At 36.9% G+C, this 144,179-nt stretch overlaps 2 protein-coding genes across 8 annotated transcripts; both read left to right on the top strand.

Annotated features, from left to right (window-relative positions):
• Nucleotides 1-32,804: 32,804 nt before the first annotated feature.
• Nucleotides 32,805-120,685, top strand: ldb2a (LIM domain binding 2a). 5 transcript variants are annotated; one of them, XM_041990474.1, is made up of 9 exons: nucleotides 32,805-33,075; nucleotides 54,763-54,865; nucleotides 90,973-91,145; nucleotides 98,977-99,099; nucleotides 103,739-103,822; nucleotides 108,537-108,660; nucleotides 110,494-110,547; nucleotides 111,317-111,453; nucleotides 118,640-120,685. In XM_041990474.1, exons 1-9 carry the CDS (start codon nucleotides 32,944-32,946, stop codon nucleotides 118,868-118,870), a joined length of 1,161 nt encoding a protein of 386 aa, XP_041846408.1. In that variant the 5' UTR covers nucleotides 32,805-32,943; the 3' UTR covers nucleotides 118,871-120,685. The 5 variants fall into 5 exon arrangements, with proteins under 5 accessions (XP_041846408.1, XP_041846410.1, XP_041846409.1 ...); XM_041990475.1 differs by having other exon boundaries at nucleotides 32,806-33,075; nucleotides 111,317-111,447; XM_041990473.1 differs by having other exon boundaries at nucleotides 32,806-33,075; nucleotides 111,305-111,447.
• Nucleotides 120,686-122,171: 1,486 nt separating this feature from the next.
• On the top strand, nucleotides 122,172-143,709 carry tapt1a (transmembrane anterior posterior transformation 1a). Of its 3 annotated transcripts, XR_006011007.1 has the most exons (16): nucleotides 122,172-122,388; nucleotides 124,194-124,324; nucleotides 126,803-126,921; nucleotides 128,016-128,048; nucleotides 130,959-131,121; nucleotides 132,444-132,579; nucleotides 132,984-133,081; nucleotides 133,552-133,621; nucleotides 135,436-135,516; nucleotides 136,325-136,434; nucleotides 136,509-136,568; nucleotides 136,703-136,771; nucleotides 136,926-137,002; nucleotides 139,013-139,182; nucleotides 142,663-143,458; nucleotides 143,615-143,709. XR_006011007.1 is itself a non-coding variant. In XM_041989932.1 (15 exons), the coding sequence occupies exons 1-15, from the start codon at nucleotides 122,199-122,201 to the stop codon at nucleotides 142,971-142,973; spliced, it is 1,818 nt and encodes a 605-aa protein (XP_041845866.1). In that variant the 5' UTR covers nucleotides 122,172-122,198; the 3' UTR covers nucleotides 142,974-143,709. The 3 variants fall into 3 exon arrangements, 1 of the variants encoding a protein (XP_041845866.1); XR_006011008.1 differs by lacking the exon at nucleotides 128,016-128,048; XM_041989932.1 differs by having other exon boundaries at nucleotides 142,663-143,709.
• The last annotated feature ends 470 nt before the right edge of the window (nucleotides 143,710-144,179 follow it).

Here is a 144,179-nt window from a genome sequence, read left to right as displayed (position 1 = left end):
AAAATCATGTTAAACCTCAAGATGAGATAAAGTGTAGTAATCTAGACTTTCCCCAGTCCAATGTAAAATGGAAGCGTACGGCCCATCTTTCAAAGAGTTCTTGAGTTTGGAAAGGAAACACATGCGACCATCAGACAGCAGGATTACAGGAGAGCGACTGGTTTAGGTATATTCACACCGGGATAGTCCGCTAGACTCGATCTGATTGGGGACTCGGCTCAGTTTGGGGGGTGCAATATTTTTCCAGGCCGAGAATGCGTTCACGCTGCACTACTCAAACGAATCGAGCCTTACAAATAACGTATTCCACTCACTGCCAGCGGTGGCGCTGCACCCAAAATTTCTGAAGGAGAAGACGAGATACACAATGAAGAAGAAAATTTGTTCATGCAGTTAAAGCAGAACAGCTTTGGTTTCTACAGTAGTACATAACGGCTAAATCAGGAGCTGCATCAGAACCTAACGGTCTTGGGTTAAGAATATTTCTATCAGAACTTTTCCCGAATTCTTTGGGACTGACTGTGAGCTATTTTTTCTCTCCAGAGCCATCCATCATCCCACGTACACATATGTTTTGGTTGTGTTTACCCACGATGCTGTGTACCCAGACCTGCATTTGTAGGCAGACAGAGTCCGATTCTTTGATTCGAATCAGAATTTGTTTGCGCATTGAAGTGAACTTTCCGAGCAAACAGGCTCTGATTCGAATCAAAGAGGCTGGTGAGAATGGGCCCTTAGGTTAGCACTTCTAGTCAAGAGACTGTATGAAGTAGGCTGGCACGACCACATTGATGTCATTTAGATTCAATGATTTATTTGGAATTATGATCAAACAGTAAATCCACATCACACACTCCAGTTGGTACCCTGCTTTATGTACAGTGCTTTATTTAAAATGGCATCAAAATCCAGAAATTCAACATCATGCTTTATTAAAGAAGGTCATATACCAAATGAGAAAGCTTTCTGTAAAATTTGATTTCTTTTTGCAACCATGAATCGGCCTCTACTGCTAGTTTTCTTTTTTAAAAGAATTTTTAAAACACTTGCTTGTCACTGCCTTGACTTCATTCTTGAGACAGGAGGCTGCATCCATTTCCACACATCTTTTTCCTTACACACAGTATATAAATTTCCCTCCTGGTGGGTTTGAAGTCTGGTCCACAAAGCAAACAGTATTGTGTAGCTCATGCAGCAGTTCACCATGAAGGTTGGCTGGTGCAAGACGTTTATGCTCCAGCACCATTTCGCTGCTCAGATGTCTGTTTGCTTCTAAGAAGTTAAAGAAAAATGAAAGTATGTGTTTCAGGACGTTGTTGGCTTTATCCAAACAATAATGAGTCTTTTTATTGAAATATGTTTTACATACTGCACCTTTATTATTTGAAACAAATTAAGCTCATTGCCTCCACTTAATTTTACCCTAGTCTTTTATCCACAGCTTTTCTGAGCAGTTTGGATAATAATAATAATAATAATAATAATAATAATAATAATAATAATAATAATAATAATAATAATACAATTATTATTACAATTTAAAAATACTGTGCCGCTATGATTAAAACTCCTATATTGTAACAGACTAACTCATCTGCAGCATTAGCTCAACCAAAACCAATTATCTAGTTTCACATAAGGCATCATTAACATAAATCCAATGGGATAGAAAAAAAAACACCTTAGCTGTTTGCCAGCTTGTGCAATAAAACTCTTAATTTTCTCATTTGTTATTTTTATTAGACCACCACTACATTCACCTACACAGTCTTTTTAGAGAATGACTCACAATTATATGTGCAATACATGAATATAGATCAAAGAAAATAAAGCTCAGTATGGTTACTTAAGCATAAATAGCAGCACCAACGTTTTATTTTTTATTATAAATGTTGTAATGCCATAACATATTCCTATAGTGAACAGTACACAGGGCAGTAATAAAAGCAGGTAAACATCCATTAACAAAAAATACTGTAGATTTTACAGCTATAAATCTCTTTCTGTTTAAGCATAAAGGAATTCATGATCATACAGTTTATTCAAAGTCATAATAAGCTGTGTTGCAAATAATGAAGACAAATGCTGCTTTCTCTTGTAAAATCATTTTCACTCAACTTGGCCTCTAGATGGCACTAAGTCATAGGTGAACATTCTGTACATGGCAGCATAATTAAAACGTGAGTGATAAGTTTTTGGTTTAATTAAATGCCCCTCGAGTAGGTAACTCACAGTGTAGGGTCGACGTGGATGGAGAATTCATTTTTTTCAGGTCCAGTGTGTCTTAAGATCAAGGCAGCTTGAGATGCTCCTCAGCATCTGCTCAGTGAGAGGTGAGCTGCGCTGCTTGAAAAATCCATGCCAATGAATAAATGATGGTCGGATGAAGGCCTGCTCCAGATATTTTTTTAATTCACACAATAATAAAAATCTTTGAAATGATTCAACATAAAAGAGGAGCTGCAACAGAAATGCACAAAGTGAGAAATCCTGTTGCTGGAAAGAACAAACTTAGTAACACGTACACAGCAGCAACGAAGGTGATTGTTTCTCGTTAACACAGAATTTTTCTGAGAACATGTTTGGTTTTTCAGACTTTGCTTTGACTGAAATGACAGGCTGACAGCAAAGGTTTGCTTTGCACATACTTTCTGTCAAACTTCTACCAAACAAAATTTTCTCTTGCAGATTTTGAGATAATTTTCTATTCTACTGATTTTTACCACTGTGGAAAAGTTGGACTGGTCTTTGAACATCTTACATATTAAACCTGTGCATGCCCTACAGTCTAATACAGGTCCTTGTTCTCTCCTTGTGTTTAAAGGTACACCACTCTGCTGCTTTTCTTTTGTGTTTCAGTGCTACATTATGTCTCAGAGCCTTCCTAACTAATTAGGTTTCTCTTGATCTGGTTTAACACTGTGTGTCTTTTTTTGAAAAGTGCAATAAATACATGTTTTGTTATTCTGAATGGCTTGGACAAAAACTCTAGGACTACCATTAAAATATACTGTATGATTAATAAAATACAGAGGGGAATTTATTTACATTTTAAAAGCCCAAAATCATAACTTCCCTTAAATGTATTAAAACTATGTATTGAAATATTCTGTCCTTAGGTTGTTTGTCAGCCAAGAAAACAAAAGAGTTAAAAGTTAGCAATTAATTTCATCTCACCCAACAACACCAAACATATATTCTGATTTTAGTTTATTATCATGACAGGGTTTTTTTTCAGTTTTTTGTCTGTATGTTAATTTTAAAGTATTTTTCCCCTTTCTAAGCACATATCTCTGACATAGAGTTATGGTGCTTGTTGATCTCTCCTCTTTGCCCACAGCCGGTCAATAAAGATAGTCACCATTGCCAAGTCTGGTTATGCTAGAGATTTTTCTTTCTGTTTTCCACTCCACTGTTTCTTGCTGCCCCTCATGCATGCTCAGGATGGGGTTTTCATTCAAAGAGAAGATTTGATGCAATCCATGATGACAGGTTTTTTTTTGTGAAATGGCTTTACATTAATAATTATAAATTAGACTAATGTGGATTATATGATTTGATTGAACTGGATCACAGTTAGGTTAAAGTGAATTGGATTATAATTGGATTGGACTGTATCTTTAAAGGTATGATTTTAACAACAAAAAACAAAACAAAAAAGAAGAACTGAACTGAGTTAAGTAACTGGAGGCTTACATCAACCAAGCCTAGAACTTCTCAGCTCAGCTTCCCTCAGCCCAGTTACCTTTAGGAAAACAACAAGACCAAAAATATCAAAGAGATGAAAGAGGGAGAAAAGATGTGGAAAGTGAAGGCAATATTGGTTCCACTTCTTCTTGTAGAGCTCAGGGCCATGAACCCAAACTAGGATGGTAGTTGCAGCAGATTACAACACCATCAAAGATCTACGTCCAGCACTATCCTATAAACAACTAAGATTTAGGGAAGAGCCATTAGGCACTCAGGCTTTTGGTAGAGGACCCAGGCTGTGAAGGTTAACTTCCCACATAGGAGACGAGTTTGGGAAGCAGCCCTGAAACAAGACTTTCGTCCAGGAGACTGAAGCTTGTGTTGTGTCCACTATTATGTTGTTTGCATTCTCTTTAGTCTTGGTTTTGTTTCTGTGACTGTCTTTTATTTTCAGTCACTGTTTACTTTTATTTGTGGCTCAGTGTGAGCAGCAAAACATCTGTGTTAGATCTATATTGTTTTTGGTTTGAATTAAATTAACATGTTTTCCAGAGTTTTCAAGTTTGTTAAAGCAATGCAATTTGTGCTGTTTGTGCTGTTGCTAATAATTGCTTTGATGTGAGACTATTCTGACTGTTCTGCACATTTTCAGACACCATCAATTCTAGCATGAGGTGTTGAACTTTAAACCTAATCGTCTTTGGTATTTTTGTAGTACATTATAACAGATTTTTAATTTTATTTTACTGCAAATCAAATCATGAAAGCAGCTTGAAGAAAGCCTATTTGGCAGTGCCATTGACTAAACAGCTGATCAGCACTCAAAACTGACATATAATTGATTTCAGTATAAGCTGAATTAATAAATGAGTAATTCTAACACACACACAGACACATACTCAACATCCCCTCCTTTCCTCTCCCCCCTGAATCCACATGTCATCGATGGAGGTAGTGACAAAGGAGGAGCAGCCCCAGAATCTGGGGCCCAGGACCTCAGGGTATTTGAGCCAACACTGACCCTTGTCACCATGTTTTCCTCTTCAGCTCTTGTTGCTAAACAACATGCATTTCTATGTCATACATTCAAGCAACACATTTAAGATACTGACACTGTGACCTGCTGCACTCTCAGTTGTCAGTTGCTTGTAACATTGATGATCCATTAATGGGAGTTTCTTGTAGTATTCCTCTTACTTTGAGTGCATTTGGATAAATGCCCAAAATGTAAATACAATGTAAATGCCTCTGGCCAAACTGAAGTACAGTGATGACAACCAGGTACTTCAGAGGGGATGGAGGTAGGCTTCCATTAAAGGTAATAGCCGTGTTATTAGGGCTGCAGGTAGGGCAATTGAGGCTGAGAGGATGGGCGTCACATATGACTCACCTAATCTGTCACTTCTGGGACCAGACATTTCTGACAGAGCATTGTTGTTTGGTTGTTTTTTTACTCAAAGAACTTTATACAATAATTAGGTATTTAATGAGATATAATATGTTTTGCTGTGTGGAGGCAAAAGCTGTTTGATATCTGCATCTCTGTGGAGATGCTGTTTTGAGTGCGCAACCCCCTACACACCATGAGATGCAAACATGAGTTTGAAGGGTTGTTTATGCAAATGGTTTGTTTTTAGACTTTTGGCCTCTTAGAAAGTATTGTAATCGGATAATGCATATATAACATGTAAAATGGATAGATTCTGCTCTGAAACCAGTGCATATATTATCTGCAGCATTATTTATACATTCAACATGCAGATTTGGAGATATAATCTGCAGTGATTACATAGATAGACAGGCTGTTGTTGCAGGTGTGTAAGTTTATAACACATCTGCACTGTACAAAACATTTTTATCACTTCTTGGTATAATTTTGGGATTCACTTGGTTTGGGTTAGAAAACAAGAGCTCATGATTAGGTCTAAAGCAGAATCTTTTTGCAAAGAGACTGCCAACCTTATAGACATCATTTTGCTGGTTACCTTGGTTACATGTAACAACACTTCATGAAAAACCTGGTAATTTCCTCGTTGGGTTTTGTGAATAACTTCATCAAGAAAGGACTTGTGTGTGAGAGTCAGATATGATCATGTTTAGGATTAGAATATGTACATTTTACAATGCAATCTTTATGTTAATGGATCTGTTTTTTACAGTTCTACAGGGGACTACACAGAGCCCCTCACAGATGACTGATCTTCTCACCCATTTCTGAGGGAGAACCCAGACAAGCAGGTCTTAGGGGAGGGACCAGACAAAGAACAGTTCAGCAGACCTCCAATGATAAAGAAGAACCATGGACTTTGTTTTCCCTCGCCTGGACACAGGTCACCAGGGACCCCCTCTGGAACTATGGAAGTATCTTTAAACATCTTGAGATCAAGAAATATAATAGAAATGATTTGGAAGTCTTTGTAACTGACCATATCAGTTGTAGAGTCAGGAGTACAACATGTACTACAGCTAATACAGCCGCTATTACAGATATTATTCTACAGTTAGTATGCTACAGTGCTAGCATGTCACGATTGCCTCCCCTACAGTTTATTTCTGATTTATACTTCCACTGGTGTTTCTGGTCATGCAGATTATTGTAACTGTAGTTTATGATCGGGCACAACAATATTACTAATGCATACTGCATGTGTGCTCGTTATTTCTCTAGCAAGAACATTCAACTGCAAGTAGGCCCGTCAAAGTCGGTGTGGGCGGATACCACAGGCAGCAGTCAAATCCAGGTCAGTGGGGGTGGGAGGGGGTGTTTGTGTGTGTGTGTCTGTGTGTGAATGTCTGTGTGATTGTATGATACGTTGGATGGACGATGATTTGAGAGTTTCCATAGAAGCAACAGGATCTGACCAAGATAAGCCTCTTGGGAGTCATGCCGTCCTCTCTCTCAGGGTGGATTATACACACACTTCTCCCTCTGTCTACTGTACACACATCTGTCCATATGCCTGTCTGTTGCCTTCTCTCTGTCTCTATTTGTATTTTCCACTGGCGACTTCCTAGGATGGCACCTCGTGTAGAGAAACTAGTGCAAAACAATCCGTGTCTGGGTTTTTCTGGGTCTTCTAAGCCTACGGTTATTGTGGAAACACAGTGCCCTCCTCCCTCCTTCCTACACATCTGTTCCTCATTTACATCCTGGGTCTAAGTTCAGAGAAGAAAAAAAAGGTACAGAGGGGTCAGAAACATCTTAAGTCTCCCAGATGTATCCTTCTTCTTCTTTAAAAAAAAAAGCTTTCTTTCTAATATGTGACCCCCAGCATTTTATAAAGCCATAGTCTTAATAAATGAGTAAAAGTGTGTAAACAGAAGTTAAAACCTTCACTAAATTGATGAGTGTGGCTTGTAAAAGATGATAATTAATGAGTTGACAAAAAGTAAATAAGCAGATAACACATGTATTATAAAAGTGAAACCTAGATTATTTAATTTTGTAAGTGAACTGTAAACATCTCACATCTTGTCTAAGTTTAATATCTGTATTATCTGTATAATGCTCAGAACAAATGATTTAGAATTGACTATTGGACAATTTCTGCCGCTTTTTGAATTTTTCTGAATTTTTATTTATTTATTTATTTATATATTTTTTTTTTAAATCCCTGTTTTTAAGACGCCATTTTCTTCTTTTAGAAGAGTCTTTCCAGGGATGGATGCATTAAGTGCATGTGTTGTCACTAGACATGTGACTGTACGTGAGTTATGCCCATTAGAAAATAACTGCTTATTTTCTAATGGGCAGGAAAATACAAAAACCATTTCTCTTCGTATTATTGAGACCACTAGAACACAATCTTGGAAACATGGGTTTGGAATCAGTATATTGGAATTTTGAGTAAAAGTCATCATTGTACAACATTATGATGAATCTGTGGCTGGCACGTGATGCCCATTTAGTCCGTGTAACTGCAATGTTTTTGGCAGCATCTGTTCAGAAATAAAGACTTTAACACTGCTTCTCTCTATCTACATTGTTGAGGGTCCAATGTTTTGTTTTGAGATTAATTTGAGTTTGAATTACTGACATCTATAGTAAAGATGGGCATATACATTATTTATAATCCTGAGCACAGTTGTGAATGGACAGTGGCCGTCAGTGGCCAAAATTCTTCCAGACATGACAATGTTTTCATCTGTGAGTGGATCCAGTGGCCATCCAGAATAACCATTATTGACAACCTTTATAACTAAAAGGTCAGGTTCTCATACCTTTATCAGTTCTGCTCCTGTAATAATACCTCTGTAGCAATCATGTCCAAAGAGTTCATATAAATATATTCCTGGTTCTGCAGAAGTTTTTGAAAGAAAGCCTGAGATATTTCTGCAGCCAGCATCTATTGGCTTTAACTGGTGCTACACTTTAAGATACTTTAAGGCTTTTCTCTACAGTTTTAGAAAAGAGAATAAAATCTCAGTTTTATAGCTTGCAGGGGTGACAAGTCTTTCCCAAACTGCAAACAAAACAACATACCGGGTGGAAAGAAACCTCTCACTGCAATTCTTTCAAAGTCTTGCTGAAGAATAACAAAAACCACACACAACTTGTGACTTTGAAATTAGTTTTATTTTAGCACAAAATCACTCTAAAAGATAGGTATGTAATACAAATTTCCCAAATAACAAATTCGTTCTTTTCAAAACTAAAATGAAAGCCAATTTTTGTCCAGAACATTTTGATGACTCATAAACATAAAGCATGGGAAACTTTTGTGTATTGAGTAAATTTAAATTTGCAGCTCCTTTAGCTATATAAAAATAATTGAAAAGGGCAATGTTGACATTTGGACCACACAGAGACATTTCTTTTTATTGTTTTGTATACATATCTTTTTTAAAAGCACATCTTTCAAGGAGCCCTCATTCTCCATTATTCATGTTAATTTATGCAAAAGAATACCCAACTACTAAAATTTTAGAATATTTAAGTGTGTCCTGGTCCGGGGTAATGAGTTATGCCAATAATAATATGCAAATCTGGTGAATTATTGAATAGGCATGACTGAGGATTTCTTATTAGTTTGCATGTTTATTAAAAAAAAATCCATAAAATTTTTGGGGTCTTTATTCTGCCCCATTCAATAGGTAAATCTAACCAAACACTGAAATCAATAATTTTGGTGTTTGTGTGCTGCTGTGCACATGTGCTTGTATACATATTTGTATGTGGTACATTAGGTTTAGTTTTTACTGGTCTTCATTTACAGAGTCCAAACTTTGCATGCCTTTACGGTAAATTGGCTCAGTTTCCACTATAATGAACTCATGACAATCCAAAATCAATACAGTTTATCAACCTCTCACTCTGCTTTATTGCTAAGTGCATTTTTTAATTACTCAACCTTATTATCAACTGTTGGAAGGGGACTGCAGGACACTAATATCAGTACTATGCATAGTGGTGAATGTATATGATATGTGGCGAGCAGGTAAAAAAAAGAAAAAGAAAATACTGTGCCAAAAAGGTTTTTCTTCTTCTTCTCCTCCATTCCCCTGCCTCATTTGCAATGATTATGTTATCAGGGCAGCCAGGCAAAAGGGTGGAGCAACCATAATTTCAGAGCGGGATTAGGCAGAAATAACGAGGTCACCAAGTTACAGTTGCCATGACAACGAAACATCCAAGAACACAGGATGCCATTGCTTAAAAAAAAAAAAAAAAAAAAAAAATAGAAGAAACAAGGCCCAGGATTTTTTTCCCCTCTATATCTGCCTCTTTTTTCATACCCCTCCCTTCCCATCTTTCTCTCTTCCATCCTCTCCCTCTCTCTTTGCCACACTCTCTCTGTCTTTTCCTTTTTTTCTCTGTTAGGCAGTGAGGAGCAGAGGGGAGCAGTTCACTTTCACTCCCTCTATTTTCCAGAGCCTTTTGTTTCTCAACATATTCAGAATAATAAATTCACTGTTGAGCATATTTGCATCTTTCTGGTATTCATATTTGGTGGGAACACTGTTTCCTCTCATTTTAGTGTGGCTGTACCCGATCCATAAAGCTCATTAGGGAACAAACCCTCCTCACCCCTTCACCACAGCCTCCCCTTTACCTCCCACACTCCTTACAAAAGAAAAAAGAAACTCCAAGTTCTTCATATTTTCTTGCTGATTTTCCTTTTGGGGGAGAAATTACATGAAATAATCAAAGTCAAGACAACTCAAGAAGTGAAAGAAAGAGGCTCTTCTTTGATGGGAGAGAAAAATTTCTGGAGTCTTGGCCTGGACATTGATTTGGACGAAGGTTGCCAGATGCTTTGGGATTTGATTCCAACAGATATCCATGCTCCATGTTACACCTGGCTCCGGGTAAGACCAGTGCCCAGTAAACCGACTCAACACCTGGAGACAGCACCCAGTACAGAGCTGTAATTGTGAAGCTCTATTGATCGTCTTTGGGATGATGCTGATTACACAAAGCCTGAGAACAAAAAGCATTGTGGGATTGCAGATGATACAAAGATAGAGGCTGAGCCTGGCAAAGTAAACACCAGGGGTAAATTAGGTAGTGAACAGTGCTGTGTGTGCTCTATTGGCCACTAATCGTTAGAAAGCCTGGAAGATAATGATGTCAATCCACAGTGGACATCTGCAGGTCTGGTAAAAGGTGATGAGGACATAGCCTGATCTGGAACAATCTGCAGTTTTTTTCTGATTTTTCACGTGATTAAACTTAATGGGTGCACTGCTTACAGACTTTATGTACTACGGATACATTTCACACAGACGTTTTGTTGTGAAACTATGGCTCAAGCTACATTTACAAACTTTAACAAAACAAATAGTTTTTGTAAAAGCATTTAAGTGTCTTAATATATTTTCTTGGCCCAGAACTCAGCACTACCTTGCAAGATTTAATATATTAAAGATGAAATAGTTTAATTAAGATCTTCTTTATTCTCCCGTTTATAAATTAAATGTTTTAGATGTATCCACTTAATCCAAAACTAAAGTATTTAATCTATTAACAGATTATAAATAATTAAATCTTAACTTTTAAATTAGCTGAAAAATAAAGTGGAGTCGAGTAAATAAGCAGTATTTCTCTAAGTTCACTTTTCACCATTGCATAGATTGCAAAATGCATAGACAACATCATAGATTTGAAATATTTTATCACATTATTTTCCGATTCTGTGAAAGGTAATGTACTACATCATAGCATCCTGGAGCAGTGTCTATCAATAAAGTCTGTAAAAGAAGAAGAAGAAGAAGAAGAAGAATATTTTAGTATTCTGTTTTTGCAACACTGAATTGAAGCATTTATGACTACTAGTGCAGCAGGCATTTTTACATGAGAATGGACATTTTACTAACATAAAATACTTTTTAAACTGTTTCAAAGAAGATATTTTCAATTCTGTTTTGAGGGTGCAAGGAGGATCATATTTATATCATAATGCAGGAATGAGTAAAGACATGTACATCTGCCTTGTTAATAAAACAAGAACATGACAAGGGGAAGGGATTTCAGGATAGGTGAAGGCAGAAAACAAGAATAAACACTAGTATGGCATTTTCTAGAGCATGGGAGCCTCAAATAAAAATGAAGGTCTTTAGAGTGATGCCAAAAATGCTGCTTTGCTTGTGTACAGATGCCTTAGCCTGCTTGTACAAATGCAATCTGTTGCCAAATAGTGGGTGGACATCGTTCAAGGTAGTTGCCATCTCTATCTCCAATTAAGGTGAAGAAGAAGAAAGTACACAGTGTTCCATGAAAGGTTAAATTAATCAAAATTGTGCAGATTATATTTAAAACACAGACCCCAAAGTAGAAACTGCCTACTAAAAAAATAAAAACTGTCATATTTGACATATGAATTAGAAATTGTGTTATCATTAAAGTAAAATTGAGAACGGCTGCATTTTCCAGTTACCTACCAGGATGAATGAATATATGGTTACAATGAACACCTGAGTGCTACATCAAACTACTGGCTTATCTTGTGTTTGACATCAGTCCAGGGATTTGCTCTCTTACTGTAAAATGTTTCTGCCACTGTAAGAGTCTTGGTTTGTTTTGGGTCAGTCCACAGAATTTCAACTAAATTAGCTAAAAAGACAAAACCAATATCTTTCATATCTTGAACTTGTAGCTCTTGAAGCATTTTCAGTCAGGGGTGCCCAAGTCTGGTCCTTCTGCAACTTCTAGATCAGGGCTACTCAATTCGGTCCTACGAGGGCCGCAATCCAGCAGGTTTTCCATGTATCCCTGCACCAACACACCTGAGTCAAATTAGGTGGCTCTAACAGCCAATCAGGTTCTACACAATGACTCATTAATTTGACTTAGGTGTGTTGGTGCAGGGATACATGGAAAACCTGCTGGATTGCAGCCCTCGTAGGACCGAATTGAGTAGCCCTGTTCTAGATGCATCCCTTCTCAAACACACCTGAATCAAATGAATGACTCTTTACTTGGCCTCCGCAAAGCTGAATGACACGTGGATGAGGGAATTGAGCCATTTGATTGGCCATAGGATTGTAATCCTATTCCTATATCATCTTTAGCTTTCTATTTCACTGTCACTTATTGTTATCTACCACAAAGTAATATAATTTAATATAATTTAATTTAACCAGTGACCTGTACCCTGCATCACTGACTATAACTCAAGCCCAAAGCATGACCAATCCATGCTTTTGCAGATGTGCAAATTACTGGAGGTGTTCTGAAACACACTCTTTTTCTCCCAACATATCTTTGGAGATTAAAATGTAAATGATTTATTGTAACATTTTGAAAATTAGTTTCCAAAATGCATCATGCTTGTAATAATATTTTGTTGCATACCCCTTACACAGCCTTAAAAAAGATAGATAGGCCATAAACAAACTGGCCAATTTGTCATTAAAACAGGGAATGTCCTTATGTTTTACTCTTTTTTTCTGATTACTGTGTTGCTTGTGTTTTTGTCACATTTCATTTCTTTTATATTTACTTTTATTATTTAGCCCCTATTTTTTTTCTCTATTTTATCACTCTTTGTTGTACAGCGCTGTAGTCAGCATATGTTGTTTTTAAATTTGCTTATAAATAAAGCTGACTTGACTTCACTTAACAATTTAAGGCTAAAACAGGGTAAACTGGGTCCACATATGTAGAACTCCAGCAGCTGTGGTTTGGATCAAGTGAAGGATTTTCAGTGAGTTGTTTTGACATCCAGCTTATATTTTGATGCAGTAGTTCAGCCTAGATGTGCTCAGTGTTTGTGTAGTATTTTAGCATAGCTTTAGGACAAGATGCTCTTATTTAGGAAAAATTCTACAGACAAAATGAAGCTGCTATATAGAATTAAATGTGAATAAAAAAGACATGTCCTGATCAAAAATTACACACAGGTTTTGCACATTAGTACTAGGAGACAAGGTAATGCCACCCAGAATGACAATGTGATTGAATAGAGAATTTCTGAGGTTCTTAGAACCAGAAAAGAATGATTTGTAGTTTATCGGAATTAAAAAGCAGAGCATGACATGACATCCTGGCCTTGATGTCTACAAGAGGCCTGAAACTTCATTAACTGATTAGTTTCCTCAGGTTTTCAGGGCACGTAGAACTGGTTGTCATCAGCATATCAGTGGATATCTATCCTATATTCCTTTATGATATGGCCAATCGGAAGCATGTATAAAGACAGTGAAAAAGGATCTACTCAATGAAATTAACGAGTTTGCAAAATGTTTAACTAGATGGCAAATGCCAAAGTAACATTCATGTGTTGTAACATAACAATAAGTATGCTTCATTTTGCCTAATGTTTTGGCTGATTAGTGGAAAATTTCCTTTCAAAGGGGTTTTTTAAAATCTGAGAACTATTTGAAAACAGCTTTCTGCAATCTGTGCAATATCTGAAGAGCATAAGACAGTCAAAAATACATATATAACGCACACACACACACACACATATATATATATAATTATATATATAATAAATTATATATTATAATTATATATTATATTATATAATTATAATAAATATAATTATTTATATATTTATTATATAATTTAATGTCAGTTTGTCAGCTTTTACTGTAAACTGATGACTTTGCTCTTTATGTTGCATCGGTCTTGGTAGGTAAAAATTTTCAAATGTCAATCCAGGTCTGAAAAAGAAATGCAGACATATGCTGAATTATGTCTGAATGTGTTAACAATTATGTAGGTGACTGTAAAGTTTGAGGTTTGAATTCTGTAAGCATCAGTAATGTAGATCTACTCTTTGTTCTGGTTAATTAGTTGTGTAAGTATGATACACATAATTTCTCACTTTGCTGTTTTTTATGTATTTGGATACCACATTTCACTTAAAATTAAAATAACAACTTTTGCATATAATACTAGCATAATGACAAGATAAAACAGAAAATAATGCAAAAATATATTTTTAAAAGTCGTATTTTAACTAAATGGAAAGTAAAAATCTATCATACAATCCGCACCTAAAAGTGGATGTTTGAATGAACAACATCAGAATCTGCCTCACTTCATTAAAACCTCACAATGCCTTTGAAAATAACTGAATTCGTATTTTTTTTTATCTATCTTTGAAATAAAAAAAAAAAAAGAAATCTCATCAAATTTCCAAGGAATAACCTTGGATGACTAAAATGAATCAGGCCTGAGTCTCAGAGTGTTCCAGTGCAGTGAGAGCAAAGGATCTCCACAGATCATCACTGCTGCTCTCTGACTTCAAACACTTACTCCTGAAACACTTATTTATCAAGCACTGAAGGTATACCATGAACTTCTTTTTCTTTTCCTTCAGTAACTTAACATTTTATCCTTGAGACTAAATTAAGAGCTTTTTAAATATGAGACACAGATTTTATTAGAATTAGGACCATTGCAGTGTGATTTTCTGCTTTGTGCAAATAGCAGAAGAACATTCATTGGTTTGGTTTCTAGAATATTCTGTGTGCCTCACATCAGGTAGAAAAGAGAGATGGGCTGCATGTGTATGTGTGAGTGGTTATGTATGTGTGCTTTGTATGCATGTGTATTTCTGTGTATGTGTCTTCATGAGCTACTGTGGGTGTGTGTGCGTGTGTGTGTGTGCAGGAGCATGTGTGCGAGGCTGCTGCCATGCCTACGAGATGGGGGATGGTAGCAGCACAGCCAGCTATTTTTCTTTCTTTCTCTCCTGAACATCAAGTTTGGTCTCCCATCAGCCTCGCCCTCTACAGAAAATATTTATTGGTAAAAGATCTGGTGCAGACATCCATTGATAAACCAAAGGATATTATCCATATGATTATTGATTAACATGGAATGGTACAGATGTTTATAGATCCATAAAAATACAGCACAAAACATGTTGACTGACCAAAGAATGGATAATACAAATATCTACAGTGCCTAGTAGCTTGAGCATGGATTTAATAGGGATGGTGTGCACCACACAGATGTGAATTATCTAATTATAATATATCTGAATGTTAGTTAAGTAAGGTATGCAAGATGATCCTGCTGTGTTTCATCTTCTTATAAAGCAGAATGTAAACATTTAATGACGTCAGATATTGCAAATACAGGTTTTAGGTAATTAATGGCTTTTAAGAAATAAGTTACATGAGCATGACCTTACATTATGTGCTAACAGCATGCCTGTTCAAAGGAAAGCAACAAGCTTCTGCTCCGTGTTTAAAAGTTGTGCTTATTTCATGTTTTTTTTTCTTACCAATCCACTTAGTTGCCTTGGTAATGCTTCCTGTCCCAGGCAGGGTGCATTTTGGATGTTTTAGTACCTAAAGCTAACCAAACAATAACAAATAGTAACAGTAAGTGAATGAAAGTATTGATTAATTAATTAATTATTAAAACACTACAGAACATGGCAAAAAAAAACAAAAAAAAACAAAAAAAAACCAACAAATCCACCTAGGAATCAAACCAGAATTTCTTGGTGAAAAGTCCAGCAAATGTGCTGCTGTTCCCCCACCCAACGTGGTGCATGTCAGCAAAGGATGTTTTCATAAATCTTACAGCTGTATGTAGAAACCAAGAGGCAGAAAATGTAAGCTTGTTTACAGCTCAGCAGCAGGATTTGTTCTGCTTCTTCTAACAATAACAAAAACATCCAATAAATTTCAGAGATACTTAAATTGCTCTTTTTTAAAAAATTGCAGTATCTTCAAGTACAACAGATGTCATGCTGTCTCCAGAAGTAATAGAGCTGATGCTGGTAAATACGAACAGACAGAGAGCTAAGGCATGGTGAAATACATAATGTAAAGAGCCATGTTGCTTTTCAATCTATTAACACCCAATATGTTCTCATTTAGCTATTATAACCTTGTATTTCCCATTTTTACACGTGTAAAACACAGCATCCTATTTCGACATGTCTCTTGGCCTCGTATGCCAACAATGACATCACATCTGTATTAGACGAAATGAAAAAATGCATGTTTTTCTAATGATTCAGTCTACTGTAATCACATACTGAGATGCATGCCTGTGATTTCAAGGAATATCCACCCACCTGCACAAGGAAACAAAGAAGCAGAAAAAATTATGTCAGTGGATTTATTTTCCTAGTGACTCATATGACTCCTCTAGCCACTGATTTGAGTTTTGCACTGTTGTGGTTGCCACGTAATGCAGCAGGATTTAAAGAATTGATTGGACTGGACTTTCCAGTCCCATTTAAATTATTTCAACAATAGACTTCCCTTTGATCCCACTGACTGCTGTTTCATTGGCACTGGTTCCTTGGTGGTGGTGGTACATAATGTGTTGAAATTTGATGATGAAATATTACACTTTTACACACTAAAATATTCATTTGGATTGTATGTTTTTGAAAAGCTGCACTTTACATTTCTTAAAAAGGGAAATGCATCAAACTACTGTTGAATTTTATCCTGTTATTTTATTTTATGTTTTAAATCACTGGTTCGGATGAACAAGTTAGTCCAGAAACTTTCTGAACTTTGCCTTGAGTCTGATAGGTGATCACATAAAAACAAGACTTGCTGTTTTTGTGAATTGTGATAGGTGGTGAGGGAAAAGATGGGCTTGGGGAAATAAATGCATTGGTGAAGTAGTGCAGACAATCAACCTGTGAACATTGTTTTGATGCCAGCTAGTAAAGACTGACTAAAATCTCATCAGCTGGTAGGACAGTTGAAATTAATACATAAAAACTGCAGCACCGTCACTGTTAACACTCATCACTGTGCCAGTAGTTTTGAACAGTCTCCAAGTCATATCCAGTATGAGTGCATAATCAACACTCAGGATGATAACTAAACAATCAAACACTAGTAAAAATGAGATTTCCTGTGTGGAAATGTAGCACTGGGAGGGTATCCCCTGTTTTGTGTAGAAAAATCTCTATTTTAAAAGAAATTTTATTCACATCAGCTGTTGTGTTTCCATACCATTCCAGAAACAAGATAATGAGCTGGGTTGTGTAACCCTGTTGAACCTGAAACACCTTTTGTAAGATGTTTGCCACCCTCCAGTCCAAAACACTGGAGCTCTGCATGTCCAAACACATATTTTTTCCTCATTCTTTGATTCACTTATTTTCATAAAGAGTCTCCTCGGATTCAGTTATGCTTGCAGGTTCCTGCACGTTGTGCACTTTGGCAGCACTTCGTACTAACCTCTACATGACCTCTCAGTGTCTGAGGAATGTTGGCCACCATTCACGCTAACGTCTAGCTCACCAACCTTTGGCCAGCTCCACCGCCGCAACAGTGACTGAGGGGCGTTTTGTCAGTGCTCAGCAGTTGGCGCAGCTTCTTCAATAAGAAAACATACCCAAAACATCTGCAGCAGAGAGAAGAGCAGAGAAGGAGGCTGATGGGGGTGAGGGAGGGATGGGATGGTGGTTAGAGGGATGGGGAGATGTGGTGCGCGGGGGGGGGGGTGGGGGGCAGAGATGTGGGGGCGGCAGGCAGCAGAAGTACGTCTGCGCTGCAAATCTGATGAGGACTTTTGAAAGGCTAAATCCCAAAGAGAGCGCTGCTGCCTCGGCATGCTGCACTACAAACAGCCAGAGCTGAGACAGGCTGGGCTTTTTCACTAGAGGTGCTCCATTAGAGAAAAGAAGAAATAATTTTAATGATAACCTCTGCATGCTACACCTGACAAATGATGCACATGGAAGATATTTACAAAGGAAAAAGTGCAGGAATATTTCACATGTAAAGTGACTTTACTTGGAGCATTTTCATGGTGTGAATGTTGCCTTGGCTTCAGCAATTCATGGAGAGATGCTCATTGAAGATTGTAGTTGTGTGTGTTTATGTGTGTCTACAAGGCTCTCTCTCCCCCAACTCCACCATTTTTATAATTTTTCTACCAAAGTGGTGTGTTTGAAGACATAGTTTGGAAAAATAAATAAATAAATAAAATAATAATTAAGTTGTTCATATCATCTCTAGTCCTTTATGAATACTGTTTTTGTGGATTATTTCTTTGTTTAGGAAAAAACGGGGGGTAATAGCACATAGGAATTACTTATATTTCTAGTTATATCCGAACCACACTTAGTACTGCCTGTAATTGCCTCTTATTCAGAAGTGCCTGACAAGACAAGTTTATCCACATTTAATTTGACAGCAAGGCAAGGGGACCAAGTCTTGTCTGTTAACAATTCGACCCAAGAAGGGCATTAGTTTTCAATCTGTATGACTGTTAATCCCACCAGAACATTGGAAGTAATCTACACATAAAGGTGTTGGGATCTCTTTTTGTGGATCATGTCTAGATTGTGTGTGTAGAAAATGTTACTGGGTTCTTCAGCTTCATCTTATCCAAGGGAGAAAATTATCATAATCACTAATACTGTATTTAGTGTCCTTCTTTTTAAGCTGTTATTATACATGTATATTTTGGAAAAACAACAGTAGAGGCATATTTCTCTTCCTACATGTTATGGACTCAGTGCAGTGAGAAGTGTTTTATATTTTGTTTCCTGGGTAAATACAACCCTGTTGGAGGCATGAATCATACTCAGCATTGCTGGGCAACATGATTCATCAGACCTCTATCATTTTGTCCTGAAACACAGTCTCTGAAACAAAATGGTTCACATTTATAGGCATTCTGAATGAGAAAAGCTCATTTATAAAACCGAATTGAAGGTTAAAGATCACTTAATGAATACATTTATTTTTTCCCCCGTGCCATTGTGTCTGCTTATTCTAATGCTATAAACATGTTTTCACCCACTGTTCATTCACAGCTCAACTTGTGTGCATCCGTTCTATTTAATTTGTTTGAAACATGAAATAGTTCTCTGCCTGATAAAATAATGATGGTATCTAGCTGAATCCGTTCCAGTGGTCCTGTGTTTACTCTCCATAGCCTGCAGACACTTCCTTGTAACACATGGACACCAATAGATGGAGCTGTGGGTTTGAAAAGGAATGAAAAGAAGAGGTGGAGGTGGAAGTGGAGAGGGAGGGTAGCAGGCTCAGTTTCTCAACATTAGAAGTTGAAACAGAAGTATGGAAAAGCCACTGTTTCTAAATCTACAGGGCAACTCATTAGCAGCACTGTATGCACTGATGTCCTTGCATTCATAACTGTGTGTGTTTACATTTGCCAGAGTGAAAAAGAGGCTTTTGTGCATCACAGACTATCACTGCATGTCCCCAAAGACTGTGTCACCATTAACTTAATGATGGCTTCTTGATGATTCAGGGGGAAAATAAGTGTTTTTGTTAGGTAGTGGTCACTTTACTTAAAGGGATGAAGAAATGTCTCAAGAAACACACTCTTGGGACTGATCTGATGGCATACGTGAGGATGTTTGTGTGCTGATCTGCAGCATGTGTTGGTGTGCATGTACTGTTGTGCATGTGCGTGTCAGTCAGGTTTCCTACTGTGCGGTGCGGCTGGGAGCCCTAGCGAGGGTAAAATTCCATTCTCTCGGTGGAGCAGCATTCTGCATGAGCCAATTCCCAGGAGACACTGCTCTGCATGTCCTCCAGACAGCCAAGCTGAGGCACAGGCTCAGGCTCGCTTATTAACTGACCTGAGGGGGGTGGTGGTGGTGGTGGAGGAGAGGAGGGAGGTAAAGGGGGGAGCAGAGATGGAGAATGGAGGAGGAGGAGGAGGGGGTGTGGGTGTGTGCGTGTGTGTGTGTTTGTGCGTGTGTACGTGTGCATGTGTGTGTCTGTGTATGTGTGTGTGTGTGTGGGGGTGGATGGGTAGGGGTGGTGGTGGTGGGGGGGGGGGAATTGTGGGTTTGTGTGTGCATGTGTGTGTGCGTGGGAGTGTGCGTGTGTCTGAGTGTGATCAGGGGTGATGGGTTGTGGGGATATGAGTGTGCATGTGTGCTTGTGTGTGTGTCAGAGGCAGAACTGGTAGAAAATATTAACTCTTTGCTTGCTGAGCTGCTTTCCTGCAAAAATTCAGCATAAGAAAAGAAAAGTGTGGCTTTCTAACGAGCCTCACTGGATGATTGTGTCCTTGCATTCAGCACCGGGACATGTTTCCACCTTGTTATAGGGGCCTGGATGTGTCACAAGAAAAGTCTGGTTAGTCACTTCAAATATGTTGTTTGACATTTTCTGAACTTGGAACTAAATAACTTTATCAGTCATGTGTATTTCATCCACCATTTTCTTCAGTGAAGCATCATGGTATCATGTGTCATTTTAACACCTGAGCTCAAAATTTTGGTGCAATATGTTTCTGCTCCCTGCTTAAGCACACACAGGCTATTTCTGAAATAGAACTGAAAACATCTACTTCATCTACTTTGAGTATTATTGTATTTACACTAATTTATCATCCCTGTGTGTAAATACTAGTTTGTAGTTTTTTGACTCTTTCTGTAATTGCTAGCGCAACTGAAAGACTCATTTGTCTCCAGTATGAGGAAATGGCATAATTGAAAAGTGCATTTCAATTACAATTTGTTTAATTTAAATAACGAAAAAAAAAATATGCTGCTTTAAAGTTTTACTTTTTTATTATTATTATTATTCCATACAGCAGCAAAGAGGAAAGAGAGTGAGAGAAAAATCACTCACGGCAAAATGCAAATGAGCCTGGAAGCTATTACGATGCTAATGAGATTCCACCATAGAAGTTGCTGCTCTGGCATCCGGGATATATTTCATCCATATTTGGAAAACAGTTGTGTGCTCAAAATAGGGGGACACACTTCCCAGTTTTGTGAATATTGCAAGTGTTTACTTTCAGTGTCCACAAGCAGCATGAATCTGCTCAGAGTTTGATAGGAAAAGCATTTTTTCAGGTAGTGTTGTTTGGCAGGTTACAGTGGGTTTATTTTCAGCCTCACCACTTGGTTTCTCTATGAACTTCTGCTCTATCTTCAGCCATGATTTTTTTCATTGTTGCCTAGTTATCACCAGAGACTTGATTTTACTAAAGACACAATCACACTTTTACTTCTCAATTTCTTACTTTCAAACATTCTGCATCTTGGCACGTTTCCTTCCAAAAATAGACTAATAAATAAACATCACAGCAGTGATGATTGTTTATATCAGTAGCAGATGCATCAAGCACAGCAATAACTTTACATTCTCACCCTTTGCTGTGAAACAGGATAAGATGTGTTCTTCTAAACAGGAGCACCACTGACGCGTTCAGGTGCAAAACCTGTAGCACAGTTGCGAGGGTGTGTAGTTTGTGCGTTAAAGGCAGGTAGATAGGTAGGTAGATGGATAGGGTATGTTACCATAGTAACACCAAGAGGGAACCTAGCACAAGCATAGTGTCTATATGTGTCCTGACCCATTTCCATTCTCATCCACAAGTGTTTTGTCTCCCTCACCTTACTGTTCCACAACTAAAAGCACCTCTCCTTCCTCATACTTGATGCATTTAATGAATTTAACAAATGTGGAAGCGTGACACCTGCAGCAAATGTGCAGGATACAACATAACAATGTCCAGATTCACGTCCTATCCAGTTTTACTTCAGTTTAATTCCATTCAGCTTTACTATCCCAGAGGGTAAAAGACGCCAACAGGAACAAAGTATAAACACATAAAAGTATGTCAAACATAGTAAAAGACACAGAACTCATGAATTAAGAATATTTTCTTCCAGTGAACAGAAATGAAATATACCCTCCTCAACAAAGAGAACACACTAATTAGCAGCAAAATGAAAGAGTTCCTTACACTTAATTTTGCCAGTTAGTGAACTACAACTTCTGCTGAAATCAGGAAAAAAGTGGCAGTTCAGGTCAGAATATAATGATCCTCCTGGTCAGTTCAGTAAAAGATCTTTAGTAATATGTAACACAGCATTAACTATTCCAAATTATTATGTATGTGTTTTTGTTAATTTCTTCTAAATAATCATTGTGAATGACAGTAAATGTGTTTTTTAATCATCAAAAAATATATTAGGTTATATAATAATCTGGATATTAATGAACAAAACTATCACTGATGAGAACAGCATACATTATTATACCACTCACTGAAAATACAGTGTAATAAATGATCAGTTTTAAAACATTGAATTTGTTGTAAAGAACTAAAAATGTATACCTGTCGTATTCCTTTTATATATTCTAAAAACAAATCAAAAAACATTTTTACAGATCAAGTTTCATGTGAACACAGAAGCTTCCTTGGATATCCCTTTAACAACTCTATCCATTAAATTTGTGTCTGGATATTATTTGAGGATACCAGAATTGCCTCCCAAAGTTGCTGTTTGGAGGTATGCTACCTCTTACCCCCATAGATGTTCCTTAGTATGTATAATTTTTTGATACTTGTCTTCTGTCCCATGGTGGATACCTTTTCCACTACAATAATAATTTAGACATATCACATGATAATAAATGGTGAATATACAAAAAGATTTTTTTTTTTTTTTTTAATGGGGCAAATAATGACTTGTGATTTTAAAAAATGGTATTTTCTCCCCATTTTTTACTTGGGTCTAGCTTTAAAGGGTTAGGGATGCTGCACATGTTCTCAATAAGGTTGAGGTTAGTGGATGATGGTGGCCACACATGAGTTGTTCTTGCTTCATAGCCATAGCAGCCAGAGATTCAGTGGTATGTTTTGCAGCATGGGATGATGCATCGTCTTGCATGTAAATGATTTTATTGCAAAAAACATGATACTTCCTTTCATACCATGACAGAAAACCATAATTTAGTAACTGGATGTATTTTCCAGACATCATTTTGACACCACTGGGCCCCCTAAAGCAGTCTACCATCTCACTTCCCATTATTCTGGCCCAAAACATCACTCCGCCACTACCTTGCTGATGTCAAAGCTATGTTGGAACATGGTGGATGTCCTCTAACTATCTAGAACTTCATCCATATGGACCATCCAGTGTAGCATGACATTCATCATTTAATAAAACAGAAAATTATTCTACATGAATATACATTCATTCTACATGAATGCGCTGCAAGTGTTTCTCTGTGAGCCCTGGTTAAGGGTGGCTGAAATACATCTTTATGCTCATCTGCAGCCTCTAAAGTGTCCTGCATGGTGAAATTCTTGGGATATCATAGACACCAGCAGCTTCAACTACCTGCTTGCTGCTCAAAGGTGGCTTTTTAACAACTATTCACTGAATACATTGCATTGATATGACTGAGACTTTCCTTCATATGCTTTTGTCAGAACAAACCCATTTGCTCTCTTAATCACAGACAAATGTTATGATAATCTCATGTTTTTGGAAAATGTTGGATGTTTGTATTTCTTTTTATTTGCAGAAAGATCCTTCTTTTCTCCCATAAAGCATCGGAGCTGCGGCTTGCTTAATAATGTTGAACAGCCTCCTTATTTAGTTTCCCTTTAATAAAGCTCACCTGGGAAACATTATCAGACCTTCCAAGCACTGTTATCAGTGATGTAAATAGACAAGAGAAACAACACAAGCAAAATCTTTCTACATAAACTCTAAATTGCTCATTTTTAACTGGCTGAAGTCCTGCATGCAGAATAATTTGGAACATGATGTAGTTAACTTAATAAATGTTATTTCAAACCGTGTTTAGAGCATGATTATTAGTAACAGATTCAAAGACCTGGTGTTAGTGTGGTCAGCTAGATGCCCATTAGAAAATTACTCCTGATCGATCAGAAGAAATAGATTTGTGAGACTTTTCATGATCAAGACTATTCTGGCTAATGTCACATCACAGAGTGAGCCTGACTTTGTTTTGGTGCTGATGCCATCATATTTAAATTCCAATTAAATTCTGTTGGCATTGCATGCCATAATGATACATTATCATATCTGGCTTTCTGTTGGCTGGGGGACTTTTGGCAGGATCATCTCACTAAAATCCAAGTGTGTAGAAATAAATCCACGAGGAGACATTTTGAGAGCGCAGAGCAGAGGTCTGAGTTTAGAGGGGAGGGGTTTAAACTCAAGAGAGGGACTTTTGCAGGAATTTGAAAACAGAAAGGTTGTTTTGAGAGCAAGCAAAACATATTTGAATGCAAGCGGATTTTTTAAAGAATGAGCACAGTGTTTTGAGAGAGCAGTACAAGGTCTGAGTTTGAAAACAACAATTAATGCTTACAAATACGCTATTGATAAATGGCAGAATAAAACCCCCAAACAAAAGGCATTGATTGGAATTAAGGTACATGGTTAGGTTTAGATACTGATAAATACATGGGTGAGGGTAGAATGAAAAAAGCATAAAAAATTAATAAACTAATTATTTTAATTAATATTCTGGCATTGCCTTTAAGGACCAATCAACTGGAATCTCACCAGAAACAACAGCCACATATAAACTCATGTTATAGCTCATGATTTTGCATACTGATATTATTACTGTATATTTTGGAAATGTGGACAAATTTATCTTTGAACTGGGGTTATACTCACACGGCGTCTGTGTGGTTAGTTATGGTGTCACCACAGTATACTTCGCGTAGGTCCGCAGAGGCTTGACCTGCACCTCTTTCAGACCTGACGTGCACCTGAAGCTCGGTTATGCAGAAGTACTCCTTTGTAATTTGTTGCTTTGTGTTTCCAGATTTCTGGAGCTTCCTGCTGAATTTGTGCAGTAACTGTGGAAGAGAAACTGCAATACAACACTGCAACCCTGTAAGAGCACATTTCACCACAGTACGCAAGTATGAATCCAGTCTAACATATTGGAGCCATCTGTGCTTTTCCATGCTTTCCGTTCTTACCATCCATCCATCCATCCATCCATCCATCCATCCATCCATCGATTCATTTTCTATACCTGCTTATTCCATTGCAGGGATGTGTGGGAGCTAGAGCCTATCACCGTGGCTACTAGGCGAAAGGCAGGGTCCACCCTTGACAAGCAGCCAACGCACAGAGACAACATCCTCTGCTTTGCTGCTTTCTTGCCCAAACTATTGACTTATTTCCATTTTGCTTGTCCTATAGCTCACATGCAAATCTGGAACGTTATCACCTTCTCTTCCAGGATTCAGACCTTCTAAATGTTGTACTGACTTGGAGGAAAGGACGTTTAAATATGCTGCTCCTTATTCCTGGAATCAGCCACAAAACCAGCTGATTTGGAGACAGCTGAATTTACAAAGTTATTTCAAGTTAAATTTACAGAAGCTAAAGAAAAATAGTCTATATTATTATTATTATCTCTTATTAATACACTTAGTTGTGTTTTTTTTTTTTAATGAGATGCAAACCTATTAAAACATATAATAAAAGCACGAATGCAGAGGAATACATGGTTAATCCAAGAAAGGAACCAAATTTAATTTGTAACTGCTGCAAGATAAAACACACACACACACACACACACACACACACACACACATATATATATATATATATATATATATATATATATATATATATATATATATGTATATATAGATGTGGATTTTTAAGAAACATCTGGCATCTGGAATCAGTGAAAATGCTCATCAGTTTGTTATCACAGATGTGATTGACCTGCTGTACTTCAAGCTATTACTGAAGCCAACAGCTTGTGTAGGCTGTGTTTGCGATCATCTGTACAATACAACCAAGTTCATACTGAAATCTGGTAAATGAGCTGTTCACTTCAATGTACTGTATTGCAGCTACACTCGAGTGGTAAGCGCTTTAGGCGAGCAACCAAATCCTGTTAGAAATGTCAATTGAAAAGGTCTTGAGATATTAAAAATGTAGTTTTTAATTAAAGGTTTATTAATAGATTTTTCAAACTTTTTTTTTTTTTTTTTTTTTTTTTTTAATTACCCGACCGGATGCCTGAGGCATTTGGATTACAACTTTTATCTCACACGATTCAGACTGCCTCTCTCCATTCAGCCATTTTGGATTAAAAGTCAGACTTCATAAACGCTGTTCATTAATTCCCAGTGTGGGCAGTTAATGTGAGATTCAGTTGCAATGTTACAGCTGGTCTGAGTGTCTGTTTATTTTTAGATTCTTGTGGCTACTTTGCAGCCCAGGCCTAATGTGTCACGGAGGAGAGCATGGTGGAAATCTTAATCAGCGTGCCATAAAAAGATTTTGAATGCACTTTGCTGTGTCTGATTTGGAAATCCAACATGTCAGTAACACAAACTGTCACAGTAAATTATGATATTCACATGTTTTACAGAGATTATATGCCAGAAGGATACTATATAAATATGGTTTTTGCAAGCATTGTTTTAAAAATGTGAAGTCACTGCAACGTCTCACTGTGAGGTTAATAATAATTTAAAAAAAAAACCTGCAAATTAAATAAGAGAATGCTCAGAAATATACAATATATTTCCTGTTATATGTGATATTTCAGTAGTTTTCTCTACTTAAACTGTGTATGATACTGGGGCTGTCCCTCCAAAAATGACCCTAAGTCCTTTATTTTTACCCAGTAAGGCTAATTCAGCATCCGTCTTGCATCCTATCTCTTGTCTCTCCAGCCAGTAAAAGTCAGTCCAATGCTTAATCTTGTCTTATCTCTTGCTCTTTTACATACCCTCTTTCTTTTCCTTGCTCTTCAGATAATTTCGCCTTGCATTTCTTTGCTGAATCAGTTATTGTGGATGTTCAAAATGGCCAGTGTGTTGATATCCAGTTGCTGGTGTGTGAACCGTAAAAGAAAACACAGTTGACACATAAAGCCCCAGGCTGAAAGAAAAAATGTTGTGAAGGATTTCTCAGCCTTGGGTCGCTGCAGGGCAACGATGGCTCCAGGAATATGCATAACAAATGTCAGTGTGACAGTACCTTATAACCTTGTAACCAAGACAGCAATATGGTTTTAACTGCGGTCAAGCTTGCATTAGGAAGCTAAATAAATTAAATCTTGCCTCAGCAATGATTGTTTTCTACCTGTAAGCAACTACCGTAAATTTGATTGCTGGCATTGGGTGTTATCCTGTTACTGCCTGAAGATAGCCCAGAAAGAAAAAAAACAACAGCAAAAGTTTGCTGACAGTGGTATTTGCTCCTCTGTGTGAATGCTCGTATGAGCTGTTTTTCCCTCCTGCTGCTTGCAGGTACAGTAGCAGGGGACAGGCCTATTGAGGTCTTGTCAACAATACTAGGAGATATGTGCAATATGACCTAACAGGCAGCACTTTTTTTTTATTCTGAAATATCTTAAATGATTGAAATTTAAAATAAAAGAGGCGAGAAGCATCTTCATGATGAAATGAGAAAAAATAAAACAGCGCTTTCCAGCTAGCTCTCTTATAGCTTATTGAACAATAAATAAATAAATATTTGTGACTCAGTGGTTTGAACATCTTAATAATTCCAGCTTGTTGTGTTTTGGCTGAAATGAAAAAGCTGACTTCTACTGATTCCTTGTCAAGAGAAGAAATTGGAAAACAAGGTAAAGGTACACAGACACACATTGCTATTAAGCTGTTATCATGTGCATTTTTTTTTTTTTTTTTTTTTTGCAAGAAAACAGCTGGTCTTAAACACTGAAAATAAGCAAGAGACAAAAAATAAAAATATATAAATATCACTAAAAAGGTTTGAGAGAGGTGAAAAAATGAATAGAAGGTAAATGCATGAAAAGGAAATGGAGCTATAGGTTCAAACAATAATTTGCAGAACACACATGCACACAGTGCTATTCCAAAACATATATCTGTGATATTAGTTGTTTAAAAGTCTAGGTTTCCACTTTCCATTGGGCTCTCTGTAATTCATTCCTGGTTAGTTTTACTTATTTCACTTTGACTGGTGTCCTTTTAATCACGTCATCTTGTTGCACCCCTCTCTGCCATTCTGGCAAGAGACTTAGCTCCAGCAACCCCTTATTCCAATGAACTAACCCTCAATGACACAATAATAGCATTAAAACATATGTTGTTGTTGTTTTTAATCAAAATCTGGTTAAAATGTGTGATATATTTCAATCTAAACCCGGCTGTTGACTTCTTTCCACTCAATAATTTAGTTTATACAACAGATTTTTATTTCCAGTGTATTTTAGACAACACAGAAGTTCATTCCACAAGGGAATTTTTCAAAGTGGAACCATTTCAATGTCACTGAGGTAACCTTTCTTTGATATTTATTCATCATCTTCAGCTTCTGCAGCTGCCATTATTCAAAACTGTGGAACTGCGAAGGCTCACACTTACAGACATCTCCAAGAAAACACATTGCTACAGTATAGCCAAGCATATTATTTTGAAACTACAGTATAGTGTTGGTGCTGGTGTTTTAGTGACAGCAAAGAACAGCAGGAGAAACTGCAATCTATGTTTTGTGATTTGCTCATTTCATTTTATTGAAAAACAAAAGTTTGAATTTAGAAAATGGATTTGATTTATATTCATATCCATTGCATTGGGTTACCTGCTGATCAGACAGTAGTTAAGTTTTTATTTTTATATAACAAGTGTACTTTGAGTGATCTGCCCCAGCTCCTGGCACTAACTTTTTAATGGCTTAGTTCATAGATTAATTGGTCTAAACACATAATCCACATTTTGAGTGCAAAAATATGCATTAAATACTGGGACCAAATGATGCAGAATTAGAAAAATAGACAGCATTTCGCAGCTATCAAGTATGATATAAAATAAAGAAACGCCGCGTAATCAGCTGGTACTGTGGGTCTGTGAACATTTAGTTCTCCTGTGTTCAGAAGGTACAAGCCGAGGCAGAAGCACGTGATCACTGGTGTTTATTTGTTCATCTCTAAACAGAATTTTGCAAAAACTACATGAAATTTGAAGGAGACATGGAACACGGCTAAAGGAGGAAGTCATTTATATTTCAGTGTGGCTCCACAACAATTTCTTTAAAACTGTACAAACCAGCATTGACCTTGGCAGAATTTTCCAGAGCCCATGTGGTTACTTGTGCTCAAATAAGAGTGCTGGTTGTACTGGAAAGTGGACACAGGACGGGTGAGTGTGGGTTGGGGATGGTAGAACCAAATAGCTGGTCTTCTTAACAGTTTAATCTGGCCATGGACCAGCATTCTGCATGTGAAGACTCATGAATTACATCTGATCCCAGCTCCAAGGATTATTTTTAGACACTGCAAAGTGGCTAAATCTCCATATTTAAATGCAGTGGATAATGACATCGTTTTTTTCTGCATCATATGAGTCCATGCTCAGTCAAACACAAGGTAAAATGGCAACATAAAGGATTAGACCACCACCTTTTAGATGTTTTCTCGAAGCTCAGTCTCACACAAAATCATGTGATATGTATATTTGTCCACATGTTCAAAATACAAGAGAAGAAACTGTGACATTTTGACTGTTAATGTTTCCTGTTGCTTTGCATAGCTAACCTATAACCATGTATTTTTGCATATGTAACCCTAAAAATGTACTTGCTATGCCTACGTAACCAAATATGACTGATGGACAAAGTAGAAAAGTGGAAAGTCAATGAATAATATGGAATTAGATTTGTCTCAAACTCAGAACTTTGGTGAGAGAATCCACACTATAACACCTTCCATCTCATCTTACCTTCTTATAAGCATTTTTGAAGGATATAGATGTGCAACATCACTTGTTACAGTTTCATGTGTTGCCAAACATACATATTATGATTTTAAACTTTCCTTATCTATACAGAAAAAAATAACTCTATCTATATTTTAAAGTCAGGTGAAGGCTTGTGACAAAGTTAGAGGCTAGAAAACGAAGTGATTTTACATGTTGTGAGCTCTTATTGCAATTCTGCTGTGTTTTGCCCTGTAGACCAACATAGCCATTACACATTCTAGAGTGGGACTGAATGTTTCTGGGCCCATCAGAAATTTGTGCTTAGATAAATGGTGAGTTTGATTTATGAGTTCTTCTCTTTGCATTTCTTTCTTAATTTCCCTCAAAATGTGTTTTTTTTTTTTAAATCAAAGACATTGTTGGTTTAAAATAAATACAAAAAATAAAATGTTTCATGGCACCTGATTAACCTCCAATTTAGTTATTTATTCTGCAGTATGACAACAATCACAAACAAATGGCCTCATGAAGAGTATGACACAGAAAGAAATCCAGCAATATCAAGGATTCAGGCTGAGTTAGCTGACAGGAGACAAATAAACTTCAGTGAGGAACTGGTGTGGATTGTGTAAATGTAAATTTTCCAGTTCCACTAAAAAAGGCACCAGATACCAATTTGATTTATATTTACTGCACTTTCTGTGAAGTTTATCCCTAGATAAGATTTTTGAATGCACCCTCATAATGTTTCTGTCAAAATGGGCTTACAACCACTTTAGGCTTCAAAATAAAAATATATATATTTAAAATACTGTGGCTCTGCGTTTGCTGCATTAGCTGACTGCTGCCTATATGCTGGTTAAATTACACGAAAAATCTGACATGAATAAATACACATTGGTTTGTAAACATTAACAGTAACCCTGTGGAATGTGTACTCCCACTGCACCAGACAAAACATCAATACCCCACCCCTCCCCGCCCTTCTTTAATCACAAATTATGGCGCATAACTAGCCAGGTACTAAGATTCTGTCATTAGCAGCATTGACCAGAGGCAACACAATCAATATAATATTATAAAGTCATTTTCCACATAAACTCTGTTTATGTACACAGGCTCATTAGCTGTGCTGTGGTGCGTCTGGATGCCGTCATCAGTTATTGTGGGCTCAGAGTATGGCTCTGTGTTTTTTAAAGAGCAGATCTTTGTAATGTTTTATAAATGTATAACATGACAATCAGTATAGTTCTTTATGTCCCTTAAAATGAGCCATTTATTCTATAGACAAGACTACTCTTATTCAACCAACTTAATGGTTGTCTGTTCATGCAGGAAATTAAGGCCTAGAATATGTTTTTAAGTATTCCCCTTGCCTTTTTAGTACCAAAGCAGAAATCAAGTATGCTGACCCTACTTGTAAGTATTAATCATAATCAAGTAATTTTGATTTATAAAGTTAAAATAAAGAAGTATTATTATCTGAATGTAGTGAACATTGGTTGTATCTTGGTCTTGAACTGGTGGGCCAATGAATGAAATGGTGCCATCTTCCCCCTTTCCTTATTCTTTTGTGTGACTTGTTGAAGGAGAGACTTGACAGTGATGTTTGCCCAACATGAAGAAGCTTATATGAATTATGTTTGAGGGTGCAACAAATGTCCTTTGTGTTTTTTTTTTTAGCTGTGCAATGTCTCCTACCAGAGACATTTGTTTAGAGAAAACCCCTATGGGTCATATTTGAGAGTTTAATCACATAAATTACAAGGCCATATAGATTACTACAGAAATCCAAAGTGCACAAACCACATTCTGGGTCCACAAATGGCGTTTCAAGTTCCTTAGGGGCTCTTAGTCTTCTTGGAAGGGGATGCTCAGGCCAAGGCTGTAGTTTTGTTGGTCTTTGCAACTTCACCACTAGATGTCACTAAATCCACATACTAGTTAACACATTGACATCTAGTGGTTGTGAAAGCAACAGCATATAAAGTTAAAATTAAAATATAATCCCTAAAACAACATTTTTTGTAAAAATTTGAAGCTTGTTTTCAGATTTCTATGCACCAGTCAGCTTGCCAAAAGGTTGTTTATGTCTGATCGTACTGTCAACAATACAAACGTTTGACTTTCATCTGTTATAAATTAACTTCATTCAGACAAAAGCTGACCAAAAGCAATGTTTGCATAGTGAACAAATATACATCCAACTAAGAGCCTTCAAGTTTCCTTTAAGGAATTCTTTGTCTGTCTTGGCTGCATTGCACTGTTGAGACCCCTCCATTTTATTTACTTCTTTAATGAGATACTCAGGCAGTTTTTTTTTTTATTATTTAGATGTCTTTTTGGAATTATCTTCCCATTGTAGAAAGTATCGTCTTTTCTTCAGCTTTTTTTTTGTTCAGTGTGATGTTTGCTTGCAGAATTTGCTGGTATTTAATTGGATCCATTCTTCCATCTACAAAACTGTTCCATGTGCCACTGGTTGCAACTTGTGGTGAGAATACATAAAAGCTTTTTCTCTGATGAGTCGTCCATAAAGATCATATTTATGCCAGTGCAGCTGCACTGTAGAGCAGTGCATCACCACTTCACTGCTAGCTAAATCTCCCTGAACATCTTGTACAGCTTTGATTTACCTTTCTTTTGACAATTCTACACATAATTCTCTCAGAATATTTTCTTGGTTTTTCAGTCCTTAACTTGTCCTCCATCATGCCTTTTACATTTATCAATTACATTAAGAACAGGCTATATGGAAACACTTTTTTATCTCCTTGTGGCCTCTTTCTGGTTTGTGGATATCAATCATTTTCATTTTCAAAGTGTTTGGCAGCTACTTAGATAAACCAGCCGAGGACTGTTTAGACAAGGCAGGAAGCTATGGCCCCAATAACATAGTTATGATCTAAGACACTGGAAAAAATTATTTGTGAGCTCAAAAAAAACATTTTTGCACATATATATATATATATATATATATATATATATGCAATCCAATCCAATCCAATGCATGTAAATATATATATTTAGATATTTAGACAGGAAAGCACACAAACGGAGAAGCATGAACTTTGCAAGAGTGCAAAACTGAGTGCAGGTCTTAAGGGAACAGGAAACGACTTCTCTCCTCCCCCCTTCAATTCTACCCCCCAGCCCACCGCTCTTCCCCCTCCTCCCACTCCCTTTCCTCCCTCCCTCCCTCCCTCCTCCTCCTCCAGCACCACGCTATAGCAGCGAACTAGGCAGGCCAACTTGCAGAGTGCAGCTCAGCCTCGACAGCGGCTGCTTCCAACTGGGGGTCTTCGGAGAGCATCGCACTCCCATGTGCGCTGCTGTGCCCGCTGGATGTTGAAATCGCGCCGTGCGCCTCGCCAGGAGCCACCATGTCCAACCCAACCCACGACCCGTTCTACTCCTCTCCGTTCGGACCCTTTTACAGGAGACACTCGCCCTACATGGTCCAGCCCGAGTATCGGATCTACGAGATGAACAAGCGGCTTCAGGCGCGCACAGAGGTGAGCTGTTTACGCCACACGGTCCGGTTTAGGTCGAGGAGGAACCGGTAGGAGGGTCGCGGGTTGGGGAGGTCCGGTGCTGGTAGGAAGGAGGAGGATTCAGGGGTTAGAGAGGAAGAAGAGCTATGAAGGTCCGTCAGTCAGGAGATATGGATATGATGCCAAAGTGTCAAACATTCCTGAGGTGAAAGTAAACAGGCTCCGGTGTGTCGCTGCACGAAACATCCTCCTCTGGACTCATTTGTAGTAGTGATGACTCTCAGAATTTACATTTTGAGTCGGAAAATGTTGATTTATGGGGAAGCAGCTTTCTTGTGACCAATTAACCTGCTAAAAATGCGTGGTGTAAGTGTCACCTGTGTGCCACCTGAAGGAGAATATAGCCCACTTAAAAGAAGAAAAGTAGAAAGCACCCACATGCCACCACCACTTTAATGATATTGATGAAACATTTTAGCACTACAAACAATACAATTAAATAAGATAAGGCTGTTTTAAAATGTGCGATTTGTTTATGAGACGGAGTTAAAGCCTTTAATCCCAACAAAAAGTGGGATTTAAAAACTCTGAAAGAAAGAAGTCCAAAAGACTATTCTAGTAGGTTGTACAGACTCAGGCAAAGTAGCCTTTTCTCTGCATTTGATAAATTTGCATATATTTACATATTGCCTATTTTTTTTTTTTTTTTTTTTTTTACATATTTGCATACTGCGTTTGATCCATTTAAAAAAAAAAGCTGCAATAGCTCAAACCAAACCAGTGCACAGATTTTGTCAGTGGTTGAAAATTTCTGTAAAAGCTGAGATTCATGATTAATCTCTGCACATGAATCTTCTCAGTGAAAGTGGCCTTGATTGTGAATTTATGATTGCATGGTGATGATTTAATTTCATGTCAGTTTGCTGATGCTTCAACTCATTGGGCGCTAAGCGCGTGGCGTTCAGTGTCATCCAGACTGAACCTTTGGTGATCCCACTGTGAGTTGCATAGTGAGCATCTGTTTTCAGCAGCTGTTCTGTGATCACAAATGTGTAAATCTGCAGATGAAAAGTTCATCTGACATGTCAAGTTACACTCTGATAAGATCTTGAGAAAAATCAAGTAAAATGCAAGGAAAGCATATCTTTGCAGTTAAACTGCTATTTCTTTATTCACAATCAATGAACTTATTTACATTAATTAGTTTTCTTTTTAATTGCTATGTTTATAGAAAATCAGCAAATAGCAAACTGCCCTTAACAAGATCAGAGATCTCACTCAGTTTGTTCATCTATTTTATGACCTGCAGTCCAGAACCAAAAGAAATTCTTTTAGTTTTTACAGAACTAGAGAACATAAAAATATCCACATTTGAGAAGCCTGAACCATTGAATTTGATCACATTTATGTTAAAATAAACTGTTATTTCCCCTAATCATTTTCTATTAATTGGTTATCCTAATAATCATAAAATTGTTCTCTTTCTATTTGAATTAGCTGAATTAGTCTAAAAGTCAATTCCCACCAGACCCTTAAAACTGGGGCGTTCCAGAGGAACGTGTCCATTAAATGATCTCATGTGAATGTTTTTGCTGTTATTTTAGAAATCTTTTAAAGCCAGACTCCAGCTGCGTTACTGCAGCTGCTTGCAGAATGATGCTGACTTTCCTAAAGAGGGAACTTGCAACTTTAAGCAGACCGACCAAGGCAATGTTGCTGAGATGCAGCGGCCTCAGTCTGATGCATTATTCATACGGAGCCCCAGTGGACCTCAACTCCTGTAACACACATACCCAGACACCAAGTGCCATCACTGCGCACATACACTAACACACACAATCTCACACGCATGCTCATGTGCATGCACACAGACTTTAACAAAAGATTTCTTTTTTAATCCATTACCTTTACATTTTCAGACTAATATATTATTGTATAATATTATAATAAGTTTTTTTTTGTTCCTGTGGGTGTAGCTTCTTCATTCTTCTCTTCATCTTTTCCTTTTTTTTCCCTCAGCATCAATTCTATGATATGTCTCCACCTTAGCGTTGTGGTTATTGTGTGATTAGACTGCAAGTGGTGAGCATAATGAGGAAGAACTTGTAGCTTATTGCAGGGAAATATATGCTTCAAGTTTGCAGTTTGTTTGCATTCAGGTGTGCCATATAGCTCTGTTTGTGGTTTTAACTAAATTATATTGTAATTTTCCTCATGAAAGCAAAACCACAGCCATTATTCACAAAATATGCTGCATGTGGTAAAAACGGATAATAAGTGAGACCTTCCACTTCAGAGGCCCTTACAGTGAAGATAATGTATTTTTTCTTTTACATTAACTAAGACAGAGAAATGCAACTGCCAAAGTATTATGTTTTCATCACGAAGCAGCCTCACTGGAGCTGTTTACCTCCTGGAAAAAGTGCTCAGCTGCAGGTCCCTTAATGATGATGTGTACACGACGAGTCATTCTGTAGCTCAGTCCATCTCAGACAAGGTAATGTAGACGTTACAAAACAGGACGCTTTGGATTTTTCTCTCTTGGGAATAAAATATCATGTTTTTTACAAGGTCCATAAGCCTTTTGGTGTAGGCTGGACCATTGTTTGTTAAGTGGAAGCATTTTATTTCAATTTTAAGTTCTTACTTTACATCCCTGCCTTAGACTCCACTGCTGTTCTGTAAAGTATCAAACAAACTGCAAATTTTGTGCAATTTCTTCCCTTTTGATTAAAACTCAACATAGAAAACCAATAAAGTGGTGAATCCTTTATTTAGCCTCAAAGTCAACATAAAGGAGTTTTGTTGCACTGGTTTAAAAAAGTATTGATATTTGAATATATAATTATTTTCCCTTCTTAAAAGTCACCATGGGAAATGAAGGAAATACACAATATGGCAACGCACGTGTTTAGATTCCCTATAAATAAGCTGTCATAAAATTAAATAACTGAAATCCAAATCTCTTGAGTTTAACCAGATTGAAGCAGATTTCTGTGACATATCCTCAGTTTTAACTCATTCTTTACAGCAAATTTAGGGAAATTAGGAAAACCCATTAAGTATTTGGATTATAAAACTAAATGAAGCGTATATGTGGTCTACTCTCATGATTTAAAACCTTCTTTGCTCCATGTAGAATAATACATTTAATCAGACCAGAACGAGAACACATAACACTTGTGTTGGATTTTTAGTGTGAAGTGACATCATTTGATGGGAGTTGTTGTTATATTTTGTTGATCCAGTCAAAAGGATTTCATCGTTGCAAGTGGAGTTGATGTCAGAATTATCACCCAAGTAAAGATGCTTAATATGGTGAAAGGACTGCTGTTGTTGAGTGTAAGAATAGATAAAAGTGTACCCAACATCAGACTCACAGGCAGAACACTGAGCCATAATGACTTGGTATGATTTGCTTTGCTGTCCTTTTAAATAGGCTATTTTTTTTACGGGGTTGGGAACGTTTAAAAAAGTTCTGAAGGAGTCGACTGAAGTCAGCCTTCTGATTGAAAATGACTCACAGAATTATCTTAGATAATGGTGCAACAGCTGCTCATACCAGGAAAGTTGGAGGGAGACGTATAGGAAGCTATATTCTGTATGAATGGCAAAAGGCAGATACATTTTGTTTTGCTGTTTTACTTTCAGTATTGCTGTAAGGACTAGACAGTGTTTGTAGCTTCAGTTATTATTCTGTGAATCATTTTAAAAGTCAGGGATGTGAACTTAACCAGGAGGATTGCAGCCTTAGTTGCTTGGGTGCCATTATACGCAATTAAAAGGCAATTTTAGTGATCTTAAGTGCATTAAAGTGTTTATTTTATTATGGGTTTTATATCAGTAAGTATATTTTCTTAGCCCATGAATATAAAACGCTTTTCTTGGGCTATCATGTTTACATGTAGGTGGTTAATGTGTAATGCAGATCTGTAGGTAACAGTTGTTTACATTATCCATCTGTTGTTTTCTGTAGTTCTACTTTAAGAGAAAGTTATAAAAATGTAAACTTCTGTTTCTTTGTACACATTAGTCTGCTTGCAATTAGCTAAAATAAAAAGGAAAATTATTATAATGAAGAAACTACATCCACAGTGGTTGGAGTTTTGCTTTAACGAATGACTTATTTCTTATCTGCTAAATATTTTTCTGAATGAGGACTTGATGGTGGTGATGCTGCTTTAACTTGACTAAAGATTTCACCACCCTGCAGGTTTTTATTTAAATAAATGATCAATAGTTAAGGTTGTCATGTGCTTTTGAATTACATGTTCTAGCCCAAAAAATTGTCAATCGCTACATGTGAAAAAGGAAACACCCAAAATTTACAGGCTGTTTAAAAACTGTCATTATAATGTTTGTTGCATCGTTTTCTTGCAATCTTTGCAGCTTCACTAAAGCAGCTGCATTCCCATCTGTTCTTGCTGTATTTTAGGATTCATGCTTTCATATAAATGTTTAGTTTGTGATCGTTGACTATATAAAATTTAAAAGCAATCAGTGATTTGGCCAAAAAGATTTGATTCTTTATGCAAAAGATGGTTCAGGTATTGATAAAGTTTGTCTAAGTGCAGTGGAAACAGTTTGAGCTAATAAATTATGATGTTTTTTTTAAAAATTCTTTTTAAAGTTGCTATACATTTTGATGAAGGCTGTGCAAGTTCACTATTATTTTTCTGTTTTATCTATCCTAAGATTTTTTTTTTATGTGATTGAATTACATTTTTTGGGTGACAGAAAGCCAGGATGGACCAAGAATGAGCAACTTTTTTTTCTTTTTAACAGTAATGAGGTCTTTGTGCTCAAGGTGATGCTTTGAGAGAGACCTTTTTAATCCAGCAATAAAAAAAGCCATTATAAAATAAAATAAAAAAGACAAATTTATTTCCTCTTTTTAAAAAAAACTGCAATTTTTTTCATTTTAACAATAGATTTATCCTATAATAGAAAACATTATATTCAGTCTCAGATAAAAACTGAAACAGCCATTTTTTTATTTTTTTAATTTTGGTTATTCAAAAACTTGTTAGTTACAACCTTTTCACCTGCCTGCACTCTCATGGAAATAAGGAGGAATAAAAGTCAACAACACTACTGGTCTTGTGTGTTGTCCGGGATCAGCTTTCACCTTTGAACTGATAACAGTGCTGCAGCTAAAACAGTTCATGCTCCTGCGATGACTCAGGGTCTGTTTCTATCCCAACCTTATTACCTGCTCCATTCATACTTATTACCTACCTGGCCATATTTCTGCGGCAGACTGACTGCTATCCCATTACCTTCATTTTGGTGAACGTGAACCTGCTCTGACCTGGCAATCTAAACAGGCTTTGGTGTGGATTTGATGCCATGCATACGCTGTGACCACATTGTTTCTGTGCTGTCGCTTCAGGGGCACAGACCTCAGCGTTTGGAGGCAGCTGCGATGATTTGTGGGGGAATTTGACACTTAAGTGTATGCAAATGAGGTAGCGTATTAACATTCAGAGGAGGAGCTTGGTCGACCTCAGCTGGTGCGGAGCTATTAGCATAGAGGACATTAATATTCAGCGGCAGAGAGCAGGGGACACAGAATAACACTGTAAGTAAAACTACAACACAGAGGGTGAAACAAGAGGAAAACAAAAGCATTTTAATGGAGGTGCCATAATAGTACCCATAAGGCTGCATTCAGAAGCCTCTCTGCTGCTGCAGCCGCTGACAGTGGGTCTAATGGTCACACTCGTCCTCCATGGATAGACATGCAATCAGTAACAATGATTGGCAGGCCTTTCATTGGATTCTTGTGTCTATTGCACATAGTTAGTCTCATTCTCATTATTCAAATGGGTCTGCAGACCTGACTCATTGGCTTCACAGTGGAACTGGAAGAACTGGAGTGTTCATTATTGAAAAATCCCTTGTTTCTGTCAGGAGCAAAGTGGATCTGTTCCCATCAGCACGACGTGTCAGATTGACATGAATGGGCTTATGGTTTAGAGGTCAAGTTGGCACTGAGCTGTAAGGTTCACATGGAGGGATTAAAGATGAAGAACGATCCAAGAACACAGAAGAAAATTTATATTAGTGAGAAAATACTTCAAAAGACATACGTACAGTACAAAGTGCCTTTAATGATTATTCTGACTGTGTCATTTGGTCCATGAAATGTTAGAAAATAGTGATAGATGAAATCTTCAAACTGTTTAATCTATTCCCATTTGGTCTTAGAGCAAAAGGAGAAGCAGTCATGAAACAGAAATACTGGTGCAGATGAAGACAGATTCTGTTAGTTTTTTTCCTTCTTACGCTCTTATGAATATATGGTTTGTGCTCCCAACAGGTTTAACTGTGACACCACACCATAAAAAAGTATCGTCTCTTGAGCAGCAACCTCGCAGCATCACACAAACGTAGCTTTCTTCAAGAACATAGAACCCACGAAAATGTAGAAGAGCCTCGCCACAAAGACACCTTTTTCCAGTGTATGTGTGTAAAACTGGCTGAGAGTAATTACCAGAAAGGTGTTACACATCTTGTTGCCCTTATCTGAACCATTACAGCTGGATTTAACTACCACCGGGGAAAACAAACCACTGCAGAGATCACTCCAACGCTTCCTATGTGTCACAACGGAGTTCAAGTCATTTTTTTTAAATGAAGCAAACTGAAGGAAAAGCTTCAAAGTTAATGACTACAGGCTGGCTTAATAGAAAATGTCTCTTTTTACATTGTTAGTATTTAGATGTTTATTAAATTTTGCAGGTAAAGTTAATCTTGATGCTGGACATCTTGGTTTAAATTATGCTTGGTTTGTGTGGACAGCACTGATTTTAATCAATAATAATTAAGTTAAATATAGTCACAAAAACTGCAGATACATTACTCTGCATTTATGTTCCCTTCTACATATCAAATAGCAAAACAATGGAATCTAAATATGTCCACAGCTTTGTTGTTTACAGGGCTTTACTGAATTATTATTATTACCTGAATTATTATTAATTTCTCTACCAGTTGAATTTCGAATATGTGCTGTTGTTATGATTCAGTGCTTATTGACAAAGAACAGACATCTGCTCTCGTGGGTTTGTGAAACGCTGCTCAGAGCTTTCACATAAAAAACAAAGACATTTTATATTTTCATAATTCTGCCCGTAACTGAAAGGACTGAATCACATTAACTCCTGCTCGCCTTCGTTAAGTCCCCGCCAACATCCGCCTCGCTAAATTAAAGAATAATACTGCTAAAAGGTGAGCAGACAGGCTGATAGTTTTGGAGGGACAAAGTAACCTCATCTGCAGAAAGCTTCGGTCAGAGCTGAATGCCTTGTGCCTGTTTATCATTTTGTTCCTCAGAAAGCTGCTCTTTGGTGTAAAATCACTGAATAGAAAAAGAAGGACTCAAAATTCAATTTACTGTCTGTTATATCAGAGTAATTAATGTGTGTATGTAGAGTCTGCAGTGATAGATATTTAGGTTTCTGTTCATTCTCAAAGGGAAATCTGTTTGGTGGTCTGTGGTCACAAGTCATTTAGGTCACAGGCCAATGCTTTATGATGGTCTCCTTTTATATCCATGTTCATTTTTTTTCAATTAAGTGCCAGTATGAAGACACTTTGTTTGTTAGTGGGTTTTACAAGCATATGTTTAAAATAATTTGAGCAAAGGGCTTGTCACATTTGGATCCATCAAACTCTGTGTGTTCCACCTGGTCTCCACCCTGAATTAAGTGCCGCATGAACTTAAAGGTACACAGTGATGATGCTGTGTGACATAGATCAGGAGATATGACCAAGAATTTACTGTAAAAATGAATAGCATGTGAAAGAGTGTAATGGCGAACAGAGTTAAAGCAGCAGCTCTTCTGGCCTGTTGTTTTTCTAAAAAAAATGGCAAAAGATGATTATCTTGTTAAAAATTATTATTGATTATTATTATTTTAATAATAACCTATAATAATTAGAAATGTTTTTAGTGAATAAATTTGGTTACATACAGTAGTTTTGGCTACACAGATAGCGAGATCAAAACTATGTTGTTTTGTTTTGCAGCCTTAATTTGGGAGTTCTTCCAGATTGTTTTGAACACATCATCTTGGCAAAAGATTTTTTCTTGTGTGGTGTCTGAGAACTAGAGTTTTATTGGTAGGAAATTTGAAGGAGCGTGGCTAATGCAGAGAGTAGTAATGGGAAAAGTTGCAATTTCCTATTTTCCACTGATGCAAAAGATTCAATAAGGTTGAAGGAATAGTTTCAGGGAATAGCTGGTCGAGTTAGAGAGGAAGTGCGGAAATCTGTACAACTCATGTAAGGCACATAAAGACACAGACACCACCCCACCCAAATCCCTGCCCCACTGTGGATGAAGTTCCTCCAGAAGTATAAATTAATCGGGCTAACATTCAAGTCCTTCTTGCAGAATATGTAACAAGCTTAACTGGAAACAAACCTTCAGGAGGAAAATAGAAGCAGCTGCAGGGGACAACCAGTAAAGGAAGATGGATCAGGCTTTTCTTAAGGGAGGTGAGGTTTTTGAAAAAGGTGGCAAGTGTGACATCTTAATCTTGAAAAGGTCAGATGCAATTCACCAAGTTGTTTTCATTCCTTCTAATTTCCCCATTAAGTCTTCAAGACAGGGTAAAACCTCCTCAAATGAGCTATAGTTTATGTTAATCTTTTATTATTTATTATAAGTGTAAATAAAAAACTATGTAGTGCAAAAGTAATGCTGTTTAAAAATTGCACAGTATAGTGTTTGCTTGATCTGCTATTACATTTTAGGGTTTGAGTTGTGCTGTTTATGTTGCGTTGTGCTGTTCCTTCTCTTAACTCAGTGAAACAGAAGTGGCTCAGCCCTGCATCACCATGTCCTCACACACATCGTGTCAGCATCACAGAATCAGTTGAGTGACAACATGTCTGTGTTGCTGGATTGATGTGTGTAAGGATACAGAAGGCGGGCCTGTTTCGCCTCCGTGTCTGCCTCTTTTGCCGGCTCAGAGGTGGATCAGCGTCGACCCCCCCTCCTCCTCCCATGCCTCGTCTGTACTTTCACACATGGAGCATCAGTTCCAGCTTGAAAAGGAATACGTGAAAAAGCCTGCTGTTAGATTCACTCCCTCATCAGAATTCCCTCTGATTCTTCCAACTGAGAGCGCTCTGTCTGCCGTCAAATGTCGTACCTGCCTACTGCAGGAACGATATGGAGTACTCTCGGGTACTTAACAAAACTTTACTTCATAAAAAGACAAAACAAACGAGAGAAAAAATCTAATTGGCAAAAAGAAAAAAAACGTTGCCTCAGCTGAAAAGATGATCATTACAGATAAACCTTAAAACACACCCAGTGAACAGGCAGAAAATGATCAACAAAACCTACAAAGTTACTGAATTTATACACAAAATGTAAAAAAAAAAAAAAAAATCATTCAAATAATGTAAAAAATCAGACATATCTTTGATGTCTCTGATCAAGTCCTCTTCACAGCCTTCTGAAACATTTGGAGTATTTTGAATTTCTTTATTCACCGGTCACTGTAAAGTTTTTGGAAAACTTCAAACATAAAACAAAGTCCTATCTTCACCCTTAACTTCACCTTAAAAAGCTCAGGTAAATCATGACCAAGTCTTGAGAAATGAAATATTTATTTACAATCTGACAGCCATCACTGACATGAGCTCAGTTTCACAGGGAAAGGAATGTTAATATACTATTTGTTATTATTCTAGAAGTGGAGCTGGTAGAAGTCGGTTTATATTATTGTTGTGGCTTTCCATATGTCCCTTTACATTTAAAGTGTTCAGTAAGATAATTTCATCTATTTTATAAACAGCTTATTCCAGCAAAGGATTGTAGGGTTACTAGGCTAGGTACATTCTGGACAGGTTGCCAGTTTTAATAAGTAAGAGTTATAATGATCATGGTCCCTTTAAAGAGTTTTAAAGTAAACATTTGAGGTATATACTACTGAAATGAAAGTGTACACAGACTTTGATTCGTTTCTTTACTGATTCACACAACATTGTCCATTAATCTTCTATAGTGTATGAGATGCTCTCAGAGGATGTTCCCAGAAAAATCATATTCAGAGAAAAATATAAAGAAGGACCTCTGGTCAAATAACGAGCGTCAGTCACATCCAGCAGGATGCTCGGACAATAGACCCACCTTTTTCCTGGCCTTTTCCCATGGTTCCTTCCAGGCTGCTCTGTCGCTCAGATAACAGAGAAGACAAACGCGCCTGTAGTCAGTTTATGTCCTGTTGTTCTCTCTGTCCCACGTGTTTAGGGAGCCTGTCCTGAATCCAAGAGGTCACAGGCTGAAATCCTGGATCCGAACCACTTCTGTTTTCTTGAGGATCTTTGAGTGACTCAATGAAACCTTGCACTTTGTAAAACTAGTTGTGTATTCTAAAGCACAAAGCTTGACACTTTAATTTTTTAATGTGAACATTCATCACTGATGCACATTGAATAGACCATCTGCTTAACAATCAATTTACCTCATTTCAGCTGTGTCTTGGACTTTTTTTTAAACCTACTTCGTAATATATTGTCAGTGTTTGTGGAAGACCACAGCATCAGTAGCAGCTCCTTGAGGCTGCTCATAGCTAAACACCAAAGTCACACAATCTTTGGACTGCTAATATGCTAATGTTTGCTATATTCAGTCAAAGCGACTGTACAAGTTAATGGGAATGCCTTTCATTTTACTGGGACAAATGTTAAAGTTATGAATGGTTTTGAACAAATGGAGGAATTAATAGAAGTCTCTAATAGTATAACTCTCAGTTTCTCTTAAATTGGGTAAATACCTTGTCAAATTTAATGGAAAACCTAACCTCAAACATAATGACAAACTACTGATGAATGCGATTGTAAATAAAGCGAAATATATATGTTTTAACTATGCTCACTGTTCACATCTTTGGCATCTTCATTAAATATATTATAAAGAGTAATCTTCATTTCCATGCAGCCTAAAACCTGCCTGACCTAAAGGGATTTACTTTAGTCTTTTAAGGTGGATTTTCATTGTCGCATGTTGGTTAGCTTATAAAAATTCCTGCTGTACTTTCAGCAGCAGACACTGTTCTTGAGGTGAATTTCACACAGTCAGGCTCTGCTTTGTGCTGGTTTCTGGGTGTTTCATCATTTTGCTGATCAGCTGTTTGACTCAGTGTAGTCTTTCTGGTAGATGAGCTGAACTCAATTATTCTGAATAATGATGAACTACAGACTGGTTTAATTTACTTTTTCTTTATTCACATTTGGACAGAGACTTACTCTGCATGTCTGCCTGTATGTGTATAACGCAGTATCTCCATCGCTGACGTTTCACCAAGTAAGAGAGTAAAACCGCTCTGAGAGGACTGCGACTCTGCCTGATTCTGACCACTGGTCCACAAAGAAAGCATTTTTACCTCAGTTGAGGACGTTATGTGGCTGGTTCGGTTTGTTTGATTGTGAAGTTTTCTGTTTCTTCGCAGTATTTCTCAAAAAGTAATGGATGCATTTACATAAATGACCTAGCAGAAGTGGGACATGGCCTGGTGTCAAAGTGAACCAGATCTGGATTCAGAGAATCTTTTATTCAGCCTTGGCAGAAGTATAGACTACCTCACTGCATCTTAGTAATTTGGCACAAAGACAATTTTGGTTCATTAACTGAAGAGAAGTAATTTTTCTTCGCTGATTTCTCTCTTCTCTAATTTCTCATCCAGTGTAAATATTTGATTATTTTTCTTATTATGATGTAATTGATTCAGATAAATTGATTAAATGATAGACTAAGATAAATAAGACTATGTAGGAGGGAGCTGTAACTGCGATAAAGATTTGCACTTTACAGTGAGATGCATCACTCTTAAATTTGTGTTGAAGTCGACACAATTTAGATTTTGTTGTTGTCTTTAATTAACTAATAATAATAATAATAACAATAATACAATTCTAAGATGTTTGACAGTTTTAAGGGTAGAAAATGTGACACTATCAAATTTCTGTAAAAGGCTAACATGCAAATCAAAAGTTGCGTTACATAATAAATAAATACTACAGTCTGCAAAGTAACAATGATGCATGGAAACAGAGATTAAAGCCCTATTTCTATAACCTCCAACAAGTCATCTGTCTGCTTTCCTTTGCTTATTCACATAGTACAATTCTTATGAGAATCACAAATTATGTATAAAACTGTTATATTCATCCAAACAGTTTTTGAAGCCCAAGACAAAAACAAAACAACTTTGTTTGAGTCTTTTTACTCATTCAGAAAGTGGTCTAATCACTCTACAGGCCCGTTTTAAAGTGCAGCATCTCAGTGTGATTTCTGTCATCAACTGAACAAGCAACAGGTGAGGGTGTGTTGAAAGGAAATGCTACAAATAAAAGGCAGCGTTAGAGCGAACATTCACTAACTGAACAATATCTGATGAAATCCAGTATTGATGAAGCCTCCCGCTTGGCAGCAGGAGGAATTGGGCTGAGTTGATTGTTTACTGGTCTAATTAGTGCAGCAGAAGAAATCGTAGGCTAGATGGGTGGAAAAGTGTTGGTGGGTCAAAGCAGAACCTGCATCCCTTCTTTCCTTTTGATTTTGATTTCTCAAGGGTACGGTGGGTAATTCTGTTTCCCTGCTTTGTCATTCATTCATTTTGTTGCTTGAGTGTTTTCATCTGTATTGGTGTTTGTTGTCATTGTTCACTGTTTGGATAATATTGACTGATTTTTGCTTGTCTCCACTGAGGTGAGAGCATTTTAGTGAACTTAATACATTTATGTGTGTACAAGTGTTTAATATTTTTCGTTTTTTTTTGTCTGTAATGTGCAACATCAGAGTAATGTTCAATTTATTACTGTGCAACAGGAAACAGCTAATCTTCCAGTCCAAGTAAGAGACTGGAATTCACAAAAGGGTTAGCAAGATAATTGTGATCCATCGCCAGATAATTCACAAGACACAAAACTACTGAGAATATTTTACGTCTCTTGTTCAATACTGGATCATTTAAGTTCTTTTGGGGCCCTGGAAGTTACTGAATTAGTGGAAAGAAACAAAGTGAAAAACTGTCTTCTAAAATTATGCTCGTCATGACTGTAACCTGTGAAGATTAAACCTGTGATTGTTATATTTTTGCTCAGATCTATTTTGGTCATTGCTGTAATACTTTTTTTTTACAATTTTAGCTGATGTCTTCAGAAAATCTAACCTGTTAGTAAGCCAGCGTGTAACTCGTCATTGTGCTTCTCCAGCAGTAATATTATTGCTGCTCTGAGGGTCAGTCCTGCAGCCTTCTGGGTGAAAGCCAGCAGTGTTGAATGTAATCTGTTGTCATTGTCAAAGTGGCTCCTGGTTTATGTTTCCTGCATCAAAATAGCAGACAAATGACTTTTGTATATTAACCCTGACCTTGAACCTAGATTTTAACACAATAAGACGTCTTTGAACCAGTTCTCTGACTTCTGCTTATAGTGTCTGACATTAAGACAGAGAGGGACAATGGGAACGGTTTCTTTGATACGAAATTAAACATGAGAATTTGCTCACTGACTTCATTCAGTGCTGTGAAATGTGCAGCGGCTGTTCAAGGGCAATGACTTTTCTCCCACTGCATTCATTTCTCGTAATTTGCATAATGCTTAGCAGGTGCTGTACGGTGGCCAAATACAGCAACATGTATGCATTGTATCAAAACACCCCAGACCCATGAGGATAAACCTGTGTTAATATCAATCAGTAGTATATGTTTGATCTTAAAATGATTAAACTGGTGTTGTTTGTGCAAGTAAAGTTCCTTTTCTTGGTCTCATATACAGCACCTGTGAGGTAAAGGTATTCCCTCAGAGATCTTGGATTAACAAAGCAAAATTTGCTTCCAGTTTCTCATCATTTTCTGAGATAAAATTAGGGTTGGAGCGGACATATCATAAATTTGCTTTTAAGATTAATGTTATGAATGTGCATGCTGCTGCAGAATCAAGAAAGTCACAATAAATAAACCCTTTTGAAATGTGTTGCTTGTCGGTGGCCTTCAGCATACAATGACAAACAAATGCTACCTTTCCAAAGATCATTTCCACGCATCCAGTGAGTCTTTGCTTTTGTTAAGTTGTTAGGCTCCTCAGTAACCTGAAGCTGTTTGAATCCTTTACAACAGTAACACTTTCTTAGCCCACCAGTCAGCTGCACTGCATACTATTCAGGAGCTGAATGGGGTTTCAGACGTTGGTAATTCTCCAAGGTCAGGCCCCAGACACGCCTACACTCTTGGAGGCTTTTTTTGCCACAAGGGGCTGGTGGAAACAACAACACAGAAAAAAAAAAAGAAAAAAGAAAAAAGAAAAAGAAAAAAAAACTGACTGACAAAAGCTTCCTGGGAAAATGGTTTGTGTTAAACATAAAGCCATTGGGCTGTTAGAACGATGCATAGAGAAAGAGAAATATGTTTTGGTTTTTTTTCTCTTGTATGGATAATTTATGAGTAATTATAATTCCAAACATATTTCCAACACTCTATATAAATATAGACTCATTGTATATTACGCAAAGATATGGTAGGATAAGGGTTTGCAACACTCAAGGGTGTTGTTAAATGTTTTCATGAAACTCTGTCCTCCTATCCATCCTTTATGGATATTTCTTCATACAAGGACTTAACCCTCATCTCTGTTGCTATTTACTGAGGATCCTCCCTTTTCTGTCCCTCCAATCCACTGGATTTCCTGCATATCCCCTGGGTCTGGCCAGCACTAGTGATTTGTGGTTGGCTAGTGGGCAATTGACACATTGATAAATCCCCCTCAGATCGGGTGCGATTCATTTGAATCAATAGAGCTTTATCAGCTGACGGCCGTCACGGCTGCAACCATGTCAGTTCACTTCGGGTCCCTTGGAGTCAGTCTGATTTGTAGCATTTGACAACAAACATCGTCATGCCACATGGTTCGTCAGAGAGTCCACGGGCGTAAATGAAGGCAGGATGTTGTCTGTCAGTGGAAAGTGGCGGGGAGGTTGGGAGACAGACAGTGAGAGGGAGGTGGATATGAAAAGAGGCAGACAGAAATAAAACCAAAAAAAAAAGGCTGATGAAATATTGCTAGGCAGAGCAGCGGTGGCTTCTTTTTTAAGTGTAAGCATGTAAACGCTTGCAATATTTTTTTTCAAAGTACTGGCAATAACAGAATAAAAGTAAAGATTCCTGACATTTCCTGCTCCACAACACCGTGAACCTCTTCTATGACATGTTCAGCATCAGCCAGAGGATTCTTATGGGTTGTTCCTGGGTCTGATCCAGTTTCTCCTCTGTCCTTACATCCAGACCCAAACCTGGCAGGTCCAAGGCTCAGCCAGCCATGTTTCACAGTTTAGTGACACACCAGCCAAAAGTAGGCTGAAAGCCCCAATTTGGTTAATTAATTGTTATCAATTTAAAAGTGACTTTAAAATAATATAATCGAAAATAGCTTTATTAGTTTGTACCACTAAATGCATTTTTAATTTACAAAATAAATTAAACTTTCAAGTTTTGTTTGTTTTATTGTTGTGATTTCTAAAACTAAATGCTGTTCATGAGCATGAAATGTGCCAGTTATTTCCAGCTTGCTATGTTTTCAGGTTGGGATTCTTTTTAACAGAACCTCACACCAAACCATATCTATTGTTGAACTCTGCTGGGCCAAGCAGAGCTAATGGAGACAAGACAATAGACACTACTGTCAACTCTGCTCCTTGTGAAATGTCCTTCTTTATTTATTTTAGAGGTTTGAGTTCTGAGTCAAATATTAGGCCACTGCCAAAATAAACTGTATTGTGCAAGAGAAGAGAATATTATTTTCTAAAGAGGTTTTGGTCTCCGAAAATGTTGAAAGCAAGGTGGAAAAGACGACGAGAAAATAATTTGAAAATTATTTGTGAAAGGCAAAAGTGAAATAATGTGTTTGAAACATTATTTCACTTTAGCTGGAGGAAGCTGGAGCCTATCCCAGCAATTACCAGGCGAGAAGCAGGGTTCACCCTGGACAGGTCGCCAGTCCATCGCAGCGTTAAGTATTTGTTTATATATTCCAAGCCATATTATCATTGCAACACTTAAGAATGATGTTGCATTTTCTTAATATCATGCAGACCTAATTTAGATTCTTTACTTAGCCTATGTAAAATTTAATTTTGCGCACAGTAAAACATTGAAGTACTGCATTGGAGTTGAAATAGGTAAAACAGTGAAGTATGAAAAGTTCATTACTAAATATAAACAATGCAGTATAATAGCTGCTCTTACTAATACAGGCTACAATGATCTGATTTAGTTTTTTAAGCAATTTATTGTAAGCAACATGATGTAGTTGGATTGACTGTAACTAAAGAAAAAAAATTCATGTTGATTATGTTTAACAATTGATAGATCTAGTTTCCAGAATTTCAGAAAATAGCTAGAATTACGCCACTATCAAAATAAATGTTTCTTTTTTTACTCAAATGTCAATTTAAAACAAAAAGACAAAAAAGTGCTGGTCCCAAAGAAGCAGAAATAATTTAAGCTATTTCTAACACAAACAATAAAATAACAATTATATAAATGACTATCAGGATAGTTGCAGCTTATTTTTGTGAATTAGTTAATAATTGTGCTAGAGCTATTTAACATGCACTTACTTTAATCTAAAACAGTAAAGCATTGTATCAGCTGTTCATTGGTTTTATATGCCAACATTTTAATATATGTTTCCACTTCTGAATATATTGTATAAGTGAAATGCAACTCATTAAAAAGTTAAATTTGCTTTTGGTATAAATATAGTGGCACAGAATATAGTTGAGATCATGAATTGTCATGATCCCATACTGTTAAAGCGCTAATGCTAGGTCTAATGCTAGTTAGCATGAATGTGTGAGCAAAACAGAAAGATAGCAATGGAAATTTGTCCAAAAGACTACACCATGTGTTTGCCACCCAGGCGATAAAGACATAAGGTTTTGTCGTTTTTTAAAACTGGATGACATCATAACATCATAAGCTGTAAGTTTAAAAGCATATGTTTGCCAGCTGGTTAGCAACAATGCTAAATTAGCTCAAAGTAACAATTTCAATGGTGTGACTAAATGTTTGTGTGGAAAAGTTGGCTGTGCAGGTTATAAACTGTGTTATATAAGATTTAGTATACATTTGTAGGAAGAGGAAACATGGGTTTAATCATTAATGTCACACTAATTTCAGTTGATTTCATATGAGAAGATGAATAAATGATTGATAGTTTAAATGCATTCTAAAACAAAAAAGACCCATGTTTTTCAGTTCTAGCTCTTCAACACGGATGTATGAGCAGGGTTCACCAAATCTTGAGCCAGTGTCCTGTAGGTTTTACATATTTCCATGTTGTAACACACTTGACTAAAAATAATTGATCATCGGAGGCTTTTGTAGAACTTAACCTCTACATCTAAAACCTGCAGATCAGTGGCCCAAGAGGCCCAGATTTGGTGTAACCTGGACTGGAATATTTAGGGATCATTCATTTTTGCAGAACTATCAATGAAAAAGTTTTAGACAAACGGCTAGTTGAGGATGCTGTAATGTTAATGGCCAACGCCTCCACCACAGGTGATGTTTTCTTCCTTATTATCAACATTAAACTCTATAGTTTTTTTCTAAATAAAATGAAGAGCCTAAAACCACTCCTTCCTTGATGATCGGAGAAAATAGTAGGAGTTTAAAAACTAAAACCATTATTTTGATCGTATGTGTTGATTACAATAATGGTATCAACAGCATTATTTTTCATGTCATCTAGCTGCACAATCTCACAAAAAGACTTAATAATACCTAAATGCAAAATGTTTACACTTCATAGCAAAGACTCAAACATTTTACAATAGCTACATTCTCCTGACTTGTTTTTCTACAATTATGCAGAAAAACACCAAAACGTTGGTAGGGTTTGTTGGATGGCATTAATTCATTGACTTTCACACAACATATCGGGTTTGTATTTGATTATGATCTTGAACAAGATATTCCTCATTCCTTTTATTTTTCCACTTGCCCTCCTACTTGGGATTAATTACTTTTCTATTTGACTCTCACTCATGAATGATCAGAGTTAGGAATAAAAGCACATGGTCAACTGTAGATGCTAAAAAGACTTAAAGTTTAAAGTTGTACAGACTTTTACAGCATACACATTTTAGTTGCTTCAGAGACGATTCTGATTAGTTAATACATATAAAGAGAGAATGCATTGCCATGTAGTAATTTCTAAACTTAAATGTGCTGGATATAGGATACATGCATGATACACATTGCAGTTTAGCCAGTTATTGTAGATAAAGCTCTTTTTGTAAATGTTGTGTTTGCTGGTGAGATATGTCATTTGCATATTTTTATCTTAATGAAAATATTTCTAGTGTTAATCTTGAGTGCAGCCTATAGGATTGTTAAGAGCTGGTGTGTGAGGGTAGTGATGCTGTTCTTCTCCCCGCACTTCACTGTCAATCCCTGGAGTGCCCACCTCCTCCTGCTGCTGGATTATGAGTTGAACTCAGTCTGAATGTTGAGTAGCACCAAAGTCAGCCTCCTTCCCTCCCTGTCTCTTTTGTCCTGGTGTGTCACTCTTCTCTATCTGTCTTTCTGAAAAAAGATGTATTCACATGACACCACACACATGCTGGCTGTTCACACCTGCTGATTCTCATAGTGCGAGACAGTCAAACACACACACATACACACGGACGCACACAGCAGCGCGTGCAGTTCATTCCCAGTGGACAGCTGGTCTGTGCTTTGTTTCAGGACTATATTTTCCATTTCAATTAATTTTCAGGCATTTTTAAGGAGACAATTTTCTGCTGGTGTTAAGACCCATGCTGGCATTTCTTTCTTGTCAGAGATAATAAAATACATCTTTAGGATGCATATATCCTTAACATGCACACAAAGATCTAGCGTGTCCCTAAATTTCAGTTACTCTGACTGACCTAATGAGATTGCCACAGTTACAGGTCAGTAGTTTTAATGTCTAAGGTGATTTTTCTGGCACAGCTACTGGTGATGAAACTGGAAACGTTGGTGAATTAATGCTAAAAATTTAGCTAAATAACAGAACTTTGGGAGGACTGATATTTGCTGCCAAGCCAGTTTTTACAAAACTTAATTAAAATGTTCATTTTCTGTTTCATTAAATCATCAGCATTTTTCATAACTAATTATTAAAGCACAAAGGGCATAATGATATTTGAAGTCATACAGATGTGATAGTTTGCTGTCAGTCTCAGTGAGTGTAAATTTCAATTTTGGGCAGCTGCTAAGGCAAAACAATTCATTTGATGATCACTATGACACGTTATGCTTTTGTATTTGGAGCAAATTATTAAACAATCAGTCAAACACATATATTAATTAAGGACAAAAACAACTGCGTTTCCAACATTGTTTGATTAAGATATTGTATGGTTAGAATTATCTGCACATTTTCTGCCTGTATTAGTAGTTTGTTAAAAGGAATACAACTTTTTTTTTTATTTACTTATTAAATTTATTTCAAAACTGAACAGTTGAGTTTTTACATGGACAAGATCTTAATGATACAACTTCATTTTGAAGTCTTAGTTCAGTGTGTCGGGTAGGGTCCATTTGATTGGTTTGCTATCTAAAAGACCTCTCCACTAGCTCATGATCCCCTATTGATTAACCAGCTGGATGAGAGTTATATTCTGGTCCTTCACACCACGTGTTCCTCTTTGCATCAGACTCATCATGTATGAGACACCCTGACCTGCGGGGCACTCCGGTCACTGCTCATTGGGCTTGACACTGCTTGATGGTGACAACGCTAATTGTCAACATCTGGGAAGTGCTTGCGATCCCTCAGCCTCAGCACAGACGGAAACGTGGTGATCTGTCATAACGTGTCAGAGGAAATTAACATCAGCTGAATGACTATAGGGGGAAGAGGGAGGAAAGGGGGATAGGGGGATGTCCGACCAATATTATCAGAGGTTTTTCAAAGGCGGGGGAAGAGTGGAAAAGGCTGTTAGAGAAGTCACTATCCCATTTGAAAGAAGGTGTTGTCTGTTATTCTAAGAATTAAAGCTGGAACTACTTGCTGTTAACTACCTTCGCTTCTGCAAATGTTACTACTGTTATTATTGCTACTGCCATTATAGATGCTACTAAAACTGCCAATATTCCTCTAATACTACATTCTACCACATCTAATACTGCTGCTTCAGTTATACTCTTAGTATGGGAGAAAGTGTCACTACTGCTGACTTGCAGCTGCTAGCACTGCGACTGTTACCATGTGCACATTAAGTGTTACTATTGTCATGCTCCTAGTAGTGTTAAAATTAACTATGCTGCTTACACAACAAATACTTTTACAATAATTGTATTATATACATTAAATGATTCAACAACGTCTGCAGCCACAGTTATTATCATTCTAATGATTATTTTATCCAGATAGTACAAATAAAAATGCTAGTTTTTTAAGTCAGATTTGAAGCTTTGTTTACTACTTCATTGAATGTTATTACAACTACTATGTGGCTATTCTGCTATAACAGCTTTTACTTTAGCTAAAAGTTAAAGCTCTTTGTCTGTAAAAGCATTCAAATGTGGCTGTGTTAGGACTGATTAATTAATTAATCAATTCATTAATTAATTAATAAATCCTTTAATAACCTGTTTTACCATTTTGTAGAGCAATTTTTTTCAATATCTGTAATGAATTTTATCAGAAAATTTGTACAAATATTGCTGCATAATAATTATAATTTTTTATAATCTCAGGTTGGTTTGGGTGTGTAATGCTAATAGTATTATTATTCTTTTACTGTCTCAAGTTTTGACTATTTCTTTATGGTTATTATATTTTTTATTGTTATTACAATTGGTTTTTAATAATATTGTCAAGGGAAAATAAATAAGGCATTGAAACGTTTTCTTGTGCTTTTTCTTGGTTTGAACAGGTTTTAAATATTTATTGTTGTTTGTTGATACATGAAAAATAGCATAAAAAAGGTAAAAATCCATCTGCAGTTATCGCTGGTGTTAATACAGATCACATTGAGGCATGCCCTGACCTGCTTAAAATTATAAAGCTGTTGGACCTCAGCTTGTATTTCAGACTTGTAGGAGCCTGAGGCAAAGCTCTCCTGAAGTCCTGGCTTAAGAGAAGTAAAGGGTGTTGTATGACTTTGGCTTCAGATCAACCTGTATTGAATTCTTAGGCCTGTACACATTCTTATTTCTTCCTTCTTTTTGTTTCTTTTTTTTTATCATTCATACTTTACCTCTATATTGCTCTATAAGCAAAAATGGTTGTTTAGAGATAGCCTGTTATGTTGATTTTCATGACCACAACAAAGGTTATACTTCAGAATTGAAAAAAAAAAAACATTTCTGGCTTGTTGCATATGGAAAAGCTTGCATAGTCACACCATCTTAGTCTTATCAGGCAAATCTGTATTGAATTTATGTAAATAAATGTAATATCACAAGAGCAACAAACTGGGTACAGGATATTCACTGGGTTATTAAATAGTATAAGAGAAAATGAAAAGTTTCATATCCAGTGCCATGGTAAAACACTGTTTATATGTTGTGCATCAGCTACTGATAAATCAACACATACTGTTCTTATAAACCATGTTCACATTAACCATGTAAGTTATAAAAGGAGGTATCATACAAGTCTGGATAACCTCGACTCTGTTTCTTTTCTAAGGAAAGTGACAGTTTGTGGTGGGACGCCTTCACTACAGAGTTTTTTGAGGAGGATGCCACCCTCACGCTCTCCTTCTGCCTCGAAGATGGACCAAAGAGATACAGTAAGACTTGAACAATTGTGAATCTCTTGATATTTTAAAACTAATTTATTCAGGTGAAACAAAACTTCTTTAAGTACATCTCAATACGTTTGTATTATTTCATACGTAAACACAGAATATAGCAACATTTCATTCCAGCTGTTCAGTGCTGTAAAGCACAAATTCCCACATAATCTGAATTTTTCACTCTCATGAGGGATAAATTAAGATTTGGACAAAAACATCAATAACAAAATGGTGACTAAAACTGAAAAAATTGTATGTGTAAAAAGGTAAGCTTGTATAACTTTTGCTACTGGACTGATATTCCATTGACTGTACTTTACAGGATCATAAATTACCAATCCGCTGGTGCCAGAGTAAAAGTCAAAGCAAGTCTATTAGCACAACCCTACATTTTCTTTTACAGAAAACTCCCACCTTTACACAGTTAGAGACCTCAGACTGTTGTGTTCATCATCCCAAGAATGAATTTGTGTTAGAAAAAATAATTCTGAGGTATTTCCACATTACTTTAACCTGCTGTGACTTCTTTTAGTCAAGTTATTGATTTCCTGCATTTCCCAAAGTGTCTTCATAACACCTCACTGAAAACAGAAAAAAAGTGTGAACTTATTGAGTAAAAGAGTGAGACTTTCCTGTAAAGATTTGTACCACTGAGTCAACAATTTCTGCATTCTGCTACTCTTAAGCTGTGTCACAGAGAAAATTGGTATCTATCCTTCTTCTAACAAAAGGTTTTTCTCTGCATGTGATTGCTGATGCAACATCACCCTCAACCACAGGCAACCACTTTCTGAAAATTTCATCATAGGTTTCAATTTTTAAAATAAAAATGTAGGTACAAACCACTCATAAAAATAGGAAAATGATTGAGTATTCCCATGCTCTCTGCATTTGGACCAGACTATAGTTGGTGTGCTTAATGATAATGCATAAAAGAAAGAAGGAAAGACGTTTAATTTCTAGTGCATTTCTAAAACATGACTTATTCATTGGTAACGTTGGTGTAAAGCTCAATTCTGCTGTAAGAAATTAGAGAAAAACAAAACAAACTGAAAAAGCTCCACCACAGAAATGTGTTCAAATGTCAAAATGACAGGCTCAGTGGTACAATAATTACATTTTATCCATAATTTATTTGGAATAAAAAATCCCAATCCAAATGAACTCACATATTGAGAGCAGAGGTGTAACTGACATTCAAAAGAGTGGGACAGGGTGAAAAAAAATCACATTATCTTTTACATACAACAGTGTCCTGTTTTTTATCGTGGCTACATCAGTTCTTTATCAAAAATTTGGAAACATTATTTCTGACCTAATGTTATTACCATGTAAAAAACACCCAACTGTACCACAGAGTCTTATACAAAATGAGAGATAGATTTTTAGTGAAAACCAGAGGTTTTAAGTCACCCTCATGTCCACATTTTCTAAACCAAAACAGCCAAATGTCACTACACTGTGTGTGTAAAAGCCTGTTGGTGTTCAGTCACACAGCTGTATTAGAGTTACAATTATTTTCTTAATAATTGTAAGTAAATCTGGGTGAATTTTCAGTCTGACTGAGATCAAATGTCTCACTATGGAAAGCTTAACTGCCAACTTGAACTCACAGCTAATGGACGTTTGACAGTTTATCTGATCAGCGCTCTGCATTACCACTTTAATTCAGCTTAAACTTTAAAGAAATATGTCAGTTTTAACTTCATCACCCCAAGTTCCCTAGAAATCACTTCTAATGTAGCTATATTAATAATTGTTTAATCTGTTTTTTTATGTACAAATGCAGGGATATGAAGAACGGAAGAAAACTGAAGAATGGCAAAGCTGTTTTTCAGTACTTATAATAAACTACTATGCCAAGCTAAATAAAAAAAAGACAACAGCAACAATTAAACAACAACAAAAAAACAACAAACGCTTCTCAGCATTAAACTTAAGGTTGGTTAAAACCTGTATGAACTGGTATCCTCAGATTATCCAGCAATCCTTTGTTTCTTCATCGATAGGAAGAACACTTAAACATACAATTGAACATAAAATGAATTAAAAACATATTTTTTGACACTTAAACCCTTTACAGAAGAGTATTTTTAGGTACACAACTTCAACTTCATGTTGGCAGCTAGATAAACGATCATTAAATCTCTGGTGGCTGTGTGTTTAGTTTGAAGCTGACGCACATTAGTTTGTCTCTGCGATAGATTAAAAAAAATCTTTAGAATCCTTCAAAGAACATTTAATAACACAAATAACATGTTGTATGGTTAGGTTATTCCAAACACAAGAAGAAATTGCAATATCTGGTTTTGTAGTAATTATTAGTTGTGTGTACTGCATATCTAGAAATAGCCCCTGCAAAAGGACAGCTGGTTTATGACTAAGCTTTAAATATGTCTCACTCTTTCCATCTTTTTTCATTTGTCACGAAACTAAACTTTGATATTCTGTATGTCCTCACTTATGTGAAATACTGAGTATATATATATATATATATATATATATATATATATATATATATATATATATATATGGCTTCTATTACTTCTGTTATTTATTGACTGATCACAATAGACTGCCATGCTTGAGCATCTCAGCCTTTAATTATGCCCACTTTGAACTGAAGAAGCAGCAACACTTTAGCCATGTGGTTGCATCAGTAAGTGACAAAGCGGAGGCTGTTACTGAATGTGTCATACTGTCCCTTCCATCTCATCTGCATAGGTTTGTTTTGGTATCTGAGACATATTGAATATCACATGGACGTAGATAAGGATGTGGGGCTCTGAAATGAGCAGATCTGCGTTTGTGTGTGTCAGTGTGTGTGATGCAGCTCAGTTATGGAGGAGGAAGAGAGAGCAAGAGAAGAAACAGGCAGTGGAGGATTGTTGTGAGCTGGGCCCCGCTTTGCTTTTCAAATGTAAAAATAAAAATCCCCTGTGGTGTACAGACGGTAACCCTGTTCCCCCGGGAACGGGAGGCTTAACACCATGGCGATGATGACTCACCGCCAGTTGCAAGCTTTCCTCGATTCACATTCAGGTGTGCTAAGTTACACACATGTGAACACACATGAACCCTCAAAGAAAAATTCACCACCCTCATATACCTGTAGCAGTTTTGTTGTTGAAGAAAAACTTAACAATTTAAAAGTAATGTTGTCTGTCAAGGCTGCGCATTGCTGGCTGCATACATTAATATAGTGAGTGATATACTGTACTTCTGGCCATACAATGCATTCTAGTTAGCTGCTCTGCTGCTTGGTACTATAACTGTTTTTAGCTACATCTCCTGAAAAACCTGAATTAGAAGGTAGAGGAAGGAAGGAGCTTTGCTCAATCCAAAATTAAACCTTTTGTCAGAGGTATGTCTTGAATAATTTACTCAGTTATAATGATTGCAAATACACCAAAATTATACAAAAGGCTACATCAGGTAATTGTTATTTAGCTCTATGAATTGCAGTGACAATTTTTGTTTTTACATTAAGTTACTTTGCTTTTGATTAAATGGATTGCATTGACTATTATGGCAATGCATTATTAAAGTTCACATTTATTTGCAGTTTTCAAAGGATCACAGAATATTACAGAATCATTAAAAAGATAAACAGTATTCTCTCCTCTGAAATGCTGGAGGACAGCTTTCACACCAGCCCAAATAAACCTCACCACCCAGGCAACCAAACAAATTAGATGTGAAATCTAACCAAGAGATGCAAAATAAATTTTAAGGGTTTCCTCCTTAGTTCAAGCTCCAATTGCCCACTGGGTTTTGTGAAATTTTGGACAGTAGTTTTTTTTTTTGTTTGTTTGTTTTTTTTTTGCATGATCTTAATAACAGAAAGAAATGTTTCTTTTCTGGAGGGTTGTGGGCATGAGCTACCAACACTGTGGTACCAAATATCAAGCTTCACAATTCAGATTCAGATCACAGTCCTTGTAGTCTTTATCAGAGATTATTTTTAAGTTCATAAGCAAAAGTAAGACTTTGATTTACACTGACTAATAAAGACAGCTGTTTCAGATAAATATTGATGAATACACAGAGAACTTTGAGATGGAGCCAACGTTATTCAGTTGAACAAATTGAAATATGCACAAAAATATAAATTTCTTACAATTTCTTTACCAGATAAAAAGTTAGTTTAAGAATTGTGAGATAGCAATTTGTTTCAGTGCTGAATTTGAATGCATATGACTTTTAACCCTCCCAGAGGGTTAAAAGTCTTCACCTTTCCGTCCTACAGAGTTATCTTTGAGGCAAAGGAACATCTGTCTTGTCTGTTATCCTTTATTTTTTATATTTTATTTTACATCCGGCAGCTCAGGAATATAAGCTCATTCTGCCGTCCTGCTCATTGTTAGTCACTATTCTTAAGAGCGTCGGCTTACTCCCTAACAGAAAAAATGTAAATGTGACTGCCAGTGACCTCACGCTGAAATAATCCTACAGCTTCCAGCTCTGTGTAAAGCGCTTATACATGTAGTTACTGTCACGCAGGTCAGAACAGCACTGACCAGCTGAGATGTGAGGGGGTAGGAAGTGTTGAGCAATGGTACAGAGGCAGCCATGCAAAAATGTTGTCAGTTATAGCAAAACACCAGGCTGCAACATTTTGCTGGGGGAGGGCAGTATGGATTCTCCAGGTTAAAGTAGAGTAGGATCAACAGAATTGTGTTCATTATTTCAGCTCAATTATATCATCTTTGTGTCACTGCAGACAAAATATTTGTATCTTTAAAGATTAAATGCACAAAAAAGAAAAGAAAAGGGCATCTCGATATGTTTGTGTTTTTTTAGACAGCCCCAGCTTATGTGATTGTATTTGTGGCTATTTTCATTAAGATGTTTTGCTCATTTTTCCATTAAAAAAATCCAAGTATGCGCTATTCGCAATTCCACAGAGAATTATATTTGTAGGGGTATAAGTATAAGAACTCCAATCCTTACTGAAATTGAATCATATTTGTTTGAGTGGCTTATACGATAATTACAAGAAAACAATCATTTCTCTCCAGTCTGAGGTGCTCTAATTTTAAAATGTTCAGCAGTGGAAAAATTAGAAAAAGCTAATTTACCTAATCTGCATCTTCATTGGCACGGACCTGTGTTTAGGTGTTTTGCAATTTGTCTCCAGATGCTGTTCATTGTGGTTTCTCTTAGGAAAGAGCTCATATTGGAAATGTCTGCGAGTTAAATGCTGGAAGATGAGTGTTAATACATTTGTATCACAGTGTCTCTCTTTTCTATCATTTGATCCTTTCAAACCTTTCAGGTATAATCAAGTTACGGTTTCACTAGCAGACCTACAGTATATTAAATCTTTATTTTTAGTTTTTATAATGACTTAGTATTATATAGAAATGAAACAATACTTAACATTTTTTTCTCCTCACACATTTGAAGTACTTGCTTTGTACTGTTTAAGAGGGCAAAACAGTTTCTGTGAAGGCTTCATTTATTGGGGAAATGGTCTTTTTTTAGCAGCCTTTCAATCAGAGATCTTCTGGGTGAGGTTGAGGAGGTTTGACAGTCTTGAGAACCAGAACATAAGTCTGCTGTATTATTTCCCACCTCGTGTCACTAATGAAAAGCTAATTTTGCCCGTTATTGCAATCTCTCAGTAACAGTAACATGCAAAAATGGACATAAGCAGCTTAAACAGAAGGGTTGATTTTTGTTTTTTTGTGTTTTTTTTGGTCCTTCGCCTTTTTTGTTGGTAAGATATAATTTGCTAGATATAATAGATATATAAGATACAATATGACATTTTGCTTTGTAGCACCATGGAAAATAAAGCCTAATAAAGACTTGTGTTGTCCTGACAGTATATTGCTTCAGTAAAAATGTGGTATTTTTAAATGTGCACATGTTAGCATCACTTTATATCTTTGGACCAATAGAGTTTTGGTTCACTTTTTTATACCCCTGGAGAATTGTTTCACAATTCTCTGTCAGTACAGGCTAATTATTGCTTTCTACAGCACAACGAATATTCAGAAACTCTGTCTAATTATGCCCTCATTTGCCATGACTTTAACATTTGCCCCAGTACCTTGTCTGGCTCTGCAATCTATGAGGCATCTGATGAAAGCTGCACGCCATGATGCAATCAAAGAGCAAGGCTCATTTTAGAAGTGGTTCAAAAAAGAGAGGAAAAAAATTCTGCATGTTCAGTGGGCTGGTTCAGGGTAAACTGCTAAAAAAAAAAAAAAAAAAAAAGATTTGCAAGGCATTTTCAATTCATCAAGTTATTCTTGCATTGCGGCATGCAATAATTGCAGCAATGAAATGACCAGAGCTAATAATCTTTAGGCAAGCAGGAGGACATAATGAGGAGGAAGAAAATACAAGGAAACCATTGTAATACGTGTGAAGGAATGAGCCAAACTGTATCTGCCGTGAAGTCAGTTTAACAAGGAGCTCACTTGTTGGAATTAGAAGTAGAAATTTGAAATCAATAAACAAGACCAGTTTGAAGTATGATGGTGTAATTATCATACTTTTTTTTCCTTTTAGTCTGTAGTCACAATATCGTGATGAGCGGTTTAAGGAAGAGTTCAGGATTGTTGTATGTGTTTAGGGATGTCATATGTCATAATAACTGAAAGTTACAGTTAAATCCCAGGTGCAATTTAACAGAAGACATTTGTAATTTATGTGCATGAAAAATGCTTTTTTAAAATCAAACATCCTATCTACACTCACTCAAAGACACCATGACTGTAGTTATTTTTTTCTTGTAATTAAGTAGAATTGTTGTTGCAGAGATTAATACAATTAAACTGGTAGTTTGTTCTCAAGTAAGGTATGGTAAGAAAGATTCTTGCGAAACATATTTACTATCACTATGGATTCAAGTCATGGCATGATAAAGAGTAATGATAATACATAAAGTTCTGTAATAATAATAGTAAATGAAGTACTCATTACTGTTCTATGTATTAGTGTTATGGGGACTCGTATTAAGATAAATCTAAATGTAGAATATTTTATCATCTTTATAAACAAATGGCTGCACATTAGTAGAAACTGTGTAATTATACTAAACTTTTTTTTTTTTTTTTTGCCATATTTTGTATCATAATTGCCTTTTTATGCTATAAAAGAAATCTGTAAAAGGGACTAAATTATTGCAATCTTTCCTCCCAGGAAGCTGCTGTTATTTTATGGCTCCCATATAATAAAGCAATTCAGTATATAGATTCAACTTTACAACATTAAAATAATCTATTAATCATAGATAGTGAATAGAAAAACTAGATGCTCATTCACAGGCCAGCCCTTTTTGTCTGAGGCTCGCATCAGATTTGTTCTGACACATCTTGCAAATGGTTAGCCAGACTGTAATCTGAGGGGGTTTAGAAGCTGGTTGACACTTTTAGGCTCTTTGTTGTGTTCTTCAAGTTGTTTCTGAACAATTTTTGTCTTTTAGTTGTTCGCATTGTGCTGCTGAGGAAGGCAGCAGACATCAGGGAGTGCTGCTGTCATTTGGCTGTGAACTTGAAACAATGATTAGGTGGATGGTATGTGTCAAAGTAACAGCCACATGAAAGCCAGGACACAAGGTTTCCCACCAGAACACTGTATTGTAATGAGATCATTATTAACTTCACCTGTCAGTGGTTTCTGTGTGGCCGAGATGTGTACGTTCCCTGTCAACATCAAAGTAAATGGGTCATGAATAGAAAAAAAAGGCTCAAAATAATGACTGTGCTTGAAACTTTGCATCTCTTGCACATGAGTACCACAATTTAGTAAATGTCCATTAAAATCTAAGTAAAAAACAAGCAGCTGTTAATTTCTCTGGTTTCAGTGTTTGAATCTGATTATATAAAATGTTTCACACATGCAACATAAATAAAAATCAGAGCTGTTTGATCAAAACCAAAAATAGCCCATAGAAACTGTAACCTGGTACATCTCATTGTCCATATCTTCCCTGGAATGATGAGGCCAACATTTAATCTGTTTTTAGCCTGGTTTTGGCTTCTACCAGATGCTTAGAGATGTTTTTTGGTCATTTAGCTGTTATAAGCTTCACGTTGTTCACCAACTGGTTGCTGACTTTGCTTGTTTGCTATTTGCTGCTGGGCAGGTAGTGGTATTTTGGAACTTGTTAGGTGAAAACGGCTTCCTGCTACAGCAGGAAACAAGATTGACTGAAGTGTACAATAAATGTGCCATTAAATGAAAATTAAAAAGCTGGTAAAAACTGATAGTGCTGAAGGGCTGGATGAAAGTTCTGTAGCTTCATCATTAAAAACTACATTTGTTTGAATTCCTATTAATAAAAAACAATGAATTAATTATATATGGATGATGACAGCAAGTCTTTAGTTTGTTTCCAGCTTCCAGAGAGCACCATATATATAGTGATATTAATGGCAAGTCTGAGTCAAGATGTGTCATTTTCTTTATATTTATAGCAATGTTTTCAGATAGTTATTGTGTACTTTTTATTTTAACATATATTTATTTGATCAGTTTGTGATAATGTTGGCTCGTGTCTGTGACTCTGTGTCTTCATGTATGTATCTTTTTTTAGGAGTGTTTTCTCAGCTGGAGCAACAACAAATGTTTGTGTCTGAGTATGCATGTCTTACTGAATGTGTGTAAGCGTTGGTTTGAGAGTTAAAGGGATCTCAGTGCTTCTGTGGTGGTGGCTGTTTTGAAAGGAGGAGGGGAGATGGGTGGGGGGGAGTTGGTGTTCGGATCTGCTTTAGAGAGATGGAAAGGATTGAAGGTGTAGAGCCATGATTGGCAGGTGGGATGATGCGGCCCTGGCTCAGCTGCAGCACTGAGATGCTGGCTGCTGCTGATTGACAGTTGAGCTCAGCCTGCGAACCTCAGCACTGGATTGGCCACAAAGAAAGACAGAGGGAGAAAGAGCAGGAGAGGAGAGAAAGAAATGGTAGATTTGAATAAAAATACATAGCTGGAACTTTTAGGTTTGTGTTTTGCTCCTGAGTAGTTCAACACTGCCATCTATTGTAAACTAGGCTGGTTATACTGTATGTTTTAGGATATTTCTGACAGCTGGCCTTGTACCAAATAAGCTTCGGCATTTTTAGCTGCACTGGGAAAAGTTAGCAATGAAGAGAGTGATGCGGAAAGTAAGAGAAGTGAATGACAGCGAGTCTAGAGCAGCACGGAAACAAGAGTCATAAGAAAAGCAGTGTTAGGTGAAGAAATCTTTCTAAGGCAACAGTAAAAATGACAAACATGTAATATGGAGTTTATTGACTGTTTTTCTGTTGATAAAGAGGGGAAAAGGCATTTTTATGAGAGACCAGCAGCTTCAGACCAGCACGTAGTACTACTGTACTGCACATCCTCAGGATAAAGAGATCATAAGCAGTAGTGATTGTTTGGCAGATCTGCTAAGAAATTAACTTAAAAAAATCAAGGGAATATAAAAAATATATTTTTTTCTGTCACTCCTTCACCCTTTCTATTTAACCTAATAAGCTGGTATAGTTATAATTCCTGATCCTTCTCTCTTTGAGGAAAGAAGTTATTTTATGTGGGTATTCCTCAAACTGCTGCAATACGTCGGTTACATCTTTTATTCTATGAAGCTGCTATTAAATAATGATAATTTCATTTTACTTTCTTTGTGTTGATCTGTGTTGTCTTTAATCATGTTGTGCTTTGGTCCTGATGTGAACACTTACCATGTAACAGCTGGACTGCAACCACCAGCTTTGAGATGGTATGAAATGCTCAGTGTATTCACTTTAAACACACATACACAAAAACATGTCTTCTTCCTCCACCAACTTTTGACCTTGAGGTCCATGCACATTTTTTTAAACTCTTGATCAAACAAGATCTCTAGCCATTACCTCGTTCTCCTGCAGTTCTTCAGTCCCACTCCTGACAGCTGTTCTCCTGCTGGTGACAAAGCTTTTTTCTGAAAGCCCTTCTGCCCTCTGCTGTAGGGAGAATAAGATGCATGCAGCACTTATATATATAAATATACTGTATATATATATATATATATATATATATATATATATATATATATATATATATATATATATATATACTTTTTTTTCTTAAGATTTTATAAAAGCAAAACAAACGTTTTTAATTGTGGGGACATAGACAAACTATCTTTCTTTCTTTGAATACTTATGCTGTTTTTCCTATTGACAAATAAAAGATGTTTGTCATCAGCATTAGTTATTATTTACAGGTCAGATTTGAAATGAAAATATCAGTTTTAGTCTTTTTTTTTTTAGCATAACTTGTGATTTTAAAGTGATTTAAACAGATAAAAAGAAAAACTTGAACCCCTTCCTCTCCATCAGAAAAGCATGCACATTGTTTTTCTTTTTTTTATTTAAGTGTCAGTTACCAGATAGTAATATTCTTAATGTCCTGTTCATAAACTTAAAGAAATTTCACTAATGTTGACATTGTTTCTCTCTTTGGAATATTTTGGATCTGCTTTTAATATTAACCTTTCTTTTTTAATATTGTATCATGGTTTTAGTTTAGTATAATGGTCCCACTTAAGTACAAGTGTCTTCTTCTAAAAAGCTGTGGTTTTTTTTGTATAGTTGCATAGTTTTTGATACAGAACATTAGCTTGTATTTACTCACTTGCAAAGATCTGTTTCCCCTCTTCAGATTTGAGAAGATATAAACTAAATGGCAGCTCTGGAAATTAAAGTAAAGTAATCACAATTCTTACTGGACAGTGCATTTGCGTATTTGTGAAAAGGACATTTTGAGTCACATCTGTCTTTCAGCAAAAGTCAAGTACCCCAATAAATGTTAAAATGGGTTTTTACGAGTTGAGGTTATGACCTCTTTTCTTATGGGCTGTTTAAAGATCTCGCTGTAAGACACAAACAATGATATCCTGATATACTTAGATGTCCAGTCAAGATGTTTTTCTGTCTGTTCATACACTAGATCCAAGCTTTAAATCTCTCATATTTTGAGACACAGAGGCCATTTGTCTGTTTTAAATGGAGGTAAAATAATACAATAACAGACTTTGTTTTGTAAGTGATGCTTGTATCTTAACTTTAGCACATCTGCATTTAAATGTGAAGGTAGGAACCCGGCCCCGGATTTCATAATAAGAGGGAGGCCAACAGTAATACGAGATTAAGAATTTAGACATGATAATGGATTGTCAAACTACTTCTTAAAATACAAGTTAAAAGGTTTAAGACTAGAATGAAGTTTTGTGCATTCAGTTTTACATACAAGTAATGATTTAACTACTGAGGCTATACATCAGTGCCATGATTTTAAATTACTGTCTGAACAGCTGGACACAAACATAAATGATTAGACCACAGCCAGTGGAAAACCTCTCGCAGCAGCCTTTGGAAATATTGGTTAAAAAGTCAAACTGATCATCACTGCAGAATATTAACAAAAATAGTTTCTTAACCAAGGAAAACAGTATTAAATTTGTATAATGTTTTTTTTTGTTGTTGTTGTTGTTGTTGTTGTTTTTGAAGGATTTTACATGAATATTAAACTAAATCAGATCAGGGTCATAATCAGAGAGGATTGTGTGATATTATGCAGAAAAGAGTTTATTTATTCCTTATAAATCCACAAAAAAGTGCTAATTAATTAAAGTTGGCTTCATAAATTACAGTGGTGATGCACTTTTCAGTCAAAACATTTAAACTTTTATGTTGTTTTCTTTTTATGTTAATAACTTTACCTGTGATCTGCTTTATGGATCTGAATTAATCTCTCACTTTGTTATTATTTGTCCATACTTTCTTTCTGTATTATGTCAGCATGTCATAGACAGCAGATGAAAACTAGCCTTTATGACTAAATCTGACACATTTACATAACAGAAGTACTTGAAGACATACTTCTGTTATTCAATGTGTGTAATCACATTTTAGAGACAACATATATGCACAAAAGTTCATTTAAATTAAAAAAATGTTGTCTACATACAGTAAAACTCATTTTATTTATGTATTTTTTTATGTTTTATTTTAAATCAAGCAAAGTGCAGAACATTCAGGAAGTTGTTGTTGTGAACTATTTGTGTCAAACCATTAAAATTACTGGCTGGCAGTTATTTCCATTGTGAGCAACAATAACCATGAGAATGAAGCCACATATTTATAATATTTTTATGTGCGTGTGACCATTAAAAAAAGACAAAAAACTGTGAACCCTAAAGTTTCATGGGCATTTAAATCTGTACTTTTATGTTCTCAATTTATAGTCACAATTCTTAGCCTGCATTATGATAAAAACATCCTTGTGCCCCAGACATTTTCTTTACGTGGCCATTGAATCATTAGTCTTCTGAATTAACCCTTTGCATAAATTATTAATAAACAGTTGTTTCACATTTTACTTCTACAGACATGTGATGTTGTTCTGTTTGTCACTGAGCTAAACATGGTAAATACAATGTATGTGTATATATGAAATTTTATACTATTTTTATTTATTCATTAATGAGGGGCAGTGTATTGGATGACTCTCTACTGTTCACTGAAGTGGCTAATTTAGAAATATAAGATCCTCACCCATGCATATGCTAAGAAAACAGTCTTTAAAGGTGTTTGCTGTAGTGGGTACTATGCATGAAAGGGTTAATGATTCAGAAAATCAGCTTGAGTTAAATTTTATATAAGTGCAATGGATAAAGACCAGCCTTTGCCAAAATGGAAAATTCTTATTGTTATGTATTGTAGAAAAAGTCATATGTTTACGTGCCTTCATCAACAACAATTCAAATGGTTTAATTATCTAGTATGTAACTTTTTGAACTTTAAATAGCCATTTTAACAAATGTGTAAAATGCAATAATCACCAAAAAAATAGTCTTTTCAGTCCATCTCTTACACCTGTTCAGTTTTGATTTTTGAGAGATGATTGTTAATGCAGTATGTGTGAATGCACCGTTGTATGCACTGTATGCATTTTAACTGTTTGGCCAGATGAGAAAGAAAAGGGCCTTTTAAAGACATAATGCGTTTCTTTTGCGGCTGCAGGGAATTGTAGCCTTTTCATTCTAAAACAATATCCAATATCTGAAATAATTGACGCCTACTCTCGCACAAAAAGCCTTCTGGCTTAAAAGTAGAGCACTCTTGATACTGCAATTCTTTCTTTATCAAAACAATACATAGAACTCATCTTGAAAATATAAAAGTGTACCAATCCTTCATTTTCATGTACTTGCAGTATGTCAATTTTGTTTATTGACAACAGTCTATGAACAAGAAAAGCCTTGGAGAACAAATAAAAGCACAAACTTTTCAGTTTTTATAGTTTTTTAATGATATGTTGATTATTCTGAAAGCAGCATGGCTGATGGCATCCAATATAATGTTTTTGTTTTTTTCATGTTATAAAATACAATTTAGTAACACTGATACAAAATGACTCACTTTAAATTAACGTTACTCTAACACTGCTGCCTGCATTGCCTTTGCTTTAGCAGATCTGTTCTGCACTGCAGGTCTGTCTGCAGTGGAGTCATTGTGAGATAAAGAAAGGAATTTAAATAAATTATAACAGGTAAAAAAAAAAAAATCTACTGAAACTGTGTTACCAGTGATACCTAGACTCCACATCTGCAAATTTTTGTTGCAGACATATGGAAACTGCAAATTCTTTGTGAAATAATCAACTGCTTATGTCATTATATCAGTGGCCAAAGACAATTACTGTATATTAAAATGATATGTTCCTAATCAGTTGACCGATTAGTGACTAAAATCTGTGTCAAGTCTATTTAGTTTGTCTAAGATGCACCTTTATCTGAAAGCAGTCCAAAGCCAACTGTTTCTTATAGCAATTTGATGTGAGAGGGCTTTCCTTTTAGGGATTATAAGCATGACAATGAAGCAGTGAGCTGTTTGGCCGCTGGTGGGAGGTCTAGTAATTCACCATTAAAATCTTAGGTGTTGTGGACTGTGTTTTTCTTTTGTTTTTTTTGTTTTTTTACATCATATAACTATTAAATAAAACATTTTGCCACAGTAAGAGAAAAATACAGATGAAACAAATTAATTAAAAAGTTCTAAATCTTATCACATTACACCCATTCATAAGCAGTAAGGAATACTCTCTGACAGGGTGATCGTATCATGAAACTGGAACTGTGGGTAATACAGTGCATTAAAACAGAACAATATAGTCATGTTAGTGTTGTGTTGCTTTGCAGAACATCCGAAAATACAGTAAAATGTGAACGCTTCATCTGCTGTCATGGAAGCCAACACTTTCCTACAAAAGGGAATCTTTTGTACATACAATGCATTGTATAATTATGATGTGCATACATTACAAATCAGTGAAGTTAACTTTCTCTTTTTTTAAGGACAACTCCAGGGGAATGTGTACAAAGTTTTTAGAAAGCAATGCAATGTGGACACTCTGAGTTCAAATTTTGCAGCAAAAGAAAAAGATGATTCTTATAATAAATCTAAAGTGTTAAAGACTACTGTGCATTAAGCGATCACAGGCCCTTCTGTTAGAATTTGACATTGACCCAAAGAATTGTTTCTGTCTTTAAAGTTGGAAGAATCGCCTACCTGACTTCTTGCATGATGGATTCAAAACAGAGAAAATTAAAGTATTAATTATTATTCTCTCTGTGTTAACTGAATCAATGGAAAAATATTTTTATCTTTTCAATTGAAATTGATCTGATAGGATATTCCTGCTGACGTTGGATTAAGTAATCTGATTAGTTGTATGATGGGTACATTTAATACGATCGCAATGCTTTTGACATGACAGTGCCTACTAGTTCAGAAGAAGAGGGGTTTTCTTTTTTTTATTTTGAACCTTTTGAATGTCAAAATACTGAATCAGTAATAAGGGGTGGAGGTAGCGTTTGGGTCTGGAGAACCCAGTTTCGAGTCCCTGGAGTGCCAACAGAGGTGAACCACTGTGGCCCTTGACCAAGTCCCTTACTACCGCCCACAACTACTCCTCGGGTGTTGTAACATGGCAGTTCTCTAGTAATGTACATCTAGAGATGACTTTAATGCAGATCTAAATTTCTCGATTGGGATTAAGTAAAAATGATGAAGTAAAAATGATTACTATTAATCCTTAAATCTATATCCACTACAGTTCTGTTTTGCTGTCGCCATTTTTCAAATCTACCCTCAAACACAACCCGCACGTGATTCAAGCATGTGCAGAAAGAACATACAACCACAGAAACAATCAGAATGAGTTGACATGGTTATTTCTTCCTCCTGATCCGACCGTCTCGATTAGATTGAAAATACTTTTGTGGTTGTAGCCGATCAGATCAGCTGACATGTTTACATGATGCTTTTTTTTTTTCTGAATTGACATTTGATTGGATCACAAGTGCTCCATGTCAACGCAGCCAATAATTCTTTAGTGTTACAGGTGCTATAGAGTGGTGCCAACCCTGGTTTTGCAGATTTGTGATGCATTTTCAAAGCCTGTTTAGATACAAAGACAGGAGTTAGTAATGCTGGTTTCCATGTGGCCTGGTTTAGGGTGGGAACCATTGTGTGTAGCTAACAGGAAAAGGGGAACAGCTATCGAAGGGCACCAGCTGTCCATGAGGATGGGCAGGTCCACTGGCTTCCTGTTTCTCAGTACTCTGCACAACCCAGAGCAAAACAAAACCAGCTTCCCCTTCCAGTAGGACAAACAATACATGTCACAAACAGCCCTCCTTTGCTTCCATCCTCCTCCTCTCTCGCTCTTCACCTCCTTCCTCCCATTTTCTACAGTTTTATCTCGGTTTCTCTGCTACATTACCCATTTTCTTTTATTATCTCTCAATTCCTCTCACTGTTCCTCCTTTTGTCTCATTTCATCTTTCAAGCTTTCTTTGCTCACCTCCTCTTTACCTTCCTCTTTCTTTTCTCAATTCTCATTCTCTTCTTTAATTGACTCTTGCTGGTATCTCTTTTTTCACTTTAATGGTTGCTTATACACTTGTTTGTGTCCCTATGCAGTCAGTGTATAAATTTATCATAGGTATTGAATTTAGAAAGAAATTTTCAAAATGTAAATTTTGGAGTGACACATCATATTTATTTATTTCTGCAAAATGTGATTGTCTCATTTAAAGATAAAATAAAAAGATAAAATCTAATTAAAAATTCATTGTGAGATTTTATATAGTAATAAATGAAACAAATATGGAATTAGATGCAAAGTATCGCTGGAACGTGTACCCATGAGTTCCTCGTGCAAACCTTTGTTTTCAAAAAAATTTGTGAATGTTACAAGCCGGGATGACAAATATGCAGTTCATGAAAAAATGAAGAGTGAAACGTAACATCAGCTTTTAACAGTGGAAAATTCCTAAAGGTCAAAAAGATGATCTCCAATAGAGAAAAAGAAAGAGAAGTGTATATCAATAATGAATAGAATTTTCATCCCAGCGCAGGACAGTAGAAGAAGAAGAATTCCAGCAGGAAAACATGCAGTGTATGCATAAAGACACACACACATGCATATACTTACATGCTCATAGAAATACACTGTAAAAGCAAACGTAAGCTGATGCTGATACTAAACAAACACATTTCTGCAAACGACTGCAAACACACACTCTCAGAGAGAGGGTAGATTGGGTCTCAGATTCAGAGTGGAAAAAATGTTGGCATATGCCCAAAAACACACACTTCTAAAGACACACTTGTGCATGTTCGCAGTCCAAAGTTATTGACACATGGAAAAATCCATATTTATATATAATACAGTGTGCTGGAGACCCATCAGTCTCCATAGTGAATGAAAGGCCTACACTGCTTTACTTAGAGTATTAAATGTTTATGTGGAGCTTCTTCATCCCTGAGTAACCTTTCTATCCATGCACACACATGCACACACACTCGAAATGACAGTAACAACTTCTCAAATCAGTTGAGAAATTCACAAACTCAAAATTAAATGAAAAAGAACTTTTTTTCATCTTTTTGCTCATTCTTCTGTGAGCTTCTTTTTAACAGTAAATTGCAAAAAAAATTACAAGAATCATGCTTGTGTTACCAGTTCTGTGTTGTAGTTTTTATCTCATATTTTAATGGGAGGAACTCTAACAATAAACTCTGTTCTCCGGCAGCTGACAGTGTCACTGTGCCTTAGCAAGCAGGGCAAGTTCACTTGTTGCAGCAGTGGCCTTTTGATCCCCAAGTCATTCCTTTTAGCACACTGAAATGTCCTTCATTGGAAAAGTAAGCACCATGTTGCATTCACCTTGCTGGTCTATACGTGTCAATGAAAGGTAAACTTTATTTTGGCTGCAAAAAAAAAAAAAAATCTGTCTTAAGATTAAGTTTTTTCCTTGTTTTGTTTTTATTTTAAGTTTAGTGATTCCCAGTGATTCTTAAAATGAGATGGTGGCGACTTAAGCTACACTACACCACACCACAGGGATAGCACGAGTAGAATTTGTAGAAGAAGGATATTATGCAGGCTGCACGGTGGTTAGCACCGCAGCCTTACAGCAAGAAGGTCGCTTGTTTGAGCCTCAGCTGGGGGGAGGTTCGAACCTGGGGGAGCAGTGGCCTTTCTGTGTGGAGTTTGCATGTTGTCCCCGTGTATGCATGGGTTCTCTCCAGGTTCTCTGGCTTCCTCCCAACGTCCAACGACATGCATGTTAGGTTAATTGGTCACTCTAAATTCTCCCTAGGAGTGAGTGCATAGTAAATGGTTGTCTGTCTCTTTCTTTGTTGGCCCTGTGATGGACTGGTGACCTGTCCAGGGTCTACCCTGCCTCTCACCTGTTAAATGCTGGGATAGGCTCTAGCTTACCCGCAACCCATAATGAACTAAGTGATACAGAGAATGAATGGATATTATGCAAACACCAACGTAACCACACAGTTTCAACTTCATTTCCCTTTTATTTTAGAGACTGAAATATTTTAACTGTTTTGGATCTGTCACCTGATGTGTGTGTGTCACCTGAAAATAACATTTTAAATGCTGAAATTAAAACAAAGATTGTTTTCTCTTTGTTACCCCTCCTCCACACACACACACATACACACACACACACACCTCAGGTGAGCTGCTGTGAGCCTAGCAGGTACTGCTGCGTCTGACAGATCAGAGCTCGATTATCAGAGGGCAAACAGTGCAAAGCGACAGTCATTAGCATTGATTCAGGCTCACCGGGGAGTCTGAGTCACACAGTGGCTGTGTGTGTATGACTCTTTATATTAGTTGGGAATTTACAGTGGCAGTTAAATGTATGATATCAAGTGCACAGTTGATAACTCAAATGATGGTCTTTACTTTTATGTTTCAGAATATGTGAGCATGGTGTTGGACTTCTTAAAGGAAATGATGCAACTCAACAATGTTCTGGCATTTTGTTAGTGTTACAGTATTTGACCCACTGTTAGTGGTGTGTGCAGTGTCTTGGGTGGTGCTGCTGGTGGTGGGGTGTCTTTGTTTCTTCCTCCTCTGCGTGTTATGTGCTCCCTGCGGAGCTGTGCCTTGGGGGTCGAAGCAGCTGGGGGGGTGGGGGGGGCTGTTGAATTATGGATGGAGGTGAAGAGGGGATGAGGGTTAGCCTCGAGGGGGACATACCCCCCTCCATCCCCACCCCCATGCCCCTTCTCTATCCGCAACACTTCCGACTTTCACCCACCCCTCCACTGCTTCTCTGCTCCCCTCTCTGCCCAAACAGTCCCCATCCAGGCGTGGTGTGAGGTTGGATGAGGGTGAGTGGAGATGCATCTCTCTCTTTCTGTCTTTCTGCTTTGCTGTCTTTCTCTCTGTCTTGTTACATTTAAGGCCTTGTCACCTTCTCCCCTGCCTAGATTTCAGCCAGGAAAGTCAAAATGGCAGCGGTTCATTTAGCCAGGAGTCTTCAGATGTTGACAAATTAGGTAAAAGACTACGCTTAAATTGTCAAAAAAAAAAAATCCTGCTATTGTCTGTTCCTTAGGACTTTTTTTTAACCTTGCTGCAATACACCATGAAGTTAAGGAAAAGTAGTAAAAGGATTTGTAAGGACCTGGGTAAAAGCAACCATGCAGCAAAAAGAAACTGACCACTCTTACACTAAGCTCTGATGTGGGTTTGCAGTACTGAAAGTACAGTGTTACAAATTAAATATTTTACCAAATACACCCTTTACATGATGTTTCATAGGGTATTTAATAAGTAAACCAGTTTAAAATAACATTCCACTTTGTTACTATAGTTCGTTATTCCTTAACAGGAGAATCCACAGTCTAAATAATACAAGCTGCTCACACTCGTTCTCCTGTCTTCACATCTATCCACATGAATCACAGTTTGTATGACTGTATGAATACAATCAGGTTTTACATTGAGTTTTTGCAGCTGCATGGAATTATGGGAAGGAATGATCCTCATTCCATTCATGAAGCATGATCCAGTATTTCTTATGCTGAATGAGATAGTATATGGTGTACTGAAGCTCTTTTCCTTAGCAATGCTTATCGTGTCTGCCGTACTTCTAGTCCATTTCACTCATTTTGAAACCTTCGTTAGCAAAATGAGATTTTTTGACCAGACCTATAGATCGCCTTGATTTTCTTTCAGTGTGAATACTTGGGAGTGTATGGCTTGTAATGATACTGCTTCTCATACATGCGGTTTCATTCTTTACTTTTCTAATTTTTAGTTTTGATTATTGTACTATGCATATAGCTTGTATTAATAATATATATATATATTCAAATGCTTCTCAAAAAGCCCATAATGGAATCTGTTGCTTATATTCTCATATGATTTCTCATATGTTTGGTGTTCTTATGCTTCAATTTCAAATTTAAAGTGAAATAAAAGATTTTTTTTTTTCATCCTGCCACCATGGCATTGGGTTTACATTATAACATATGTGTTATTTTTCAGCTATGTTGCACAAAGAATTCTGTTTGCTGCTGATTTTTTTAGCGCTCCACTCAACCTTCAGCTTGTTGACTGTTTTAAGACCAGGCAGAAAAGTGTGGTCTGTTTTAAACTGCCGAAATCATTGATTTTTACAGTCTCAGAATACGTAATTAGCACAGGTGAGTATTTCTGAGTAGCACAATAATGCTGTAGTTTTCATACTCATTCTGCTCAAATATATTTTTGGATCATGAAAATAGACTGACAAACAGCCCCTTCTCTAAACACTGGGTCCATACTGGTTGGAAACAACAGATGTGCGTTGCCAGGGTTCTCTCTCTCTCTCTCTCTCTCTCTCTCCCTCTCTCTCTCTCTCCCACAACATCGTCCTTGCTAAATTGAAGTTATTACAACAAATAAATGATTAAGTGCTAACAGCTCTTCAACTGAACAAACACCAAACTTCAGATAGATCATTTCTGTCTGTACAACTTTTACACAAATCTAAATCACACATTGGTATTCTTGGATAATTTTAATCTTGAACTGGTTCTCATGTTTGGTCTTAAAGATGAAGTTAGACTTTTATCGTGGCCTGGCAGCACCAAATAGAAGAAGAGAAAAAGATTGAATATACACTTTTACACTAAGACTTTTAGGTGTTAAAGCTGGAGTGTAAAAATACAATCCAGAAGCATACGTGCTGCTGATTTGCTTTTCATAAACTATGCTGATGCATTGGTACGATTATACTTCCCTTGTATGTGTTTGAGTATCTTAGCTTGAATGAGAATAACTTTGATAACAGGGGACCTTTAAAACTTGTCTTTGTGGATTGCTTCTTTCTTTGCCACCCAGCAGCTTCCTTTCCTTTTCTTCATTTGAAATGTGTCTAAATGATGTGTTTTGGCTCGTGCATATGGACAGTTGGGCAAAAAAAAAGTGTTTTTAATGAAATCTATTATTGTTTTATATTGCAGGGGCAGTGAGAGAAATGTTTACCTCAGAAAATAGAATAGAGCAGCCCCAAAATGACAGAAAATACAGGGAGACGGAGAGAGATCGAATTAAAGTTTTATGACTGATGAATATTTCATGTTCTGGGCAGTGATTCCCACATTCTGGTGTGTGTTTGTGCAAGTGTGTGTGTGCAATCATGTGTACTGGCCTCAGCTTGTGTGTGAGAAAGTGTTCCTCTTGAATACATACTGTATGTTTGTACCTCCTCCAGACTGCATTAGGACACTGTAAAAGGACAAAAGTACTTTGTTTTCTCACCAGCATCGCTCTGACTTGAACAATAGTTTCAGATTTTAGACATATTGCAAAACTTGCATGCCACACTGAAGTAACTTTTAATGAATAGAAGTCCTCAAAGTGTGATTACATTTGAAAAGATGTTCAAAATTAGCCAAATCTAAAGTTACATCTTGGTCAGAATGAAAAGTTTCTGATTCATGCTAAGTATTCGTGGACCCACGGGGCCTGGGGCCTGTGCTGCACAGCAGGTACAACATATCCAGACTATCTTTTAGTGAACAGTCTTAACTAAGTACAACACTGGAGATCTATTTAAATAGCTCTCTGACACTAGTTACCCAGGTTCTTCAGCTCTGTATATACAGTTATTCATGTAATAAGTTGAGTTGACACAAATTTATCGCTACCACAGGCTAGCAGGCACCACAGCTGCTTTAGCCAAAGCAAAAAGGAAAGCTCACAAAAAGGAAGAAGTGCACGAGTTATGTAAATTTTTGACTCAATGAGTTAATCTAAATCAATGTCATTAAGGCACATGCAGATTTTATGATTTAGGATTGTGTATTTTAAGAAATGGGCCACATGTGAATTATTATAAATTAAATAAAAAAAATAATAATAATAGTGTCTAATTCTATCAGATGTAACATTTGCTGTGTTCACTGCTTTTTGCACCAAATGAGCACACGTGAATGCAATTGAAACTAAATTGTTAAATAAGAAGGGTTTTAGTTGTTGAGTTATTTTAATTAGATTTATAATCAAATGGCAAGAAACTCTGTTATACTTAGGTGTTTATAATAAAGTCAGTGGTATGTTGCAATAGACTCCTAGTCATCTGGATCAAGGTGCTCATTAGAGCCTGAATAAAAGCAATTAAGACTGAGGTGAACCCCAGTAAGAAGTGAACCTGCTTCGTTATACTTAAAATCCAGAGCTGAATTTGAAGGTACCAACTAATTCTTCGTAGGACTGTTTTGAATCTTGTTGTAGGTAAAATTTTTCTATTTGAAAACCTAAGTTGCCTAAAAATATAAGTAAATAGTCTAGCATCCCGTCCTTTTCCTTAAATAAAATTAACCATTTTTTTTATAAAATTAAAACTTGAAAATAAAACACCATGTAGCCCTTAACATTATATTTATTATGATTGCAGAAATCTTAAGAAGGTTGTTTTTTTTTTTAACAAACTGCATGTGGTTTGGTGGAAGAAAAGCCTGCAGTTATTTCCTTGTCACTGTAGACTTAACAATAGTACCAGTTTCATACATGTATAAAGATGTTGTGGCACAGAAAGAGATCATTGGGGAACGCACAGAGGAAAATTTATACCAACACATTGTGGAATGCCCCATTTCACTGGGCTTAAACGATTTTTATACTTGACTTAACATGCGTTTACTGGAGAGAATTTTGATTTATAGTCCAGCTTTATGGTTTCTTATATATTTTTTCATGGTACAAGACAAAGGCGTAAACTGAAGTTATTCACTCTGTGGGTGACTTGTTTAGTTTTTAAAGTTTAAAAAAATAAATTCTAAAGTTTGTTTAGTGTTTAAATTTTATTTTTCTCATTTAGTTTTTAAAAGTTTTGCTTAAAGTTTGGATTTTCTCATGTGTGTTGCAAAGAAAGTTAGTATTCCTGAACATTTCTGCAGCTTGTTTAAGATTGCATCCAATATTTTAACACTTACTTGGCTTTGAAAACTTCTAATAAAAGTATCCTAATCTGGTCACAGCTGCTGTATTGTCTATGAGGTACATTGTAACCCAAGTCTAGTTGCTTTACGTGTTATGCAACTTCACACTTCTCAAGAGCTACCTCGAAGTTTTATACACAGAGCCTGATAGGAACTGCTTCTCATTCATAGAATTTCTTTTGTTCTAACAAAGATTGAGTTCCTGTTAAATTGTAAGTCTATCCTTACAGCTGCCTCTTCTCGAAGTATTTAAATAATTGTATATTCGCTGCTATTAAAATCACAGAGAACACATTCAAAAGTTGGTGAAAAACCAATGAGACTATGTTTTACCATTTAAAGTGTAAGCGTTTGCAGATGAAATGAAGCTTTGCTTGACAACAGCTGGTTCTTAGTCTTACTTATTGATAATAATTTATTGCACACACCATGGCATATATTTCCAACAAATGATCAAATGCATGACGTCCTGTCTATGAGTTACATATAGAAACTTCATTTCTGCTTTGTGCAAGACTTTAATGCCGCCATTAAAACTGCTCTTTCGCTGCAGTTTAACTAAGGTGTGATCAGACAAAATGCAAAGTGGACTGTTACATATTTAATTAATGAAGCACGCAGAAAGGCACAGTTTTGCAAGTTAAGAATGAGCAACAATTTATATGACAATGTCTTGACAGCTTGTGATTCTTTTGATGTTACCTTTAGCCAGAATCACTAATGAATATAGCGGATCTGTAGGACTACCAGATTAACATGCATCTATTACTTAGTTTCAACTATCAACAGCCCAACTTACGGCCAAAATAAACAACTCTCAACATGTTGGGTGCTTTCTGAATTTCAGGTATGCAGCAGCAGAAGTTATGTGACTCCCTGGAGATAGCAGAAATAATTGTTGCTAAGGTGATGGTGTCAGTGAAGGTAACCTCTGCTACCTCCCTCCCAGGGAAGATATTCCCTTGTTGTAATTGGCTACAAAAACCCTCCAGTCGACCAACTTACGAGATTTACACTCGTTTTATAAATGGCCTCAACATACCATTAGGGATACTGTTTTTTTAACTTAGCAAAGATTGTGAATATTGAAGTGGAAAAAATGTTACAATGATCCGAATTAATGAATAATCTCTGCCTGTGATGTTATTTTGGCATGTAATTGTTCTTAAACATCATGTGGGTGTTGTCATCTTCTGTATGTCATGTCCTTTGTGAAGCACAGATTTGTCAGAATCTTAACATACAGTTAACTTGACCTGACTTAATCAGTTTGCCAATGATCCAATCCTCCTCCCCGCTGACTTAGGAATGGCAGCTCACGTTGGGCATTTAGACAGAGAAATTAGTCGATGAGGACAAATGTGCGTTTGCCAAACAGTGTAGAATCTCCTCAACCATTGATTAAGTTCAAAGATCAATGTGTCAGTTTGGTTTTCATCCCTGCATCTTTTCCCTCACTGATCAACAACAGTAGCTTACACTTGGAGGCAATAATCCATTTTAATCATATTTTTAGCTTAGTTTATTGATTACAGCACACACTGGAGGTCTAAGCAAGCATTGGTTTGTACACACGTCACAGGCAGACGAGGAAAAAAAAATCAATATTCCCTATGAGTCTGACAAGATACTTTTTATTTTCAATTCTTGTAATGTGTTAACTTTAACAAAACTTCTTGGATAGGTTATGAGGTGGTGTCTTTCAGATTACTAGACATCTTACAGTCAGAAAAGTCAAAGACTATACCCAAGAGACATTAAATCGCTGCTGAATCATTTTATCACTTGGGAATCAACTGGAAGAGAGCACAGTGTCTTAATATGTGAAAAACGAAGTGTAGCCGAATGGTAACAGTAATCCACTGGGAAAACAGATGCTTCAGACAGTACAGCATGCTCAGCAGATTAACTTCTGCTCTTGATCACTGATGTCTGCTTATATTTGCTCTACATAATCATACTGTTTTTTTTTTTTTTTACTATTATCATAATTAATATCCTTTGAGGTATTTGCTGTGGAGCCTTCTTTTAGTCTTTATATTAGAATTTAACTTATGATGTTTAATATTTGACATATTACCTTATTCTTCATTATATTGGTCCAGATGTTTTGTTATTTTCAGTGTATAAAGTTTTCCACACTCAGAGGGTAGGTATTTGCCAGGTTTTACTCTGATGAGCAATTATGATGATTGATGGATTGAGCCTTCAAAAAAGAAGATACCTGAATAATAAAACTCAGCTGCAGGCAAAGTTATTGCAACAAATGAAATCAGACAACAAGCCAGTGAGGCTAACTTTACAAACAAAGAAATGGCAAAAGCAGAATCTAGGTCTAAAGAAACAGTAAACATTAATAAAATGGGCAAAAAAGTAGAGGTTATACATTTTCTGTTGTGTATGATAAGAGCAAAGTATTTGGGTAATCAGCAGAACTTAGAATAAGACACAATAAGGAAAAGTAAGTGAAACACATGAGGGAGCAGATTTTTAAAAACACAGGAAGTGCACATAAAGCTGACTGAAATCTGAGTGAACAGATCATTTAGAAAAAACAGCCCAAGTCCTGGGACAGCTAACAAAAATTATGGTGGATTACATAATGACGAAGTATCCACCATTTTCTAGAAACAGCTTCTAAATATTTCACCATATCAGAAACTTTATATAGCTGTTGTTCAGTTTTACATTCATATGTAGTTTTCCATTTATATCTACTTGTAGTGGAAACAAATCTGTCTTCGAGTTCCTAAAGTCTTTCCCATGTCTTATCTGGTCACCCTGCAAGTTTTCATATCCATCTCTTTTCTTTTTGCCACACAGGAAATTCAACCTCTAACCTTTCAGTTAGAAGTGCCAGGATCAGATTTACTATACTGACCTCAGTAAAAACAAGGAGGCTGTTGTCTGATAAATATTTTCAGGATGCAAACATTATGGATCATCATAATCTCTCCTTCCTTCCTCTTCTTATTTCCATTCTTTTTTCTTCTGCAGTGCAAAGAACTGCATTTCCTGCATAATCGCCCACTGTATACGTCTGAATTTCTTGCCCCAACCCCCCCACCCCCTCTCCCCCCCAACATATAAATTGGCGTCACTCTATGAGCTGCACTCCACTAGTGTGCAGTTTCATTGCCAATTGGCCAAAAGCATTGGAAAAGTCGCTGCTGACAAGTCTGAATGTCTTGAGTTTGAGGGATTTCATTACAAATGGTGATAATGTCATAAAAAATCATAATAAAATATAAGAATTAAAGAGATCCTTTCTTGTAAATGTGATTGATAACACAGACTTATACAGGTGGTTGTTCTTTTCAAAGTTTAGAAGGCTCATAAATAATTCCACTTTAAGATAATAGTTTTCAAATTTTGCAAGTAGTGAACAATGAACTTTAAGTCATGTCCTTGCTGTAATGACTTTCTTTTGGAGGACCCCTCTTCTGTTTGCCACCACATGGAGGATGTTAAGGGACAGTCTACCACTTCCTTTTCATAACTTTTGCTGTTTCAGACCACAGTGGTTGCAGCCATTTACTCTCAGCTCAATCTAAAGATGGGATTGATAATTAGTGATGAGTTCAGCATGAAATTCTGGGGCTGCTTTGACTCAAGGACTTTAGTACTTATCCCTGCCTGTCTCACACAGAAGCTGTTGATTTGTGAAGTATTTTTAAATTAATATATTTGGCGTTAAACATGAAGCTCTTGCTTTAAGTAATGGGCAGTAGATACTGAGTACCTTGCACAAAAGCTGTTAGCCAAATGTTGTGGCTATGAAAAGAAAAAAAAACACCTTCATTCTTCAATAGTCTTAATCCGCTTAGACGAGGTTTCTTGTAATTTCTTTAAATAGTCTTCACGAACAGTTCTCTGGGATTCTTGAAGGACTTTCCAAAGCTCTTCTTTGGATGTTGGCTGCCTTTTGTTCCGTTCTCTGAGAAAATAATCCCACACTGCTTGAATGATGTTGAGGTCTGGCTCTGAGGAGGATTTATCATTCTGTATGACCTGTTGTCACTGATTTTCAGTCCAGTTCTTGTGTCATTCAACTCTTGTGTTTCCTTTCCATAAAAATGGCTTCTTGACACCCAGGCTCGTCCAGTTTCCTGAAATAATTTCTAGGATCCTAGGATAGACTTCACACCATGCTGAAGTTCTTTCAGTGTAAATTTATATAATTTATATATTACTACTAGCAAAGTGCCTCAATTTGCAATTTAAAACTGGTTCTTTGCTAAGTTTTTTTATGTGTTGCCCAATCATCAGTTTATGCACCAAATTAATTACATCTTTTTAATACTTGAAATATTTACAGCTCAGTTCTGCTAAACTTTGCTCCCTTGGATTCAAACTGTAAAGAAAGTCTTGAGCAACAATTAAACTAATAAAACTGACACAATTCTTAAACAATTCTTAGCACACAGCTCTTCTGGAAGGTGCAACTTCTATTATTAAACTATTTAATTTTTAATAAATGACACTAAGAATGTAAAGAGATCACATGTTTAATGCAAAAGATTGATTTTGACTTTAATTGAAAAACAGTAGAAGTTTAGTTTACTCAGGAGGAATAGAAGAAGTGAGTCCAAAGTTTTTATGTTTGCATGTCTCCTCAGGTTTACATCTTTATTTTTGTCCATACATGTGGGTGTGCATCTTGTTGACCAAGCTTCCCTTGGTCTCCCTAGACACATCATTACTGTACAAGTATAGGGTGTATGAGTATACATGTGTGCGTGTGCCACAGTGAACAACATCTTCAATAAAGGCTCAGTATATTCTGTTGCTCTACTACCCAGCATTTTATACTAAATGCTTACACATAGAGAATCACACACACAGAATAATACACAGGGATGCCAAATATAATAATAATCTACCAGACACATCAATGTAAAATAAAGTAAATTAATAAATGCTAAGTTAGCTTCCCTTGACATCATGTTTTTAAAATAACTCCACACATATAAACACAAAGGCAGAGTACTAAACATTTTGGGATTTTTTTTTTTTTTTTAAGTATTGACATTTTTCCCAGAAGTAAAAAAAACAACACGTTCCAGATGTTCACATGGCCAGAACATCTAGACTATGATCTCACTGTTAAAAACTGGTTAAAGTGGTGTTAGTTGAAGCAAAATAAAAAAACAAAACAAACAAAAAAAAAAAACAGTGTTTAAAAAAATACTTAGTGTCTGTATCAACACTGTAAATATTGGCTATATTAGAAAACATCCTCACTGTAGCATGACAGCAAGCAAAAATAGTTCCCATGTTGAGTGTTTGTTAAATATTTCCAACAACTGGCTCAAGTGAATCTTTGTAGAAATGTCACAAAATTATTGTAACAGGGCAGTAAGGTCGTATTAATCCAAAAATTTTTTTTGTTTTGAGACTTTTACGACGATGCAAATATGCATCTGTATGTTCATAAAAGGAGGACGAGTATTCTAATGTACTGTGTTCTGTATGCAAATATAAGTGTTTTGAATTTGTGAAGGTGCTTTTATGGACCATGCTTGTAAGTGTATTTGTTTGCCAGTGTCATTTATGACCGCCCTCTCTGGCTTTGGAGCAGAAAAATCACTCTCGCTGCCTCGCTGGCTGATGCTGCTGGCAGGAGTCCTGGGAACCAACGGGGGGAAACAATCCTAACAAAGTGGCATGAATTAATGTGACTAATTAACACCACGTTAATTATTTGTAAATTGCATGTTTGGGTACACATTACTTGAGAGACATATGCTGCTTGTCGTGTTCGCCCAAACAAGTGCCAGTTAATCTGTATCTCTGGAGTGTCCCGACTGAAGACGGGCCAATCAGCACAGCACAGGAAAGCAAAACACATGAGAGACAGAAAGGAGTAAGGTGAGGTGAAGTGGAAGGGACAATAAGGAAGATAACCAAATATTTAATTTAGTCTAGACTCCATTTAAGTTTATTTATTTATTTGTTTATTAATTTATCTAGTTTCTGTGCAGTTATATTTTAGAAGTTTGTTATGTTTGTGCTCTGTTGGTGAATGTGAAATCTGGCACTGCTCACAGTTTTGCTTCTTAAATCAAAATGGATTCTTTTCCATCCTCTGACTACCTTTTTTTTTTTTTTTTTTTTTTTTTTTAATAAGTCAAGTTGAAAATATATTTTTCTGCAAGGTTCCTGGACCATTCTTCATAAGTTAAAATTGTTTATTTTTGCATCTTTTCCAAGTTGCATTAAATAATTTTAAAATTTCTTTAGTATCTTTGTTGACAAAACTGGCAAATGGAGCAGGACTCTGTTCCAACTAATGATACTTGTTAAGAAGCGCTACAGAATTTTGGTAGATTTTCACAGTGAGGCACCCCATTACTATGACTAATTTGGAACCTATCTTGCATCCTGTCTGTACTCTGAGCTCTCTCCCGCCAGTAAAAGTCTGCCTGATGTTGACTCTTGATGATCAGAGGGTTGATATCCAGTTGCTGGCATCAGTATAGTGCTGTAAAGCAAAATGCTGCTGTAAAGTGACGGTGTGTCCAAGAACACAAGTTGTAGTTGCAGGTTCTGACACTGCTGGGCAACGACAACTCCAGGAATGTACATAATTAATGTCAGTGTGCCAGCAAAATGAGTCAGAAACATATTTTCAAGGTCAGAAAGTTATATACTGCTGGTTTAAAGCAATAAAACTTAACTATGGCAGATTTTTACACTTTAGCACCCCCTCATGAAGGCAAATTCGGGATCTGTTTTGCATCCTGTCTCTTCTCGGAGCTCTCTCCAGACAGGAAAAGTCGGCCTGATGTTGACTCTTATCTTAGCTCTTACACTGTTTTTTTTTTTCTTTTCTCACTTCTTTTGATAATGTCCTCTTATGTTTTTTTTTTTGTTTGTTTGTTTGTTTTTTCTCGCAATCAGCCATTCAAAACCAGCAGTTGCTGGCATGTGATCCAGAGCCGTAAAGCAAAACGTAGCTGTAATGTTATGCCCAAGGTTCCAGCCCTGGCCACCATAAAACAACAAAAAAATCAAGAACTCCTGTTTTGTACATAATGAGTGTCAGTGTGCCATCCAAACGAATCAGAAGTTTTAGGTTCAGAAACTTATGTAGTGTTGTTTTGATTATTTATTTCCCCATGTTTTTCTGCCACTTAATCTAAACATGTAGTCATATATGCCATTGACTAATAAAGTGACCCACAATAAAAGAAAACAAATCATTTGTTGCAGCCTAATCTGGAACATGTGACTGACAGGTCAGATGGTTTGTTACACGGAGCTGTCTGAGAAGATTTGTTGGAAACCATTTGCCTATCATAAGCTATTATGGAGAACATCAAGCAGTTACATGAACAGAGTGCAGCCAGTTCAGAAAATCAAACTTTTACTGAAAACGGGTAAATAAATAGCATTGTTTCGATCATGACAAGCCTTCAGTATTATTTGCTTTGATATAAGTTATGCTAACACAGTTTCTGTTTTTAATGAATACCATTGCAAAAGTATATACAATAACAATAGTACTGTAAAAAAACAAATACTTGAAAAAATATTGCAGTTGAATTACACAAAAAATAGATAAGAAAATTTAATAAATACAAACTACAAAAAAAACAATGTACATTTAATGAAGCTTCTCAAACCAAAACAGAACAAGTGCTTCTATTAGTCCTCATTGCCAAGATCCTATTGACTGAGAAAATACACAGTCATTAACAAAGTAGATTTAAATGTACCATCTGTAAAAATAATGCACATACAGCCAAATGTCTTTTTAAATAATCTTTTTGCAACAGAAGGTTTTTTATTGACTTGCAGTAACTCTTAACTCTCTTAAGCATTTGCCTGCAATGCAAATATCAATTCAGGAAGCCTAGGAACAGTTTAAATGTTCAGCCTATAAGCTATCTGAAGACTACTGTGCTTGAAATGATCCAAGACTTGCTAGCATGGCTACCATTACATGCTTATCTATCACTCTGTCACCCTGAGCTACGCACCCTTGGTTTTATTAGGAGAGTTTTGGTTGAGAAGACGCAACCAAAACTCCTGCATGGTTTGGTGAGATGGGCAAGAAGCAGATCTGTGAAACACCTGAGCCCCCCCGCCCCAGTGCTCCTTCTCACCCTCCACTCTTTCTCCCTCCTTCTGCGAATCGTCTTTTTCTCATTGACAAGCGCTTTTTTTTTTATCTCCCCTCCGAGTTTCCTCTCCCTCTCACTGTTTCTCTCTTTCATCCTTTGCTCATTTTTTTCTGTCCCAACCCAATCCCTCCAACCCCCACTCCCCCACACCCCATCCCCCCCTCATTTCCTCAGAGCTCCTCCGCATTAGCAGTCAGCTCCACTCCTAGACGTACTTTGTTTTTCAACCATGGTGGAGACCGAGTGAGGGAGGCAGCGAGATACAGGGAGAGCGAAGAGAGCGAGCGAGCATCATTTACACAGTCATCCACACCGAGCAGCCCCCGCAGCCCCCCTTCCATCCCTACTTCCACCCCCCCACCACCACTGCTCACGATGCCAAACATTTTATATGTTATTTAGTCATGCCTGACTTTATCGAATTTGAAAAACATGCCAGTCATGGGTCCACCCTCCCCGTCTTCTCCACCTTCTGCCCCTCCACAGCCAACCACCAACATCCTCCTCATCTCAGACCTTACCATCCGGGTCTGACCTCCAGAGCCTCTCAAGCCACTGTCTTTGGGGACATTTCACTTCTAAATTAAGTTTTATTCCCAAGCCTGATTCCCCCTTCCACCTCCTCCTGACCACCCACCCGCCCTGGGGTAAAGAGAGAAAGAGCATAATTCTACCCAGCAGAGTGTTGACTCTAAGATGGATTATTTCTGCTTGAAATCAGAGGCCATGTGCTGCTGGATAATGTGGCTGTCCCGATCTTTTTTTCTTTTTTTCCCCACCAGTGTTCTAATGATGGAGATTTGACGGGCAGAAAAATGCAGAGAAACAGAGAGACTTGTTCCACTAGGAGAGGGACGGGAGACTAAAGGAAATCCCAACATGCTTGCCCTCATAATCCCAAAGTCAGGATTTATGGAGGTTTTGTTTTTGCTGTTATTTAACAGTCTGGTGTAGCTCAGTTGGTAGAGCTTGTCACAACCACTTTCTTGGATTAAAGACTTTATTCCCAGTTATAACCGATGATGTGAAAGAAAAACAACAAGAAAATAAGAAAGGTTATTTTATGGCTAGCATTGTTTCTCAAGCTTTTTTTTTAAAAAGTGACAGATAACCTCTTTTTTTTTCATGATTTTGAAATATTGCATGATGGAGGTCTCAAGGTAAACAACAGATGTACAGCTTTCATATTATAAAAAAATATGCCCCCAATGCAGCAATGTTTTGCTGGAATGAAATGCACTAGTATTCAGAAACAGACTGCACTGGCAGCACATTCTTTGTAATATGAATGCTGTATGTATAACTGCTTACATTGAGATCTATTCAACAAAACATTAGGACTGTTTTTAGGTATATATTTAAACTACCCTCAGTGCTGTTCACAATTCTCTTATAGAAGCTGAAGGAGCTGCATGTACCTATAATATTATTGATGTTAGCCTGGATTTCATATTGTGCCCATATTACATTCAAAATCAAATTTGAACTAAAACCAGTAGATTCACAGAAGATGGGACCTATGCAAAAGTTTGCAGCAAAGAGAAAAAGTGTCTATTCAGGGCAAAGCAGATGTTGGTTCAGACGCCATGTGAATTTGATGAGTAGCTGCCCTTGAGCAAGGGAGATTGCTCAAGTGGAACAGCCCAGTGATGTCTGGATGAAGCCTGTATTTGCAGTCCAGCTCTCTGGCGGGTGTGTGTACAGGAGTGTGAAGCTGGGCATTGCTAAAAATGTGTACCGTGTTCAGCAGAAACCTTAAAGCTTGAGAAATTAGAAGCCAGAGAAGCAGGCTCTTTAGGAATATGTTGCCATGATGTGATTCTGGGTTGCTCTGCCGATTGTGTTTGCACATCTGCTCAACAAGTAACTGAAACTGCATTTGTGAGCTCTGCAGTAACCAGAGGAGGATTTTTGTCTCATGTGAAAGCTGATTAATGCAGCTGCTTTCTGCTGGTGGTGTGCAGATGTCTGATCAACATATCTGGTTGGTCACCAAAACATATTGTTTGGTGCAGTACAGTATATCAGAGTAAATCCAGTGTATTACTGCTCACGTTCACCCAATGTTTTTTATTAAATCAGTGAATAAACAGCTGTTCTTTGTCATAAAAATGTTCAAAATTGGCAAAGCTAAAGACCATTTTTAGTTACTTTATTTGTCCAGTAGTCTTATAGATTTAATATCTTGGGTTTAGTATTCTCATTCTTTAAATTAAGATTATGAATTAATACTGTGGAGTTTTTTTTTTACTTCTCAGTATCAGCATGAAGAAACTATGTTCAGGTGGGAAAGGCATACACATGACTTTGTTCAAGAACATGGCTTATACGTCAGGGCTCTGGACTTCTCTCAGTGTATTGTGGTTGGAAGAGAACATGGTTTCAGATTCTTAGTTGGGAGGTAAACTGGGATTTTTACTGATGTTACAGAGGCTGAGAAGCTCAGTGACAAAAGGAACCCCTGGACTATAGAGCTAAAGTTTTTTCAAAGATAGTTTAAAAACCCTTCAAGAGGAAACTTCTGTGACTTTTTTATCTTAAACTAACATTAGTGCAGTCACAAAATTATTTTTTTTTATGATCAAAATAAAGACTAAGATAGAAAACATTTCAGGACACCATTGTATTCTTTAAAATACACCCCAGCATTCATGAATCGGTTTTTATTACATGCCTTCATAGCGCATCCATAATGTAACGGGAAATGTAAGCCTCACACAGTGTATCATCAGTACTTCTCCTTGAAGCCAGCTAACTCAGAGGAGATAGAAACCAGACAAAGCCTGAGGGCTATAAAACACTGAAGACACTCTCTCCCTCCCTGACTCCTCCTCCAGTTTTCATCATGCAGCTTTCTCATTGTCTCTTTAGAGTTCTGCAGAAAGTTTGCAGTGTAGAAGTTGTCCATCTCAATAAGTCACTTTAATACTGCGCTATGCCATGCAATCTTATTATTCAGAGAAATCTGTGAAAATAGTCTTTCTTTCACTTTCCCACAGTCTGACTCGTTGGAGAAATATTCAAGGCTCAGCGTACTTATTATACAAATTGCCATATCCTGGCAGGAAGGGGCTGAGAGGCCAAAATTTATGATATTGTCTGTTGTTTCAAGAAAATCTTTAATCTTCAGATGTGTTGGAAGATTTGAATCTGTCTTTGTGCACAGGAAGATTTATTTGACACTTGTTTAAAGGAAAGATCAGACCCAATCTGAATAGTGAAAAGCTGTCCTGAAGCCAGCTCCACATTCAGGCCACAGTGCAGTGATAGATTTCAGGCAAAGCCAATAAAGTTTCTATAAATTTTGATTGTGTCTGTCTGCTGCATTAAGCGGGATGATTCATAAACTGACCTGAACTAGAATGAAAACTACTGGTCAATTTACATATTCAAATGTAGGTTAATTCAAATATCACATTACTATAACAACTCTAAATTGTTGTAATATATATAGTTAGATATATATAATTAGATCTTCTTTTACTAAAAAGATAAATATGGGATATTAGTCATTTTCTTTTCTATTATACTAACACATAGGTGATCACACTTTACATTTGGTGTACATTTTTAGTAGTTTTTTCACTTAATCTTGAATTTAAAACTTATTATGTATATTAACAATTTGATGCATGAATTGTAAAAAGCAACGTCACATTCTTTTCATTCGCAAATTTTACTTTCATAGATTTGTACAATGATGCTTTTTTTTTAATTAATCCTATTTTACTGTTTATTTTATTTATTTTGATATTTTTTATTAAAATATTTATAAAATAATTTATCCATCCATTGTCTTTACCTGCATATTCTAACACGGGGGGCCGGAGTGTATCCCATCAGCTCGGAGGTGAGAGGTGGGGTAAACCCTGAAGAGGTCACCAGTCCACTGCAGGGCTTTATAAAATAATATTATATCATATTTATATAAAATATCTGTTCTATAAAAGTATAGCCTTATAATGTTCATTTCCTGTTTACCACTGAGGTAAACTTGGTAATTACAATGTATGTATATATATTACGTTATAGGTTTGTTTAGGCTTTAATGAATGGTAGTGTATTAAATGTCCAATGAAGTGGCTAATTTGCACCGAGGTAAATACTTCCAAACAGCTTTTAAATAGGTTTTCACTTTGGTGACTATAAATAAAAGGGTTAAATGCCCAGGTTCATATCTGCTATATGACATGATAATGTGTTGCTGTCTGTACAATAAGTTTTGTTTTTGTCTTTTTCTTTATTATAGAAGTGAGTCACTCACATAGCACTAAAATCAAGAAAAGAAACTGCACTTTCATATGGGCATAAAGGATTATTGTAGCATGGAGCTGGAAGATGTGTAAATAAAAAAAAAAGGTTGAAATTTGTTAATTATGATTTGTGTTTGGGTGTGTGTATATGTGAATGTGTGAGTGCTTTGATTGGTAATATTAAGATAATATTTCATATCAGGGATGTGTCATGTCCCCTGTGCTTTAATTAAATAAGTAGTTCTACTTTCTCAAAGGATATTTTTTTAACATTACCCCTGAAAATAATGATGACTGTGAGCATTTTTTATTTATTTGTTTGTGTTTAGTCAGGAGATGATTGGCTCAGCTTGGTAGAAAGTCTTAAAGAAGCAGGAAAAAAATCAAGCTCTGTTCAAAGTTCGAAAATACACCTATCAGCCTGTCTTAAGCTGTTTGATTAACTCACTTTACCTCATTTGTTTAACGTGTTTACAAAACAGAGGTGTGATGTTAATATAGCTGCCTAATTTGTGGAGCTGCCGTAGTGGTACACAGCCAGGCCAGCTGCCTCCTGCTGTTCCAGTCTGAATGCTGTTAATTGTCTCTCCTCTCCAGCTCAGTACTTCAAGACAGGCATGGAGATTCTCATCTACCTCATGAAAAAAAGAAAGCAAATTATTTTTTAAGGTTTGGATGTAATGTGGTTCTCACCAATACAAATGTATAACATCAGCAAAAAATCTATACAAAACACTATATAGTAGTGAAAACTGTACAAGTCGTATCACCATAGACCTCATGGTAGTACCAGTACTATAGCCTGTGATACAACAGTGGTGCCTGTATGTAGTTTTTTCTGCCTTCTCCCTCTGCTCTCCACATAATTTCATGTTTTGGCTTCTTCTATATTTAGCAGCTGTGTCCTCTCTTCTGTCTCCCTGCAGCGATTGGCCGGACGTTGATTCCCCATTATTTCAGCACCGTATTTGAAGGAGGCGTCACCGAACTCCACTACATCCTCAAACACTCCAAGGAGTCTTTCCACAACTCCTGCATCACCCTGGACTGTGATCAGTGCACCATGGTCACACAGCATGGGAAGCCAATGTTTACAAAGGTAACGCATGACCCAGAGCTTTTCCCACCATGAATAATTAATCACAGGCTATGATGATGGGCCAGACGACATGTTAAACTAGTAAAAGATTAAATTAATTTGCACCCTTTGATTCTTGTTTTCCTCTTTCTTTCATGTCCTGTCTGGTTTTTGAAGTCATACCGGATGGTTTTGCTGGCATACATGGGAAGTTATGTCAAATGAATAAATTATGAAATTATGTGTGATCTGCTTAGTTTGTATACATTTTAAACATTCATCCTTGTTCTCTGGGGGAGTGAGTATTTTTAAACACCTCTTAAGCAAGATTTTATAACAGTTTGTCTAGCTTTGAAGTTTCCCATGAAGAATTATTTTACTTTTTTTCCCAGAAGAAATCTAGTAGTTCTGCCCTTAGGAAAAGAGAAAATCTACCAAAGCTGGGGGTTAATTTAGTTTTTAAGGCAGTAAAAACATTAATAAACCCATTTCAAACCACTTATAATTAAGTTATAATTCAAGCATGCAAGCATGAGTTTAAAGATGCTACATGCCTGTTTGTCCTTTGTCAAATATCTGTTTCAATCAATGTTATTACATGTGCAGGAAAAAGCCACACTTAGACGTCAAAATCCACTGGAATTTCTTATGTTAAAGATCTTGACAGATTATTAAACCCACAGAAACTCCCAATGCAAATCTACCCAGACAGGAATAAGATGTTTCGCAAGCAAGGAAAGCCAAGGAAACACTATTCGTGCAGGTAAAATAATTCAGACCTGAAACAAAGGTCCTCTCAAAGCTATAAAGCTGAGCTCATCTGCTTTTGTCTTTGGGGAGCAAATTCTCTCGTGAGCTGCAGTGAATGTCTGCTTCACCACAGTCTGATCCAGATGGCTCTCTGACTTATAGCGTTCTTCTGCTGACTGTCTAAATGAGTCTGAGGCCAGATACCTTGTCAGTGCTGAGCAGCCGAGCTAAAGGGATTCCATGTTCCCTCTACCATAAACCCAGAGCTGAAGCACTGGACCAGATTGTTCTGACATTAAACAGCAATACACCCCCTTGTTTTCAGTATGCACTCACTCTAGGATGTCGGCGTTTGTGTGGAAAGTTCAAAATCAACTTTTTAGCTTCACTGTTAAGGGTTGTGCTGCTACAAGATCCATTCAAGCAATTAAACATAATCTTTTATCCTGTCTTTTAAAATAGAAATGAACTACAAGTACAATAGGTTGACACCGCTGTTTTAGTTTTCAGTTCAAATGGAAAGCTGTATTAGCAAAAAATAAACTTTGTTAATGTTTATTAAAGTAAACATCCATTAATACAGTCAGCTGCTGCATTTGTCAAGATAACACAGTTAGCAGTATTTAGCTCTCAGACTTGACTGTCTTCGTTTTAACAGAGCCTTTACATGGAATATTACAAATACATAAATAGCTAATTCCATCTGGGACAAATAAAGGATTTTTTTCATTTGTTTTTCTTCATTTTCTTTATTCAAATAGGACAAATCCACTGTGATCAAGTAAAATGTGATCAAGTAGTTTCTTTGCATTTTCTGATGTAGCTTTACTCCCAAGTATTTGAATTTGTTTGCTGTTGTAATGCCGCATGATGTTAAACACTATTGCGAGCTTATAAAACCTCTACATGTCTTTGGTTTCTTCATGCTTCTAGTACATAAACACAGAAACGTTATGAATGCATTCCATAAAAGTGGTTATTATAGAAATTTACAGTGAGATGTGCACTGAGCAGGATGGCTGTGAAATCACTGATATGGCTTCTCTGCTGTATCAAGCTAATGTTGACAGATACTTTATATCCGTTGGGCTCTACTTAAAGCCCAAAGTGACAAAGTTAGAGTTAATGAGTCATTGGAGCACCTTTATCAACCCAATTTGACACATTTCCAATCAAAACCAAATATGTGGGGCAGGTACGGCTAATACTGGAGTGTTTTTAAATCAATCTTTAAATTTGATTTGGCTGCTTACACAGGAGCAGAAGCTACAGCAGCAATATGGAGCTCTAGTGCCCCCCTCCAATAAAACTGACTTACAGTTTTACAGAAAAACAAAAGAAGAGAAAAACTAAAGGATCAGACAGTTATCACAATGATACCTAATCAGAACTAAGAATTTTTTATTTCTTCTAAATTGCAGTGTCTTTGTTAATTACACGAACATCTGCATATTTTATAATCTTTTTATTAATTATGACCAAACAAGTCCCATGCAGAGATTTCTCTTCTCTTTTTTTTTTTAATTCCAGGAATGGTTTTCTTTTTAATTATGAAGCATAGGACCTTTGTTTCAGAGTCTAGTATTGGTTTGGATGTTGCAGATATTTACCATGTGTATATTTTTCTGTTTATGCCTCCATATGAGGAAGGTGTTTCTGATTATAAGAGAAGAATATTTTGAGGTAGTTTTGAGGTTGTTTGGCATGTAAATATATATGGATGGGTGTAGGTTGAGGGAGCTCTCTTTGTTATTGTATAAGTAAATGAGTATGAGATGTCTCCAATAATACACAAGAGATGTTTTTTATGTTGCTGTTATTGGGTTTTAGTAAACAAGGCTTTTCAAAAGCAGCCAACCAAAAAAAAAAAAAAAAAAAACATAATATATAACAAGTGTCAGATATTAACCGTGCAGAATAGAACAGAGCGGGCCAGGCCTGGTCAACAAAAGCTAAATTTGATGCTTGCAGCCCTGCTCTCTTTTCATCTTCACCTAAATTGGATGAGAAGAATTAATTCATTAGAAAAAAAAAAAAAATTCCAATAACTGAACGTGTTCTGTCTGAGCTCCCAGCAGCAGCAGCAATGAGCCTGCAGCTCTGGAGGCCCGAATCTCAATCAGCTCTGCCTCGCCTCGCTTTCCTCAACCACCACCACCACCACCCTTCATCCCCCCTCGCTCATCCTCTTCCCTGACTCGCTCGCTCGCTCATTCTTCCCTCGCTCTCTACTCCACCACGCTCTCATTCCCCCTCCCCACCTCCCCCGCACCCTCTACACACAGACACACAGACATACAGACACACACACCGGCATCCTTCATCCCTAGAGAAATCATCCCCAGCTCCCAACTCGTGTTCTTGCTCTGCCCATCTTTCTCTCTCTCTCTCCCTCTCTCTCTCTCTCTGCTTGTCTCTTTCTGCTCCCCTCTCCCCGTCTTTCAAAATGTCTAAATCTACCCTATATTTAAATAATTATTCTGGTTTATTAAAAGTTGTGTTATATCTGCCATTTTTAACATCTTTTCAACCAGTAGTCACCGGGTGAACTTGTAAAATCTGGGAATGATGAAATTAGCTCAGACCGAACAGGAGCATTTTAAACCTTTTATTTTAAATAAAAATGATAGAAATAAATGGTAATGCAATGAATGCTTTGGCTGTAGACTCAAGTGGTGAGACAGGGGTTCACTGTTGGGACCCCCCAAGTCCACAGATGTGCCACAGTAAATCTAACAGGTATCAACCAAACTCCCGGGTTAGCTACAGTTATCTGGAAACCCCAATAATAAATCAATACAAATTTCTTCTTCTACATTTTGTCATGGTAATATCTAGGAATATATAATATCACATATAACACAAAATATGGACAAATACTGAGGAATCTGAGTTAAACTATTGATGGCAGATTAATATATCTGGATATTATTTAAGTAGTTAAAAATGAAGCTTCAGTTAGTTTAATGCAGTCTGTCTTCCTTTGTATTCAGGTCATTTCTGATATTTCTAAGTATGTATGTGTCTAATGAATGGGCGGAGCCAGAGATGGACTACTTACAGTAGGTGTTGATCTACAGGTGCAGGGCTCACAAGGCTGAGAGGTGTTGACAAGGTGACACAGGGTGCCAATTTAAGCAAAAGCTCCCATCCTTCTAGCTGCCCCCCCACCCCTCAATATCCCAACACCTCTATTCGGTACCCAGCAGGCCTTGATTTCCCTGACCAGTGTGTGTTAGCTCCAAGTGTTTGGTCCTCGTTACTGGTGCCCAGCTGGCGTTTCTACATGCTGGGAAGTGAGCAGAGAGCAAAAGGCGAGTTTGTGACACAGTGGTCTCAACTCAAGTGAATTTAATTCCATGAATAGAATTTTTTTTACAGGAAATTGACAAGTGGGTGTGATATCAATCACCTGTTTTTACTAAACTTTGGTCATGATTGTATTCTTTTCATTTTATCCATGTTGATAGTTCAGTGAGTTGCCTTTATGAAGGATCCCTTTTTAAGTTCAGCTAGACAGCCTTAATTGCAGTGCATGCCTGTCATGTTCAACAGAATGTAGGGTTAATGGTTGGTGATTATTGTGTGATGTATGGCATCCATGACTGTACATTAACAAGGATCAGGGTTCACTTTGACAGACCTGCAGCTGTTGATATTCATTTTGAGGTTATAACCATGTATCAGTGACAAGTGTTGAGTTAGACATTATTTAACAACCCTTTATATCACCAGAGTGTATTGGTGCAATTTTTCGTTCTTTTTCTTCGTTTGTTGTCCTTTTTGTTATCTGTATTTTCAGCACTCTGGAAACTGTGCAGATTGAGTCCTTTCATCAGATTTCACTAGCCTGTGTACATTTCTGGAAAGGCTTCTTGTGATTAAATACACGCTGACCTTTTTTAGCAGAAGACAGTGGGGGCAGTCACAGAAACATGGGGAGAGACAAAGACTGCACTGCCTTCTGAGAGCAAGAATACTGAAGAATCCCAGCGACATGCTGCTCTCACTCTGCAGCACACAGTCACATCATATTTCTTCTATATAAACATTTTCATTGATTCGAAAGTTAATTTGAGCTGTTAACAAGATCCACAGTTGTACAGCGATTGCTGTGTTTGGGGAGCATAGTCAATTATCATGTCACAACACTCATTGTAATATATTTGCTTTAAGGCTGCAGCTGATTATGATTTTCATCATGAGCTGATTGTATAATCAATCATGAGTTCTATAAAATTCCAAATCCTCCAAATATTCAAGTAACTAAAGAAGACAACTAATAAATCTGGCAGTCATTCACGTGATAAGCTGCAAACAGCAGTATTTTTTTTTTATTTTTTTATTTTTTTCTGAGAGTGGACTAATAGATTTAGTCATAAACTGGACATATATGGGACATAACACTGTAATAAGAGCTTATTCTGAAACCTTAGTACAGTCAAGCATCTTTGTGCTTACTGAAGCAAACTGCTGAGCTGCAGTATTATACGACTTGTAAGCACTTTGTTGCTGTAATTAAGAATCTTAAGTCAACTCTGATCCTGTTTTTTCTCTCCAGAAAACAGATGAATGCTCATAATAATCTATTTAATGACCTTCAGCTCCTCTGTTAACTGATTGTCAGGTTGGACTACAGTATTGAACAGTGTCTCAGCAGCAGGACACAGTTATTCTTTCTCGCTCTTTTGAGCTGGAGATCCTCTGATCTCAGACCCGTTGTGTGGAAGATTTATGACCCTGCTCTTAAACCAATGGGGACTCTCTGTGAGGGGCTTTACCATTTAATGGAACACTTTTTAATTCAGCGGGATTTTCTTCCTTTTAGTTTTCATGAAGGAACGCTATTTAGTCAAAAAATAATGGTTACGCCATTGTGAGAAATATCAGGTTTAACCAACTGACTTTTACTGGGGCGAAATAAATAGCTTGTATGATTGAATCTACTCTGGAATCTGTGGAGAAAAAAAAAGAGCAGCTCTAACTGCAATTGTGTCTCTGCACCAGTGCCACTAAGACAAATTCTTGCACAGTTATTGCAGTTGGCAATTAAAGTGATATTTTTAGTCTGGTTCTGATTTAGGCGATTTACCAAATTCTTCATCAGTTACTGAGAAGCAGAACGCTTGCAGAGAGAAACAGAAGCATTAGTGGATGCGATGCTAAGGACACAGTTGGTGCTATGGAAGTAGGAATCAATAGTGTGTTGTTGTTTCACAGTAGGCAGTAGACCTGGAAAACATCATACAACACTGGCTCACTAGTAAACACAATTCAAGTTATTTCACAGCTGGTGGGTAAATAACATAAAAATACAAACACACACACATGCACTTTTAGGAAAGATTTAAAAAATTACTTGTTTCTTTCATGCCTTAATATTTGGTCTTTTAATAGGTTTCAGCTGCCAGGAGGCAGAAAAGTCATCCGCTACATAATTAGATGCATTTCATTCCAAAGTAGGAGGAGAAAAACAGAAAAGTTGAAGTTTTTGTATTCAGCTACAATTTGAATACTAGTAAAGTGATTGCCATTAGTCCATATATAAATATATATCCCATAACAATAACGTTGCTGTACAATACAAAACTGAAGTATAACTGGCTAAGAAAGCTAGGAACCGTGTTAAAAGTGTGAAGTCATAAGGATTCTGGCAATTTATGCTAGGTTTTTAAATGGCTTATATGGTAAAAAAAAAAAAAGTTTACAAATAAATGGAGTGTTATTTAAGAATAATATATGTTATTTTAGAATGTGTTTTGACTTTAGGGGGTTACAATTCATGTTACATCTTTCCTTTCAATCTGAAATCTGGGCTCAGCTGTTGCTATAATATTAAACATACTGCATTATATGATGTAAAAAATAATTAAATTAAAAGAATGTTAATTAAACAGCAGAGTTTTTTTTTCCAAAAATCAAATAACTCTTAATCCACTGTTATCAGCTCAGACAAACACAGTTAGTGAAAGTTCATTTCTATAGTCTAAAGTCATTTTTGACTAGAGGTAAAAAAAAAAAACACTTCAGAGAAATCAAGTTATCTAATCATAACAAAATTATGTGTATATTTTAACTGCAAATTAGTTATAATGCAGTGTAATTGATTATATATTGAAGTATAGTTGTGGTAATAACATGGCAGTGATAATAAAATAAGAAAGACAAAAATAAAATGCCATGTCAATATGAGATGAGTATAAAACTAAACTTTTTTTTGAGTAATTCCTATTTTAATCTGAATAACTGAGGGAAGCACATGGCTGGGAAAGCTGAACACATGTATTTACAGTCAAGACAGCAGAGAAATTGTTTTTAGAGCAGTAAAGCTTTTTCTTTTTTTTTTTTCTTTTCTTTTAAACTGAGTGTGTTGGCACGTGACCAGCAAAGGTAGATAGGTGGGAATTGGGGAGAAATGGGTGAGGAGGGGGACTACTGTGGGGGAGGAATAAAGGAGTGGGGGTGCAGTATGTCCGCTGGCCTCTTTCTTGTTGATCCTCAGGAGACCATCTGCGCTGGGGGCATTGATTAGAGTGTGTCTGGTGGGATTACATCTTTGCTGTTGCCATGCCAACTAATCAGCTGATTTTTTTTTCCCCCTCTCTCTCTGTCTGTCCCTCCATTTCTCTTGCTCTCCTCGTTGTCACAGCAACGAAATACAGGAGAAGCGAAAGAGTAACGCTGGATTCAGCTAAAGGAGCGGAAAAAAATGTTGCCCCCCCCCCCCCCCCCCCCCCCCTCACTGTCTCTTTCCATCTCTTCCTAATTGGCACCTCTTTCTGACCTGAAGTTCTTTTGTCTCTGGCGTAAACACACCCCTCTCCAGATTACATTTATTTTTGCATTCTAGAAATAGCTAAATGGTTTAGAGGCCCTGGGACAGAGTAAATATTGAAAACATAATAGCTTTATGCTGCAAAGTCCTTGAACGAATTCCAGAAATGAGACAAAACACTTCCAACATTTTTATTAAAATAATACCTGACCAACAAACACTGATTTCTCTTTTCTTCTTCAAATCACTTCATCAGCTGCCTGCCTGCCAGTTAAAGGCCTCTGAGGAGAGCTGTGAAGTAACGCCAAATATGTGCTCTTTGTGCAGGTTTGTACAGAGGGTCGTTTGATACTGGAGTTTGCCTTTGACGACCTGATGAGGATCAAGACATGGCACTTTACCATCCGGCAGTACCGGGAGCTCATCCCTCGCAGTATCCTGGCCATGCATGTAAGTGTGGCATCATTAACACGTGTCACAAAACACACATCTGCCTGTTCTGGGTGTCAGTTTTTGAATGTGAACGAGTTAAAACATGTTCATTTAAATGCCAATAAAGCTGTTTGATGGGATTTTTGCAAACCTATTTATTTGCAGACATCAAAGACAACAAAGGACAAAAACAGCCCTCATCTAAAAAAAAAAAAAAAAAAAATTGGGAGAGAAAAAGAAGAAGAAAAAAAAAACAAGGTCGAATAAATAATCTGCTTAATTCTACTAAGTGTAACACGCATTCAGCCACCAGAGCTATGAAGCAAGCAATAATACCAGGTCTGTGTTTTCAGTTGACTCTAACATGAAAGTGCACAATGCAGCCCTGTTATTAGAGAAAACGATGCCAGATTTTATATATACTCACATGACCCCAATCATTTTCACTGTATAGGCTTTCACATGTTTAAGTACTTCAAGTTGCAAAACTCTCATGGGGATTTTATATGTCACATATGAAGAAGTGCTGACATAATTTAATTGTCAAATTAATTATAAAATCCTTTAAGGTAATTCTTGAGTTGGCTCTCAACAAAACGGATTATGGTTAGAATAGATTTCAGCATCACAATGTTTAAAACAGAAAGAGAAATCAAAAGTCATTGTAATTATTTTTTTAAGTATCTGTTATGTTTTAGATAAAATAAAATCATTTTAGAGTGTTAGTTTTGAACCACTATGATTCTTCTTTTTCCAAATAAAGTGTTTCTTTCTGCATTATCAAAAGTAGTGTAATATAGTATTAATTAGACTGTAGCTGTCGCACTCATATTTGTCTCTACTTGTAACTAAATATCTAGAGAAATGGCTTGAGCCCTGTGTAAAATTTGAATTAAGCAGAACATATTTGTTAACAACTCACTTAATTTTTATTCTTGTTGTCAAGAGTAACGTTCAAAAGCAAAGTTGAGATGGGTAGTAACAGGGAGCCAGTTTTCCTGACGTCACGAGGATGCATTTGTGTCCATGACATAATCTGTACACCTGGAGACACGTTTATATCTGAAAGTTTTTCATGATTCCAGTGTGTTTGGTTATTTTAGCAAGACCCCATTCTGCAGGATTGAGCACAGCATAGCTCAGTAAAAACTGGCCTGCATGCCGTCCTAACCTGTCACCCACTGAAAGCAGCAAAAATCCAACGAAAGACGTCCCAAAAGTCTCAAGATGCTAAAATCATTTAATTTAAAATCCTTTAAAAAGCAAGAATGAGGAAGTTTTGCTTTTTTTATGACATAGATGACAGCAATTTGTTTCCTCCTTTCCAAAACACTTAGAGTAGGGATTCACCATAATAGTAAACATACATGAAAAAAAATTATGTCAGCAAAATCTCTTTCAAGAGAAACATGTACAACACTTGATGTACATGCAGCCCCTGTTGTTTGCTTGATAATTTAAGTGGGATTAATTCCTTCAACATTTCCTTAGTTACCCTGATGGACCTAAAGGTGTAGGAGCACAGCCTGTCTTATTGGCCAGATCTTCATATGAATTTCCTCTCACCAATAAATTGGCCCCTCTGGGTATTCACCTTAATTCTGGGAGAGTGGGATATTGTGGGGTATCGTGGCTCTTGGCCAGCTCTTCGGTGATTTGTGTTTGAGTGTGAGTTCCTTCTTTTGATCGCTGCCTGGGCTAATGAAAGCAGATAGTCACATGGGAGTCAGAATAGGAAAGTTGAAACTGCAGATTCTGGTACAGACATAGCAGGTTTCCAAAGCAGCTACATCTTCAAACTATTTGAAGTAAGTGCTGCTGAACTTTTTTTTTTTTTTCATTGAGCCTTATGAGAAGCTGTTTGAAAAAGAATTAAAGTTTGTTCTTGACATACTTCTTTGAAGTTTAGAAAGAATTTGCCTGTAACTGCTTTGATCCATTACTGACTGATTCATCAAATAAAAGATGGAATAATAATAAAAATATTTTGTTGTAGCGTGAATACAAGATGAATATACTCTGCAGCAACTTGGTGTAAAATCATTTTTATTGTCCAAAAATCCAGATTAAGGCACATAAACTTGACACATGCATTAGAAAGACAAATAATGAATGAGAGATTGAACAGGTTCAGATGTTTATGTCTTTAAAAGTTTGGTTTAAATATTCAGCTTTGATTTGTAACTATTGACTATCACTGTTAAGTACAGTTCCTGCAACGTCCTCTAGATCATTACTTCAAAAAGTCAACTTTCAGTAACAGAACTTTCTAAATGTTCATTTTTATTAGTTTGTTTCTTTTTTTTTTATGAAACTTTTTTCTTACAGTCTATCCTAAAACTAAATGGTGAAGATATCTAGAATTAGATATTTAAAAATAACATACACTCATATGACATATAGAAAAACACTCAAACAATGATGCAAAATGCAGAAAAAAAACAATACATACAGAAACACTATAACAGATAAGGCATGTACTGCATGTTTTGTTTTGCTTTTTTTTAATTCAGTACATCATATAGGTATACATACAGTAGCAAAAGAAATTGTACTGCAGCTGGATAGGAAGACGTTTAACAGCCACACAACAAAGAGAATATACTCAACAGTTTTGTTTAGACTGTGATGTAATTTGTGTGTATCTCTGTATTTACTGGTTAAGTTATGCAGCATTTACTGTTTATGTTAAACCAGGCTGAGATGAGTTATTTTTATATGCATAGTTGATCTAACCTGCAGCCGTGTGAAATAATTAGTCAAATTGATCTTAATCTGAATGGTAACTGGAAGCTGTAGCTGTAAAATAGATATGATGCATTCAAAAGTGCAGTATTTGTCTCTTAAACTCTCACAACTGATGGTGGTAAACAGTTACATATAGTTTACTTTGCACTACTGCTGAGCAACAGCTTGACTTCTCTCACTTTAAATTTGATGCATGTGCTGTAGATGCTCGCTGGCACTGTTTTTCATTGTTTCAAATTCCTATTTGAACCACTGCCCTGCATCTTAAATTTGGAATATTTTTGTATTCTTTTGTTTGCGAGGTCTCTGGAATAGATTGCCTCTGTCGCCTTTTCTCCATATATGTCAGTATTTCTGCAGGTTGCTACACAAATTGTTGATACATCACTGCAAAAGTGGTGCCACAAACAATTTCTGCAGAGTATGTTTATCCTAATTCTTCTTGATGAGTAAAGTAATTCAGACTGTGTTCAATGGGCTGCCAAATAATGCACACTAGTTCAGTTCTTCCGTCACTCATGTTGGTCTGCTGACGGTACAAAAGGACTCCCTCTCTTCCCTCTTTCTCCACACACCGAGATGCTGCCTGAGATAGAATTATGCATTTTTCATGAGGCCATGAACGCAAGTGTGCTTGCTGCTTCTGCTCAGTCTGGGCTATGTTTTGCTCTGTCAATACCTACAGCTTTTTATGATGTGAATGCTTATTTGTGGAGCAGCAAACAAGCTCAGTGAATAATCGTGTCTTCAGATTCACCCCTATAATTGCCAGCTTGGCCTTTTGTTTTTTTTTTTTTACTTTGCTATTATTGAAGATATACCCTGTACTCCCACACTAATTTTATAATACTGCATAATCTAAGAGTTCAAGTTAAAAAAAATTTAAATAGATTTGGGTGGTTCTTAATCTTTAGAATGCATCTTGTAAATACATTATTATGTCTTTTGTATAAAGTTAATAGCAAAATGCCTTCAAATTAAAATGGATTTCATTTTTTATTTATTTGGCTCTTCTTTCAGTAAGTTAGCATCATTCATTCAATGTTCCTTAACACAGTTTTTTTGTTTTGTTTTGTTTTGTTTTGTTTTGTTTTGTTTTGTTTTGTTTTGTTTTGTTTTGTTTTGTTTTGTTTTGTTTTGTTTTGGTCTTGTTTACTGGTTCTGAATATAGAGAAACCATATGCAGAGGCTTGCAGTCCAATGCTTCTTCCTCCATGTCTGGTCCTGCTATAGCAGTGCATCTGATGTAATCAGGAAAGAGCGTGTTTATTAAAATGAAGAAATGTTTTCTGTCTGGCATTTAAGAAATAAAAAAAAGAACCGGCATTTCTCTTTATCCATCAAAACTCATGCAAATGGGCAGAAAATGCGATCAACCATGATTAAAAATTTTAACGTTTCCCTACACTACAATATATATAAAAGAGAAAATTTTAATTTCACATTAAAAATATGAATGCATTTAATTGTAGTTTGAATTCTGAACAATACGTTTGTCAGTGCACAGTTTCCAGTACGCCAGTGACACTGCTGCACCTGTCAGAGCTCGGCTAACAACTTAGCGTCTTTGCTGTTATATTTAGAGCTTGAGTTAACAATAATAATGTCTGTGTATTTGATTCAGTTGTCCACTAAAATACATTTATATTATAAAATGTTTTTAGTTGGGCCAAATATTATTATGCAATTAAAATGTGATTAATCAAGATTAATAAATTATAAAGCCTATAATTACATAAATACATTTTTTATCAAGTTCCACCCATCATATATATATATATATATTTATATGTATATATATATATATATATATATATATATATATATATATATATATGTATATGTATATATTTGTGTGTGTGTGTGTGTGTGTGTATCCTTATTTTCTTTTCTCTTTTGCTGTCTTTAGGCACAAGACCCTCAGGTGCTGGAACAACTGTCCAAAAACATCACTCGCATGGGCTTGACCAACTTCACCCTCAACTACCTCAGGGTAGGAGATGTGTGTATATGAATGTGTGTATATGTGTATGTATGTGTGGGTGTATCTGTGCGTCGGCTGACAATGTCTATGACTATCATTCTGCTTTTTCTTTTGTTTCTCCTCACATTTCATGAACACTGAAGAACAATTCTTGTCCATTTTTAAACATATCGCAGTAATTTATGTTACTCATTATTTCTTAGTAACTCGTATGTCTAGACAGCATAATGTTGTTTTTATTATGTAGAATATTTTTGCTTTTTATTTTGTAACGTGGTCCACTTTGTGCTTACATGCTCAGCAGTAAAAATGTCATATTTTATTTACAGTTTTGCATTTGCAGGTGTTTGAATGGCTAAGTTTGACTTAATTCCAAGAAATCGTTTACTGCTTTTCCATATTCAGTCCTCAGTCACATTGTTGGGTTAACTTTTTTTTTTCTTCTTCTACTTAATTTTTAAGGGAAATAAAGGTTTGTATTTTCAAAAGTGTATAGCATAAAAACAAAAATAAGTGCTTACTTTCTCTTTACTTTATACATATACATATTTTTAACCTGACTGCAGCAATATAATTAACAGAAACCGAAAGTGTAAGTCGACCGAATACATTAGTGATTATTTCACAGGGTTCTGTTTGTGCTTTTTAACCACACAGTTGACTGACAGCAACGATTTCCAAATGGGAGAACAAGAGCGAACAGAAGAGGAACGGGGAGAGGGAAGAATTAATTGGATACAGAAAATTAGCATAACATTAATGAAAGCTCCCTGTTGAGACTCATAATTGTGAAATGGCGCGAATCAGAGAACGGCACCTCCACTGCTTATTATAGCCAAGTGAAGAAAGGCTCACAGTGAAGGAGCAGGGCGGCTGTTTTTGTTTTTCTATAACAATGATTTTCTATACAGAAAGCAACTCTAATGTGGCTAAAAGAGAAAACACATAATTCAAGTATCTGTAATTACACACTAAAGGTTCCCCTTCTGCTTACTCTTTATTTTGGTTATGGTCAGTGCTCAGGAAAGGAGACAGTGTGTGTTCACGCCTTGTTTACTGACAACTTGCATTTTATGTTAGAGGTTAAGCTGTTTATGTCTAAACAATCTGAGCATGACTCACTTTGGCTTTAAATCTAAAAGATTTTGCAGAAACTGTCGCATCTGGTGAATTAGAAATCAGCTGACTTTTGTAGACGACTAAGCGTTTTAAATGCAGCTGAAAAACATGAGCATGATGTTATGAGATTTTCATTTCAGTAGTTCATATTTTCTAGGCTTCAAAAAATATCTTAGTGTTTTATTGAATTGGCAAGTTTAAAGGGACAACAGGAAAATGATGACTGAGTCAGATTCTTTGATACATTGAGCCTTGGTTCTCACTGCTTGTTAATTCATGAAACTTGACACAAAGCAAATTAGATTAGATTGCACTCACTTCAGTTGAGAAGTACAACTTCAAGTTTTCGTTTTCAGACTATTATCATTTGGATTCCCTTTTAAAATCTAAGAGATAAAACTAAGCAGCAAGAAAAGTGAAGTTGGGAAAAGAAAATTTCTTTCTACGATCTTCTTGCAACATTCCAATTAACATCCGGATCTTCACGCTAGGAACGACTGATGTCTAGCCACTGTTATTCAACAATTTGCACACTTTGCAAATGATATTTTCTCATGCTCTTATCCGAGGTTGACAAGTAAAAATATATCCTTTCCTCACATGCAAATAATGTGTCTTTGGACTAGGCCATTCCCAACATTTATCAGTCCTTCCAGCAGAGACTGACAGTTTCCTGGCTGAGAGTTACAGCTGGCCTTTCTTTCACACTCAAACACACACTCTTTCTTTTTTGTTTTTTTCATTTGTAGTGTATAAGCCTTTCCATGTATTGGAACTGCTGGCTTCCTACTATTCAGCCTGAAAATAGCCCTTGTTTTCAGGCAGAGAGCCAGGGCTAGTTGGCTGAGCTATGTCAGGAGGGAACTATCAGAAGAGAACACTGGATTCGTCTGCTACAGGGATGTTCACTTTACCTTCAGCAGTACAGCATCAAAATACTGCCATCCTCACTGAGACAAAAGCAACACACATGCCATGTTTACGTAGGGTAATTTGGCATTATTATGATAACCAGTTTAAAACCTGGTGAATATCCATCATTTCTGTAAGGACTCCCGATGTTGTCAAACGACTTGTACAAAAGCTTCTAAAGCTGCTATACAAATAACAGTAGGTAGCTTGTTCATTATACAAATCTCTTCTAATGGTTTTCTGTAGTTTTTTGTTCAGTTTCTGCTGTACAGATCAACTGGAGATGGAAAGAGCATGTTGATTAAAGCCGACATCAGAAAAGTAGGAGTGGTGAGAAGCTGAAGGTCAGATGAGATCATTTGAGCATGCAGTGAATGATTAACAGTCTCCTTTCTCTCAGTAATCATTGTAAGAGTGCCCTTGATCAACCTAGTAAGCCCATGGCTACTGTCACTGCAGCAGTTTTGACTTTACATTACCGCAAGTTTGTGGACATTTTTGATCGCTATGTTGTTGTTCTGGTTTAAGTCAGTTCTTCCTGTTGCAGCAAATGTCCAGCTGATGTGACAGAATTTTCCTACAACCGTAGGCATACCCAACAATGAGTAAGAAAGTTGATAAAAAGGTTCATAATGAGTAGAACTGTTCAATGTTTGTGTCCTGCTGGAACTTATGGTCTTTTAACAACGGTAGATATCATAGCCAAAGTTGCTCTAGTCCAGGGGTAGGCACGTTTGGCTCTAGAAAGCTGCAGGCCTGCATGTACTGGATGGATCTCTGATTCAAATCAATGAGTGTATAAGCAGAACAAAAAAAAAGCTGTTGGTTCCATTTCATTTGAATCAGGTGTGTTGGAGCGGGAAACATCTAAAACCTGCAGGACTGCGGCTCTCTAGGACTGAACTTGCCTACTGTTCTAGGCCAGGGGTGGCCAACGTCGGTCCTCGAGAGCCACAATCCTGCAGGTTTTAAATGCGTCCCTGCCTCGACACACCTGACTTAAACTAATGAGTCATTGTGCAGATCCTAATAGGCTGTTGGATCCATTTAATTTGAGTCAGGCGTGTTGGTGCACGGATGCATGGAAAACCTGCAGGATTGTGGCTCTTGAGGACCGACGTTGGCCACCCCTGCTCTAGCCTATATAATGGCATCACTAGAACTGAAGAAGACTATTTGATTTTAGAAACATTCCATGTGTTAATAATCTTAAAATAACTTTTTAAATTTGCTGTCCCTCCCCAGATCCCTGAAAATTAAACTGTTCCTTTCCATCTTCTTGTTTTGAGTTTAACTAAACAATCCACAGCCTGGCTCTGGTTGACCAAAGAGCATCAGAGTCAAAAAACTAAAACAAGGCAATGATATAAATAAATACATATAAAACCTAATAAACAGAAATAAATTAACAAAAAAGTACAACAGCAAAGATTTATGTGGGATCTACTGCAGAAGCTTGCTTTAGCCTGCACCACAGCTGACTGGTTGCCTGCAGGCTTGAGACCAGGAAATGTTAACGTGTAAAACTTGGAGACGGAGTTTGGACGTTTCAGGTAGAGATTCAAAATCTTTACTGTTGACTATTTCAACATCTGTTTCAATTTGTGGAACAAGTTCAGGTTCTTACAAGCAAAATCAAGTAGGAAATCTGTTCCATGTGACAGGTACACTTGTGATACAGGATTTACTTCTAAAATCATACAGTCCCGATGATTACACAAAAGTGTTCTTGACATATTTACCCATCTGAGGTATTTTATAGATGTTGCACCCCACTGAGCAGGACACAGAAACACCAGGAGAACTTAAATGCTTGTGGTCAGTTATAGTAACGGAGTGATTCTGCAACATTTGCAGTTAATAGGAAACAGATTTGAAGGCCAGCGATGGAGTTAGACCCTTGCCAAGCAAGCCAATCCAGAAAGATCTCCATCCCAGTCATTCTGGATACTCCTGTATTTATGTGGTTTGTTCAAAGTTATTTCAATAAGTGGTCCTTCTGCTACTCTCATTGCTTTGTTTTCATTTGTAAGCTGGCAGTAAAGAGGAGACAGAAAGCGGGGGAGGAATGCCAACTAAAAGAATAAATGAAAAATTGATGATATAATCACAATGAATGGTAGGCTGTTTTGCCTGTTTTCATCTGTGTGTAAGTTTTATATTAGAAAATGAGTTTGCAAGAGATGAAAAGTTTTTTTTTTTATCATTTTTGTAACACAAGACAAACTTTAATGGTAAATTTCTTCCTTAAAAGAGAAAACTGAGGTTTAAAAACCGGGAAATTAAACTGGGCGTGTTGCCTGGAGTTTGATCCCTGCGTTACCCTATGGTTGGTTAAATGTAGGCAGCCCTGTGCCTGGCCAATGGCTCCAACAAGCATCTGGATGCTGCCCAACAGAGCGGGCTGACCAACTTGTAATGTCTTCCAGATGTTATCTGGATAAGCCAATCCTGATGTATTTAAGGTGACAGGCTGACCCCTGGTTCCTCTCGCTGCAGATCACCAGAGATTTAGTTTCTCCAGACTGAATATTGTACTTAAGGTCTTTTAAGAGAACATTGCCGGAGCACAGTGTGGGAATAAGTTGTTCACTATGTTTGCTCCTGCTAAAGATGGAAGCGTGTGTGCATAAATACTTGTATTATACACATTTTAAGATCAAAATGGTTGCTTTTCCTGTTATGTTTGCAGTTGTGTGTCATCCTGGAGCCCATGCAGGAGCTCATGTCAAGGCACAAAACCTACAACCTCAGCCCCCGGGACTGTCTCAAGACATGTCTTTTCCAAAAATGGCAGAGAATGGTAGCTCCTCCAGGTAACTATCCACTACTAACTTAAATGTATTGCAATAAAAACCAGAACTCCCACAGTTTAGGAAGACTGAAAAAGCTTTCTGAAGGAATGACAGTTAATATAATAACAGATCCAAAATACAAGCTTTTTGTTCCGTAAGGAATCAGTAATAAGATTTAAACATTTCCTCTGCTGAGCATTTAAGGTGCATTTTAAACAGCCTTCAATTCCATCCCATCAATGACGGTGCAGAAATATGAATATTTTCCACTGAGAATGTATTTCCATTGCATCATTTATGTTCCCAAATTAGCCATTATACATCTTAATCTCTCAGATATGTTTTGCCTGTCAGGTATAAGAAATAATCAGAATTCAGGGTTGCCTCTTGAATCTCAACCCCACCAGTCTTAACGGGCCTCCTTGCCGACTGTGATTGATGTTTGTTGGGTGGTTTCTGAAAAGTACCAGGCTTAAATTGGCTGTGCAGTCTTAAGTCGGAGAGAGAGTAAGCCAAGCTTTTTCTTTTTTTTTCTCTTTTTGGACACATCGGAGTGGCTGCAAATTACAGCAATGCTTAGCGAGGCGTGACGAGATGTCTTTAAAAACCAACACCAGTCAAAAAGCCTTTGACTCAGACCTGTGTAACTTTAATTAAGAGTGTGGGGTGTAATCAAACTGCTAGATCCAGCTCCCCGGCCAGCGGCTCCCCAGCGTCAGTGACGTTCTTCAAAGAAAAGAAAAAAACAGAGAAAGAAAGTACAGAATTTTCTGTGAATATAAAAAAAAAAGACTCCTGATTGTACTGATAGTTATTTGTTCTCATGGACTATAAACATGATATGGAATATCATGAATATATAGTCTTGTGTATTCTGCAGCTTGGTTGGCTTCTTGTTAAAACTTTTTAAATGTTAAATATAACAAGTCCTACTTGAAGTCTGTGTGTTTGACCCTTTTGAAAAAAGGTGATCTATCTTTATTTTGACACAATAGTTGCCTGATCGTTGCAGTTCAGCTGAAATTGAGGTTTTCCTTATTGGTGGCGTGTTATTCCCCTTTTCCTGCAATTCTTTTGCAACTTGGAAACTGGTTGGGATTTGGCCAGGAAGGAAGCCACGGGTGCATTTATGCTCTGATAAGTCCTTTCAGTGGAAATGGAAGTGATTTTAGTGCGTCACCGGCTCGACATCGGAGGAAACCAGTGGGATAACAGAAATGATTGTCTCTCACAATAGACTTGCTTTTTTTTTTCTGTACACACACATCTGTCAAAGTCAGAGAATCAAACAAGGACAGATACTGATAAAAAATTCCTTTATCGTTTTGGGTCTGATTTATAGTTTCAGTTTTGTTTGTATCATGAGTCTCTAATTGTTCTAACTGAATATGAGAGCATCTCCCTTGGTGTGATTAGAAAGAACCTCGAAAAATTTATTTCATTTTCAGACATCTGTTTGAAGATCACAGCGGTGTTTTCTGCCTCTCTTGAGATTAAAAGGAATAATGTTTTCTAACAATGTCAGCAGGATTTGCAAAATCTTGTATCCATAAATTATGCACTACATACTTTTTTTTGTAAAAACTCAAAACACTGAGGTCTCTATTTAACCTGTGTCAGTCATTTATATCTTTTTTTTATAATAATGATTTTCCTTGTGATTTAATTGCACATTTAGGATTCATATACAGCATAAGCTGCCTAGTTATGTTTAGTAATATCTGCATAGCATTGAATGTTCAGTTATTTCTTTTTTCTGTTGTCATCTCTGATCTCCTCTTGTCTTAGATTGTTAAAAAGAAAAATATTCAACCATGTGGCTAAAATTAAACTTGATTTTGGCTCCGGTTTCAGCTGGACACCCACAGAACTTCAAAACGGAAATATTTCCCACAAATCACAAAAAAGGTATCTTCTCTCTTAGACTGTCAGTTGTCCGAAGTCTAACAAGAAAGCGGCTTTCTGGTGCTCGTTGGAATGGACTGAAATACATTTTTATGTGCGTGCTTATCATGGCTGCTCAACGCATGCTCATTAGGTTACAAATTTTTAATGCATGTAAAGACCTGGCTAAATCATTGAATAAATGATTAAAGATGTAACTCACCCAATGCTCAACATTTTAAAGTAATAGAAATAAAATAAATGTTGAAGAATGGAAACCGTAAAAAAGAACAAAACAACATGACGTTTAACAACACAGATATCAGTGTTTGTTGCCTCTGCAGAGCAGCTTAAATCTGGCTTATGCTTTTGAGGAACATTAACAAATTTGCATTACGTTGAACACCAGGGTTCACTGTTGAGCATTTATGCAAATGACACAGGTTCTTTCTTACTAGTGCATGTCTTGGGAGATGTTAACGCTCTTGTGGTTTCACCTTTGTAGATGAAGCACAGATTATTGTACTATAGTGGCTCTTATCTGTATAACTTGTCTACATGTGTGTGTGTGTGTGTGTTGTTTGCATGCATGCATGTATGCACAGGCATTTTAAACAGCTGTTTCTGCATGTTTTTGAGTCTGTACATGTGATTTTTTTTCTGTGTGGATCACAACTATATGTTCTTACACGCACATACAAACACACTGCACATACACCCTACACCTTGTCTCCGTCTGTATGCATTATGTTCTTGGCATGGCCTCTGTTTCTCTTTGCTGGTCGCGCCAAAGCTGAGCCTGCCCGACAGACAACCACGAAGAGGAGGAAACGGAAGAACTCAGCCAGCAGCGCCAACAGCAGCGTAGGCACCACCGGCGGCAAGAAGCGCAGTCCAGCCACCAACTTCAGCCTCTCCAGTCAGGTACCTGTAAGCATCAGCTCCACTCGGTTTGCCTTCTCCTTTTATTGTTTTCTTTATCTCAGATTGCATGTTCACAGGGTTACGAAACAAGCACGAGGAATTCCTAATGGTATTGCAGCTATTAGGTTTAATTTATTTGCACAAATGAAAGAAAAAGCTCCTGGAGGAGAGAGTAGAAAAGCAACTCAAGCCCATGTGGTGAGACAAAGAAGGCTCGAGGGACTTGTATGAAAGCAAAAGAAAATTATGTCAAATATCACAGAGTGACACAAACGACATTAGAAATTATCAAAGCGGGAAGTACTACAGGAACAGATATATTTAAAAGAAGTGAACAGAGCTGCTTTTTTTGCTGCTTGGTTGCAGGTTGTATTATAAATAATTACTGTAGTCTCCTTCTAAATGTTCATCCTGTGTTTTCTTTGAGAAATAATCAAGCTTCTCAGAATATCTTTAAAAAGTCCCAGTTGAACCCAATAGTCAACCAAATGGGTGAAGCTGGGAGGTTTAAGAAAAAAAGAAGGTGTAAATCTCAGGCACAAATAGGGAAACGTGTGGGTGGAGGAGCTGATGCACCTCTGTCTCACAACCACAACCCTGAATGTTTTGTGCTGGTAGAAGTCTAGTGGAAAACTACATGTAGATGTGAGGCAGGGTGGCGCAGTGAAAACAAAAGAAAACAAAGAAATCAAGAAAAAAGTTTAAGCACCCTAGACATGTTTATCGCTAATCAATATCTCTTAAAAACATTTATTTTATTATTTATTTTATGATGTACTGCTAATAGTGAACAACAATATAAATTTATAATCCTGTAGAGCTCAATATTCAGCAAGTAACACAGGTTTCTTAAGGCGATTGGAGGGTTGGAATAAGATAACATTTGACTCTCGAGCATGAGTCATTTTTTGGACTTCTTTCTCTATTACTGTAGTACTGTGTTGCACATTAAACTATACTGTAAAGTTATGAAGGTTAGGCATCACAAATATGCATTAAAATGTAAGTTGCTACAGCAAGCTTTGCCAGCACTTTCTATGTTAACATGTTGTTACCAGGTAAGCAAACACTGTGGGATGTTTTGCAGGTGTGTTCAAAACAGACACAAATTGTAAATATAAACTTTCTATGTATTATCAAAAGTAATGACAACTTAATAGATTGCCACACAGTAAATTCCCACTCAAACTTTAATAATAACTTTCCAAATATGTATTTAAAGATGAAAATTCTGCCCCTGTTACCTGTTTGTATGCTTTCTTTTTTTCTCATGTACAGCTGCTTTAGACTAATTGTCATTATTTAAAAAAAATAAAAACAAAAACAACAAACCAAAACTGAGAGGTTGCTCCTGACCAAACATCAGTACCATCAGTCCTTATTTTGTGCAAACAACTGAGAAAATGGGCTATAAACTTAAAAATCAAAAGAAGTGTAATAAAATTAAAGTAACTGTGTAAGCACAGATCATTTACAGCAAATTTGATGTGTTTTAGTAACACAATAAACACCCCAAGATTATTTTCCTTTTTATTTTTACTACTTTAGCAAAACATAAAAAATGGTAACTGCATGTGTGAAAATGTAAAGAGGATAATAATCAGAACAGCAGTTTGAATGTGGTCGCTACGCTTTGGCTGTTTTTAATAGAGGCTGAAATATCTAAGAGCCAATTCTTACATTTTTAAGACATCATTGCCAGAAGTTACTCCTAAATGTACCATGGAAATTTAGTACTTTTTTGTGCATATGTTTATTATTTTTTATGCTTTTAGAATAACTATTTTTTTCATTAACTAACAACTCTAACGAGGTTTAAAACAAGTTTTACAAACATCTTATCTCATGACTCTACATGCACTGTTTACATTTTATGCATGATTTGGTGACATCTCTATAAAAGGCCACTTGACATACTTAAAGGTTAAACAACCTCTTAAACAGCTGAGTATAACGCCACATGGCTGACACTCCCCTCGAGGATTCAACGCCGTTGTGTGTTGTCTGCACTGGCTCTGCTTTTATTCCATAGACTGCTCATTATACACATGCTGTATTACATTTACTCCACAGCATCCAATTTACTGTTCTGTAGCCGTGCCGGTGCAGCACTCAGTCATTCTTCAGCACAGATCATTTCAGTGCAGCAAAAAAATAAAACAACTGCACTGAATCCAAAAAAAGTGTCACTGTTCGGCATTAACGTGTGTTCATCTAGTACACCGGAATAATGCAGCTTAATGGGAAACTTAAGGGTGCTATTACATTTCCATGCAGTGGGTTTAGTGGGGCTTCTCAGTTCCCCAGAAGTGATGTTCATGTGATATTAATTTGTTTTAAAAGAAGACTTAATGTCTGCTTTTATTGTTTGAGTTGAAAATGACTTTCGTAGTGTAGGAGGTGCAGCAACTAGCTCACTCAGAGGTCAATGATAATATTGATTGCTTTAATTTCTTTTTAAATATTTCATCAAGATCAGCAGCTTTCTCAGACATTAGCCAAGTGTTTTTTTAAGATGTCAAGACATTATTACAAAAGGGTTCATTAGTGTATGGTTATCAAAGGTATGTTTAGTGTTTTGGGAGAGTATATAGTCAGAAAAACAACCAAAGTTTTGTATTTTAAAGCTGATTTATTTTAGTTACATGAAAGGAACTCTACATCTGATTTTGTTAATGAATTTTAGTACTGGTTATCTTCTTTGCTCGTGTTAAACCACATGGTTGTCCATCTGCTGGTTTCCCTACGTTTTTCTAATTGTGATTTTTAATGGGGAACACACTCAAGACATCCTGGTCTGACCCTCTATATTCTGCCGGCTGGTTAGCCGTCTCGTTGTGTTTTTTTTTTCTTTTTGCCCTGGCTGTGTTCTTCTACCTCCTTCTCTCCATCTCACACATACATAACGTACGTCTCACACACATATACACAGTACGCGCAAATTGTTTTCTCTCTAGAAGGCAGCGTGGCTCTGTGCCAGCTCTCATTATCACCGATATCTGTATACACCCTCCACCCCCCCAGCTCCTTCCTCCTTCAGATGCACCCTCTCTGCTCCATCTACACCCCCCCACCACCACCTTTCTTTCCTCCAAGCCACCACCTTCCCACCCACACACACACACACACACACACACACACACACATCAGCCATACCACTCATGCCGTGCATTCGCACGTCTCTTAAAGACAGGCAGCGTGGCTGGTTACATGCTGGTTACATATGTTGCACGCCTGCTGTCTTTGTCTGAGAAGTTGTTCGTTTGTGGCTGAACACAAGCCTACGTGAGCCCAATAACAATAAGGAGTGGACCCTCACAACGGGAAGGTGGGGTTACCAGCGGCTGGAAAAGAGGAGGCATGGGGGAAGGAAGGTGGTGGTGGGGAGTTTATAGAATGAGCAACAGTGACCTCTAGTGGTCAACATGTGGAACATGTGTTGCCTCTTCCAGCAGGTCAGAAATGTTATGTTTCATCCCCAGAGTGTAAGAATGGAATGGAAGCTATCACGTATTGTAGAATAAAACCTTTACTGCATAGAAACAGGTTGACACTGAAATTTATGAAGTTATACACTGAAGCACAATTTTGAAGATAAACATTGCTCAGACTTGTACTGATGTGACTGTGCCAAATACGACTCGTGGCAGAAATTATCTTGTTTAGTTGATGATAATCACAGCTCTACATCTTGTTTCATACTCAGAACGAATGACAAGTATTGGCCCAGAATCCACAACCTGTTAAATAATTTCTTCAGTTCAGTTAACTCGCATATGTAAATATTTACTCACAAGAAAACCAAATGTGCATCAATCTGCTACAGAAAATAATTCCCAACAAATGCTCTGTTTACTCTGAGAATTACTGAGAAATGGAACAACACATTGTTGGTTTTGGTCTTCCATTGAAAAGTGTTGTGAAATTCAGTCAGCAAACTTTCAGGTCAAACTGAACCATGCTCACATCTGAAGAATTTTTAAATACATAAAGGCCCTGTCTCAGAAAACAAATGTTTTTCTAAACAAACTTTTTAAAATGTCTTTGGTCTCTCATCAACTTGCAAACAATATCTAGTCAAATCATCTAATCAGAGGACATGACTGAAATAGTTTCCTCTTGTATTTTGATATGTTGTGAATATAGATATGGCTTTCTGCCCTGCTGTTGACCCAACATAAATATTATAGCTATTTTAGGGATTTCAGCACGATTTCTTAATTTAAATGGACTTTGATGGATGACTTAATCAAATAATAGGCACAGACATTAACCTCGAGTTGTAATAATGTCTGGAAAAATGCATTTAATTGCATTTCAATTTAGAAGAAATAGAACATATCCCTGGCCAAAACTGAGCAGACCTAAAGTTCAGCAGCACTTCCTGTAGCTGCCACAAGCTGCCATGAGCCTCCACAGCTCTGAGGTGTGCACCAGTCTAATAGGCTTACCAGGAACTTGTGTACTGACAAATATTCTTGGTAACTGATTAATCGTAGTTAACACGTTAATGTTTCACCCCTATAAAACTTAGTGCTTTCTTATTGCTTTTATTACCTATTTCAGTCCTGAAGAAAATTTTACTGATCTTGTGAGTTTAGTTTCTACACAATCTGGACATGATAAATATTGCCCTCCATTTTTGGTTGATGTTTGCTGACAGGTTGGTTGCAGTCAACAAGCTGAATATTGGACTGTACCGATTGTGGGTCTATAAATCTCTGCATCCCTTGTCTTTCTTGTCCTCATTACCAGGCCAGAGTAAGCTCTGAAGCTATTCCTCAGCAGCAAAATGTTCAGTAGAAGACAAATAACAGTTTTATAACAACATTGCAATGATAGAGATGTTTTTAAATCTGTTTTAAAAATTAGCGAGTCTTTAAAGGTCTACCAAATTTTGTTTCAAAAGAAATGAAGAACAATAAATGCTATATCCATGTAAGTCATGGTAATACTAGACAAACTTCTGTGGTAAATGTGTCATGATTTGAAAGTGGACAGCCACTTACTGTAAACTGAACACAACAATGAACAAAAATTTCATATAGAAAATACTAAAACTGTTGCACTTGTCTGTTTTCACCTGCTTTTAAGGACAACTGTGTCATCCCTATCCCACTAAATTCCCACTTGTTGTTTTGGAGCCCTGCGGAGCAAATACCTACGATCCTCTCTCCTAATCTCTGTGAAAATATGCTAATGACCCCACTCAGTGAATCAAGGGAGCAGGGAGGCATTCAGCGTTGCGTTAGTCCATTCGACTCCTCTGCTCAGCTAGTGCAGAAGCTAACTCTCAATGACATGAGTAGACGGATAGACAGTAATAATTAGCCAACAATTAGCACTCCCCCAGTCTCAGACTAGCCAGCAGCTGTTATCGTTGAAGGGGTTTTCTTCAGGAGGGAAGGGGGGGGGGTGCCAAAAATTGGCCAGAGGTAGGTTGACAGGCCTCCTCTGAGGAACAGATGGTGAATGCAAGCCTTGTTGGCAATCACTACATTTTTAGCTAATGACTTAATTAGCTATGCAAATTGACAAATCAGTGCGGATATTGTCATTTAGTAGAAAAGCTCACCTAAATTAATTAGCCTGATTAAGGTGTAGTGGGGTGTAGAAGTGGTCGCTAGGGGGGGTTGAAAGATGGTTTGAACTACTTCTTATTGGTGATTCCCATCAAAGTGTGTGTGTTTGTGCTCTGAGTTTTGGGTGGAGAGTTTGGATTGTGTCCAGTTGTGTAGTTTTATTTGTGTGTTGTGTGATTTTTGTTACAACTACACTACTTGCTGTGTGAGTGTTAAAGTTTGAGTTTCTCGTATGTGGCCCAGGCAGGGTTTATCTGCATTCAAGTGCTTGTCTGTGTTTGTTTTCAGGTTTGTGCGATTGTGTGTGAGGATGTGATTGTACAGTAGGCTTATCTAGGCTCGTGTGCCAGTGCATGTGCCTGTTTTTGTGTGTTCGTTTAAGAGGAGATGGCTGAGGAGGGTGAGATCTCCCGAGCCAGACAGCGTTGACACACATGACCAGTGAAGCGTGCACTCCATTTAACTGAACAGCTTCTTCCCAGGTTACGATGGGTGGCGCTGACGCTCGCCAGGAAAGAAGGATGAGCTACAAAGACTCACAAAGAAATATAGCCATGATTCAGAGCTTATTGATTGGAGTTTGAATCTACAAATAACCCTCCAATGATAATTTCTGTAGAAGAATATAAAAACATGACTAAACGCCAGGCACTTTAAAGGGGTATCCCTCTCTATCAGGATTTCTTCACATCACACAAGTCACAGATATCAGTAGATAAAGGATAAATCTTTCTCCTTCCCTTTCATGACCCGCTGTGAGAGGGCCATCTCTGTGAAATATGTCTTACATGATGAGTATTGATTGGGGTGAGTACAGAGCACTGGGGGAATCCACTCGGTACAGGAAGGTTTCATTTGCACAGAGAGCTTTGAGGAGGGGTTGACCATGCTTATAGGTTCACTGGAAAGCACCACATTTGTGCTATGCACACTGAAACACATACACATGCTTTTATTCCATTGTGAGCTGGGGGTCTGCATAGAAGCAGGAAAATACAAACCTCTCATTATAGAGTCAAATGGTTGCTCCTCCTCCAGATGGAAAACATGATATGACTCTAAAGGTCCTATGAAGAGTCTCTGTAAATGTTTGTCTTTATGACCTCAGTTTAAAAAGTGTCTGATGAAATTCTTATCAAGAGAAACAGACAACATGCATAATCATTTTTTTAAGTAATGCAAACGTTATTATGAGGTTATGTTGGGTGCATTACTATTCATTTGATATTCAGATGGTGCTTTGGTCGGAGAATTAGATGAAACAGGTATGCATTAATTTCTTCTGAGGTGATTTTGCCTTTATATTGGCATGTATGCCGATGCTGAATCAACCCGAGGCTGCATACGGCCTGCAGAAAATCAAACACGTCACAGTTGCTTGTGTAAAAATTAATAATATTTGTGGATGAGATTTTAGAACAAGGTAAACACACACATTAAAAGGGGAAAATATGGAACTAAGAGACAGTCAAGATTCAGATGCGTGAGGTGTATGTGAAGGAAAAAGAGTACAACAAAGTAACACAGTAGTGAGGACAGTTTGAATATTTGTTTTTTCTGTTTTCAGTGCTTTACTCTCTCTCTCTCTCTCTCTCTCTCTCCTTCTACAGGACGTGATGGTTGTGGGTGAGCCGACCCTAATGGGCGGTGAGTTTGGGGACGAGGATGAGCGTCTTATCACCCGTCTGGAGAACACGCAGTACGACGCAACTAACGGTCTGGATGACGAGGATGACTTCAACAGCTCCCCGGCTCTGGGAAACAATGCACCCTGGAGCAGCAAACCCCCCGCTGCCCAGGATAGCAAGCCCGAGAGCACGGCGCCCCAACCCTCTCAGTAGAACAAAAAATAAATAAATAAAAAGAAGAAGAAAACAACAGATCCTTGGCTCCATGTGGACTGGACTTTTAAACATCCCCCCTTCTCCTGAGGGCAGTGCTTCTACGCCTCATAATGTTGTACTAAATCAGAATCCTCGTCTGCAAACTTAACGTCGGCATGTCCAGCCAATCTGCGTCTGTCTGGGATATTTTCTTCTTCTCTGAATCATTGTAACACCTAAGAGAACACTGAGAACAGGCTGCACTGCTCAGCAATATCCACAGACAAGAAATGCATACAATGCATATGCAGCTGTAATGTAAAAATAACACAAGCGGGGGCTTTTTCGGTTTGTTTTTTTTGGTGTCTTTTTTTTCTCTCTCTCTCTCTCCTTCCTTTCCGAGAATGCAGTGGGAAATTTTCTGATCAAATTTCTCCCTTTGGACCTTCAGATACAAACAGCTCTTCTGGTGGGAAACCACAGCTGTGATTGGTTGACCTGCAGGTCACAAGTCATCTTGCTGACTGTAGACAGTGGGAAGGAAAGAAGAAGAGTAAAAACAACAAACAAATGTCTCAGAAATAGAAAGCTCATGAAGGGAAGGTGTTTTTTTAACAGCCAGCAGAGCCCATGGAAGCATCTCACCATATTGGAGACAAATGAAACATTGTTTGAGGCAATTGCATTTTTATTGGAAATTCAGTCGGCTGTTGGTTTTTGTTTTTTTTTGTTTTTTTTGTTGTTTTTTTTTTTTCTCTCTCGCTGTTTATAATCAATTTCCAATTAAGTGGAAATAAAATTTCTCTACCGATATGGATGCTTTTCAAACGAGGACAAATCGTGTCTTAGGATTGTTTTTTCCACATTGCTGTGGTCGTCACAGATTGTGATTTCATGCAAACAAGTTTGATTGTGTTCGTCCTTTGCAGTCACATTGTAATTTTGCCGATCAGTATGTGAACTTTGCCGACATGCGTTGATGCTTTTTTTTTTTCTTCTTCTTCTTTCTTTACTCCTCCTGGACTTCTTTCCCTTTAACGACCTACTCCCAAACTGATACTAAAGCTGTTTCCTGCATGATTTTATAGGAATTTAATTTTGTTTGATATATGTGCTTTTTAAAACACATCAATCGGATTCTCTTTTTTGTGTTCATCAGTTTGGGAACACTGTAACAAGGTTTGTAGCTCTGTAAATAGAAGTGGAATCTATTTTGTCCACTGTAAATCAGCCACTGAAAGCAGTTTGGATATGGCAGCTGTTTTGTTTTGTACCAGAGGTTCAGATTTCTGTTGGGTGGTTTGGATAGATACTGGTTTGCCTCTATTAGAACCAAACTTTTAATGGTCCCTGTCCTCTCTAGCTCATGCAGAACCAAAGCCACAAACATAATAAACAGCCACATGGTCACATGATCATTATTATTGAGTATTCTGTAATAAATTGTGGTAATAAACAGAATTTACATTTTAAAAATTAAGCTAAAAAAATTCCATCCACCCCACAGAAATGTTTTAAGTTCCCAGTGTTTGTGTTCACAAATGTTCTTTAACCTTTAATTGACCTGATACTCCAGTATATCCCTGATCTCTTTTGTTGAACTTTTGTTTAAAAATGGGCAAGAAGACAATGACAGATATCTTTATACACTTGGAACTAATGGTTATTTATTTGTGCATTTGTAAGGAAGCTAACACATTTTTAAATATGTTTGAGCCTAGTATTATTAGACACCATTTGTACATTATATAGCAGAGGTGTTCAGTGTCATATCTGATGTCTGGTATGTATGCTTTACCATTATGTGTGCCAATAAATCGTGCTTACAAATAAGCTGAATTTGATTTGGTTACACACATGATGTGTGTGTGTAGTCAGCTGTTTTTTGTCTGTTGCGACATATTTACTTTTATTGACCTATTAACTCTAAGTATTAAAAAGAAAACAACGTGTCTGTCTTATATATATATATCTGTCAAGAAGCTTAACTTTCTTCAGTTTTACAGTTTATCATTTGGCACAGTTGATGGAGTTGTCCAGGTAATATAGTGGAATATCAATCTTTTTCATCTATTAGGTGAAATAAAACTGAGTATTTCTGAGCAAATTTCAGGAAGATCAGGCTGCAGTTAAATTACCAGTTGCTAATTTTAATCTTTATTAATTCTGAGGGAAACTGCATTTCTAGATTTTTACATTTTACCCATCTCTTTTTTTATTTATTTATATCAGTAAAAAGGAAAATATTTTTTTTTCACATTCCCTGTGCCCATAATAGGATTTAATGGCAGAAATTGACAAATCTTTTTTTTTAATCGTCTTACTATAGCTGCCTTTTTTCATAACACTTAATGATCATTGTAGAAAAATATGCTGAAGAAGAAGATAGTGTTTTTGTCTTAGTATGGAAATCACTACAATGGCTACGTTTTGTGCACTTACATTCACTCCACATTTATAATCATTAAATACTAGTTCAATAAACTTTGAATCATTTAAAGCATTTTGTAAAATGAAATATGCTGCTACACAAAGAATATTATATTATTAAAGAATATATGAATTCTCTTTTATTATTATTATTATTATTATTATTTCCTACATCCACTGTATTACAGTATGTTGTCTGAATAAGGTACCAGTTGGACAAGCAGAGAAATGCCAGAGGTTTTCATGAATAGGTTACTTGGACGGGGATCTGTTTTCATTTGAATTTAAACATTTAAGTTAGATTAAGCAGATTCTGAGATCAAGTAATTGAATTGAATTAAAAATTAACCTTAACATGAGCGTACCGTATTTCTCCTCACAATGGGACGAGGCCTCAGCACTGTCGTTAGGTAGACTTCAAATTCAGGATGATTTGATGGAACTTTGGCGACACCAAGTGAAAGACCTTTGTTACTGCAGTTATATGCAAAAAAAAATCTGGCATTGTTTTACAGTTGAAATGTTCTTTAATATATTTATTGGCTTTAACGTTCTTTGTGATATAAAATGGTGTAGCTGAACACTATATATATATATATATATATATATATATATACATGTATATCAATGGTTTTGTTGGGAGACAGAGTAACTCTAGAACTCTAGCCCTTAAACATTTAAAAAAATATCCAATTTCAACAATTTTGTGTAAAATCATTAGTGGACATTCAGTATGAAAATAGTTTTGTCACGAATTATAATTGAAGAATATTTTTGTCTCGTTTGATAATCTGTTGAATCCACAGAAAAATATGTGAATCCACCATATGACGTTACCTCAAATGCCTCGTTAGACTCTCCTTCCTGCGCTGCGATGACGTTGCAAAGGGCGACACATTCGGTGACCAAAGTAAAGATGGCGGACTTGACCGGGACGGATCTCTCAGAAGAAAATGAAGCCGAAACAGTGCTAAAGAATAGATTTAAAAGACCGTGGGGTGATTTGCACCGGTCGCATAAGATCGGAATAACTCCCGAGTCGCCAGAGACGCTGGGGTTTTACGACATAACCGCTGTCAGGAGAGAGCAGCATGATCTCTCATCAGGTAACCGTTGGGTCTCCCCAACTGACATTACCCCGCAGCTACAACCTTTCTAGACGTCTTCATGGTTTTAAACTGTTTATATTGATCTCTTTCATTGACTTTGTTGCTCTGTTGACTTTTTTTTTTATCAAGAGAAGATGTGTTTAAGTTTAATTAGCCGCTAAAATCCAATAAGTTACGTTTCTGTGTTTGTATAGCTGTTCGTTTGTTTACAGTCAATGTTAGCATTATGAAGTAGCTAATAATAAACCGACCGCTGCTAATTGCCTCAAGGCTAAGACAGTTGAGTCATTCTTCGTTGCAGTTTAAGAATTTTTGTGTTATCAGTGTGGTAATGTCTAACGTTAGTTCACGTTTGGCTTCACAGTGGCAAATGTGTGTGATTCAAGCTTATCGGTACCACATTCAGCCACACAGTTTAGCAGGCTGTCCATTAATTATCCTGGCCAGGTCTTACATCCCATTGTCATGTTGTTGTCATGTTTGATAAATTTAACATAGTTTGTTCAATCAAGTCATAGAATGGCAGGAATTAAACTTGGAAAAATAGCTTTCCAAAGTGAGATGTCCCTCTCTCTCTCTCTCTCTCTCTCTCTCTCTCTCTCTCTCTCTCTCTCTCTGTGTGTGTGTGTGTGTGTGTGTGTGTGTGTGTGTGTGTGTATGTGAGTACATTTAGATATAATAAAACACATTAACATTTTTTTGCTTGCTTCCCGAAAAGTTCTAAAATGCAAATTCACAATTGCGTTGCTAATTAATCAAGCAAATGATTAGCAGTTTGGCAAGTCTGAAAAGAAGCCTTATCATCCAATCTATCTGACTTATAGTCCACTGTGGTTGTCCAAAAACCACTTGTAACAAAATTTGTGACATAAATGACATTATGAGGGCCCGCTCTGTGGTTAAAACCAATGAGGATTAAAGCATGGAACATCCTGGGCCCCACACTCCCCTTTTCATCCCTATTTTACGTGCCCAGTTTTTATCTTGTACAGGGTCCCTCTGATATCAGGCAAACACTGTTGAATAAATACAGAACAGTAGAAAGTACAAATAGTAAAGTCTTTAGGGCTCCGCTTAATGTGATCATTAACCTTCTCTGCAGTCCAAGCGTGCTTGTATGTAACACTGTTTTACTGGTGTTTTCTGCTTCAGCCCAATTTAAATCTAGCCTGTTTCAGTTGTATATGGATTTAAAGCAAAGCTGTGGCAAGTTAAGCTAATGCAATAATGTGGATCACAAGATAAAATATGTGTGTCATCTCATTCCTCAGTTTGTGAGGCATGACATGTTTGACATTCTCTAACTGAAGTGGAAAAAACATAACTGTACACAGTCATCTAAAGCAAAATCAGTCAGGCTTTTTCCCCTCGTTTGTTATTCATTTACAAGGCTTGATCATGTAATGACGGACTGAGAATTTGCTGATTCGTTTTATTGTTCTAAAAAGTCTGTTGACCAATTTTTATGTAATTGGGAAAATAATTGTTGGAATAATTGAAGATTATAATAATTATTAGTCCAAACTGTCATTACGCTCAACAAGTTTTACAACAGACTAATTCCTTTAAGCATGATCACATTAATGTCTCCTGACTAAATATCTTAGAGAACTCAAATAAGCATGTTTGGGTTTCACAAGGACTATGACATAAACAGTGACTATTTAGTTTCATAACTCAGAACGTTCCTCCTCTTCTATGTCAGTGTAACACTCATAATATTGTAGTCTCATCGTTTTGACAGCTACAGTTGTTACAGATAATGGCTTTGTGCTAACATTGTTGCCCTCCTGTTGTTCCAGATCCATCATTGACGCGCTTCATCTGTGCAGAACTCACCAGAGGTTACTTCCTGGAACACAATGAAGCAAAGTACACTGAGCGCAGAGAGAGAGTTTACACATGTATGCGTATTCCCAAGGAACTGGAGAGGGTAATGTACAGTAACAGCCCTGAACTCTTGCCCTGTGTTGTCTTCAGCTGTCTTCATTTCTCTCGCTCTTTCTTTTTTTTTCTTGCCTTCCAGAACAACAGTGAAGCAGTGTTATCACTCTATAGTTATCCTGGGATTGCTCCTAAAGGGGTCGCTTATAAATCTCACAATCCCACTAAATGTTTTGCACTAAACCTCAACTGATTGTTAGCCTGAAAAGAAAAAAAAATTCTATTTCTAGTTTTGATTTTTTTTTTTTTAACAAAACAGACATCACAGAAAGTAATCACTGGATATTATACAGTGTTCAAGTGCAGAGTTTTTGGCATGGGAGGCGCTATTAAAGAGTAATTATTAGCTTGACATGGTGGGCGATTGTCATGTTGAATTCATTTACCGATTGTATGAAATAAATGCAGCATTTGCTTGCAACCAAACGCATTATTAACCAATCAGAAGTTAAGCGGGGCTTAGAAACTGATTTTTGGAGAGATCTTGCTGCAGCCTAGCCTGGATGTACACTGCACACAAAGTAGAGCAGAGGCGTTGATGAATAGCTTGTAAACAGAGGTTACATTACGTTCATTTGGTTGGAGGGATGGAGGATGACTTTGTGAAGCCTAGAGAAGCCATCCTAGTGGATAACGGACCAGTTGATAACTTTAAATCATGGACATCCTCCTAAACACCTATTTTCCAACACACTCTTTGTCAGCTGGTAGTGTGCTCACCTACATGTATGTGCCTGTGTGTCTAAGAATTGTAAATGAGCAACCATGTAGAATGACATGAACTTTAACTATGATAAACAACATAAAACTGTTTAGTTTTCAAACATGCCTCACAGCACACCTATTATTAACCTATTAGCCTAACATCCAAGACATGGATGTTAGGTTAATAGACCCTTTTCGTAATTTATGCATACATCACTCGCGCATGCTTATAACTGCTTCTGCCGCTAGGAAAGCTAAGCATTGAATTGAAATACACAGTGGGTCTCTTTACCGAGGAAATTAGAGCGATTCCGGACAGTTATTGTGTATTTGAACGTTCACATCGCTAAGGCGAGAAGGCACGCGAACAGGGAATGCGTTTTTAATGGTTTTCCGTGAAGAAACACTAGCAAACAGCCTGTTTTTGTGCAGTCGGTTATGCAGTGCTGACTTAGTCTACTAAGCATATTTCTCCTGTTCAGGTTGCTTTCCCTTAACTTCTCCGTCCACGTCTTTAGTGACATCACACGGACAAACGGAGACTAAGTCAGCACTGCCAAGGCAATTTTTCCCAGCCGATTGCATTAGCGCTCAACATTAGCGTCATTTAACCAAACTAGTTTGTCTTATTTGTAGGCTTTAAGGTAACGTGCAGTGAACGCGTTGTGCTTAACCAGAGTCATAATTACAAAACAGCAAATGATGCAATAACATTTCCATTTTTTTTCTTTAACTCAAAAACAAAATAAAAAAAAATCTCAAAAATGTCTCAATTCATTTGTTTGGACGGAAAACTCTTCCTCTGCTGTAGTGTCCCACTCAGACAGCCTCTTCTGCAACTCTCATGCAACCAAAACAAGGCAGCACAATCGGAAACATGCAGAAGTGCAAAAGTGTAACTTTGTTTTTATTCTGTGCAGACGTTGCGCTGATCCACTGATATAGTTAATATGTAGTATTTTATATAAAGTGACAGTTTTGAGGGACCTTTTACGATTAATCGCATTTACTACCGCGATTAATTGTAAAATCAAATAATTGCAACAACCGTATGAATAAATGAGTTTTTCATCAGGTGCTGAGTGTGGATGGAATAAATATTCAGAGATGGCAGGCTCAAAAAAATAAAAAATAAAAAAAATAAAGGTCACACAATATTTTGCTTTAACTCCTGATAGTATAATCGTTAATATTGCAAGTAACCAGGTAGAATTGTAGTCATAACACATTGTCATTCTTTGTGAGATAACCATTGTATAAACATTATGCTGACTAAATAATTATTTAGCAACACTACTGGAAAGAATAATTTATAATTATAATACATTTTAGTCTTAGTTCAAATTACCCTCACAACCCTCATTCTCTCAACAGCAATTTCACTGTTTTTGGGTTCTTTGGAGTATTTTTGTTGTTCTTGATGTTAGCCATCAGATGGCGCTGTTGACACAGCTTTAGTGCATCTCTAGTTCAACAGCAGCCTTTTTCAGTAATTATTGTTTTATTTAATGATCTCCACTCTGTAAAAACATCTCTTGTTCAGATCAAGTACGAGATAGATAAACTATTCTTTCTGCTCAATTTCAAGAAGAACGTTACTGTTTGGTCCCACACATCAAGTTGGTGTCATGGAATCAGCTGAATTATGGCAGATTTGTTGGTTACAGTGGCAAGTTAGGACATGTTTTAGTTTCTCTGTGTTTACAGTGGTATTACTTTTATTTATTTGTTTTTGTTGTTGTTTGTTTTGTTTTTTTTCTAGCTGATGATCTTTGGCTTCTTCCTGTGTGCCGATGCCTTCCTGTATGTGTTCACTCTGCTGCCCCTCAGAGTGCTGCTGGCCCTTCTCCGCCTCCTCACTCTGCCATGCTGTGGCTTCAGGTCAGAGCTTAAACACACATTCTCGCAATGCGTTCTCTGTTAAATGAAAGCTTTATGGTTTGTTAAATAATAACACACTTTACAGTTGAATGGTAATGCAGCTGTTGGGCTGATTTAAGATTTTAGTATCAAACTGAAGAATTAAATATGTTAAGCGACTAAAGGTTTTGTACTGTATTCCGTGCATCTATCTAAAATTTAGAGAAGTATGTACATATGTTATTAAAATAATCCTAGAATTTGTCATATTGTTCTGTTCTTCATTAAATGAGCATGGTTTTTATTTCCTTTGTTTAACAAAAGCTTGCCTCCCCACGTTGCAGATTTATTTCAGTTCTTGATTTATGTTTTTATTAAGATGAATTTTTGACTGTAACCTTAGTTGTTAATTCCTTTACTTTACCAGGCAAAGCTTACAGTTGCAACACTGAGCTTAACCTTGTGTGAAAACATCTTGACGAATTTTCTCTACTTCCTCCCCTGAAGCATGGTCACTCATTTTAACAAAAACAACTTTTAGAATTGAATTACTCTGACTTTCAACATCCATATCCAGTGATATGCCACTAGTTTCTATCCTTGCTTTCAAAAAACCTCTATATTACTCCATAACTGACTTATGTGGAATATAATATATCCTTACAAGCCTGTTTGGAGGACATATAAAAAGACAGAATATTTGTATTCTTTATTTAACTGTACGGTTTGATTTACTGGAGATCGACCTCTTACTGCAATTATTTTTTTACTGCATGATTCAAACTTTTAACATACTCAAAAACCACAATTCTACAAATATTTGGAAAAACTAAATATTGATTTGAAAAGTCAGAAAGGTTTTCCCTTCATCCTGAAATCAAAGAGATAAAAACTACTTATAATAATAGTAATAATAATAGTAGTAATAATAATCAATTGCAAAAGTTCAATTTACACAAGATTTCTTGCCATCAGAGCATTTTATTGACAGTTTTTTAGTAAATAATCCAGCAAAAATACAGATGTGTGTGTTGTCCCTTAGAGCTTGCTCAGTCTTCTCACCTGCCCACTTCACGATCTGCCTGACTCTTCCCTTACCTTCCTCCCCGCTGCAGGATGCGCACATGCCCATACTGCAGAAGAAGCAGGTATGCTCCCACAGGCCCATCAGGGATTTGTAAACATTATCAGTATCTCAAAGTGCCTCCCTCAAACCGCACACCCACCCCCACCATTTCACCAGTTTCCATTCATTTCCATCTTGTCTGTTAATATGTGGCTTGGCACCACACAGCATTTTCCAGTCTCCAAGGCAAAACCGTCATCTTGTTCCCACATAAGTTTTATTCTTCAAACCACTCTAGGGAAGATTTGCTGATCATGCCTGGTCTTTCTCATAGCTATTTAGTATGTCAGTGATATAGCTGCACAGCCTTAAGCTGGGAGGCTGGCTATTGCATAGCTCTATGGAGCACTCTCTGGGAGTTAAAAAAAAGAAGAAAAAAGTTATTCAATGCACATTTCCCGTTCATATACCCCCAACTGCTCTATAGAAGCAAAGTACCTGTTTGCCACCCACAAGCCAGCTCCTCTAATAAGGCTTTGAATGAATATATATATATATATATATATATATATATATATATATTTTTTTTTTTTTTTTTCCCCTCTCTAGCTCTGGCTTTTAAGCTGGGTGTTTGATCCTGATAAGGTGTGAATTGGACGCAGTGTTTGCTACTTGGAATGCAGCACACAGCTGGCTGCACTCACACATAATATTCCTGTGTGTCATGGAGATGGTGAGAACTGCTTTGTGGGGACTTTACCACCAGCCACAGCAGCTTTGGATCCAGCAAGCTGTGTGTTCAGAATGAAATGCTGTGTGACGAGGTTCTCTGTGTCTGCACCTAAACCACCTGAATACCAAATTAGAATATGTAAAAGATATATTTTATTTATAAACAAAAGTATGACATTCCTTTGTTCTGTAGGAACCAGGTACACTAGGTACTTTTATGCTCTAGATACTGAGGTAACTGAACAAAAGAAATAAGAAAATACAGTAAGTCACAACCACAGTGCTGGTGCCCTGTTGTACAGTATTTTATGTATAATTTAACTTTGTTTAATGTAATTTCTCTAAGCAATCTTTTTTTTTTCTAGAAAACCAGACAAAAACAAAAAAGTACTTTTATAAATTAAATTAATAAAAAAAAGCCTGCATAAAGTGGGAGGAAAAAGATTTTCAAAAACAAGGATACGTATACCAATTTTTAAGCCTTGCTATCATTTTATAACAAATTCTTATGTTTATGAATTTACATAATGACCACTGGATGGAGCCGTAGCCTCAGAAAATCAAACCATGACAAATTGTCATTACAACAGAAATATTGTTGCTTTTTTGCATAATTTAATCCGGATCTAGTCAGTTTTGATATGAATAGCTATGAAAGAAAACAATGAGTTAATGGCTTTTATGGAAGTTCACTATGAAGACAGTCTTTTATATCATGAAGGAAAAAAAGCCAGATGTTCATCTCACCCCTTCCCTTCACTGCTTTATGCTCAGTTGTGCACTGATTCAGAAGACATTGAGACACATAGGAGCCCTTTTTCCTCACTAAGCCTGGAGTTGGCTCTCAAAATGGTTTTAAGATCTGTGCTCATTTAACATCCTCAATACCACCAATCTGAAACTTCTTTCCTTTTTATTTTTAAATTAATCAACTGCCACTCAAGCTGATGAAGGTAATTGTTAGTAGTTTACAGCTGTCATGTGGGGTCTTGTAGTCAAGTTTTGTGATTTGTATTGATTTTAGTGGAAAGTTATACTATAGTGTTTGTGCAGTTATGTTCAACCTATGTAATATGAAGAGCAAGTCCTGTGATTAAGAATAGCTTATTGAAGTAGCCAATAGCAAAACAATTTATCTCGTGTATTAAGAAGTCTGCATCTATCTTAAGAAGCAATGTTTTCTTTGGAAAATTCATGGCCCTAACTTTGGTTTTATTTTGCAACCAGCTCATGTGATGATAAGAGAGAAATGTATTTTACGGCAGTCATTGGCCATGCATGCACTCATATCAAGTAGTCACATATTTGACATGGAAAAAACGCAGGAAGTGTTGGAATTAAGCTCTCATCAGCTCTTCCAAGTTGACCGTGTCATATTATGAACTAAAATATCCAGTCCTATGGATTTGTCAGCTCTTCTCACAACGTGGTCCAAAGCTGCCACTTCAACCACAGCTATTAATAATGAAAGCTTCACATGTATGGCCTTTCTCATTTCTTTAAAATAAATGCTTTGCCTGTATGTTTTTTTTTTATTTTATTTTAGACATTTCTATACAAAAACTGAAACATTTCCATAACTTGTTGGTACACTGTGTACTATTTGGATATTTAGGAACAATATTAATTTAATCTTATACAAGTAGTTTAAACAGAGCAGCACATTCGAAAAATAGAGGCATATTTATAAGATAAAACTTATATAAGATAAACATGGTATAAAGTAGATAGTATCTTTAATATTTCATGATGTACTTTTTGTGTTATCACCTCTTGTTACCTTTTCTGTTATTTCTCATTTTGAACAGAAATCATTTCTTTCTTGCCATGTGTGCTCAGTTGCTATTCTCTCATGGGATGAAAATCAGATCTTTTCTAGATTGAATAACAAACAGTAATATGTGATGCTGGGCTTGTAGAAATCTGCTATTTTTCCTACTTGACTCATCCAGCTTCTCTAGCCTCAGAGAAGCACAGCATTAATAATGTCAAGCACAGAGAATAATGTGTGCATGTGATGATGCTGCAAATGCTCATTAATGTATTCATATTCATATAAAGCCCAAAAAAAGGCGTATTTGTCAGTAGCACACATCTCGGTGTAAATCACATATTAGTGTTTACTCATGTGCATGTTAAGTACTGCAAGATAACAGCCCGTGTCTTAGCATGTACTCATGCATTCAGAAACACAAGAATAATTCGTCTCTTTATGTCAGTCCAGATATTATAGATTAATCTGTGTCTCTGTCTGTCCCAGTGGGTCACGTCTGCTGCAGCCAGCACAGGTATGTGACATGCTGAAGGGCCTTATCCTGGTGTTATGCTTCTCCATGATGCATTACGTGGATTACTCCATGATGTATCATCTGATCAGAGGACAGTCTGTCATCAAACTCTACATCATCTACAACATGTTGGAGGTATTCTGCACCTTTTTGGTCAGTTCTCTGATGCGTCATATATGCAGTATTTCCTTGGGCTTACAACTGCTGTTGCAAAGATGATCTTATTGAAGCTGACTAAATCCAAATTTACATTTGATGGGGTTTCACCTTTGTGTTTTACAGTTTTATTAATTAACTATTATAATTCCAATTGTCTAGATGTTGTAGTTTGTATTGCTACAAACACACACATGCACAAAAGGATACATCATACCCCTTGCTTTTCTTCTTACATCTTCCTCTTGCCCCTGAGGGTTTAAAGACCACTCCCTTACAAAAAAATGTGTGATGCCTCTGATTCATACAGTCGGTGTGTTTGTCCAGACCAGTTAAAATTAATGTATTCATGAAGCTAGTTTAGGGAAGCGCTAGTACAAAATATAGTGAAAAGAGATTGTGTGAGATGGCTCGTATACGGCTTGTTTGAAATGGTTGCCTCAGACTAGCTCCGATAGAGCCTGTTAAACTGAAATTAGCTTTTGTGATAAATATAATGAAAGAAACATATTACAACATTCACGTCAACATTTTTGTCCTTCACGTCTAATTGAGCAGCAGAAACACTTCTCCATAAAAGTCACCACAGCAAATTCATGAGGTGCAATTTACCAACATTTAGATCACTTTCAACACTGGGGTCAGCAGCAGAGAGGGTCCAGACATGTACATTATCTGCTTTTACAGGCATTACACCACACTGGATGTAGCGCCCAGTCTTGTTAGAATAGCAAATATCAGAGACAAACTTTTTTTTTTTTGCTGAGATGTATAAAGGTCCCTCGTTTGTTGCTGGATTTACGTTCTGAAAACACCCTGTGATTAATGAAATCCGCTAAAATGACGACCTTATTCATTTTTCACAATTCAAATGCATGTTAAGGCCTAATTATCCCTCCTCTGAGTGTTTGTAGACATTTCCCAAACTATAGTGAACATTTTCAACATTCTCACACACTTTATACACTCTCAAAAACCTACATATATTTAACAACATGAATTTCTTAATAATTACTCACCCCGTAAAAAAAGTTACAGCTTCTGTGCTGGCGCTGCGTCCCCACCTTCGTCTGGAACGTCGTACATATACCTAAATATGCAGTGCTGCATACAAAAAAATCCGCGAAACAGCAAGATCGTAGAAGATGATATGGCGAGGGAGCACTGTATTAATGTAAAAGTGATCTCTATATTGAATGCTATTGCTTCAATAGATATTCCAGACTTTAAGCCATTAATTTAACATACAACATGTCTGAAAAGGTCATAATTAACTTGTGATTCCCTCCTTCCTCTATAAGGTTGCAGATCGCCTCTTCTCGTCCTTTGGTCAAGATATCCTTGATGCTTTGTATTGGACAGCCACAGAGCCAAAAGAGCGGAAAAGAGACAATATAGGAGTCATTCCTCATTTTGTTATGGCTGTCTTTTATGTCTGTATCCTTCTTAGTAGTGCTTTACAGAAGCATTAATGTTTTTAAAGGTTAAACTTGTAGAAGTATGCTTTTCCTTTTCTTTTTTTTTTTTTTTTGGCTTGTGGCTGAGTCAAGTATACTGAATGAGAATTAAAAACAACTGTGGCATTAATACATATACAGCTTTCTCATTCAAATACTTGGAGTCCATTGAAGAATGTTTGGAAATGATGTTGACATTTATCATGTAACTGCACAACACATCGTAAACAATCAGAATATCTTAAAAGAAAAACTGCTGATTATCATGACAAAAATGCATTGCTTTAATCTGATGATAATGTGTTTATTAGGTGTCTTCAGTTAAATTTAATAGGGATTAAGTTGTTTTTTTAAAGCTGTTTTCCTTAGTAATTTGTTCCTCAGTCCTTCATTCCATCCTCATCATGGTCCAAGCCTCTACTCTGAATGTCGCCTTCAACTCACACAACAAGTCTCTGCTTACCATCATGATGTCCAACAATGTCAGTATGCACACACACACTCACACACTTGTTTTTATATCTTCGCAGGAATTTTCAGTTGATACACTGCATTATCTAGGTATTTACTCTGAACTTAGCCATCACAGCTGATACTTGACCTTAAAGTAATTTTAACCTTGAACCTAAAATCAAGGGTTGGCCCTTGAAAATCACGTCGTATTCTTGAAGACCACAATTTGGTCCTATCATTGGAGGGAGATCTCTGCAAGTTTGTGTATTGTCAGGCTTTCTGCAAACATATATGTTAAAAACATTGATTTAATGCAACACACAAACAACAGAGTATGTTTATTGTACTATATTGTACTATTCAGTAGATATTTGTATGCAGACATATTGAAGTATGCACAAACTAAAATGTTCCTGTTGCAACAACACAACATACAAAGTTGTTTTTATTCCTTTGTAAAAATTCTAACTGCATTTCTTTTTAATTTTCTCAAATACAGTTTGTAGAGATCAAAGGAAGTGTGTTCAAGAAATTTGAGAAGAACAACTTATTCCAAATGTCCAACAGTGGTAAGATCATCATTATTTAAAAAAAAAAAAAGTTTTAATGTACTACTACAGTAAATTAATGAATTGCATCTATTTTCCCAGCTGCGTTTTTCACTCAGTGTAAAAATTATAGTACCAAATCAAATATTTATAGAAAATATTTAGAAAAGATTACCAGAAATGACAACAGAAAACATACTGAATTTTCTGTAAGGAGTAGAAGTTGTATGCTCTTTGTATTGATCCATCAGTGTTTGCCCGTCCAGTGCGGTCGTTGTTTACAGAAAAAAAGTCCAGCTGAAAGAATTTTGAAACAACTTCTCTGGTTAGCTGGATGGACAGATAACAGTACCTTGTACCCGGCTCACTGTTTGGCACTGAAGTGTAACAGGACAACTTTAAAGCATCAATGAAGCAACGCCTCAGAGCTAGTTCAAGAAGACAGCTCGAGCTGCTGTGCTGCATTTCATGTGATCTACTTCAACCATTCATGCTACATATTAATCATACCCATTGAATCTTGGTGGTCTATTTAAGCTGCACACTTACTCCCTTGCTGTTTGCTTCATGCTTGCTGCCACTGCTGCCATGATTACTTCATTGCCTACTTTTGTTTTTAACTCCCTCCACCACCCCGGCATCTACCTGTAGGCTCTGGTTGAAAGGGAAAATACTGTTCAGCATTCACTCCAATATTTTATTGATTTTAAAAAACATCTGCAAGGAGTGATGGAATTTAAACCTAACCACCAAAGTACAGTGCTCGATAAAGCTTTCATGTATCAACTCATGAGTTGTCTGACTGAAAGTTATTTAAGAAAACAAAATCCAGAAACTGGAAAACAGGTTGCATATCTTTATATTTGTATAAGAATGATGCAAACAATGCAACACATTAAATGCTTTGTAGTTATTGTGGAGTGCTAAAGAATATGACCAAGAGACAAATGCAACGTGGTCGTAGAAGGAGTTTGTCACCAGTCATGACTCCATGGCTTTTTGTAACCTCTAGGTAAGAAAACAGGATTTTTATGTTAATACAGTGTTGAACAGAATGATTGGTTGGGATGACCAATAGCTCCGTCATAGAGAGTAGATAAAAGATGAGGTCCCTTAATCCATATGTATGTTTTTGAAAGACAACCTGAGATTTGTGCTGAAACCATGTGGTCATCTGGCAAGATGATATGTACAGTTGGGTATCATCTGTAAAGAGGTGAATCCATTAGAGTGGAACAATGGGCCCCAAGAAGGGACACCCTGTACAGAGACTATAGGGCATGGAAGTTTCCCTTTGCCAAAATGATTTGAAAGAATGATGTGTGACCACATCCGGTATACTTCAGAGATTATAGCTAAGAGAACACTATGGTTTACTATATCAGAGATCTAGCAAAGTAAGAAATGAGGACAATGCTGCAGCTCTAGCTGCCTTTAGGGCCTCCTTCAGACACTCAAAAATCTCAGTGGGCTTGTCACTCTTATAGCCCAACTGATTGCTATAACTAGATGAATAAAGCTGACAGATGTGACTCATTTCACACCTTTAATTATAGGTGTTTTAACACACACCTACATGTCATCACTGGGGTACAAACGTCAACATGAATTCAGTTTGGTTATAAATCAACGCGCTATAATTATCCCATTTTCTCTTCCAGGTTTCTTAACCCCTTGGGTTTTAAGTTTTATTTATTTTAAAATTTATTTGACAGGAACATACTTTAGATAATACATTTTATTAGAAAAAATGCAGTTATTGTTATTTATGGGACTTCTAGCCATGGTTAATTTGCAGACCCTGTTACAGTGTATTTGTTTATTTTATCCTGCAGATATTAAAGAACGGTTCACCAGCTATGTTCTCCTGCTCATTGTTTGTCTCAGAAATATGGAGCAGTTCTCGTGGAACCCAGGTAATCATCCGTATTCCCTTCAGACTTCAGTCAACACACATTTCTAAATTCAAGTAAACATTGACAATGTGCTTTCACAGGTTTGTTAATTGTAAATTATCATGAACATTAAAATATTTTTCATGTCTCAGCACTGAGTCCAGTGCCTGTGGTGGTTTTAAAAAAAGATTCTGCCAGATATGCTGAGCAGTTCCTTTCTTACTGCTCCAGTTGACCCAGTGCAGCACCTTGGGGACTTTTTCTCCGGACAAACCTCAGTCAGTCAGACAGCAGAGATGGGGGTGAGAGTTGGCTGTTTCTGTATGACAGCCCTCTGAAAACAGTCAGCATCTTCTGCCAGCCTTGAAGACAAATACACAGTTGACAACAGATGTGGTCTGTCAGCTAAAATCCTAACTCTAATGTTTACCAGCACAGCTGCTGCCTTCTTTCACTTAAGAGGTCTACAAATCACAATTAGTTTACCTATCCACCATGTGGTAAACTGGAGTCTGCATTTCCTTTCTTCTTGTTGGAGAGTAGAAGCAAACCTGTTTACTGTACTGATCAAAGTTATGTTGTCATCATGTTTTGAACATGGCAACAGGCTTTTTTCCACCATTTTCAAGTGCTATTAGAAAAACTGCATGATTATTCCAGCCAACTGAAAGCATTATCACCAAATTAGTCAATACTGAAGCCCAAATTGTAACAGTATCTTTGTGACAATCCAGAAAAAACTTGTGCATGTGTTGTGGTCAGTCTAACCTTGCTTATGAGTTTTTTCAGCGAGTTATACTTAAACACATAATGTCTTTTTCCTTCCCAGACCACCTGTGGGCGTTGTTTCCTGACGTCATCATGGTCGTCTCCTCTGAAGTAGTAGTTGATGTCATTAAACATGCTTTCATTACTAAGTTCAACGATATCCCTGCAGATGTAAGAATCAAACCTGCTGCTCATGAATTTTTCATCCACCATTTGCACATGTAAATTATACTTCTGTGTTTCAGGTGTACAGTGAATACAGAGCCAGTCTGGCCTTCGACCTTGTCAGCAGTCGACAGAAGAATGTAAGCAACTGTCTTTTTTTTCTTTTTTCTTTTTTTCTTTTTAAAACTATCATTATTAGAACATCACTAAGCCCACACAGCTTATAGATTCAGGTTTATAGTGCAGTAATTTATTATTGTCTGTCACTGTGTAGGCTTACACTGACTACAGTGACTCAGTAGCTCGGAGGATGGGCTTCATCCCTCTGCCGTTAGCTGTTCTGGTAAGATATTATAATTGTTCAGGACCTAAATGCAAGTAAACTTACCAGAAATTTCTAAATATATATTTTAAAGCCACATCCTTAAAACAATTGTTTAATGTGTTTTGTTGGAGAATAAATAACAATTTTTCTTTTTTCCTTCTTAATTTAAAAGCTTATCCGGGTGGTAATGAGCTCAGTGAAGGTGCAAGGAGCACTGTCATATACATGTGTGTTCATCTTTTACCTCGGGTAAGCCTGTAGCTTTTCATCATTAATATATTAATATTTTAGTGGAATTTTATCAAAAATAACCTTTAACACCTACACTGAGAGCTCTGAAACTTCACAGATGTGGACTTCCTTTACTTTAAAATGACATTTTATTAATGTTGCAAGTATTTTAATCCTACTGTGAAAAGTAGCTGAGAAGTGTTAGTTAAAAAACAATATTTCTTTGCTAAGTGGAGAGATGTCACTATTTCAGCACTTAGATTTTTGTTCAGTTATAGTGGATCTATTTTCACTTGTGTTTAGAATGCAGTCATGCTCTCTGAGTCCCATGAAATCATGCTAATTTGTGCAGGCAATGTCTTAAACACACATTCAAATAAGATACACTTACATAAGCATTAACACTGTGTCCTCCTATTCTCCTTGTGTTGTGCTGCTGATAGCTACGTTCAGTCTATTTTGCAGGATCCCACTGGGCTTGTACCATTGAAGAATTCCCCTCAGGGTGAAGAACACAATGTTGTCATCACTAGTGCCATCTCTGGCCTTCCCTATCCCCTGATTTAAAAATAGCTCTGGCTTGAACATACCACTATGCCTTGGCAAAAATTCAGCTGACACAGTCTCAGTTCTGAACTCTATGTCAAAGTGAGCTGTGGTCCACAGACCCAAATGTGTCCATTTCCCACTCGTCACCGTGTCAGTGTGTTGCCATTACAGAAATGCCCACAAACATACAAGGATGCTGCACATGTACATCTTATGTGAGTAATGGGCCTTGGAACAGTGGCGACTGAAAACTGGTGGAACAAGGAATTCATTAAAGCTGCAGTCTACCTTAAAAGAGTCCAGCATAACGTATATCACAGCACAAAATAATAAAAAGGAGATGTAATTTTTATCGTTTTAGCTCTTTAATTCTAACTTATACTGATCAGCCATTAAAACTAACAGGTTTAGTGTGTAACACTCTTGTTATATTATAGTATTCTGTTATGAAATATGCTTCATAGAACTCACACGTAGGTTATTTCAACCCTTTTAGAACCTGATGTAACTAGTTACCCCTTAACCACTCATATAGCCTTTCTCTACAGTAGCAGCCTTCCCCTGCAGGACTTCAGTGGGCCCTGCAAAAACCTTTAAGGACTGCACAAGGAACATGATAGAGATGATGTTCACCTGGCCCCAAACTCCCCCGATACTAATCTGATACACTCTGATGGCATTTTTGTTGGACACAAACCCAATCAGACACATTATACCACAGTCCACAGAGTCTGGACACTCTCCAGACACGCTCAGATGGTTTTTATCCATGCATTGACTGCTGAGAGCTTGTTTGGCAGTATGAGAAGGTCATTTCCACTATAGGCAGGAGGCCAAAATGTAACAGCTGATCATTGTAGGACAGCTTTTGTTAAACCTGGTCTGCAAGATGAAACATTTTATTCAAAAGTAAGAAATAATGTTAAATGGCAGTAGTCAGTGATTAGTACAAATTAAAGCTGCTATCAGCTATTATTACGTTTATCACAATGAACAGAATTGTGCAACATTATGAAAAAGATAAACTTTGCTTAATCATTTGAATAAATACAATCTATAATATTTCCCCTCCCTCTCTGTTGTGCTTACGCTTTGACTCCCTGCAAAGGAGGCTGGTAACCATAGCAACTGTCAAAGTGCTAGTGATTGACACTGATTGGAGTCTCAATTTCCCTCCAGTTCAAACTGTTTGCTTTTACTCATACATGCTGGATTCTTGCAAATTGCATCTGGAAGATTCAGTGTTTGTCTCGTGTTACTGTCAGAGCAAAATGACAGTTCCAGTTAATCTGGTTGCTCAAGTAATTTTTTATCTAAGTGAACATTTCTGAATCTTTTTAAAACTCTTTATTCAAAGAAACTCATTCTAACTACAATAATTTGTAGATGACTAAAAAGGACATTGTTTATTCTTTCCTTCACTATTGCCCCCTCTCTCTCTCTCTCTCTCTCTCTCTCTCTCTCTCTCTCTCTCTGTAGGCTGGTAACAGTGAAAGTGTTGAACAGTATTGTGCTGCTGGGAAAGTCGTGTATTTACGTCAAGAGAGCAAACATGGAGGACAAACTGTTTGAGAAACCCTCAGCTGCTGCATCCTCTTCTGCAAAGAGCCCCAGCAAAGCCGAACCAGCCAGATGTACCACACCTTCCGGTAAATTTTAACCAGTTACTGTTACTGGCAGTGTAGTCATTATTAAAGTCATGTTTTTTGCCTGCTGGTCTCTCTTGACTACATTGCAGTAATTGCAGTGTTTATTTTAGTTAAATTATTTTTTATATTCTTCAGATCGCTATATTTAAAACAACTTGATCTTCTTAACAAATCATGTGTCAGAAAATTGGTGCATTCTTGTGCTGAAGCATCAAATGATGATTAAATCACTCTCTTATACGTGAATGTTCACAGAGCCTGAGGAGGAAATCAGAATATGATAATCATCACTGTTGTACAAAATATTAACTTAAAATGGAATTTAAGGAAACCCTGACTATGTCAAAACTGATTCACTATTCACCCCTCAGGTTTACTGGCCCCACCTAACAGAAGATTCATGTTTCTGTTTACCTAATTTAGCCACCTGAATTTACATTTTAGACATGTTGCTCAGTCTTGCATCCAGATTAATGTCAGCAAGTTGGACTTAGACTTTAAGCATAAGATGTAAAAATCCATTCATCTTTCTCCCCAAACCTCAGACTGCATCTTATTTGATCCCTCACCTCTTCTAAAGCTTTAAACAGATCCCTTTTCACAGAGACATTTTGATGGACATGGCTTACAAAGCTATGTGTTTTCACTTTTTAATTAAAAAAAAAAGTGGGTCACCAGCTTCTATTCATTAATTACAAAGAAATTTAATCAAACAATCTTTACTTGCAATATTTACGCCTGAATTTCCTCATCAACATTCCTGTCTTTTAAAGTTGGTACAAAAGGTTTGTACCTGCAGTAACACACAAGTTATATTTGAAAGGCGGCATTACCTCCCTGTCTGTAGCCAATCTCTGCAGACATTTTCTCATGCTCCACAGGCCCATCTGCTGCTCTAAGGGAGGAGCTTTAAAGTGATGAAATCCTGATGCTTGACTGTGTCATCATACATCAACGCTCATTCCTGTATTCATGTTACAGAGGCATAATGGCTCAAGACCTCGTGTATAAGCTTATAGATTTTATATAACTAACACTGTGCTTCCCTCATGATCATCTGCACCCAAAGTGTCACTGATTCTCTGAATTCACTAAACATTTATGTTCATGTGCACATGTTTGTCTTTACAATGGCCAGGACTCTCATAACTCCAAGATCTGCCATCTGTTTGTACGCCATGTTTTGTCCAGAGGGCAGAGATGGAGAATGAGCAGTTTGACATCAGCCACTTCAAGCCATATGGTGGTTAACTTTTATTTAAAGAGGGCAGGTCTGCAGTCACACAGTATGTGAGTCAAATAACGTAGCTTAAACATTTTCTGTTCCCAACTGCTACAAATAGATGATCAGTATTTATCCACAACCGTCAAGATAATGAATCATTTGATTAGTAAATTTTGATCAAACAAGATATTTAACAGCATTCTGTTCCGACTGTATGGAATCGTAATGCCAGATTGATTGAAACTGAAAGATAATGAAAACATTACTGTTCTCATGTAAATGGTAAAACCTAAACAAAGTTTAATAAAAACAGCAGAACTGATAAGCTTCAAACTTACAAAACTGAGATCGACTTGTTAATAGGTAGACTTTATGAACTCTATTTGATTTCTGCATCCCATTATACTTGCCCCAGAACCTTTAATTCACATTGTTTTGTGTCTTATGTTAGCCCACAGATTTGTGAACTATGCAAAATGAGTCAAAAATAAGAGAAAAAGGTGGGAGTTATACAAGTGACCAGGCAGTAGTCTGCATTATTTAACATTACCATTTAGGACTCACTCAACTTTTCTTGAAATTGAGCTAAAGTGGTTGTAAGAAAGTATCTGGTGGCAAGTCATTTCTACCATGAGGAAGGGAGAAAACATTAAAAGATAAAGTTGAATTGTACAACGCAGTAGAAAGGGCTAAAAGAGGAGAGCAGGGGATGATGTAATTGTATGGAAGGTGCATTTTGAGATTGTCTTCACAGGAATAAGCCTGATGGTTTTATGTCGGCCAAGAATATGCTTTAAAGTTAGGGACAAAACTTAATATATTTCTTGTTCAACCTTTCCTTTTTAATGGTTGCTTTAAGAGTTCATGGCTGCTAATACAGAGATATTAATGATTATGTCAGGAGGTTCAAATAAAGAAAAGTGGGGTGACGTATAATTTATAAACTTATAAATTATTCCGATTCAACACTAAATTATTTATATAGAACTCAGTTTTGCATTTTCTCTTTGCTTCCATAGCATTGATTTTATTTTAAATGAACTGTGATGTGTTACTGCAACACATACTGGAAACTGTACACAAACTATGCTGGTGGACTGTGAAGTGTGTGTTGAGCTCTAGTTGTAGTAGTCAGAGAGCCTGGGGCAAAGGCAGTGGTCTCTGTGGACAATGCTGTTTCCAATGTTGCTTTGCTCAATTCTTCCTGACATGATGAATTATTCTGTTTGGTTTATTCATCTAATGTTACTGTCCTTTGCAATATTTTACCACAGCGCAGTGGTTTGTGTTGAGATTTGAATATTGACAAGGGGCAGCCTTGTGTCCTAGGGATAATAAGCTTGGTTGTCATGGATTTTCCAAACATTACTACTTTTATCTTAAGTTTATAACAAGTCCAAGAGCATGAAATATGCTTTTTAATAAAAGATTAAAGATACCAGTTTAGTTAAATATTATAATAAATGTTATTATAAAATGCATAATATTTGTTGGTTCCAGGTCAAGAATTATCAGAAACTGCTGCAGGTATGAGAGCTTGTCATTATGGGGTTTTTTTCTTTCTTTTTTTCCTTTACAAAGTAAAATAAGAATGATTGTGTTTTTATAACCTTTAAAGTAAGTAGCTGGTTGCAATCTGAGCCACACCACCCTGTTTACATTAAAGCCATGATTAGATTTTTGAAGACAACTAATATAACTGAATAATAAATATGTAGCTACACCATTAGCCTAGCATTCTAAAGCCTGGAAGCAGTTTGCAGTTAATTAATAAAAAAAGGGATTAACTAAACATGTCCATGCACCTCTGAAGCTCACTAGTAACCATGTTGCAGCTTGTTTGTCTAAACTGTACACTAAGAAAAACATTTGTATGACCATTCATTGTTTTGTGGTTTAGTGGCCAAGTGCAGAGACTTTGTGGAGTCTCTGGTTGCCTGGTAACAAGAACCCTGTATAAACTCCTTGCTAGCTGTGTCCGGCGGTCTTTATGCTAAGCTCATCAACTATTGGATGTAGCTCCACAGATATATTGAATCGTGATGAGGAAACAAAAATAAAAAATATTACAGTAATATTAATTAATTCTCAAGAAAGTAAAATGTTACTGCAAACCAACTTGACCCTGATGAAGGACTGAGCCTGCTGCAGCATGGACACTACTTGAGTACATTAACTATACTTCTTAATAAAGGGACAAGACAACAAAGCTCTACATGTTTGGTCAATAAAGGAGTTTTTCTTGTTCTTCACAGGTGAATCCAAGATGGAGCAGACTCCTGCTTCACCCTGCAAGCAACCACCCTCCTTTTCCTCTGTGACCACTCAGCCAACCCCCAGGACTAATTTGTTTCCTCTGCCACTCACTGATGCCTCCCCTGCTACACCACTCAGCCGTCCTCCTACTCCATCTCCTAAAGCTGAGCTGGACCCACCTGCACCGTCTGTCTCAAAGGAAGAGGAGGAAGAGGAGGCCCATGAGGCCTTAGAAACGAAGCACAGAACTCCCAAAAAAGACCTGCTGGAGATCGACCGCTTCACAATCTGTGGTAACAGAATCGACTGAGCAGCAGCAGCCGCTGATGATGTAGCAAGTAACCACTCAGGAAAGATGGGGAACAAAGGCTCCCTCACCGGGCCCTTCCAGCCAACAGCAGCAGAAAGCTGAGTATTTATTAAAGAAATAAGGAATACACAGTAAGTTATTGACAATGAGGACACAGTGTCAGACTGTTCTGCTGATGTTGACACCTAAAGTCCAGAAGTTTGAAAAGAACTTCAGCTGGTTAATAAACAGCAGGGGGCTGAAAGTATGAGTGTGGCAGTCGAGTTGTTGGGATGAACTGCAGTGTGTGTGTGTGTGTGTGTGTGTGTTTAAGACTCTTCGGTAATGAGGGTAAAAGTTCTGGTGTGTAAGTGTGACTGCACAGAAGCACTTCCTGTATGAGCAGCAGTGGGACCAAAAAAAAAGAGAATTTTCATCCTGCAGTCAGAAAACAAACTCAACTTTGAAGTTAAAGTAACACTGAAATTGTGTTTTCCACCAAACAAGTGTTTACAGTTCATTTAAAATATTGATCATAATCAAAATGTCAGTTTTCAATACTAACCAACTAACCAGCTCAAACATTGATGCATGCAAATAAGAAAAGTGGTTCCCAACATCACAACCAGGACCTTGTTAGTTGAATATGAAGTGTTTCACAGCCAGTTATTTTATTCAAATGTTTTTATTTTAACAATGTGAATAATTAAGTCAAATTTACCATTAGGTGATGGATCTAATTTGACTAACACGTCAAGAAAATAATCACTTTTGGGGGCTTCAGTCAGATGCTGGTTCATTTTTAAGGGGTTTCAAATAAAATGTCTGTAAACACTTGACATTAGAGTTGCTGGACGTTGCATCAACTGCTCGGTTCTGGTGACTACAGACTATACCTCAGCAGAGCTAGCTTGAGCTTTGAAGTGAAACATCTTTTTGTGCTCCATTGTGGAGATTTTATAAACATGACATACAAACTACTTTTAACTTCAAGCCTTAAGAAGAGCTTTTTGTGTACACAGCTAATAGTCATTAGATGCAGGCAATGCACCTTCATTAAACTGGGTCCTGCTGACACCAAATCGGCTGCTGCTTCTAGCTGCTTGCACAGCCAGACATGGAGAAGAGGTCTAATGGAAACTGTTGAGAAGGAAGCAGATTGAGCCTTGGGTACGTTTTGTTTTTTAAATTGCTTCATATATCATAATGATGGTCTGGCATTCTTTT

Source organism: Melanotaenia boesemani, chromosome 7 (assembly GCF_017639745.1).
Source record: "Melanotaenia boesemani isolate fMelBoe1 chromosome 7, fMelBoe1.pri, whole genome shotgun sequence".
NCBI classification, from domain to species: Eukaryota; Metazoa; Chordata; class Actinopteri; order Atheriniformes; family Melanotaeniidae; genus Melanotaenia; species Melanotaenia boesemani.
This window is presented reverse-complemented; position numbering and strand designations above follow the sequence as displayed.

Excerpts from the sequence above, each read along its gene's own strand:
- ldb2a (XM_041990472.1), top strand. The coding sequence starts at position 32,944 with ATGTCCAACCCAACCCACGACCCGTTCTACTCCTCTCCGTTCGGACCC. Across the intron at positions 33,076-54,762 it reads GGCTTCAGGCGCGCACAGAG|GAAAGTGACAGTTTGTGGTG; the intron begins GTGAGCTGTTTA and ends TTCTTTTCTAAG. Across the intron at positions 54,866-90,972 it reads AGATGGACCAAAGAGATACA|CGATTGGCCGGACGTTGATT; the intron begins GTAAGACTTGAA and ends GTCTCCCTGCAG.
- tapt1a (XM_041989932.1), top strand. The coding sequence starts at position 122,199 with ATGGCGGACTTGACCGGGACGGATCTCTCAGAAGAAAATGAAGCCGAA. Across the intron at positions 124,325-126,802 it reads TTCCCAAGGAACTGGAGAGG|CTGATGATCTTTGGCTTCTT; the intron begins GTAATGTACAGT and ends TTTTTTTTCTAG. Across the intron at positions 128,049-130,958 it reads CCATACTGCAGAAGAAGCAG|TGGGTCACGTCTGCTGCAGC; the intron begins GTATGCTCCCAC and ends TGTCTGTCCCAG.